This window comes from Diabrotica undecimpunctata, chromosome 8 (assembly GCF_040954645.1).
Source record: "Diabrotica undecimpunctata isolate CICGRU chromosome 8, icDiaUnde3, whole genome shotgun sequence".
In the NCBI taxonomy this organism is placed as follows: Eukaryota; Metazoa; Arthropoda; class Insecta; order Coleoptera; family Chrysomelidae; genus Diabrotica; species Diabrotica undecimpunctata.
In genome coordinates, this window is record NC_092810.1 from 21,441,469 (window position 1) to 21,585,647 (window position 144,179).

At 34.0% G+C, this 144,179-nt stretch overlaps 1 protein-coding gene and 1 pseudogene across 1 annotated transcript; both read right to left on the bottom strand.

Moving 5' to 3' along the window:
* Positions 1–7,290: 7,290 nt before the first annotated feature.
* Clic (chloride intracellular channel protein 5) lies at positions 7,291–86,858 on the bottom strand. Its single transcript, XM_072539817.1, has 4 exons — positions 86,652–86,858; positions 33,923–34,189; positions 12,241–12,443; positions 7,291–9,579 (listed from the first exon to the last, which is right to left on the bottom strand). Exons 1-4 carry the CDS (start codon positions 86,721–86,723, stop codon positions 9,339–9,341), a joined length of 783 nt encoding a protein of 260 aa, XP_072395918.1. The 5' UTR covers positions 86,724–86,858; the 3' UTR covers positions 7,291–9,338.
* An 8,134-nt stretch (positions 86,859–94,992) lies between these two features.
* On the bottom strand, positions 94,993–106,925 carry LOC140448724 (uncharacterized; annotated as a pseudogene).
* Between the last annotated feature and the right edge of the window lie 37,254 nt (positions 106,926–144,179).

The following is a 144,179-nucleotide window of genomic DNA, read 5'->3' on the forward strand; positions in this document are numbered from 1 at the left end:
CAAATATAACCACCTTTGTTGATAGCTGATGTCTTTCCTTAATGTATGTATACCTTTCTGTCCGAGGCCTACCTTTTATCGTTTATAAAAATGCCCTGATCGCCCCCGGGGCGAAAAGAGTGTAATCCTTGTATCTGTTTTTTAAAAATTTGTGTCTGCCTGTGTGGATATTTACCCTAAAGCCAATAAAAAAACTTTTGCATATTTTGACATTAGTGTCTATAGTGATAGGCTGTTCTCAGAAGCTGGTAACATTTATCAAGAAAAACGCAATCGTTTGCTATCAACAAAATGCTGAAAAGTTGTTCTTATTCATCACTCCATTGATGGATTTTGAGTATTGAAGTAATTATTTGTGATTAAAATTACATAATAAATATTTTTGAATATTATGTGTTTTCCCATGAGTCCGAATAGCATGCTGTATCTGGCCAAATACCAAATAATTGAAAAAGTAGCCGAATAGGCCTAATATTCATAGTATCAGTAATGCAAAGACAAAAGAGTAATTATTGCAATTTTTGTAATGAGGGAATGCAGTAAGAACCTGCAAAGGAAAACTTTTACAGGAATATTTTTAATACTCAGCTCAATCTTAGTTTCAAAAAGGAAAAGTACAGACACCTGTAATAAATCAGAAGAAAGTTTAGCACAAGTAAAAGAATGTAGCTGACATAAAAAGAATTTTATTTGCGTTAGGCCTCCCGTCCACTGGATCCCGAAAGCTGCGAAATCAATTCGGTCGAAAGATCCAAACACATGGCGAGGAGAGGAGGTGGGCCCGCACCGTTCGTACGTTTTCGTCCGAATTCGGACGCTGCCGGATCCGATCCCAGCCTATTGGGATCTAATTGCGAAATTTGAATCAGGTGAGATTGGCACAATGGACTGTGAACGGTTAATTTTGCTCATACTGGAGAGAAAATATATATTGGATTAACGTGAATAGAAGTACCAGATGCAAAATGTACAAAAACAGTTGTGGAAGGAGGTTTCTACTGAAATGAAAATGAATGTGTCATTTTTCATTCGACAATAGTGACAACTGGTGGTCATCGTCGACTTGGAGAATGTACCATAAATGAGCCAATTCCCCAAACTCGTTTCTTTTTGCGTAAATAGAATTTACCCACACTACTCTTCTTCGTCTATATTGCCTGACACGTCGATGAATCAAAGGAGATTGTTCCAAAAAGAAAAATTCTTCATCAGAATCAGAAAGACCGTTCCGTAGACTCATCATTACACCATCGAGTTCGGAGGAATACTGAGCTGAGGCAATAGACGATCGGCGTTCGCACGATTTCGTTATAAAGGTATTCGTCCGAATTCGCAGTTTTCCGGATCCAGTGGACGAAAGGCCTGAGGCGAAAGCAGTAAAAACAGCAAAATATGAGTGTCATGACCTAAAGGAAATAGAAATAGACGAAGGCATCCTTCTAAATGGTGAAAGAGTAAACAATGTTAGATATGCCGACGACACCATGGTGATAGCAGATAGTTTAGAGGGACTTCAGAGGCTAATGGACAGAATAAACGAGTACAGTCAACAGTACGGACTAAACATTAATACCCACAAAACGAAACAAATGATTATCAGCAAGGAGAATATAAATGGGGCTCATCTATACATTAATGGGACGCAGATAGAGCGAGTAAAACAGTATTGCTACCTGGGAACTATTATAAACGAACAGTGGAGCAATGTACAGGAAATAAAGTGCCGCATAGGAAAAGCAAGAACGGTCTTTAACAAAATGAGCGCCATCTTCAAAAGTCACAACATATCCCTAGATACAAAAATGAGACATTTGAGATGCTATGTTTTCTCTGTGTTGTTGTACGGGGCGGAGGCATGGACGCTTACAGACACCACTATTAAAAAACTTGAAGCATTTGAGATGTGGCTTTATAGAAGAATGCTGAGAATATCATGGACAGCAAGGATCACGAACAAGGAAGTTCTAGAAAAAATGAAGAACGAACCAGAGATTGTGTTTACGATCAAACGCATAAAATTGCAATATCTGGGACACGTTATGAGAAATCAGCACCGCTACTCCCTGCTGCAGTCTATATTGCAAGGTAAAGTCAAAGGTAAGCGAGGACCCGGTAGAAGGAGAACATCATGGCTGCGGAATTTAAGAACATGGTTTAAGAAAACCTCAACGGAGCTGTTTCGAGCCGCAGCGAGCAAGGTATTGATTGCCAATATGATTTCCAACATCCGAAATGGATAGGAACCAGAAGAAGAAGAAGACCTAAAGGATGATAGCAAAGTTGCGAACCTCTTCGACGTATAAAAGACCATGATAATTTCTATTGTATTAACTTCTAAAGCATATTATGTACGGCAACTATGGACGTATAACGTAGGAGTCCATAACATACAGACTGTAACAGCCTATTTCTTTATGTGGCACGAACGTCAGGCGCCACGTGGATGTCAGGAAATATCATCTTAAAGTCTCTTAAAATATATCAGAAGCCTTCCCCTATTTCTGAAACACATAGCTATCTGGCAGTCAAATTTTGGCTCTTCATTGTCAAAAAGGGTAATATTCAAACAGTAGATAAATGCTTTTTGATGAGTAGCTATTCTTATAACAAATGTGACTGAGACTATGGTTTAATAGTTAAACATAAAAAAAACCCAAGAGAATCAGTAAGTCTCAAAATTGGATGGGGCTAGTTCGTTCTACAAATAGAAAGTTCTTTACAGTACAAATAGAAAATGACTGTTTTTTTAGACTCATACACTTACGCCATATTTCAAGAAGAGCTAAGTGGAATACACAGTATGCAATGGTTATATTTTCAACAGGACAAACCTTTTACCCTGCTTGGCAAAAGGCCTCTCATTAAGCAAGCTAAATATTTAACTCTTCAACAGTTGCTCAACTATATACCTCAAATTTACCATAGATTTTTCATAAATCTGCCACATGATGGTCAATAAGATGGAGAATGAGCAAACTTAGAAGGAGCTGAACAAAGAGAAGGCCAAATTGACGATTTAGATCAGAATTACGACACAGATTTTGATGAATCGTAAGACAACGTCCTGTTTATTATATGAAATTTGTTAGTAACATATTTATATTCAATTAAAAAACTGTATTTAAGAGCTTTAAAATCAATTTTTTAGGTGGTCGGCCAAATGTAGACAACTTACAGTTCTTTTTTGCAATGTTATATGCATATATCTGTTGCTCTGTAACAAATAATTCATTAGTGTTATTGTCAATATTATTTGTACTTTTGTACTTAAATTTTATGATCTCTTTACATTTTTTGCCTTTGCGTTCCATTTCTTATGAGTTAAAATTAGTAATACCAAAAAATTATAATTAATAATAGTGACTACTGTTTGTAAACTGGCGAAGAAAAGTAAGTATTATAAATAATGGCAATTACATTGAAGGCTTCACTTTAAACAGCGCTTACTCAAAATTTGCTCGTCACATATCTCTTTACTTCTATACTCCTCCATAAAATGTCCGGTTCCCAGTTTCTATTTACGTCTATCGGCCCAGTCTGCTGTTCGTAGATCTCTCTCTCTATCTCTAACATTGCCTTTCGAACCATAAAGCCATGTTCTTTTTGGTCTTCCTCGTTTTTTTCGCTCAGACGGGTGTCAATTCAATATTAACTTCGGTAGACCATAGTCTGTCATTCTCTGTACAGCGTATTTGTTACGGACATGTACAGTGAATGACAACAGATGATAAACTATTGTTATTTTTGATACTAATACAATAGTCAGAGAGATACAGTCCCTGCTCAATTTATTAGACTCGCTTAGCAAATTCTAGTTTTCTGTGTCTTATAATCTATTTTAATTATAACTATGGTAGCTATAATTAAGAGAGATAACACAAATGATAGTAGAAACCTTTTTGCATATTTATTGAATAAAAACAAAGTAAATTATTACAATATTTTACTATAACACTAATATTTTGCTAAGCCACCCTTGGCTTTACGTAGTGCAGCCACTCTCCTAAGCATGCTGTTTATGCATTTTCCTGCGATTTCTTTTAAATTTTAGATGTGATTCCAATGGAAAATGATTTGTTCTATGAACTCAACCTTGTTGATAATTATTTCCTGGGCTAACTATCTTTTTAGTCATTCCCAGACATTTTCAATGGGGTTCATGTCTGGTTAGTTGCCGGCCCAACTTTTAAAAAGCGGAATTTCTTGTTCTAACAAAAAAATTTTAATACTTTTAGACGTATGGCAAGGTGCTCCATCCTGCATAAATATCTTATGGCTGTGTCCAAACCATTCGTTCACCTGTGGAACCTCCTTGTCTGCAAAACCCTTTTATATTGGTCTTGTCGCATGGTTGCTTCTACGACATACAAACGTCCCATACCTTTGCCACTAATCACCGACAATATCATTACTAAGGTGAGACGTTTAATTATATTAATTACACATCCCTTTTCATATTTTTCCCCTGGACGCCTTCGGACAAACTGGGCCTTGTCATCCATAATTTGAAATGTGGCTTTATCTCTGAAGCAAACCCGTGAATGTGAATAACAATTATAAAGGGCGAAAATAAAATGATTTGTAATAATTTACCTCACGCCAATTATCAATACACCAGTCTTTATAGATCTTGGCCCAAGCTAAGCGTTTTTTGAGCATTTGTGGTGTTAGTTTTGGTTTCCTAACAGACCTACGACATTTGAAGCATGCCATACCAATTTCGGCGTACGGTGGTCACGGATACTGAGCATCTTGCTTCTTCCAACTTATTTCTTAAATCTCTATGGGTGGCCCTTCTGTGTGTCACAGGTAAATTTTTATAAAATACGTTCCGCCCTGGAGGTGAGTGACGGTTTTTTGCCACACCGGCCCTTCCGAACTGACGTCATAGGTCGCTTCTCTTGTATTGTATTGTATTCTCTAATAGAGCAGTAATGAACTAGATTTTCTCAACAAAGATCTTTAGATTTACCCATCTAAAAATCCCAATCAAAGATTAATCGTCTTGTTTTATGATTAAGAATTAACTAAAATCAAAAGTAACTCTATTATGTAATAATGCCAATACTTACTAGTGCAAATTTTAAATAAACTGACCACAAATCTGTTTTAAGTAAAAAAACTCAAAAGACGTGGATAAGGCGAAAAATATAAACTGGGAGGCTAAGTGTGATGAACTGGATAGATTTATGGGTGGAACAAAAGTGGCACAAGCTTGGAAAACATTAAAGCAGTTTAGGAGAAATGAGAAAAATGAAGACATTTCTCTCATAAAGTTAAATGAATGGGAAGAATATTATACGAAACTGCTGAAAGAGGATAGAGTAGAATACAGATGGGAAAATATAAGGGAATTAATAGACAACAGAGACGAAAGACAGGAATTCCTATAATAACATTATCTGAATTGACGGAAAACTTAAAGAGGTTAAAAACGGAAAAGCCGCAGGGCCTGGAGACATTCCCATAGAGCTGGTTAAATATGGGCCGACTGCACTTTTAGAATTAATAGTAGACCTTTTCAATAAATGTATGTGTGGAGACCAGGAAATTCCTAAAGATTGGAATAAATCTTATATAAGCTCCATATATAAGAGAGGGAATAAAAGAGACTGTTCCAATTATAGAGGTATTAGTGTGACAAGCTCTGTGGGCCGGTTGTACGGCAGAATATTAAAGAAGAGGGTTGAAAGACAGATACAAGATATTGAAGAACAAAGCGGCTTTCGTACCGGGAGATCCTGCCTTGATAATATATTTATCCTACGACAAATAATTGAAAAGCGTGTCGAAAGAAGTAGAGAGACCCATTTGGTATTTATAGACCTTGAGAAAGCATATGATAGTGTCCCGTTAAAGAACATGTTTGAGGTCTTCGAAAGGTTCGGATTGGATTCGACGTATATCTGAGCGATATATAAATTGTACGAAAATGCAGTTAGTTGTGTAAAAATTGGAACCAGAACCTCAAATGAATTTAAAGTCATTAAAGGCCTAAAGCAAGGATGCTGTTTGTCACCGACACTCTTTAAAATATACGTCCAAGAAGCATTGAGGAATTGGAGAAATAAATGTAGATTTATGGGCATCGAAGTGGGACAAGAAACTCTGTATACATTGTTGTTTGCAGATGATCAGGTGGTGGTTGCAACCGATGAGGAAGATATAAATTATATGAATCGAAAATTATTTGAGGAATATGCCAAATGGGGGATTACTGTAAACATAAGCAAAACAGAATATTTAAAAATTGGAGGACATACCACAGATCTGAGGCTTGAAAACGCAGTCATAAAAGGCTGCAACCAGTATAAATATCTAGGAAGCATCATATCAGCAGATGGCAGAGTTAAGATAGATGTACAAAACCGAATAACCCAAGGGAAAAAATGCATACGAATACTGAATTCATTACTGTGGTCTAATAAAATAAAGATGCATACCAAACTTCGAGTATACAGAGCAATTGTAGAACCAATTACCACATATGGTGCCGAATGTTGGACGATGACAAAAAATGAACGAGATAAAGTAGACGTTGTGGAAATGGATTATCTTAGAAGGTCATGTCGAGTATCGAGAATGGAAAGAATCAGAAATGAGGAAATACGAAACCGTACAGGAATTAGAGATACTCTTTCAGATAGAATACAAGGAAGGCAATTACAATGGTACGGTCACGTGATGAGAATGGAGGAGGAGCGGTGACCAAAGAAAGCCTTAATGTATGTTCCGCCAGAAAGAAGGAAAAGGGGAAGACCACCAAATTCCTGGAGAAGAGAAATTCAAAAACAATGCAATCTAGAGGCTTAGAAGAGGGAGATTGGAGAGATAGGAAAAGATGGAGGCTGAAATGCGGGAAGCGGCAATCGCCGTAGGACCCCCGTTATATGATGATGACTCAAAATGTAAAATAATTAGTTACTCCACAATTTGAGCACATTCTACTGTTATCTGTAAATTTTTGACAATTCTAAGAAAAAATTATACCATTTTCTACGTAGCTATGTACCCAATAGCTATGCAACCCATTCAACACCTTATTATCCAAGTGAACATACTTTTAGTGCGATTGAAATAAAAAAAAAACTAGAAGTTTTATGGTGAGTATAATAAATTGAGCAGAAACTGTACATTAGCGAGGATAGAGGGCTCTTCGAGTCCCTTTGGCATAGTGGCACGCTGTATTTTCATTACATTGAAGTGTTACACAATTCACAAAAATATGGTCTACTGCCAACATATCCCGTAGTAATGTATGTATAAAGGAATAATAAAACTACTACAACAAATATTTTACACCTTTATTATTAATTAATCCAGTAGAAAGCATCCAGGCTTCCAACGGGACATAGTAAAAATACAAAGTTCGCCTAAATATCTAAAAAATAATAACTCCAGTACATCATTGTAACTATATAGAAAAGAGAAAGTATTAAACAAAATATTTCACATTTGTAAATTGTAAGAAAGCGGTATTAGAAATTTTTTACATCAATTTCTTCAAACCTAACATTTAAAAAACTCAATTAAATTCAAAAATTAAGAACTTTTATTTACAAAGAAACAATTGGTACATAAATATTTTCTCATCACATTGTAAAAATGCTTTTTACATATTTTTATGTAAGTTGTCAAAAATGCTTTATAATAATCAGCAAGAGTCAGCAACCACCCTACAACTGTCTCACAACCAACAAAATCAAGAATTGATTGATTATCTGAGTAAGTACTTTAACTATCAATCTATATCATTCAGTCAGACGTAAATATCATATTAGGATATAGGAATCATCCTATTCCATCTTAGGAATCATCAGTGGTGGACAAAGAATCTCCAAATTATGATCACTTTTGCCTTTTCTATCGTATGGCTATTATTTTAAAAGTGTCAATAGTATTAAAAACATTGCAATAAAAAGTTGCAAATTGATTAAAGCGATTTGATTAAAAATGATTAAAGCGACTGCTTGTATGAAATTTGTGAGTAACGTATATATATATATATATATATATATATATATATATATATATATATAAATATAGTATTTCAAGAGCTTTTAAAATCGAATTTTTAGGTTAGCTTAGTGAAGCCAAATGTATGCAACTTACAGTTCTTTTTGCAGTTTTTATATGCATATATCTGTTCTAACACAGAATTCATTAGCTGCATCTTGACAATTGGATATACAACAAGGATGATTTTTCATTTTTGGATTTAAGGAGTTTATCGCCTCATAATATATTGTCTATATTCCATAGTAGTATAGAAGGCCTAAAATTCAAACGATTGTCGATATAAACACAAAACAGTTGGCAATCAAGCCAATTCGAAAGAAGTCTCCGGACAGCTAGGCTATTAGCGTGTTTTTCTACAGAACGGTTTCTCATTTATTAGAAAATTAACTGCAATTAATAGTTACCTAAAGATAAAAATAGTAATACTGGAAGTCATGGAAACAACATTTCTATTCACCACGAAAATTATTTTTCCATTACTGTAACCAAAGATATTTTTGACCAAACCTATTCTTTCGTCCTTTGTTCCCACTTATTGTCCTGTTGTAGTAAGCGCAATAATCTGTTAATATTAATAATGATAAAAAAGAGGTCTTATGAACTTTTTGCTGTCATTTGAGAAAACTGCTGTAGTGGAAGCTGACTCTTAATGGAAGAAACTTACTGATTACTTCCCCTGACTAGGTCGAAGTCGAAAATGCATATAAAAATAAACGGTTTGTCGGTTTTGTAATATTTGAAACAGCGGCTCCAATATTTGCAAACAAAAAGATTCAGATATTAAGATATAAAATTGTTCGAATATTGTTCAGTTACATTTAGAATAAGCCATATAAGCACATAATAGTATATAGCAGCAGAAGTAGGAGTAGTCATGTACAAAGGTAATAATTTCAAACATTTTGAAGTCCTTCTTGAAAACTTTTTGAAAATGACTGTCAATAATTGATGTTTGACAATCGTGACGTTTGACATCTGTCAAAAAATGTAATAATACTAATTATGGATGGCACATACCTAGCATAATCATCATCAAGTACAACACAGAATATCGAAAAAATATTATTATGAATAAATAGTTTTGTTATGTAGTCAGTTTACATGTACTAACTTATTTGTTTCTGCGTACGGCCTTATAGTGACCCAAAATGATTAAGTTTGAAAAAGCAATACAAGGCACTATACATTAGGACATTTATATTATTTAAAAATACGATTTATATTTGATACGTCAAGTTTGTCCAATTTAAGCAAGTCTATACATATTACATTATCGAAATATCACGAAACCGACTCTATTTTTTATTTTATGTTATTCTTTACGATTCAGATAGCACCGGAATGGCTGTTGTGTATACAGGCGTTTCCAATTCTATCCGCGCGGTTGTTTTAAGGCCCAATTGGTTTTTGATATGACTGATGATGTCTTGATCGGCCGGGCAACTCTGGACGAATGCTTCGAGTTCGTACATGTTTGACATGTAGTTCCACAAAGCTTTAAATGTAGAGGGGATCTCGAATTTGCGGAAGGCTTTGGCTCCTATGCGGATATGTTGCAGTCTGAAAATAAAAATAGATTACTGTGTGGAATGTCAGTTAATATAAATCTAGAGCTTGGCAGAAAAAGGGCTATATTAGTAAACTATAGTCGGACAATTTTCAATTAAAGGTGACTAATCTACAAATTGAACTAAACGGTAGCGGCAACCATGTAAAATGTCAGCAGTAAATTCTTACCGGGGTCATTTTTATTGGTATGCTTCGCCCATGTAAATAAGTGAAAAAGTAAGATAATTCCCATAAAATTTGCCCCCGTAACAATATAAAATATGATATTTTAGTTTATTCGTTTCACATTTTATATGTGCATAGGCGTAGTGTGTTGTATTTCTTTAGAATATATTTAGTAAATAGACTTTATTATTAACTTTTAAAATAGTCTTGAGGTAAATAAGTAAAGTAAATTTGAGGCAAGTTTATTCTTTATATAGTATTAACCCATTAACGGCCGCTCAATATACAAAGAGAAATTTGACAATTAATTTAATTTTATTAGATTTAATTAATTAGATTGGATTAAAACACACAAATTAAGACTAATTTACAACCAAAAAGATTTTTTTTCTCATTTTCAAGGAAAACAGTACAGTTTTTAATAAAGGAACATATTGTATCTTAAATGTAAATTAAATTTTAAGGTGAACATTTTCGAAACATTCGGGGTGTAGATGCATTGTCGGCTTATGCTTTCTCTTATAATGTGCACTTCTTTATCCTCATTCTTTGACCAATGCATATCAACTTGAAGCAGAGTGTGAACCAGATAATATACATATGCTAATATATATATATTTTAAATCTATGTTATTCATTCTTCTATGTTATTAATTCCGAAAATTGCCACTAACGATGTGTACCATAAACGCCAATTGTCTATATGCCTTTAATGTACATTTCCTCTCTTCTGATCAGTCTATTTTTTATACCTATCATAAAGGAATGGCGAAAAAAGGATCAGACGAAGTTGCATCTTTTCTTATTCATCTATAATAATTACTTAAAAGACCATGTTGAAGAACTGCAAATCTTCTGTGACTCTGTCCAAGGACAAAATAAAAAACTTAACTATTTTTCGATTCATTCATTTTGTAGTAAACAAAATTCATAATCTGAAAGAAATAAATATCACATTCCCTGTAAGACGACATTCCTATTTGGAATGTGACAAAAATGTAGGATTGTGGGATTTGAAGACCCCTTTGACGCCCCGGAAGAGTTTGAAGAAGTTTATACGATACGATTTTATATAAGATACAATCAAAAAACGAAAACTGCAATACTTGGGACACATTACAAGAGGCGAAAGATATGAACTGCTTCGAATAATTAGGCAAGGGAAAATAGCAGGAAAAAGGTCCATAGGAAGAAGACGAAACTCCTGGCTAAAGAATCTACGGGAATGGTATAGCTGTAGCAGCAACGAATTGTTTCGGTCAGCAGTTTCGAAAATACGTATAGCCCTGATGATCGCCAACCTTCGGAACGAAGACGGCACTTAAAGAAGAAGATTGGAAATCATTTTTAGACAATATATTTACAAACACGCCCATTTAAAATTCAGAGTTTGAGGAAAATAGTGGCATAATCTGGTCATAGCAGCCTTATCTACTACCGTTAACATACAACGGGCCAGTACTATCTGGATTAATACGCGCTTTTGTAATAATTGTATACCGGAACAGGCAGCAAAAATAGGTTTGATCAACATATACAATTGAAACCTTCGCTTCTGTAATATTTAATTGTGTCCAAATATTTAATACGTAGAGCACGAATACCATTCCGTTCAATTAATAAAATCTTTCACAATTCTGTAGAAAGAACTCACACTTCCAGTCCACTCGTACACCTCTTCAAGCCTTTTCTGCAAAAGTTTCAATGATACACGACAACGTTCAGTCTCATGAAAATAATGAATGGTATTTCTAATGAACTGTTTGTCATACTCCCTCAAGTCTGTCACGGTTGCTTTCCTTTTAGCAAGTGTTGTAGCTGAAAATTTTAGTGTATTATTTGACTCTGCGTTTGTTAACATACTCGCTTGTTGAATGATCCTTTCTACTGTACGTAAAGATACTCCAGTAGCTTCACTCACACGTTATTTAATACTGGCCCGATTATCTTCAGGAAATACTATTTTCATATATTTAAATACATTGTAAACATTGTAATAAGCGTGGTAGCACCATTCTTGTTGAGACCCGACAACATAATGAGACTAAATTACAAACTCGTTTGAAATCCAGTGATCCAGTGACTAGAAATTCTCGGAAAATTCTTATCAGTTATTTGTATGTCCTTAACGAGTCGTTAAGGACATTATTAAGTATCAATTATTAAAGATGGTATTATAACAAACGAAAAGTTTAGTATCTATAAAACAATCTGTGTACAATCAAACTCCGTTTATTATTTAAGTGAGTAATAATTTTGTAATTAATGCGATTTCAAATAATTTAATTTGTTTAACATTGCAACGCCACTGCATGGGTTTGATCATAGATATTCTATTAACTGCGCGATTAACTATTTCGTGGAAGGGCTCGTCACTCGATTTGAAATAAGCTGTACCACTTGTTCTTTTACCAATAACTAAATATATTGGATCAACCTTAATATTAAAGAATAAGGATAGTTTAATACGTTAAACCAATTACTTACCTAGGCATCAATTCACAGTCAAAACATGACATAGTGTCACCGGTCAAAAATCTCGTTCCTCTCTTTGCCATGAAGTCGTTGATCCTCTCCAAATGCGACAATAGAGGTTGTCTATTTTCGGTGGTGTCAGGCGATTCAAATTTTCTTACGTACATTTTGAACTTTGTGTAGAGATTTTCGATCAGTGTTGCTACTTCTTTGTCCTGCAAGAAAATAAGGTTTTAGATAATTTTTTAATAGTAACTGCGTAATTTATGTCTTATCCCTCGTATAAATCTTTGACCACCGGCAAAAATGCACATATTTATGCATAATTAACTATGGAAATCTCAAAATCTTTATTGGTGTCTATTTTTAAAACTGGACATTACCATTTATGAGTCATAGTAAATAATAAACTTGTTTAATGTAGAGATGTTCCTTGAGCCTAGTAATTTACAGTTTAAAGCAGTTTGGTCCACTATTCAAATAACGTTCTAAAGTAAGCAACAATTAATCATAATCCCAAATATGTATAAACCAAGCCGCAACAATAATCAGTTCAAACGAAATTAAAGAAAAGATAAAACTGTGAATAATACGAAATATCATAATCTCGGTCAAGTTATTATCATTATTGTTCAAAAATTACCCGAGTCGTGATTATTTGAGTAAAGTAGAGTAGAGTAGAGTATTTATTCAACTACATAACAGATACAAATGTTGTTTGTAGCAAGTCAAAAAAATAGTATTAAAAAAGGAATATAAAACGTAACTTAAATATATACAAACAAGAACACATTATTAAACAGAAAAACATTAATGGCAAAGTTACGGTAAGCAGTTAAGTGGATGTTCTGTAATGAGTCATATATTCTTCTGAGCAGTAAAAACAATGTTTTAAATTTTTTTATAACTTTTTAAACCTATTACAGCTTAGCTGTTTAATACTTTTTGGTAAAATATTGTAATAGTTATAATTAAGACAATTTTTTTCTGAAAGACTTAATCTACAGCGATTTGTTGGTAGGTACTGACAGTTTCGCGTATTGTGAACATAGACATCGGATTGCTTTATTAAATGGGCACGTTTTCTGTGAATTTCAGTTAGAACTTAAAATATTAACAGAGTAGGTAGCGGCATAATTTTGAATTTAATAAAGAAAGGTCGGCAGTGTTCTATCTAGATAACTAGCTGACAGCTTTCTTTTGCATTCTACAAATTTGAAGTGCATTTGTTGAATTGTCCCATATGATTACACCATAGTTTAGGTGAGAGTGAAATACAGAAAAATATGTCATTTTTTATGTTTCAAAGATGACCACCCTTGCTAGTTGGCGAATACCAAATAATGAACTTGGTAGCTTTTTCTTAAGTTGTGAGATATGGGCCGACCAGTTGAGTCGATTATCTATGGTTATTCCCAATAGTTTAACAGTCTCTTTGTTATCTGGATCATTGTGTAAATTACTTGCAGATATAACCAAATTTTGCGTTTTATCAAAGTTAAGTTTTAGTTTGTTTGCAGCAAACCATGAGCTAGATTTAGTAGAAACTTCCTCATTTTTAAATCATCATTATTTTTTCCTGATATAACGTATGTCGTATCATCTGCGAATTGTATGGTTTTGTACGGAGATATGAATTTAGGCAAATCGTTGACATAAATAATAAACAAAAGAGGTCCTAAGACCGAACCTTGTGGGACTCCATCTTTTACGGATAAAAAATCGGAGAGATGACCTTTAGACACTACCGCCTGGTGTCTGCCACATAAATAAGAAGTTATAAGCTTAAGAGGGATACCTCTGATTCCATAGTAATTTAATTTGTGGAGCAAAATGTCGTGTGAAACGCAATCAAAAGCCTTAACCAAGTCGCAAAGAGAAACTGCTATGCGATTGCCGCGTTCAAGCCCCTCAATCATCTCGCTAACAACATTAAATAACGCGTTCATCGTAGAACAAGCACTTCTGAATTCATATTGTGAGTTGCTAAATTTATTATTTGACTCAAAATAGGAATAAAATTGTTGTTTGATAACCTTTTCAATCACTTTCCCAAAAGTGGAAACAATGCTTATGGGTCTGTAATTATCAGTTTTTGAGGAATTACATTTTTTTAGATTGGTAGTACTTTTGAGTATTTTAGTACTTCTAGAAATACTCCAGTTGATAGAATTAAATTAATAAGATAAGTGAAAGGAGTTAAAACGATTTGGTAAGTTTCTTTTAAAATTTTGCTATTAATTTCGTGAACGTCCCTACAATTAGAATTACTAAGAGACTTTATGCGAAACTCCTATGCGAAACGGATGACCACTTCCTCGATTTTCTGACAGGCCTTTTTAACACCTTTTACGACAAAGGGGAGATTCCGGAGGAATGGCTTCGATCGACCTTTGTAGCCATACCTAAAACTCCAAGTGCAAAACACTGTGATCAACACCGCTTAATAAGCTTGATAAATCACATTACCAAAGTTTTCACCAAAATCATACACAATAGAATATAATAACAAATGCGAAGCAAATATATCGGAGTCACAGTTCGGATTCCGAAGCGCATTGGGCACAAGAGAGGCGATCTTCAGTCTCCAAGTTTTAATTCAAAGATGCAGAGACATGCACAAGGACGTCCACTTGTGCTTCATCGACTTCTCCAAGGCGTTTGACAAGGTCAAACATGATAAACTCATGGAAATGCTCAGGAAGATGCATATTGATGGCAAGGATCTGCGCATAATAACCAGTCTCTATTGGAACCAAAGTGCTGAGATAAAGATGGGCAACTTACACAGTGGGAAGATAGATATTAAAAAGGGTGTACGACAGGGATGCGTCCTCTCGCCGCTCCTGTTCAATATATACTCTGAACAAATCTTCAGAGAAGCACGGGGAGAAGTTTCGGAGGGTATCAAAGTAAACGGAGAGGTAATCAATAATATTAGATATGCTGACGACACAGTTATTATCGCAAATGACTGCAACGAGCTTCAAAGACTCATGCAAAGCATACACACAGCAAGTCAAGAATATGGTTTAGAACTCAATACAACCAAAACTAAATGCATGCTCATCAGCAGAACACAACAACCTCCGATGCAATTGACATTAAACAACCGAAAAATAGAACAAGTGGAGACATACACATACCTTGGAACCACAGTCAATACAAAATGGGACCAGTCAACAGAAATAAGATCACGAATTGAAAAAGCGCGAAACGCGTTCAACAATATGAAAAAGTGGTTCACAAGCAAAATCTCATTGGAACTAAAATTAAGACTGGTCAAGTGTTATGTCTTCCCGGTCTTGTTCTATGGAGCAGAGGCATGGACCACAACGGAAGCCACCCTGAAGAAACTAGAATCCTTTGAGCTGTGGATATATCGCCGTATTCTTCGGATATGCTGGACAGACCACATCACTAACGTGGAAGTAATGCAGAGAATAGGCAAAAGCAAAGAAATAATCTTCACCGTAAAGAAACGGAAGCTTGAGTACTTCGGACATGTCATGAGGCATACTAAGTACCGGCTGCTACAGTTAATAGTCCAAGGAAGAATCGACAGTAGGAGGGGACCGGGAAGAAGACGACACTCATGGATGCATAACCTGCGACAATGGTTCGGACTAACATCGACCGAACTGTTCAGAGATGCCGTAAACAAAGTCAAAATAGCCTTGTTAATAGCCAACGTCCGAAACGGATAGGGCAAAGGAAGAAGAAGAAGATACTTTATTATTTGAGAGACCTCTTCTTCCACAACGGGACGAAAAAAAAGGGACTTGCTCGGAGAAGAATAATTTTTATAATTGAAGAGGATATCGACATTAATAGTGGGAAGAGATGTAATTATTTTCTCTGCAACATAGCAAAATGTTTATTTATTTCGTCTGGAGGTAGATCAGACTGTACTGAACTGGATCTTGTGTTGTTTCTTTCGAAATTTACTAGTTTCCAGCAGTTTCTTGGTTTATTATTAGAATTAGTAATAACATTACAGTAACCTGACTTTTTAGCATTTTGTAATTGCCGATTATATTCAAATTTTTGTTGTTTATATACTTTGAACAAATCGGGATCCTTAGTGGCATCTGCAATGTGTTTAATAAGAGAAAGATTAGATTTGTAAGACCTTAATTCATTATTAAACCATTGCACGGGTGTTTTTTCAGCAGTTTTCGTACTTTTTTTAGTGGAAAATGCTTTAATATTAAATTGTTATAAGTTTCGGTAAGAAAGACTGCTAAAAAACAGGATCATTACTAATATCATAGAAAAAGTCCAGCTTCTGTAAACCAGAAAAAGTAATAAACCGTTGAAATGTTTGATTAGTGTCAACAACTTTATGCTCAGAGTCAATAAATAAAAATGGAGCTCGATGGTCAGAAAACAAGTTTCAAATACGCCCACTCTGTAGATATTTTCAGAAAAAAATACCATAATGTTGTCGATACAACTACTGGACTGGGATGTAATTCTAGTATAATCGTTTACAGTTACTTTTAGACCAAAGATGTTAATAGATTTTGAATATCAAAAAAAGGGTCAGATTCAATTTTAAAATTTATATTAAAATCACCAAGTATGATCAGTTTGTCTGCTTTACTAAGCAAGGACGTTATGACATCTCAAAATTCAGCAAGTTGTGTTTTACCACTATGGTAGTAAATGATAAATCGCTATCGTAGTATTGGAGACCAGATTTTTAAAAAGAAACTGACTTCTAGTCAGCCCAGTAGTTTTAATGTAAAATGCATATTCACACTCTGATAAAGATCTTCGTATAGGCTAGAATATTGTACGCTTTTCTCTACAAATGTAACACTCATCTTCTTCTTCATGTGCCGAGCTCGATTATCGAGCATTGGCTATCAAATTGGCTATATTAATTTTGTTGACGGCAGCTCGGAAAAGAGATGCAGAGGATCTGTTAAACCAATCTCTCAGGTTTCTAAGCCATGACGTTCTTCTTCGACCTGGCCCGTCTACCTGGCCTTGTATTATTAAATGGAGATTATATCTCTCTGGATGGCGCATAACATGACCAAAATATTCCAAGTTTGCGATTTTTATCTGTTTTGACGACTTCCGTAACTTTTCCCATCCGATGCAAAACAACTTCGTTACGAACTCTATCCACCCAACTTATTCGTAGGATTCTCCGATACACCCAGATTTCAAAGGCTTCCAGTCTCTTGAGAAGTGTATCCGTCAAAGTCCAACCTTCGACACCATACAAAAGAGTAGAGAACACATAACATCTCACTAATCTAATTTTCAGACTTAAAGTAATATTGTTTCCACATAACAGTTTCTTCAGCTTAAAGAATGCAGCTCTGGTCTTCTCTATCCGTATTCTAATTTCTTTGCTCATATCCCAGTTCTCATTTAGATACAACCAAGGTAAGTGATACTGTTAGTTCTCTCCAGTTGTTCACCATAAGCTGTTACCACTTCCGGTTGTATTGGCGTTTTACTGACGACCACCACCTTTGTCTTTGCGGTGTTTAGCTTAAGGCCATATTCATCACACGTTGTGGTAATCCTATTAATAATATGTTGAAGTTCTTCGTAATAGCTTGCAATTAACACTGTGTCATCCACATATCTCAAATTATTAATATTGACGACATTCATTTTTATACCACATTGAACATTATCCACTGCTTTATTCAAAACGAACTCAGAATAGATGTTAAATAGTAGCGGGGACAAAATGCAGCCCTGCCTTACTCCTCTTCGTATTTGAAGCTCTTCAGAAGTGTCTGATGTTTGCACGTTGATGTTTATAACACTCATAATACAACGAATTTATAGAGGCGTCTTTGTTAAAAATAAAAAATAAGCGGATCGGCTCCTTAATTCATAGAACAATATTGCAGCAATAAAAAGGTGAACATACAAGTTTGATTGTAGTATTAGTTGGAATTATTAGAATTTGGAATTCTGATTTTATCCATGATAAACGTGACTTTTAGCTGTTGTTTTCATTTCATACATTTTCTTCTAAAGTCTTCACTTCTCTTTCTATCTCTCAGCGTATTTCCTGTAATTCTTCTCAGTACTCTCACCTCTGCATTTTTCAGTAGCCTTTGCGTTGTGGCTGTGTCGGGTCTTGTTTCTGAGGCCTATGTCATTATTGGTCTTACACTGGCTTTATAAAGTCTTGACTTCATCTCAGTGTTAATGTGTCTGTTTCGCCATATAGTGTTATTAAGGCATCCTGCCGGTCTATTTGCTTTTTGTACTTGATCTCTCACTTCTTTGTCCAGGTCTCCTCCATAGCTAGACAGTGTAATTCCCAGGTATTTTATTTCCATTACTTGTTTAATACTGATGCCTTCAATTTCTATTTTACATCTGGTTGGTTCTTTGCTGACTACTATTGTTTTAGTTTTCTGAGATTAGATTGTCATATTAAATATCATATTTATAGAATGAATACAAAAAACATTTTAGCTGTTGCTTACGAAGTAAGCAACATGTGAATTTTCATTCACATGTAAATACTAATTAACGGTCCCGGTTTGTGGACCGTGGGATTTCTGACGAAGTTCGTCCACGATTTTATCCCTTATGCTCTTGAGAGTACTGAAATAACATTTCATTAACAATATAATATAAAGTATGATTAACAAAATAATTTTTCTTTACATTTTCGCCACTAAAGGGAATCACTAAGCAAATACCTCAACTTTCTATTTACTTCATTATGGTATTCTCTGATTTTATGTATCAAAATTTTCCAATTCTTTGTACTAGAAGAAGAAAATAAAGACGATGCCGCCATCCTTACTTTCTTATTGTAAATATATAATTAACTTCACTGACTCGCTTACAGATTCGTTCCAAAGAACCGACTTCTAAGCGACCCATCTCTAACTTGACGACTGCCAAACAGGTTTAAAAGTACATAAAATTCAATGAAGGATCAAATTTAATTGCTCGTAAAATTTCATGGGCTTTTAATCGGTTTGTTCTCAACTTTATTTGAGTCTATTAACAGAAACACGACGTTCTTATCAGAGATTAATCTACGATTTATCTTTGGCAGTGCTAATGGCCGAGTTCTTGATGCATTAGCCATTGCCATATTTGCGATGACTTTGAAAGTAATTAACTATGAGACGTAATGTGCGAACATTATGTACATAGAACCTACTGCATGGATATGACATACGTGCTTATAAAAGAGAAGACGTGTTGCAAAATGAGAATTATTGTGTATCTAATTCCTTTGTAATTTTTTATTGAAGAATCAATCAATCAATTTAATTAATTTTCTATCGTATACTAAAATGTGAGCCTTTTATGCTGCAAAGTAATGATTTAATGAAATGCATATTATCGACGCGGGTATTTCTTTTAAGAATGTATCTGATATAATTTGGTATCAATCTCTAAACACTGTAACCCAGTAAATAGTCTCTTGTTTTTTTTTTGTATAAAAATCTTTGAAATACAAATCATTTTCCGTTAACCCTGTGGTGGTAGCGCCGGGTCTGTGAAACCCGAACCTACCTTTAACTGCACATAACTCCGTTGGCAACAGCGCTGTAAACAAAACCATCCAGCATCCAGCTCTGTTTCTATCTTCTCCGGTTCCCGGCAGTACTACTCAAGCGTCCGAACAGGGTATTACGATCTTTTGTTTTTTTGTAAAGTGGATACGTCAGGTTCAGGAGACCCAGTGCTACTAAATCAGTTTGTAATTTTTTGGTGAGTATTTTAACTTTTATTTGTTTATGTACTGTTACAACTTGATTAAATAGTATGCTGTATACTTGATTAATGTCTTTACATTGTATTTTACAACTTATGATAATAATTATTTGCAGATAATGGATTTCGAGGCCCAGCAAGCCAGACTTCTTCGTCTACTGGAAGAAGTACCATCTAACAGTGAAATAGAGATTTATTCAGAAGATGATTGTTCGGAGACCTTCAACTTCAGCCATCCATTGCGAAGTTCAATCTGAGTCATCGAATACCGAACAGGATGCTTCTTCTTCCAGTTCTGATTATGAAAGTTGTGAACCGAAAAACACACGAATACCTCGTTTTACCGCTAAAGATATAACAGTGTGGTGGAAACACAGTTTTGCTTCGACAAGAGAAAAAGCCCTTAGGAAGGATATAATTACTTATTTACCTGGAGTTAGAGGAGTGGCGAAACATGCAAAAACTCCTGTAGAATGCTGGAGTTTATTTATTTCCGACGGTATTCTAGATACAATAGTTGAATTTGCAAACAATGTATTGAAAATGTTACATACACCTGAGAAAGATCGGCACGACCCACAGATAAAACTAAAAAAGGCTTTATTGGGCCTATTGTATTTGGCAGAATGTTTTAAAGGTGCTAGACTAACAATCTTGAAGAATTGTGGGATAGAAAAGGGTGTGGAGTAGAGAAATGTTCTGGTTGACAATGTCCCTGGGAAGGTCTCGTTTTTTGCTTCGTATGTTAAATTTTGATGGTAAGGAAATAGCGAGGAATACGAAAAGCCCACGATAAACTTAAGAACTTGCTCCGATAAGAATCTTTTTTGATGAATTTGTTACGAATTGCAAACACCATTATACAGTTGGGAGTTGCGTTACGATCGATGAAAAATTGGAGGCGTTTAGGGGACGATGTAGTTTCCGCCAGTACTTCCCAAAAAGCCTAATAAATACGGCCTTAAGATATTTGCACTAGTCGACTCGAAGATGTATTACACGTGTAATTTTCACATAGTCAGTGTGTTCACCTTCAACTCTGACATTTGCTGTCTGATTCCAGTAAAGATTTCTAATTATTTTCAGATCTTCGTTGTTAATTTCTGTTTCTTTTAGTATTTGCATCATCTTGGCGTACTATACTCGATCAAACACTTTCTTTAATCAACCAGACATGCGTATACGTCGAAGCTGACATCTCTGCATCTCTGAAATAAGACTTGTGCTGAGAACAAAGCCTATCTAATACCAACAGCATTTGTGAACCCGAACTGGTTGGGGGAAATTTGACTTTCACACAGCTTGTAGATTCTCGTATGAATTATCTTTAGGTACAATTTTAGAGAATCTACGACAAAAGGACGCGGAAAACAGGACGCGAGACCAAAGGACGCGGAAAAAAGGACGCGCGAAAAAAGGACGCGTGGAAAAAAGGACGCATATTATTAATGAATTACTAGAAATAGTTTATTTTAATTGACATTAGCCATTACCCCCTTTTTATCCCCATATGTTATTACAGAAAATAATTCTACCTAACCTAAAATCGGTTACGGTAAGAGTAAAAAGTGAAAAATAATTATATGAAAAAAACTTGCCCTCACATTTTATCGAGGCTTAGGACTAAAATATCTTAAGTAAAATAATAAATACTAATATAATGTTGATTCAAGATTTCTGGTATTGAAACAGGTTAGATTCCATATTATCAGAATTATGTATGGGATTAGAAACACCCAAGTACCAGCCCAGTAAGGGGTCTAATGAGGGTTTAACGCGAACCGGAAGGTTGGTAAATTCCGCAGGTAATGTTAAGAATGTAAATAGAAACGATTAGTAAGAAAATAAAACTTTCTAATTGTTTGATAATTGTTTTTAAGAAATGAATATTACAAAAGGTCCGATATAACAAAACATCATTAACCAAATTGTTTATATAGGGGAAACTTGTCGCGGTAGGTAATTTATTCTGTTCTTAACAAGAAAACATTTTACTAATTGATATCAGTCTGTTAAGAAGGTGTTAGCGTTTGTGAAAAGCCAAAAAGGCAACAACTTGTTACTTTATAATGGATTTCTCCATAAAAAAGAGCGAGTGATTGGAAGTGTGCTACTTATAATAAGTGCAAATGTACAGGAAGAGTGCATACCGTTGTGGATGAAATTACAAAATCCACAGAACATAATCACGTTGCAGACATGGCAAAGATTGAAGCAAAAGAAGCTTGTAACCGGATGAAAGAAGTTGCACAACAACTGGAACACTCCACCCAAGGTGTAGTAAGTGAAATTTCTCAAGGACTTTCCTTAGCTGCTACGGCACAACTTCCATCAGTGTCGTCGTTAAAAAAAACTGTGCAAAGAGTTCGGAACGAGCTAGGAGGTACGCCCGCAAATGCGAGAAATATAGAAGAAGTTGTGCTTCCTGAAGAATATAAAACAACTACAGGCGGTGAGCTATTTCTATTATTTGATAGCGGGCCAGAAGAAGAACGTATTTTGTTATTTTCAACACAAAGAAATTTAAGATTTGTGGAACAATGCGATCATTGGTATGCCGATGGAACATTGAACTCAGCACCACCATTGTTTTCTCAAATATACACAATTCATGGAGTGCGATACAGTAATGTAATCCCGACTGTATTTGCACTTCTAACGAACAAAACACAAGAGACTTATACACGTGTTTTTCAGCAACTAAAGGTGTTGAATCCGGCCTTGCGCCCTCTAACAATAATGATGGACTTTGAAAGAGCGGCAATGAATGCTGCACAAACTGAGTTCCCAAATGTGAGAATCCGCGGATGTTTTTTTCATTTCTCGCAGTGTATGTGGCGCCATATTCAAAGTGCTGGATTGCAACGTAGATATATTGAGAATCCTGACTTCGCCCTTCACCTAAGACAACTGACAGCTCTTGCGTTTGTTCCAGACAACCATGTAGTCAGAGTGTACGAGGAGTTGCTCAATAGCGATTTTTATATACAAAATAAAGAACTACTAGTGCCGCTGATTAATTACTTTGAAGACACTTGGATAGGGAGATTAGCTAGAAGAGGAAATCGAAGACAACCCCTTTTTCCAGCAAATGTATGGAATTGTTACGATTTGGCAGACCAAGTTATACCTCGAACTAATAATGCTGTCGAAGGATGGCACAACAGCTTTTCTTCTCTTCTCAATAGTGCACATCCGAATATTTGGAAATTTATTAATTCTCTAAAAAAAGAATATGATTTAAATGTTTTGAAAATAGAGCAGTACATTTCGGGCAATGTACCTCCACGCAAAAGAAAATATCAAGATACAGCAAACAGGATAAGGGCTATTGTTGCCGATTATGCTGACAGGCCAACTTTAGAATATTTGAGAGGCATTGCTCACAATTTTCAGTTGCAAACATAAAAAAATACAAAAAAAATTAATATCAAAAATAAAACAAAAAAAAAATAAAATGACAAACAAATTCCAAAAAAAGAAAAAAATTAAAAAAAAAAAAATTAAAAAAAAACTTGGAAACACGCCAGCTTCTGCTGCCAGTCCTAAGCCTGGATAAAGTGTGAAGGCAAGTTTTTTTCATATAAGTATTTTTCACTTTTTACTTTTACCGTAACCGATTTTAGGTTAGGTAGAATCATTTTCTGTAATTATATATAGGAGATAAACGGGGGTAATTGCTATTGTCAATTAAAATAAACTATTTATAGTATTTCATTAATAATATGCGTCCTTTTTTCCACGCGTCCTTTTTTCCACGCGTCCTTTTTTCGCGCGTCCTTTTTTATGCGTCCTTTTGTCGGTATACCAATTTTAGAAGATGACTCATGAGGTATAGTACGGTAATCTTCGCATTTTTTGGCTCCTGGTTTGTTTGGAAGTGCAATAAACTCAGATTTCAGCCATTCTGTTAGTATTTCTCCAGAGTTGTATATGTTGTTGAATATCTTTGCGATTATTGCTATTGATTTGTTGTCCATTAGTTTGAGTAGTTCTGCTTGTATATTATCAGGACCTGCCGCTTTGCCATCCTTTAACTGTGTTATTGCGGAATAAACTTCCTGCTGTACTATTCTTGGTCCATTATTTACCTCTTCTTCTAGCTCAAAGGTGTTATCTCTTTGGTCTTCAAATAGTTTTTCTAGATATTCTTTCGACGTTCTTATTTTACTCTGTTTGTCCAAGATGATGTTTCCGTCAGAATTAGTTATGTTTCCTTTCTGCCTTCGTCTTAGTCCCCCTGTGACAAATTAAAACAAGTATATTATCACCTTGTTGCATCTGTGATAAGAACTGTATGCAAAATGTACGAGCTAATGTTTTTTGAATTACTACAAGTCTTCGAAGTAAATTGATTCGAAAAGGCATTCTTTCTTGTTTAGCAAAACACTTCGACTATTATGTCATCTATATCACAGATATCTATCAAAAGTTTGTGACGAGAAGCAAAGTGCCCACAAAATGACACAATTTCAATATTTTCACGAGAAAATAGCGAATTTAGTGTAAACATAAGAATATAACCGTATCATTCTTTGCAATTCTTCTCTTTAAGGTGAAAGCAATGTTACTATCGTTAAGTCTGTTTCATTATTAACTGTATATGAATAAATTTTCACATCGTGTATTACATAATGCCAATCATTGTTTGAAATTTAATAATGTTTTAGAAAGAATTGTTACAAACCAGTTGCAGAGACATTCTTCTCAGTTCATTACAAGGAAGCTGACATTTAAGAACTTACGAGGTGCAGACAAGGAGAAAGAAAAAATTTCAGCGTTGTCAGAGCTAACAAAGTCTTTATAGAAGCCTTTTTTATTATTTTTCTGTTGTAAAAGTATACTAACATATGCAAATAATTCATCAACTAACAGAAATATTATGTCTAGTTTATTGGATCTTAACAGACAAGAACTGAAGAAGGTAAAAAAAATGATAAATGGATAGTGTCTACAGAGGAAACACCTCTAATATAGGTAGAGTAAACGAAGCATAATGCACGAATTGCGAAATGGAGGAAGAAACTGCCATACACGGCCCTTACGAATGGGAAATGCTTGGTGACCTGAAGCGGTATATATCGACAAAAAAGCGTTGAACCACAATAAGAAAAATACTGGCTTTAAACAGGAACACAAGATTGCTTGGTGAAGTTTAAAGAAAAGAGCAAGGGTTTGATTTCATAAGAGGAATCCACGTCAAGTGCATCTAAACATATATATCATCACAAGTCATTTATCGTGTAATACACCTCTAGCAGGTGGGCGTGGTGGAAGATTCTACCTGCCGTACGCTGTACGGAAAAGACTGTTTTTAATTTTTTGGACAAAGCAACACTTTTTGACAGATTCAGGTTTCATATGTAGGAATCTGGACCGTTCAAGGTACTCTCCTGTGAGCAGACAATCCTACATCCTCGAGCAGTGTTGGATGTGATCCCAGGTCTACGTAGGTCATATTCCTTAGAAAAAGAATCATTTTAAAGTAGGTATCTATTTTGTGAGTATAAGGTAAGACACTTGGGTGCACTTCGACCTTTGACCACATTTTTTGGTGGATGCGACTGTGATGAAGAGCGGCTCTGATGGTGGTCTGATCGTGTATTGTCACGTTTTATGTCGACGTCTGAACAACATCAGACACGTTCAGAACATATCAGAGGTACATTCGCCAAAAATGGGGTCAAAGGTCAAAGTGCACTCAAGTGTCTTACCTTCTACTTTTGTGAGGGAACCATTTTATTCTTTTATTATTGTATCACCCTTTAGTTTTTTATCCAACTAAATGTCGCTCCGAGACATTGGGAATCTAAGAGAAATACAATTGGCATTATACGGGCGTACTGCCCAGCTCGATTTGTTTAAAAATCGTGGGAACAACTAATAACGACATTAAAAATGAAAAAAGTGATTGAGACAGAACAGGAAGGATATATTATATCAAACGATTCAACCGCTGATATAAATGAAATAGTGTCTGAAAGACCATGCTTGAAGAGTACCGAACTGAACGTGCCTTCGAGAACGTTGGGGATAAGCTTGAGTGAAGACAAACCCAGCAACAAACGGAGATAAAGTTAGGCACAAAATGCGTAAATGACCGTGATGGAAGCAGAAAAGTAAGGAGAGAAACAGAACAAAGGTGAAAATAGATCAAACGCAAGCACTGATATCGAAGTCAGCAGAAGCGTCTTCTCGGCTACACAGCCGGGAAGATCTGACCAGGCTGTGTAGCCTACTGTCTTTGAGAAAGTGAAGTTTAATGGTATGAACTGACTAGAGATAGTAATACCCTATTACCATGTGTATAAAGGAAGGAGGAAAAGGCTACACTGGGATTGAGTGTACTGGGACAGTAGTCTCATTTAAGGAGAATTCTCAAATCGGGGAAGTGTCTACCGGCATGGCAACGTGCAGTAACATGAAAAATAAGTTGTGTGTGAGTGGAGAAGAAAACTAGAGGGGAGAACTGGATGCTTATGGTGAAAGCAGAAGAAAAGACTCTGAAACACTACAATGTGACAAGATTGGTTGAAAGGAAGGGAAGATAGAAAACGGCTGTGACAATTTCACTAGATTTAAGTTGATCGAGAGTGTGAAAGAAGATGCAGAGTACATTTGTTCTCCTGGGAGAGATCAAATATGAACAAACAACCAAGAGTGGGAGAAGAGGCTGTGTTAATTAAGCGAGAGGAAAGCAGAAGAGGCTACTCTTAAGCAGATTTCCTTGGATCCTTACGGGCTGGTATCAATGCGGAAGTTATCGGCATAGGGAATAGGTCTCTGAACAAAACCCGTTCTGGAGATCTGCTGTTTACACGTAGGGTTTCTAACGTACTGAGTATAACAGACAAAGAGATATGAATCTAGGAACTATTGAATCAGAACTAAGAGTGTCTATCAAGAATACTTTTAGTTAGTTACTGTACTGAAGAGGAGCTAATAACAAACGGAAGTACCCTTATTGAATGGATGAAAAATCCCCAAAAGTCTTATTTAAGTTAAACCAAAACTTTAACCGGAGCTATGTACGTAGCTGACAATGGACGTGGGATGTTAAGATTTCTGTTATCTTCAATGATATTCTGTGAATTATATTATTCTAAGAAAACAGTCTGTAAAGATTTTATTACAGGCGTTTTATAATTGAAAACACATGGTTTAATCCTGTACAACGTAAAAAATATTTTACTGAACATGACAAATTTGTAATAATTACAGAAAAAGGTATAAAATGCATTTCAAGGTCATTACTATACACCTTGAACTTTGTTGTGTCGCGGAAACATTATAATTCACTTAGACAAAATACGTATTGATTGAAATTTCTTAGTGTTTCGTACTGAAAATCATTAGTCAAGAACGAGAGTGTTGTATAAGGACAATGTGTTTCCTGGGCATCCGGCTTTAAATATTTATTTTTATATTCACGTTTGTCATTTATTTCTACTATAATTTATTGGTTTTTAGTACCTTGAAAAATGATAACTATTATGAACAAGTTAACTGCTTGGAGGCCATAAGCGTAACTTTAGCAATTAGCAATAGAATATTTTTAAATCAGTTGTCACCGTCATTAAATATGTGTTTTGAAAATGTTTTAATATTATCATTAGGAGCTTCATGATAATCATCGCCAAAAAGTAAAATTAACTACCAACAGATGCAAGAACTATGAGATGGTTATATACATGGTTATATACATGGTGCTCACCAGCAGATTAACCGAAAAAAGGTAAGAAACCAAACCGATTATATGATGATTAAAGAGAGATATTGTAACACCATCAAATCAGTTAAAACATATTCAGGAGCAGATATCACATCAGACCATAACCCACTAATTGCGAATGTCACGCTTAAGCTTAAACGTATTAGAAAACCCCAAAGAACTCCAAAATTAGATGTTAGAAAACTGAAAGAAGCTGATATAAAAAACAAACTCCAACAGAAAATATACGAAAACTTTGATAAACTAGAAACACCTACGAGTAGATATTAACACTTATATGGAACGAAGAGAAAATACCAACAAAATGGCACGAAAGTGTAATAATCCTCATCCATAAAAAGGGAGTCAAAACCAAGTGCTCCAATTATAGAGGCATCTCCCTACTTAATACGACATATAAAATCTTATCAAACATCCTATTAAGTAGGCTGACACCATTTGTAGAAAATTTCATGGGGGAATACCAAGCCGGTTTCAGAAAACATAGATCGACCATAGATCAGATCTTTACTCTAAGACAGCTGCTTGAAAAGGATGGGAATTCAATAGAACTATCCATAATCTCTTCATAGATTTCCGGCAAGCGTACGACAGCATTAAAAGGGATCAGATGTGGAATGCAATGGCAGAACTTTCAGTTCCAAAAAAACTTATCCAGCTTGTTAAGTTATGTGTGAATAGCTGTAGATCCAGAGTACGGATAGGTAACAAACTCTCAGAATCTTTCGAAATAAGCAATGGCCTGAAACAAGGAGATGCGCTGTCACCTCTCCTCTTTAATATCATCCTGGAGAAAGTAGTAAGAGCAGCACACCTTAAAACAGAATTACTGACAGTAAATAGACCAAAATTACTACTAGTATACGCAGATGACATTGACATTGTGGGAAACACTGTCACCAATGTGAAGGAGACTTTTAATAAATTGGAGGTAGAGGCAAAGAAAACTGGTTTAAAGGTAAACGAAGAGAAAACCAAATACATGTGCATCAACAGACAAAAGGGACGAGATAGAATAGGGCAAAATGTGAAAATAGACCTATATAACTTTGAAAGAGTGGAGAGTTTTAAATATCTCGGAGCAACAATCACTGCAGATAACGATATCGCGGAAGAGATTAAAGGAAGAATTCAGGCAGCAAACAGATGTATGTACAGTCTCCACAATACTATTAAATCTAAAAGCCTAACACTAACATCAAAGATTAGAATATATAAAACGGTAATTAGACCGGTGCTCATGTATGGGTGTGAGACGTGGACCCTGACCAAAGAAAATGAAAGAAAACTTAGATGTTTTGAGAGGAAAATCCTCAGAAGAATCGTTGGGCCTTATCACGACATTAATAGCAACCAATACCGAATGAGAACAAATGCTGAGGTCAAGCAGATGTATAGAGCGAGCCATATAGTCCAAGAGACTAAATCCCAACGTCTTAGATGGGCTGGCCATGTCCATAGACTCCCTAATAACCGCCTTTCCAAATTAATATGGGAGAAGCCCCCACAGGAAGAAGACCCTTAGGACGTCCACGAATGCGATGGAGAGACAATATATGGTCAGATCTAAGAACAATGGGGCTGCCCACTGACCCAACTATTATGGACGACCGTTCAAGATGGAAGCAAGTTGTGCAGTCAGCCAAAACCCACCCCGGGTTGTAGTGCTACGAGAAGAAGAAGAAGAACACCTACGAGATAAACCAACAATGGGAAACATTAAAAAACTGCCTCCTCGTTCCATGCAAAGAGGTATTAAAAGAACCGATAAGAAAGAGAGACAACTGGATGACCGACGAAATGCTCGGCAGGATGGACCAAAGAAGACAAGCCAAGAACAAAGACAGTCACAATTACAAAATCATTAAAAATGAAATCAGAAAAATCAGAAAGAGGCAAAACAAACTTACTGTGAGGAAAAATGTAAAGAGATAGAAGATTTTCAGAATAAATACGACCTATTCAACCTACATAAAAAGGTTAAAGAAATGGCAGGGCTGCAAAAAGAAACCACAACACAACTCTTTTAGATAAAAATGGAAATACTGTGATAACGACTGACGCAAAGCTAAAACGATGGAAAGAATATATGGAAGAGCTCTTCGACGACGAAAGAGGAAACCTACAAGACATATCTTTCGAGGACAGAGAAACAAGTATAGAAATTACGAAGGAAGAAATATTGTATGCCCTAAAGAACACCAGAAATGGAAAAAGCCCGGAGCTAGATCAACTACCTATTGATATCCTTAAAATAACAGAAAATGAGTACATGGATGTCCTCTTAAAGCTCTTTAATGAAATTTATCAGTCGAGTGACATACTCAATGAATGGTTGACCTGAAAATTTGTTTGTCTCCGAAAAAAGAAAAATGCTAGAGAATGCACCGACCACCGCACCATAAGCCTGATGTCTCACACACTTAAAATGTTTTTAAAGATCATCTATAAACGCATTTACCAAATACTTGATATGGATATTGAAGAAACCCAATTTGGATTCCGTAGAGACGTAGGTACCCGTGAAGCTCTCTTTGCATTCAACGTACTAATCCAGAGACGCTTGGATGTGAACCAAGATATGTACGTCTGTTTCATAGATTACAACAAGGCTATCGATAAAGTCCGCCACACAGAGCTAATGGACGTTCTAAATGCAAAACAATTACAATGCAATGACCTTCGAACTATAACAAATCTATATTATAAACAGCAGGCACACATACGCATTAATGAACACACATCAGAAGAGTTCGAAATAAAAAGAGGAGTGCAACAGGGGTGTGTATTGTCACCAGTACTATTCAATGCATACTCTGAAGCAATTATGAAAAGAGCTCTTGAGGGAGAAACAGCAGGAATAAAGTCAATGGAACACCAATTAACAATATTAGATATGCGGACGATACTATCATAATAGCAGACAACCTCCAAGACTTCCAAAAGCTAATGAACAAGATAGTTGAGTATGGAGAAGAATATGGATTATCAATAAACATCAAGAAAACTAAATTTATGATGATAATTTATCAAAAACCCAAAATAATGATGAAAGCTTGACAATTAACGGCGAAACTTTTGAACAAGTTGAACACTACAATTATGTTGACACAATAATTAATCACACAAGCGATTAATCCAAAGAAATCAAAGTTCGAATAGAGAAAGCACCAACAAACTTCAATAAAATAAGAAAGGTACTTTGTGCAAGAGAACTGAAATTAGACTTGAGAGTAAGGCTGGCAACGTGTTATATTTTCTCGACTCTGCTTTACGGCATAGAAGCATGGACACTTAACGCATCGACTACTAAAAAGTTGGAAGCATTTGAACTGTGGGTGTATAGAAGAATCCTGAAGATAACATGGACCGAGCATGTAACAGACAACGAAGTCATGAGAAGAGTCAATAAAAGAATGGAAATATTGGAAACCATCAAAACACGAAAGCTGCAATACTTGGGGCATGTTATGTGTAATGAAAGATACAACATACTTCAATTAATTATACAAGGGAAAATCCAGGGCAAGAGAAGTGTAGGAAGGAGAAGAATCTCATGGTTGCCTAACTTGAGGGAATGGTACGGATACACATCAATCGAACTATTCAGAGCGGCAGCATCTAAGATCAGAATAGCCATGATGATTGCTAACCTCCGTCGCGGAGATGGCACGTAAAGAAGAAGATGCAAGAAAATGTCTCAAATTATGAAGTTACAAAGTGAATCTACAAAAATACTGAATTTTTATGCCCTGGCAACACTAACTTTTGTCAGTTGCCATCTGACGTTATAGCTACCGAGCATAGAGATTAAGAGACCAATTATTAAGTTAGTTCAAAATAAATTAAATATGCATTTTTTAGAAAATATGCTGTCTGTCAATGGAAACATATATTTAATAATAATAACATTAAAATAATTTAGTAATTTTAATATTATTAGAAAACAATAAGAATAAATTTAAAAACTAACTAGGTAATTGTAATGTACTAATTAGTTATAATGAAAGTAATAAAGAAATAAAATACTATTCCTTACATTCTTTTACAATTTTTTTACATTGGAGTACAAAATTAACCGGACACAAGATTTTTATGTATTTTTTTCATTTGTAGATAAAAACTTATTTCAACTTCATTTTTTTGATCGTTATTTTATGCCTTATGTATTAACGATAACGTTTTTTTCTTGTTTAAACCTATTTAGATTATTTTTTGCAAACAACAGCAGTTGTACACAATTTTTTTGTTATTAATGTATTAGTGTCTTAAATTAAACAGCATTATTTTAAGTTTATTTTGGTATTTTAAGTGTTTACAAGTTTGGCATTAGTGTTTTTTTATTTTCTTCTTTTCAAAAATTGCAATAACAAAATGATGACACCAGAAAAAATAGCACAGGCTGCTGCTTTACAGAAGCTCGCAGAGAAAATCGCTTTATTACATTGCAAGCCTTCACACGATCGCACATTATCAGCACCAGTATTTGTTCAACGATTAAATTATGTCCATAGAAACACAGTTTCCCTTTATACCGTTCGGATATGCTTAAATGAATATAAATTAAGGTCCAAAATACCTGTCAAGGGCCCTCTATGAACAACGGATCATCGGAATGAACACCAGATCATCGGAGCCAACGTTTACACTTTGCTCGCATATACCTTAATTGGGGTGTTAAAGAAGGGGGTGCGGTGCTCTTCAGTATCCACCAATCAAGGATACTCATCAGACGGGCCGCCTAGGATTTGGAGCATAGCTGGTGAACGTTATCAGCAAAGTTATTTTACTCCCAGAGCTCAATTTGGTGGAGGTGGTATAATGTTGTGAGCAGGTATTTCCCTAGAGCTTCATACGGGATTTTTTGTCTCCTATGAGGCTCTAGGGAATATTTGGAAGATTATGTAGTGCCATTTGCCCCATTTGTTAAAGAAAACTTTCGTCTGATGCAAGATAATGATAGTCCGCACATTGCAAGAACATGGGATTACTTGGATGAAATTGAGATTCTTTTATTACCATTTCCTCCAAGGATTCCAGACTTAAATCTAATCAAGCATGAATGGGATATTCTGGGACGACGTAATTGACGTAACCATGTTGAGTTTTGAATCAATAATAACTTGGAACAAGCATTTCGGGACCAAAGGGGAGAAAATCCCTAAGCAAGAACTTGCTGCAATAATCCGAATTATGCATGACCGAATTAGAGGCATAATTAGGGCTTGTGGAGGTAATACACCCTACTAAATATCGTTTTTTATTAACAAATTATTAAAATTTAAAATTAATTTTTGTTTCTTTGCTATTTTCAAATTTTTTGAATTTTTTATTCTTTTTATTTGTTTAATTCTTGATTTGTCATAAACTTTACTTACAAGTTTTGTGTAGTATTACATACTCAACTGGGAATATCTTAAAAGAATATCTTTTTGAAACGTCAGAAAAATCTCAGTGTCCGGTTGATTTTGCACTCCACCAGTGTATCTGTGTACATATAGAACGTCAGCTACCTCAGTAAGTTTCTGAATACCATCGTTTTTTTGACTTTCATTCTTCAGTGGCAATTATATTTTTTAAATCTACGAAATAGACTGAATAGAAAAAAGCCGCTTCCATGTTCCCCATCGTGTTCGAATTCTGATAGAAGTGGAATATTTAAATTTGTTAAAAGTTTTGTTAAAAACATTGACTTTTCTTATAAAATATTGGTTAGTTTTAGCCCATAATGTTGTTAATTAACGCAACAGTGATTAAAAATAGGCTATCTTGACTCCTAAGGGTCTACGTTGTGTTTTTTTAACCAGCTTTCTAAATATTTTTTAGGCATTTAATTTGAACTAAATTCTACGAATTTATTGTAAATGTTTATAAGCTAAAAAGTGCTATTTACTATTAAATCATTTTGTATACACTAATGTATTTTTTTAACTTTTTTTCCCCATAGGTCATTAGTATACGTCTTAACTAGGAAAATAAGACCCTGTTTATTGAGATCCATTCAGTCAAATTATCTGGACCGGCCTCAAAAATTAGCTCATTTTTCAAAAAATCTTATAAACAATTTAAATTTCGTAAAAACTATTAAACCGATCTGCTAATTAACCATCCTTGGGACACAATTCAAAAACGATAAGGCCCTAAAGTTCAGATAAATTTAAAAAAAATTTAATAAAAAATAATAAAGTTATTAACAGTATTCAAAAACAGCGATTTTGTTGTTTATTTCGCAAAACTTACCTGTACAAATAAATTATGACCTCCTGGTACGTTCTTCATGATATGTCTTTCGATTTTCTCGTTTTCCAGGATGGCCATACCTCTGTCTATCAGGATCGGAGGTGGCGTCGCTTCGAAATTCGTACGGAAATCGGGAGGAGGTTTCTGCATATCTACTGTGGTCACCTTCAGACTAATGGTTTTCAGTTCGGCCAATAAGTACAACTCCATGAAGTATTCCTGACAGAACAGGCACGCTCCTTTACGTCTGCCGTCTATTGTTGAGGCCTGAAACAAACAAAAAAAAATATATAGTAATGTAAAGTTGATGTTGATGTTGGAGAGACATTTGTCTAGAGTCCGCTCTACACAGAAAACTGACAGTACCATCGTCTAGCCCTACTAGGACTGCGCTATAATCCTTAAAGAGAATTAGCTTTATCCACACCTCCCACGTGTCGGTGATATTGTTGTATTATGGTAGAGCAAGGAACATCAGCTTTTTGTTGAAGAGTGTTTATCATCTCGCTTTATATGAATTACAGACTCGATTTCACAACGAGTACTACCTACCCTAATAACACACATTTGTTTTTCTATATATATATATATATACATATTCAGAGATTCTACAATATTCACCGCCTTCCCTCGCTCAACCGTTTCCATCTCTCTGTTCCTGTTCTCTGTCCCATTCTCCATCGTTTAGGCCTTTCTTGCTCATGGCGTCGTCTACTTCGTTCCTCCAGTATCTTCGGGGTCGTCCTCTTTTCCTCCTTCATATGGGGCTCCATTGGGTTATTCTCTTTATCCATCTGCTGTCGTTAGTTCTTCTTACACGTCCATACCACTTTAGTCTTTTTTGTTCTATATAATATGTTAGTATGTCTGTTTCTATTGATGTTCTTTGCTTTATTTCGTCATTACTTCTCCTATCCATTCTTATTACTCTGCAGCATCTTCGCAGGCATTCCATCTCTGTTGCTACTATCTTACTGCTGCTTTTCTTGTTTATAATCCAATTTTCAGCCCCTTATGTCATAATACTTCGCACTAATGTTTTATAAATCTGTGTTTTTGTCTTCATATTTAGGTGTATATCCCACCATACCAAGTTAAGTTGTCGGATTGCTGTTCTTGTTTGTCCTAATCTTTGCTTAATTTCTTCCTCTGTTGTTGCCTTTTTCGTGATTGTAAACCCCAAGTATTTGAATTTATCCGTTCCTTTGATTGTTACGTTGTCGTCAATCTGTAGATCTTCTATGTCTTTTTCACTTGTAGATAGCTTATCGGTCGATGACCGATAACATTTGTTATTCTATCTGCTCTAAATGTTGCTGTGAAAAAGCTATGAATTAAAAAGTTAGTTTTTAAAAATGGAAGCAATGGTAGGTCTAAATCGCCATGTCAGTTTTGTGCAAGAGATCGTGTTCAATACAAGGTTTCTTCAACAGAGGACAACTAAGTAGATGTGTTATAACTTGTACCATCCCAAACTCTCATAGGGTAACGGAGTCACCAGACAACAGTCCCCATTTCTATCCGTTGGTTTTACATTTGGACACTATGGAACGCAGATAATTGAGAGTACAACACATAGGGTAAGAAAGATGGATATTAGACGAAAGTTTCTCTCGGGCATTTACATAATAAGGAACAGCTTCTTTTCATTTAGCAAGACCAGTTCTTTCTTGTGTACACGACTTAAAATTGCTACTTCTGTCGCTTCAGTCCTAATACGGTTTTCACATTCCTTTTTTTTATCAGCTACTTATTCCGTTTCATGAAATTTTTTACTAGTTTTAATACGTACGCGTGATGAAGTTGATTAAATAATTTTGCTGTTCTCCTAGCACACTTTCCATTTTCAAAAAATATGGAAATAATGTCAACGTAATGTCAACAACAGTTCAAATAACTAAACTATTTTTTTAATTGTATAATAAGTAATCGTTTTTTCTTTGTTGTTGATCTTTTTTGTTTCTATTTGGACAACTTACAGTAACCCTCATAATTCATAATGTATATTATCAAAGTTAACGTTATTATTAGTTTTATAACGGAGAATATACGTCTACGTGCATCCTACTTGTAATTTTCTTTTGTCAATGTCTATTTACAGGTTAAACTTCATTAATCGAATAATAATGATTAGCTGGTGACCGTTACCGCAACTTATTATTAATAACAATTTACGTGTTTCCAGTGGCATCGTTAATAATATTAAAGCGGTTACTGGTTGTTTATTTAATATTACATTTAAATTTTAACAATAAAATTTACCAGGATGCTCGATTCATTACTTGAAACAATAATCCCCGAAGGTTTAATGACTTCATCGGTATAAATAGAAATAAGGTATTCAGTAAGACTAAAATATAAGACAAGGCATTGTCGACTTCTAAAAAACTTACAACTACTTAAAAGTAAACAAATCCAGGACCGGACCATATTACGAATAGAGCTCTGAAGAATCTGACAGCAAAAGCAATAGTATACATATAGCAAAAATCAACAACATTCTAAGATTAAGACATTTTTCTGACAGGTGGAAGGAAGCTCACGTAATAATGATAGAGAGCCCAGTGAAAAACGGTACATTTCCACAAAATTATCGGCCGATAAGCATATTATATTACCAGCAATAAGCAAAATTGCAGAGCGAGTCATATTAGCTAGGCTAAAAGAAGGATCAGAGGAAATCGGAACAATACCCGAAGCACAGTTTGGACACGTGAACTTCAGGTACTGCGTCTAGCAGAATACATCAAGAAAGGGTTCAAGGAAAAGAAATATACAGCAGCCACCTTTCTAGATATCAGTAAAGCATTCGACAGAGTCGAATAAACCCCTGCTGTATAAAATGAACCAATATGGTTGTAGTGAGGCAATGATATGTCTTCTGTCGTCATACTTAGCCGACAGGAGGTTCAGAGTTCAGTACAAAGCCTCCCCATTCGTTATGTCCTGCGATGGAGCTGCTTATAGCTTCGGGGTGAGATAGGTACCACTCCATTATGGAGTGAGACCGATTTGATCTTCGGACACGTGGGTCCCACTGTTCCATTGGAACACACATCTCACTCGCAGCTGGGGTTCTACAAAAATTGTTGTGTGTGTTGAAAGTGAATAGGAACATGTACAAAAAGAAGACAAAACACCATCATCTCATGTTGACATGTTATAAAGTATCATACGAAACAGTTCCTAAAAAGAATAAGATTAGTAAAAATATTAAAATCCATAAAACAGTTCGTCAAAGAAAACGTGATCAGTGCGTGCAAAATAAGTGGGATTTACCAGTGAAACCATGGCGTCTAGTAAACCTAAAAAGAGCTCACCAAGTCAAAATTTCTCGACTTCTATTAGGTCATACCAAGATTACTCATAAGTACCTAATGACTAGTACTGTAAAGTTGTTTACAAAGTCGGAATACAGGGCGAACAACCACAGGCATTTGAAACGCATGTTGGGCTGCGACAGGGAGATGCGCTGGCGTGTCTCCTTTTCAACATAGCTCTGGAAAAGACGGTCAGGGATGCCCAAATAGACAACAGAGGAAACATGTTTAATAAATAATCCCAAATTTTGGCATATGCAGATGATGTTGACCTAGTTGCCGGCACAACACGCAAGCTAGAAGAAATGTATACCACCTTGTCAAATGAAACTAAGATAATGGCATTGAAAACTAAGATAATGGCATCAACACCCAACAATAGAGCCAGAAACATCGGCACCAATTCACGGTTGATAACTCTACCTTTGAAGTGGTGGACAAATTCACATACTTAGGCTCCCTGATCACCAAGGAGAACGTTATGACGGAAGAAATCAAGCGAAGAATAATCCTAGCAAACAAATGAATATGAGAAGCAGAAACTTGAGCCAAAAAACAAAAATAACCATATACAAAACCCTTATACAACCAGTGTTGACATATGGTTCGGAGACAAGGACCACTTCCAAGGCAGATGAAAACCTCCTGCTTATATTTGAACGAAGAATCCTGAGAAGAATATTCGGTGGCATCTGTGGAAATGGTGTTTGGAGAAGGAGGTACAACCACGAGATATATCACAGATATAAACATATATTTCGTGGTAAAGACGTAGTATCCCTTATAAAAATAGGAAGACTAAGATGGGCAGGACATCTGGCAAGATCACAGCAGAACAACCCTCCTACAATAATCCTTATGTCACAACCTGTGGGAAGTAGAATTAGGGGTAGGCCAAAACTCAGATGGAGGGATGGTGTAGATGAGGATGGTAGAAAAATAGGCGCAGCAAACTGGCAACAGTTGGCAATGGATAGAACTGACTGGCGGAATAGACTTGGGAAGGTCGAGGCTCTTTTATAGAGCTGTAGCACCAATGATGATGATGACCTAATGACTAAGGAAGACGTTCCAGTGTATGAATATTGTCAAGTCAACATTACTATTAAACACCTAACAGAATTTGGAAAATATACAGTTAACAGACAAAATAATATTTCCAGTGATTTAAAAACAGTATTAGGTGAACATTTAACAGCCAAAAACTGAATTAACCTTCTTAAAGATACATCTTTATATATTTTAATATAATGTAATAACTAATGTCGCTAACGACCCAGATAAAAAAAAGCTTTTGGAGATATGTTTATAAAGTTTAAATTTGTATTTCTGTATTATATCCAGACCAATAATTACCCACAAATTACATTTCAATTATTAAAACAACAGTTTTAAAAGTAAAAGTATAATTCCACTCGTTGTCCATATTGCATCGTCTTAATATTGAAGTGACCTTGCTTGGGGCCAAGAGGAGAAAACCGACCGACATCCATTGGTTATAATGTAGCTTGAAAATAAAAGAATGAAGCAATACAACGTCGATGTTGGGCACGGGGTCAACATACCCATCGGCTTAGACAAATATCGCATTTCTGAGTGCTGACTCGGACCGTTGCAGGAGTGCCAAAGCCAAATTGTGTCGATTTTAATATAATTGCAATTTGTCGATTGCATATATCACATTTCTGCATTAGATGGTACATCCTGTTTCTATAATTCGCAGAAATATGAGTAGAATAACGAGAAACGGTTAGAAAAAAAAGACGATTTGAAACATCTGTTGAATCATAATAATTTCGCAACATAGTTCCTATTATAGACATTGTTTAATTATGAGTTCCAGCTGAATATCATCAATTATTATTTTATATAGCAAGGGAACTCCGAATGTTTAGAATTTACTATACATGGAGATTCGAATATAGTTTTACAGATGTGTTATTATGTAGTACCTTTATAAATATTTTCTGTTTTTCTGTGTACTTGGACTTTTACAGATCGAAATGCCTAATCGCCCCAATAAATTTTTTGATTCAGTCTATGTACAACTAAATTTGAACACAATAATTAAAAGTTTACTACATTGCTAAAATTAATGTCTACCTAATCAAGTGTTTCCAATGTCCTCCGTTATTAATTTGACAGTATACGAGTACTAAACGATGGTAGAATGCGTTTATTACGTTTCTCCGTGTTTCTCTAGAAACTAATATGGATTCATCGATAATTCTTTGCATTAGCTCCGAAACAGTTGCTTGTTTGATTTTATAAATTCTTCTTTTCAAGTATCCTCAATAAAAATAATCTTTAGGATTCAAATCGGGTGAACAGGAAGGCCATTCAATACTACCTAAATGTCTGATCTAAATGACTCTGAACATTTACACCAAAATGAGCTGGATCTCCGTCTCGCTGAAACCATGTCTTAACAAAATTGGCCCCAAACTTGTTTTACAGTACAATTTCATTTCTAAATAGCATTTCATAATTATAGCTTGTTAAATTTCTTTCTAATAAAAACCTCCCAATTAACTGAGTACATGTGTGGATTTACTTCACCTCATCTCACCTTCAATATCTTAAATTTTAGAGATTTACATTTCCACAGTGTAAATATTGCTTCAAATGGGGTAGTAATGCGCATCATAAGGTGTTGCTTCCAAATAACACCTCTAGCCTCTCCTACCCAGTTCCTACCCTCACCTCCAAGAAGTATGATCATGGTCACACAGGTGAACCCTGGTAACCTGAACAACCCTACTGGACATTGGGTAATCAACCCTAATGGAAGGCGGAGTCAGGTTGACGAGGAAGGGACTTTACTGGTCAACGGCTTCAGACGGATAAGCTGGTAAGCGGAAGGTCACTCTTTTGTCATGAGATTGACAAAGCGGTCACAAAGACGGATGAAGTATAAGGATGCAGAAGGCAAGTAGAAACCACTGCATTAAAGATCCCTAAGGATATCTCAAGAAAAATCACTAACGGCAAGTCAAAAAAAAAAAAACGGACCCGAGTGCCTTTAGGTTCTTAAATGGGACAGGGGTGCGAAGAATCTCCGGAACTGGACAACTTACAACAGTAGCACTAGTACAAATGAGCAGATCTGAAATATAGATACTTAACCTCAGCGAAGTAAGATGGCATAGTGATGGGTACTGGTGTAGCAGCACTGATGATCACAAAAATGGTGTGAGAATCATGATTTAAAAAAGACTACAAACGTATGTTTTTAATATTATTCTCTATAATAGAAAAATAATAATGTTACGTTGAAAACCCACCCCATAAAACAAACCTAATTCAAATTTATGCCCCAATATCACGCAGCACCAATAATGAGATAGATTTATTCTAAAAAATTATAGTATAGGAAGAAGAAACGAAACAGGAGACCGATTAGTACGTCAAGAGAAAGAACTAGTCATCACAAACACCTGTTATCAATCACCACCAAGAAGACTTTATACACGGAGTGCACCAGGAGACAACGAAAATAGTTTGATGAGAAACCAAATCGATTACATTCTTGTTAATAAAAGATTTAGAAAAGAGATTAAAATAAATGAGCAATGAAAGATAAATGAAGCAATTGCACCAGCATTCACAGAAGCTTCAAAAAAAGGTAATAACAGTGCCTCGAAGGAAATAAATACGGCAGCACTTAACGGTGGCGAAACGTTTGTGGGTAGAAAAGAACTAAGTGCCGAAAAAGACTGGATGATACCAGATATTATAAAGCACATAGAAGAAAAACGAAAATACAGAAATAGATACAAGCAAATGAAGAAAATAGTAGAACCGCAGATCAAGGAAGATAAAGAACGCTGGATGGATGAAAATTTCAAACAAATAGGAGAATTTAATATGAAACACGACACACATAACCTACATAAGAAACTGAAAGATATGGGTAATACACGGTAGAGAATACCACAAGTTTTAAGAAACTCCAATGGAGATCTCCAATTATCAGAAGAAGAAAAACAAACTTGGGAGAAATACATCAAGGACTTATTAACAGATATTAGGGAAGAAATAAATGAAAACATTACCAACTAATGAAAATATACAAATTCTGTTATCAGAGGTTCAACAGACAATTAAAAACTCAAAAAGTGGTAAAACGCCAGGTTCTAAACATCCTATTTAAATTTTTAAAACCATTAATTGCACAATTAATTTACAAATATGAACCAATTGTAAAAAATGTGTTTAAACTCCGAAAACCCAAATTCCACACCAGTAACCCCAATATGGTTTTTAAATTGTTACCATAACACAACATTCTTATAAATAAAAATATGGACATACCATTATATAATTCATACATATTCAAGGTATGATTCCATCTAAATTTGAAAGTATAATATCGTAATATTCGAATAAGAATGATATTTTTCTCTTCGCCGCTCTCGACGATTTTACCTGGTAAACAACCATTTACTTCCACCATGCAAACGACCGTTATGTGCATTCTCCGCATACTAGCCAGTTCACAAAATAACCAAATGAAATCTAGATCTACTAGACCATTTACCCACTTTCTTCCGTTTCTTTTTGGAGCTCTTCGGACATGATCGAAATTTATATGGCTGTTTGTTTAAATTTCAGAAACTTGTAATGGCTTTTATGATGTATGTTTTGCTAATACTAATTAACCTTGTGCTCTAGTAATGATGTAGAGATATGATAATACCATATTAAGAAACTCGGTGAACTTTTTATGTATCTCGAGCGATATTATTTGATGTTCTTTTTAAAATAAATGTAAATACAAAAAAAAGGATTTTTGACACGTGTTATTAAGTCCAAATCTGTATTTAAACAGATTTTTGGCAGTTTACATTTTTTGGATTCCTTGTTTAATGCAGTACATTAGTATGACATTTTACTCCTATCTTATAGCCTTATTTTGCTTTATTATTTTTCTTCTATTCAGTAAATTCTGTGTGATGCAAATTTCAACTCGAGTGTTTCAAAGATTAACCAAGATTAAAGAAATGTTACCTCGTATCAATCCTACCATAATTAAAGTCAACAATAAACGTCAGTCGGGAGAAATTAAAAGACGTCAAGAATTTTCTTGAGATTCATTTTGGAGACACTTGGTCCAAAATCCAAGGTTGGAATACTACAAAGCACCTTTACAGAACATGGAACTACCAAGCGTACCCAACCACGAAGACTCATTCTGTGGTCCACAAAGTTAACAAAATATATCACTATTTGTATAATTTGACCACAATAATCTTATATTTTTATTAAATTATTTAACAATTTAACTTAACTATCCTTATTATAAATCAAAATTTAAATGACAGACAAGGGACCATTATTTTGGATTTGCCTAATAATTCCCCTGACACGTTGCATAATCCTTTGGACGACCCCGGCTTCAATTTCTCTAATTTTTATATATATGCGGCGTCTTAACTGTTCCTGATTTTGTGCTTCACATCCGTTATTATAGACTTTCCGACTTAATATTGCCCAGAACTCTTCAATTGGACGAGCCTGAGGTAGGTTGGGGGGATTGTCTGCTTTCGGTACAAAGGTAATGTTGTTAGTTTCGTACCAGTCCCTTGTGATCCTCGCGTAATGATATGAAGCAAGATCTGGCCAAAAGACTATTTGATCATTTGCATGATGTGTGTTCACAAACTGAAGCAATTTAAAGAGACATCTTTGAATATAAATATTTGCGTTTAAGGCTTCGCCTCGAACAACACCAATGTAGGGCTGTGAGATAAAGCCAGCCTCAGAAATTGCACACCATACCAAAATTTTGTCATCAAATTTTTTCTTACTTTTGAATTTTATTTCATCAGGTACATTTTCGTAATCGTTCGTGTAAAACCCATCGTTACCCTTCATCTCAGAGTTTAACAAAGTAAAATATTTTTCATCGTCCATCACGATCAACTTGTTGACGAAATGCACTCGCCTTAACGCCCGGCAACATCTCGGAATTCTCTCTAATTGATCCTCTGTGTATTTTGGAGCTTTCCTTCTTTTCCGGTAGATAATATTGTTACCCGATAGGGTCCTGTATACTGTAGTCTTTCCAACACGAAATCTTCTGGCCAGTTTTCGCTGTGAGACCCCAATTTTGTTCTTAGCTGCTTCAATCAGTCTTGCCTCTCTTATATGGTTCAAAATTCGCGGTCGACCACTTTTACGCAAGTTATCACATGGTATCCCTTCTTCACATTCTCTGATTGTGCGATAAAATGTCGATTTGCTTATGTTTTGATCTCGATAAATATTAACAATATCTCGTTTCGACATTCGCCCAACCATATTATAAACATCTCGACGAATATCAATTTTATAAGACATTTTGGAGAGCACAAACCAAAATATTCTGCTTTGTTTATTAAATGTCAATAACTGATGACATTTCAATTCCATGGCCTTCTTTGTTAAATGCATTTTGCTTCTCAATCAGACCAGGTGAAATTTTTCCCAAAACTTTAGGACCATACGTTATAAAAAAATGTGAAACAAAATGCTCATTACATATTTACAACAAATTATAATAAATGTCAGGTACACTAAATAAAAAATTATTGTTGTGAGAGAGTGAATAGTGAATTTAAGTAAGAAAACCATCAAAACAAGAAAGCTGTTATATGTGGTACATATTACGTACGGGGAAAGATACATGTTTCAATTAATTATAGGAAAAATTTATGGAAGGAGAAGCATACCCACGATGGTTGGCAATCTCCACCACATAAACGACCGGCAAAGTAGAAGGTTTACTTATACAATACAGTGAAAAAATGTAAATTCTCTAAACATTAAGACAGCAGTAATATTATCTACAAACTAAATATTCATTAAATAACTATTGAATGCATGAAATAAATGTATATTCACAATTTATTAGAAGTTCCAATGAATAATACTCCTCATAATTAACATTCATGCACCAGCACCACAAACTATAACAAAAAGCCGTACAATTAGAGTAATTTAAACATACTTATTCATTTATTTACCAACAGGCGGTCATTAGTGTTGGTCCTGTCGAATTATAGATCAGCTAAAGGATGATAAATGACAATGTGTTTGTTTAGCCAAAAAACTATTAGCGATTAACTAGGTTAAAACTAATAGATCCGGAATTGGAGAAGATCGTAATGGTAATTTAAGACATTGAAGTTGTTACGAATTTGGTTTGTTGAACTTGGTGTAAGATCATTTTAATTATAGTTATAGGGTCATTTGTTCCTTCCTATAATAAATTGGATAAAATTATTGCAAAAACGAGACCAAGAATTTTTATGTTGTATAAGTAAATCTCAATATATATATATATATATATATATATATATATATATATATATATATATATATATATATATATATATATATATATATATATTCATTCGAACAATAACATTATATCTCAATTGGAAAATGACTCGGCCTCTGTTTAAAATCGTGCCATAAAGAAACGACCGTGGCATTACAGCAGTCTATAAAAGAAATATGGACACAGAAATCCGTCCCTAACGATTGGAATATTGGAATACTTTGCACCATACACAAAAAAAAAGATATCTTTGAATGCTCTAACCACAGAGGAATTACGCTTCTAAATGCAGCGTATAATATATTTTCCACAGTACAATGTCACCGTAAGGCAGCATAATATGCAGAACTGATAGTAGGAAAATACCAGGCTGGTTTCAGAGGTGGTAAATCGACAACTCATCAGATTGCAACCCAGAGACAAAATTTTAGAAAAAAACACTGGAATATGGCATAGATACCACATATTTATAGACTACAAAACAGCCTACAACCCTGTGAATATGGGAAAGGGAAATGTTCAAAGCAACGAAAGAGCTAGGAATACCAAATCAGTTGGTAAATTTAATAAAACTAACTCTTGACAAAGTTGAATGTAGAGTACGAATTCAGGGGGAGCTGTCTGAACCTTTTAAAACAAATAACGGGCTGCACCAGGGAGACTTTCTCTCCTGTATACTGTTCAATCTGGCTCTAGAAAAAGTAATACGTATGTCACAAATCACAACCATTGGTTCAATATATATAATAAATCAGTGCAAATCCTTTTCTACACTGATGATATCAATATTGTTGGGAGAACTGAAAACGCTGTATGAGAGGTGTATGTAGCATTAAAATAATCAGCTACAAAAATGGGTTTAATAACAAACACCAACAAAACGAAGTATATGAAAATAAGCACGCAACCACAAATCCTACGACCACTTGGTATAGAAAACGACGGCATCGAAGCAATGAACGAATTTGTATACCTGGGAGCGCTTCCTAACACTAAAAATAATACTACCGCAGAATTTGCACAGCCAACAGATGCTATTTTGGGCTCAATCTCCTCCTTAAATCCACAATTATATCGAGAAAAACAAACTCGAACAAAAAGTAATGAAAACATGTTAGGATGTTTTGAAAGAAAACTACTAAGGCGAATCTATGGAGCAGTAAATGACAATGTAGTGTTGAGAAGACAATACAACTTCGAACTTTATAGAATATACCAGGAACCAGATATCGTAAAACATATTAAGATAGGCCGTCTAAGGTGGATAGGGCAGGTAATGCGATTGTGACAAAACGACCGAGCTAGAAAAACGCTCCTTGATAGACCCACTGGTCAGAGAAGAAGAGGAAGACCCAGAAAAAGGTTCCTTGATATCATCGATGAAGCAATAGGAAATATGAGAATACGTGCTTGGCGGAGGAAAGCGATGGATATGGACGACTGAAGAGAAATTCTTGAGGATGCTAGCACCCACGCAGTGTTGTAAAGCCAGAATGATGATGAAGAAAGGACCGAACTTGTTGCAATATTACTAAAAACACGAAATCTTTATTTTTATTCGAACTCATTATAACACAGATTAAAGCCTGATATATTCAAAAAGATAATCAGACAAAAACCAGCACAGCTTATCGATCCTTTTGTCTTGAAGAGTTTTCAGTAAGAGGTGTAAGTTACTACAGGGATAACTTGTATGGGCTTGTGGCGAACAATCCTGCGATGTCGGTTCTTCCTATCATTGCGAAGTAGAATTCACCAATCGTTGGATTGTTCACCAATCGACAGGGAATGTGAGCTGGATTTAGACCGTCGTGATCATTGTTGTTTAGACCAACATTCTTTGAGGATAAGGTACTGAAAGAAATATATAATGAAACAATATATTATTGCAGATTATCAGCTGCCTTATAGTCTACATTATTTTATTTCTTTTCTTTCTCTTTTTATTTCCCAAATTATGAATCTATTTAGTTGGTTGTGTTCCTGAAAATTCGGTAATTAGCATCTTAAGTTAATTGAATCTTGCTAAAGTAATATTAATATATACTCCGTATGATGAGTTTCTTTTCCAATGCCGCCCTTAGTTTCTATGTAAATTAAGAAGTAATGCAAACTAGTTGTAGAAAGTGTATGAATAATGAGTTTGAACTCAATAAAATATTTTACTTATATATTAATTACAAGAAGAGACAACATATTTTAACAGTAATTATAAGTCTCATACAAGAAATATGTCTTTATACAATTTATATACGATGCCACGTCTTAAATAAAATTATAGACTTCTTCCATCACGTACTTTTTTTCTACAAATATAATATAAAAACCAACTTCTCTAATGCTTAACAACTTAATTTTAAAATATTAGATATCATTTAACAATATCCGCTTCAAAGTAATTCCCTTAACACTATAAATACTTCTCTCCGCAACTAAATAACCCCTAGAATTGTTCTTGCGGAATGCTGTTTAGTTTCTGCGAAGAAAAAGGTCCGTATAAGCTAGGTCTGGTGAGCAGTCGGCTGAGAGTTAACAATCATACCGTTTTTTTTGTGCAGAAATCTCAAATGTGCAACACAGAATGAACTGGTGCGTTGTCATAGTGCAGTACTTTGCAAGAACCCTTGTCTCTACCATCGCATTTCTGATATGGCACGTAAAGAAGAAGAGTCCATATTTTCGTATAAGCTTCTAACGTTCCACGTCGCAATTTTAAAGTTTTCGTGTATGTCTTTGAGGATTTCAATGAGTAACTTAACTGTTTCGCTTCACCCTGTAAAATATATCGTACCAATAATATAGTTCTCTATCATCAGATAATCCGTTGCAAAACATCCTTTCGAGTTCCTCGATACACATCATTCCACAAACAAAGGATCGTCATCAGATTCCTAGAGAAACTCCTCAATATAGTTTTTTTTTATATATTTTAGTTTTACAGCTATGGTGAAGCATCTGGTTATGAATGGGCATCTAATTATAAACATTATGCAATGAATTCAATGTGGTTAACTGGCGTCACGAGTTGAGAATAAGAAGTTTATTTTTATTACTCATTAATATGGGATTATAATTAAAAAAAAAATGACTTGTGAGTAAATAAAACGCTATAAATTACGTAGGCGTTGATTTAGAAATTCGTAAAAATTTAAAGTTTGCCATTGTGTTATTAATAAATTAATCAATGTAAAAGAAACATAAGATCATAAAATTAATGATATTTAGTGATTATGTTCAAAAAATAGGACAAAAAGGAACTACAACATTAAAGGGGTTTTATTATTTTATATAAAAAATGCACAATGTTATTCAAGAAATGAACAGGTTGAATATCGATGTACTGGGTATCAGTGAAGCTAGGTGGCCCAACTCAGGTTGTTTTTCAACAGACGAAGCCACAATATATTATTCCGGTAGCGAGAATAACCAACACAGACACGGCGTGGCAGTAATAGTTAATAAAAAATCTAATAGAGCGGTGGAATGCTATTTCCCTATCTCAGAAAGAGTAATGGTACTGAAGTTAGTGACATCTCATGCCAAACTGAATTTGATACAAGTTTATGCTCCTACGGCGAATGCCGACGAAGAAGAAGTAGAATTATTTTATCGAGATATCGAAGAGGCACTTAGAATAACGAAAACAAGAGAAATCACGATAGTCCTAGGTGATTTTAATGCAAAGATTGGAAAGGGACAAAGCGGAAACTGTATAGGAAACTATGGTCTGGGAAATCGAAACGAGAGAGGAGACCGTCTGTTACAATTCTGTCAAGAGCAGAACTTTATTATTACAAACACATTTTTTATGTTACCAAACAGACGACTGTATACATGGCGATCGCCCGCAGATACATCGGAGAAAGTAGTCAGGAACCAGATAGACTACATTATGATCAATGAGAGATACCGTAATGCTGTTAAAGCCGTGAAAGCATATCCTGGATCAGACGTGGCCTCAGATCACAATCCACTTATAGCCAAAATTACACTCACCCTTAAAAATATTAAAAGACATCAAAGAATCCCTACAATAGACACAAGAAAACTTAAAGAACCTAAAGTAAAAGAATGCCTCCAACATGAACTGCATGTGAACTGCAACAAATTGAACACAAACACCAATGATATTGACGAGTACTGGAATCGACTAAAAGATTGTCTACTGGAACCCTGTAAAGAAATACTAAAGACTTCCTCAAGGAGAAAAGGGGAATGGATGAATGACGAGATACTCAATATGATGGAACAACGGAGACAATTTAAAAACAAGGATAACAATAAATACAGAGAGATAAACCACGAGATTAGAAAGACGATAAAGCAGGCAAAAGAAAAATACTTTGAAGAGCAATGCAAAGAGATCGAAGACCTTCAAAATAAATATGATCTGTTTAACCTACACAAGAAAGTCAAAGAACTGGCAGTACTAAGAAAACAAAATCCCACTTGTGCAATTCTGGATAGACACGGTACTGCTATAACACATACGGACGAGAAAATACAAAGATGGGCAGAATATATCGATGAATTGTTCGATGATGAAAGAGGAGATCTGGAGCACATAGAACTTACGTCAGAAGAAATAGGTCCATATATTACAAAAGAAGAAATATTGCACGCATTAAAAACAATGAAGAGCGGGAAAAGCCCTGGACCTGATATGCTTCCTATAGAAATCCTAAAAATTCTAGATGAGAAGCACATTGATGTTTTAGTGACACTCTTGAATCAAGTTTATATTTCAGGCGTATTACCCAAAGAGTGGTTAACATCTATTTTTATTTGTCTCCCTAAAAAGAAAAACGCAAGAGAATGCAGCGATTACCGCACCATTAGCTTAATGTCTCATACGCTAAAGTTACTACTTAAAGTCATCCATAACCGAATATATCACTAATACAAAGATGCCTGGAGGTCAATCAAGATATATACGCATGTTTTATTGACTATAATAAAGCATTCGATAAAGTACGACATAAACATTTAATGAATGTCCTGAAAATTAGATATGCGGACGACACTGTGATCTTAGCCGAAAACATTGAAGATCTTCAGAGACTGGTGACCAGAATAGCAGAGTATGGAAAAGAGTATGATCTAACAATGAATGTCAAGAAGACGAAATTTATGAGAATATCGAAAACTCAAAGAAATAACGAGAATCTTCTAATAAACGAAACCAACGTCGAACAAGTGGACAAATATGCATACCTGGGAACAATGATTAACTCCACAAATGATTACAATCAGGAGATAAAAATAAGAATAGAAAAGGCTAAAACAAATTTCAACAAAATGAGAAGAGTTCTATGTACCAGGGATTTAAAACTGGAAATAAGAGTTAGGTTGGCGAGATGCTATGTTTTTTCGACTTTATTTTATGGAATGGAATCTTGGACCTTGAATGCGACATCAATGAAAAAACTGGAATCATTTGAGCTGTGGGTGTACAGAAGAATTCTGAAAATATCATGGACAGAACACGTCACAAACAAAGAGGTTCTGGGAAGGATGAACAAAGAAATGGAAATTTTAAATTCAATAAAAACAAGAAAATTAGAATATCTCGGACATATTACACGTGGGAGAGAAATACACCTTGCTCCAACTGATTATGCAGGGAAAGATATAAGGAAAGAGAAGCATAGGGAGGCGTAGAATGTCATGGCTGCGCAACCTGAGGGAGTGGTACGGATGTACATCAAATGAACTTTTCAGAGCAGCCGTCTCAAAAGTCCGAATAGCTATGATGATTGCCGACCTCCGCCGCGGAGATGCACCTGAAGAAGAAGAAGATTATTTTATATGGTCAATGGACCCCCAAATGTGAAAAAACCTCGGAGTGCTGCCATTTAAAGGTGTGTATTTTTGAGAAAGGGATGAATTTGATCATATTCCATAGGGTGCATTTTCTTGTTACTAGACACTTGTGAAGTGATACTTGATCGAACGGAGCAATGAAGAAGGTACAAAATACATCCGAACCAACAGAAATACAAGGAAATCCAAAGTACGATACCGGACAAGAATTACAATCGCAAAGGAAAGCTGAATGAAAGAGCGTGGTGAAGAATTGGAATCATCAGAAACATCATGAGACTCGTCTGAAGAATGATCAAGGAGACTACATGTATACCCAGGAAGAACAAGCTAAAATCTAGACAGACTGCTTCGTCCCTCTTTAGAGATAATAGACCGAGTCTCCAACTACTAACTTATTCAAGGAAAATTTATCCAACCCTCCTATTATTCGTGCCGAGATATAAAAGTAGCAAAACTGGACAAGGCCCTGGATATAAATACAATAGCATAAAACTGTTGGAAGATGACAACATCGACTGATAATTTCCAATGCCATATATAACACCGGCCACATTCCAACGGATTGGCTTTATTCAACCTTTATAATGATCCCTAAATTACAAAAAGCAGCAAAGTGCAACGATCGCAGACTGATCACTTTAATGAGTTATTTGCTTAAAGTACTTCTTCGTATCCTCCACACAAGAATTTTCATAAAGCTGGAAGAGCTAAGCGGCAAGACATAATCTGGGTTCAAGGAGGAACTGGGTACACGTGAAGCAGCTTTGTGCTTGAATACGCTCGTAAAAAACTGCAGGGACCAACGAAAGGATATATTGATCACATTCCTCGATTATGAAAAAGCGTTTGACACCGCAAAACACGATGCAATGATAAAAATGCTACACTAGTCTAACAATGACGAGAAAGATATAACAGTTATCCAGAATCTCTATTGGAATTTCAAATTTTGAGAGGGATGCGACAGGGGTGTATTTTGTTTCCTATCCTGTTCAACCTCTATGTGTAGAATGTTTTTACAGAGACAGTTGAAAGCTCTGGGTGTGGTATAAAGGTCAACGGATACTCGATAAACAACAACTCGACACCGCGACAATCACAGACAACGAACGTGATATGTAGGTGATGCCAAATAAAATAAATACCGTAAGAAAAACATATGGCTTGAAGATAAATGCTGGAAAATCTAAATGCATGTTAATAAGAAAAAAAAACGCAATTAGAGTACAACTGCAAGTAGATAATGCTCCAATTGAGCAATTGAAAACATTCAAATACTTGGGAATGATGATGAACGACTAATGGGATTGTCAACAAGAAATAAAATGCCGTATCGAACAAACAAGACAAGTTTTTATTAAATTTAAACCGCTAGTATGTAACTGCAATCTATCCTTCAATCCCCCCTACAGGATCGTTAAATGCTATGTATGGTCCATATTGTTGCTCTATTAACAAGTTGGAAGTCATCGAAATGTGGACCTAACAAAGACTGTTCTACATACCGTGTACAAATAGGGTGAGAAACGAGGAATGTACGCAAAATTGGATACCTGGGCCATATCCTGAGGGAAAAAAATACGCAATCCCTCAACTAGTTATCCAAGGAAATATTGAGGGCAGGCAGACGAATGTCGTGGATACAGAATATAAAGAACTGAACAAGCATAAATAACACTGGCGAACTTTTGCATGCCGCAAAATACAGATGTCTGACTTAAACCCATTAATGTCTGGCGTTGCGTTTTCGCAACAGTTGACACAGCCCACTATGGCGTCATCTTTTGGAAAATGACATGACGTATTCGGGCAGTCAAAGTTCAGATTTATTTCACAACAGTCCCCTATGTATGTTTTAATGGGAATTGGTCGCAAAACTTAGGTTTCTATTAACATATGGCATATTGAAAGTTGTAGGTTAATTTTGACTTCGGTGTATAAATTAACTGGATAAAAATTTGGTTTTTGGTAGCAACGTATTGATAAACCATTGAAAAATATATATCTATCAAGTAAGTGCTATTATTTTATCTGTGCTAGTTGGTACAACTGCCCAAGTATCAGTTTTACGTTTTCGCAACACTGGGCACAAGGCATATTATTAGTACATAAAATCATTTTTGTTCTAGAAGGTCAAAATAAGATGTCAAATCAACTTGGCTTGACCAGTAATAATGTCGTCCTAAAAAAATTTTTTACGAATCAAGGGCACATAAAATTATGTCCATGCTGGAAGAATCGAACCTTATGGAGTCGGCTTCCAGTGCAGATGTTTTCCTAGCACCACCTGACCCCACTGAATTTATTGATGAAGATAGTGGAGATGAAGACTGTGGAGGAACATTCAATAACCTAAATAAAAATATGATGGATACGAAATCAGAAGCTGTAATTCATCAAGAAGAAGAAAGAAAGATCGACGGAGAAAATATAAATCTGTATGAAGAAGAGGCAGATTTTCAAAGTGTGACACAAGTTCAGGAAGAACAAGATACGAAAAAGATTGAGATGAAAACAGAAATAGAGACACAACATAAAGAAATTTAATATATTCAAGTGGTATCTACTGAGATTCGAACAAAAAGTGTAACTCTCCTACCAAGGAAATGGATTCAGGGAGATTAACCAGATAAATTCCCTTTATTTGGATATTGAATAGAAAAAAACTCAATGGAACACATACACGCCTTCACTTTATTCACGACCGCTCACTCCTTTACAGATTTTCTTTGATATTTGATTTTCTTTTCAATGAAGAGCTTCTAACAAATATTGTAAAGGAGACAGTTCGTTATGCTCTTCAAAAAGGTACTACTTTAGAATTTGGAGTAGTCGAGTTAAAAGCCTTTATAGGGATTTTACTAGTTAGGGGGTAAAGACGCATGTACTGGGAAGAATCTTATGACGTTAAAAATATACTGATTTCAAGTAACATAATATGAAACCATTAGAAGATTCCTCTATTTTAACGACAACCTAAACATAGATCGTTCAGACAAAACATACAAAATTTCTCCGTACCTTGAAAGTCTCCGCAAATCATTTACTGAATACACTGTATGGGAAACAGAATCTAGCGTAGATCAGGCCATGATACCATACTATGGACGTCATGGTATGAAACAACATAAAAAACAAGCCCATACGCTTTGGGTATAAATCGTGGTGTTGGAATCAGAAATCTGGTTACCTCAGATTTCAATCATTATCAAGGAGCCAAGGGAAAATCCAATGAATACAAAAAAGAATTTGGTCTTGGCGGTGGAATAATATTTTGCTGAACTTATTTCTAAAATTCAATGCGATAGGGTTATGCCTCATTGCTTATATGCTGATATTTATTTCACCTCTATGAAACTAATTGATTTTTTTTAACATCGAAGTGAATAGGTTTTACGTAGGAACCATACGATCAAATAGAACAGAAAAGTGTCAATTCAGTGAAACGTTTAAAAAATCCATACGTGAAATTCACGAAAATTGGTACGACGAGAAAAATAAGGTGCTTTTATGTAGGTGAAATGACAACAGCATAGTTACTATGGCATCGGCCATCTTATTTCTACCCAAGAAGAACGAATCTCATGGCTTCACGGCACTCGAAGAAGACATTTGTAGCTATTTTTCGGTTTTTTTTATAAAGCAATTCAATTTCAATAACATCTAATAATATCAAAAGTAAAACTAATAAAATTTAGTACCTCATTCTTTATTAATTACGGAATTAATTAATATTTACTTATTCCAACTACTACATTCTTTACTTAACGTTCACTTGTTACCAAATAAAGCATTTTAGAGAGTCAAGCAAATATCTGAAGATTATTGAAAAATCTAAAAAATCCTCTCGTCGCAACTCACTTCCCGTCACTAACTTTCAAGCTGTTAATTGTTGACACGATTATTTAGCCATTTACTTTCTGTTCTGATTATCTTTAACTCAGAACAATTGTTTTGTTTAATCGAAGTAATGGTTTTCATATGTTTGTTTGATTGTTTCGTTTGAATGAGTATATTTGCCGTACTGTGTAAACAAACCTGTTATTGTAAAAGACAAATAGGTGAAAAAACTTTGTCATCTATGGTCTGTAGCGCTTTAATACCATACACGTATTTGAAAGTTTAAAATGCACTGGGGTGCAAAATTAACCGGACACTCAGATTTTTCCTAAAAACTGGCGTTTAGATGTTACCCATTGAGAGTATTTAATAATAAACAAAATTTAAAGTCAAATTTCTTACAACTCAAGAATGTTACACAGAAAAAACAATAAAAAATTCAAAAAATTTGAAAATCAGCAAAGAAACAAATTTTTTTTTTAAATATAAACATTTTTTATGGAAAAAGATATTTAGTAGAGTGTACGAGAATAGATTGATATTAAACTAGCCTCTGATAGATGTCACTACTTGATACCGAATTGGTTTCGGTGTTGACATTTGCCGTTCATGACATGACGTCTGTCAAAATTTTAAGTTTTAAAAATAATAATTAGTTTGGTTTTTACAGCCGTCAAAAGAACAGTACTTACAGAAATCAGAAGTCCATATTTATAAGTTATTACTAAACATTCAGGCTATCAGTTATATTGTTTGTCAAAGGTATTAACAATCTATTGTTAATACTTAAAATCATATAAATGTTGAATTTACTTATCATTGATAGATTTAGATATCTCGTATCTGGGAATTAGAACACGGCGTGTAATGGATAAAAATAGTTGACTATGAAAGCGGATATCGAGGTTTTATGACATAAAAGTGATAAAAATACAACAAAACAATCTCAACTAAAGAAAAAACAATGGTGTTAACTCAGATTTATTAGTAAACGGTTGGTTTTAATAAATTATCTATTATAGGTAGATTTATAACACATGTTATTAAAAAAGTTTTATTTAACAATCCTTTATAAAAGTTATATAATTAAAAAGACCATTTCGGGCTACATCACACAACGTTTTTGGACTAAAAAGTCCATCATTAGTGCATTTACCAGGTGTACACAAGTCAAGCCACTAAAATTGTGGGTAAAAACCCTTGAAATAGTACAAAATTTGTTATTTATTACATCTTTGTTAATAAATTTGTGTGATGTTGACAATCTGTTAATTTTATGCTTCTCTGTCTGAAATCACAAAAAGTATACATATACTCAGGCGAAAAAAGGAACTAAAGACTAACAGAAAGTTGCTGAACTTAATACCAGAGGAACCAGAACCAACGCAAGAGGAGGAACAAAAAAATCTTGGAAATGCCACCAATTATAAAGAGGAATGTTGAACATGTGTAACAGCAATTTCTCTCTTACGCGAAAATGGTCATTCCTGTTTACCGACAAGTTCAAATAATGATATCATCGCGGTCGTTGTCGCGGAATTTTTTTGGTTATGGTAGTTGAAATATAACACAACGCAACGATTTTTACTTTCGCGCATTTGCTCTCCTTACACGGTCAGAACAAAGTTTCTCTTCGGTAACCAGAGTCGGTTTATAAGATACGCGGAAGTTTTCCACCAATAAAAAAAACGCTAACAGCAAAATTAAAGAAGAAAATATTGTCTATTTTTAAACGTTTACTACGATATGATAAGTGCTACACTTTTTTTATAGAACATTTCAAATGGGCATTCTGAAATTTTCAATACTACTGCATGTGAAAAGGTAGTTTTGATGAAGCAACTGCTCTGAATCAATAGTACGCAAAATTATTGATGTATAATCAATAATTTTGAGTATGATTCATTGTGGTATGTTGATGACACTGCGCTCCTCACGTCAGGTTACATAGAAGCGTGGAAGCATAGAAGCATTTGTCAGCGTGGACAAATTCGAAAGAGCTCAAAACTACCTAAAGAGAGTTATTAGGTGGTGCAATAGATGGATAGTGACTATTAACGGCTCCAAAACCCAATTAATATTATTTAAATCTCTCCACTGCCGTGATGTTCAGGGCCGGATAACCCTGCTAGGAAAAGACCTTAATTTCATAAACTCGGTGTCCTATTTGTGAGTTTATTTTAGCAGGACTCTCAACTGGAAGACCGATATACAAAACATCCTAGGCAGGGTAAGAAAAAGGACTAAACTCCTGGCAATGCTGTCCGGTAAAATGGACAATACGTCAATTAAAACACTATTGCACACCTATAAAACCTATTAAGACCGATAATCGAATAGAAGGTACGCTTCTATGCATCGCTTAACATCCGCCAAATGAACACCATCATGACCACAGAAAGGAAAATATTTAGATTCTGCACGATGAAGCGCAGAGAGTACCCGTCAGCACTCATACACCAAGTAGCCAATATAACATCAATTACGGACAGAATCCTGACCCTCAGCAGGAGGTATGTCATTCACACTATAGCAGGCTCAAACAACCGAGCCAAACAAATACTTAAAACTCCTTGCCATCGCCGAGGGGAAATACTCACCAGGGTTCCCAAAAGAAAAGTTTCATTCCCTCCAGCAAAACTTCTTCATAACACTGGAAACGAACTTACTGATAAGTATTTTGATATATTAGAATTAATCCCCATTAAATTAAGAGCCGTTCCTAGTATAGCTGATAACATCCTGAAGTACCTCCCCTTGGCTTGTTTGGCTTACCAACAATTCCTCTTGTGCGCTTCTTATCACAATACGCCACCTTTCCCCCAGCTTTCTAGCACTCCACCACTATAACACCACAAGAATTTCACCCTTACGTTTACCACACTCCCTGGCTCCACAAAAAATGAGCACCCTATGAGTAAAGGCGACTATCGAATCGTGGTCAAAATAGGACAGATTGCGTTTTCTTAATCGCTGTGATTATTTAGTCGCAAATGGATTGACTTGTATTTAAAACAATGTGTTAATCTTTGCGACTAAACAACCGCGCGATTACAAATCGCAAGTGGAGAGCTAGCCTAAGGCGTCCAAATTCTTGATAAATCAATTTTTTCCGTTTTTACTCTCTACGAGGGGCGTTTTAGGGGAAAGCCTGGGGGTGGGGCGGAGTGGCAAACTTTTTTGCGCCTTTTTTGGCATTCTCAGCAAAATTCATCTTGTTGCTATGACTTTTAGAAATCCAGTGTCATTTTTATCTCTGAACACTGGAGTAACGAACGCGGAAGCCGCTCCCTTTCACCGTTAAGAGACAAGACTCGTCAAGATCTTTTAGATATATCGCAATTTAAATGGGAGACGGGGGTTATTTCTTAAGGATTCAAAATACAGAAGAAGCAGTTGAAGACCTATATTCATAATTCGGGATCAAAGCAAAAGCGCAAATTGACAACTACCACAAAAAATAAAGAAACGTTCGAGATACCCGTAGATATAACAAAGATTTTATTTAGCGTATAGCATTAATGAAGGAAAATGATATAAATTACAAATTTTACATAAAAATCAAAATATAATAAGCAGTGTATTGCTTAGGGCGTTTCTTCAAGGAAATCACTCCATGGTACTGGATATGCCCGGAGAAGGCATTCAGAAAATCAGAAGTAATTAATGTGTTGTGTGGTTTTTGAAGCAAAGCTAATATACTGGCGTTGTATTACTTTTTTTCTATACTAAGATGCTGAGGCGAGCGTCACGGAAGTAGCACCTATAAACAGTTGGAAGAGTCCATTTACGTGACCGGGAGGATTCGTTATACAACATGTAAACTTTTTCAACTTCGTTAAAATCTATAACAATGATATTTATTTAACTGTACCACTTTTTTTCTTTCATTCCCACAGTCACAATCTGAAGACTAAATATAACCCCACTTTGCTAGGATATCAGCACATCTACCCCTTCCGGTATGAATACTATTTAATGCCACCCACGTCTTATGATTCAAATCAAATCCTAAAATACGTTGACTAGGACATAATACTACATAAATGTGTGGTTCTGTGTTTGCTTCACAATTTGTTTGTCTCAAATCATGTGATATTTATTAGTTACCTGGGGTTAGCAGCGGTAAGTTTCTGGATTTTAGTCTATTTCTTTTTAAGGCTGGAATATCTTGATCTATAGGTTTTAAGATCTATAAGTCTTATAAATCTAAGACTCTAAGTCTTATAAGATCTTTAAGTGCCATGTCCGTTACGGAGGTTGGCAACCATCACAGTCACTCTATCTTTCCAACCAACTGCTCTATTATTATTTATCTTTTTGAACTCCATTGAAGTGGGGTACACAATACACCACGGTCATCGCCCAATAACGCAGACTGGGAGCTAGAAATCCCCAAGTTGTACCAAAAAGTTTTTGAATATTATTTCTCATTTTCAATTTGACAGACTTTTTCGAGATGTTTCTTAAAGCAGATGGTTACGATCTAGCTAGAGTAATTCAGAGTTTTAAATTTGCCGTTAAAGTTGTGCCAGAGTGTTAAATCAAAATAGGATAGCAAGATTGGCGAGATATGTGGAAGATCCAAAAGGAACATGTTAAAAAGATGTATTATTCAGTTTTCTTCCTTCACTAATTTTGTCACCCATAACAATTTGGAATCTTGTGTCACACATCATCTGGATCATTAATCGAGCAGTTGTTTTGCAAAACAAAATATTTGTAAAATATTGCTGGTGTGATGTCTATTTGAATGAATATTTTGAGACGATTCTGAAATCTCGGGTTCGATATAGGCTAATAGTGCTAGTACTGTCTACTCCTCGTTACAACTGCTCCGATTGCGTCTAAAACTCAAAAGGTAGTTTCTGTAAGATTCTGTCAGCGATTTGTTTATAAATAAGTGTCTCCAAAAGTTTATAGGCATAGCTCAGGAAAAATACAAGAGAATACAATATGGCACAACACAGTAAGAAATAATAACAGGGGAGATGATACTACAGGAGTAGAGACTGTAATAATACTATAAACCCAAATTTTGGTTTAATCCAGAAGTTGGCTGTATGAATAATATTGGTAGACCCGTATGTAGGCACCTGAAGCACCTATAGACATAATCGAATCCAGCTATGCCAGGGACATCTTCCCTGACATTCCCGACGTGGATTTTCACAGTAAAAAGAAATCAATTTTAGGTAAACTTAATATGACCTATAACTTATATATATACAGTAGACTCCCTCTATAACGAGAACTGAAATGGCAGACTAATTACCTCGTTATAAGCGGATTTCGTTATATCCAACAACAATAATATTGTGCATACATATGAATATGTAGTTTTCTAAAACATTAACTTTCTATAGTGAAGCCATTCGGAGCAATATAAGATGCTAATAAATATTGTTTGAATGGCGTTTTTAAAACAAAGTTGTTTACTTTTATTGTCAATGAAATGCATTAAAACAAAAAAGAGTTGTTTACTTTTACTGTCAAGGATATACGTTAAAACAAAAAATCTGTATTCTGTAAATATGTATAAAGCGTATAGCGTAAGTTATTTTGTCATTTTTGACTGCTTTAAATTGTCCAGTATTCTATCTATCATATTTTCTAAAGATGTGAAACAGTTTTATGCTTCTTGATTTGCGTTTTGTCCTTGGATAAAGTTTCTGACAACCTTTAAAACACTTTCCACATTTCCTTTTCTTGTCTATTAGGACCCATATTATTAGGTGTGAATGGTCAACCCAATACAATGACACTTGTGAATCATAAATTTTACATTTCCGACTAAGAATCATAAATTGTAAGAAGTTTATTGCGGGCGGCCCGCAGTCAAAAAGGGTATTTATTTATAGCTACGGCCGGGCCAAAACTTAAAAAATACGTTTTTCAATCTTATTGTCTCTCGTTATAAGCAAATTTACCTCGCTATAAAGGGTTATAGTTCAATAGAAATTTCACGGGACATCTAATGTACCTCGTTATAAGCGAAACCTCGTAATAACCGTGTTCGTTATAAAGGGAGTATACTGTATATATATATATATATATATATATATATATATATATATATATATATATATATATATATATATAACTTAATATAACCTATATATTGTACTTCTGTAATGTTTGTAGAATTGTAATCTTGCCCTCTTTTTCCTTAGCAACCTTCCGGTTAATGAAGACGTCGACATCAACTAACTAATACTTTCTAAACAACTTTTAAACGGATTTAAAGAGCGCTTCATCTGCATGCTTTAAATTTACGATTTCCATAAACTTTAAATTAACGTTGGTAACTGCTTAAGACAGCCCTGTCATAACCGATGAAGTTTAAACGGTTCAAGTTGAAGAACGACTTTGGTCATTTGTGCAATACCGATTTAGCTGTAAAAATACTGCGCTTGTAAGGTATTAGCTGTTTCTTACGTAATCTCAACAGGAGGTGTGACACCACAGCGCAATTACAGTGTAACTCCTTTTAATCGAGCGCGTCCTAAAGAATTGAGAATTTATTGCAGAGTAAGATAATAAATATGAATAGAAGACTTGTGTAATTTTGAAATTATTAAAATGGAACTAAAAGGGCAAATTAAAAATGGTGTTATTAAAATATAATTCTTAAAAACTAGTACTGTTTTTCATTCGTTCAAACATAATAAAGATCGTTTACATAAAGTGTTTCTGCATACGGTTTGATGTTTTTGAGCATGCTTTTCCAGAGACTAGGAAGTGGTAATCATGTCTTACACAAAGATCTAGTCGATTAAGATAATAAAAAATGCCCCCAGAGATATTTCAAAAAAAAAATACCATGTTGTTTTATATCAAAAAGTATCCCACCAAAAATTTTTTAGACCCCTAGATCCAAAAATTACCTAAAAAAAACGTGTTTTTTCATTTTTTGACAATATCTTCTGTTCTAACCATGGTAAAAACTCATTCTTTTTTTTGTAGGATATTTTATTGTCTAGATTATGGTATTTTTTACAAAATTTTTGGCAGGAAATTCAAATTTTTGAACGCTTTTGAAATTTTTAAAATTCGCTTAAAAAAAACTGCCACGAAGGCCACTACAAAAATATTGGGTCTAGGGGTCTAAATATAACTGGCAACATGGCAGGTGAAGACGATGATGAAAAAAGCTCCACTAAAATCTGTAAATATTGCCAAAAATCAGTAGTCAATACTATTGTGAGGTTGTATTCCATCTGTCTTGTGCACTTCGAGTGGCAGGTTTAATTGTGGTAGGAGGAAATAATTTGTTGAAATGTGGTTGCCGCAATGAGTGTGAGGTTATAACTGTTGCTTCAATGCAGATGTTGCTTGAAGCAAATGATGAAATGTTAAAAGGTAAAGATATGATAATTGCCGAATTAAAGGCTAAAGAGGCCCTTCTCTAGAAAAACAGCGCTTTACTAGAAGAAAAATTACAAAACTTTGAAGGAAAAAGCTATGCTGAGAAAACCGGCGGCAACATTGAAGCAGCTGATGTTTTGACATATGCAGGGAAGACAAAGCCGCAGCAGTCAAAGTGAAACCATAACCCCCAAATTTTAACAATGAAAACAAACACAAATTCAAACAGAGATGAGCAAAAAATGCAGAAAAGACGCCAACAGTGCAGTTTCCTGTGTTTCAGTAATATTCCAAAATTTGGAAGGGAAAAATAATGAGAGTGAATGGGTGTCCATGGGCCCCAAGGCTAATCGTCGTAGGAGATTTTTGATTGGACGTGGATCTGAATCTATTAACATTCAGACGGTTCCTAAATCAGCATCTCTGCATGTTACAAGATTGGCTCCTAACACTAAACCCGAAGACTTAAGAAACAGCCTTAGAGACATGTTTTCAGAAGTGACCTACGAGTCTGTTGAGTCGAAACACCCAGACATTTATTCTTCAATGAAGGTCACTGTTAACTAAGATAATTTCAGAAAGGTTTGGAATAGAGAAGTGTGGCCTAATGATGCAGTAGTTTCCCGGTTTTTTTATGAAGAGGAGGGTGCCGACAGAAAAATAAACGGACCCTCTCAATCAACACAAATAGTAAGTAATATAAACATTAATACACCAAAGAAACTGATGTCAATATACTATCAAAATGTACGTGGTTTAAGAACCAAAACCAATACAATATATGCTGAGGCTCTAACTGAAAACTATGACATACTTGCCCTTATTGAGACATGGCTAAATGAAGGTATTTTTGATTATGAACTTTTCGACAATAGGTACACAGTGTTTAGGAAAGATAGGTCAGACCATAGGCTGCGAGGTGGAAGAGTACTCTTAGCAATCAAAAATGAACTACCTTATGAACTTGTTAATGTTACCAGTGATAGTGATTGCTTAATACTTAAGATAAATTTAAAAAACTTTACCCTTTATGTTTCCGTTGTGTATTTTATACCTAAAACTGATGCCGTGATGTATGAAAATTATTTTAATTTGTTTGAGAATATTTTATTATCAAAAAACTCAAATGTGATGTCACTAGGAGATTTCAATTTACCCCATTTTAATGATAACAGCTTTTTGGATTGTGATAAAAATGTGCTGATGTAGCAGTTTCTTAATATTAACAACTTGAAACAAATAAATAATATTCCTAATTGAATGAATAGATCTTTAGATTTTGCTCTGACTAATATAGATGTTTGTACTGTGGCAAGGTCTGACTGTCCATTAGTGGCTGAAGATTTACATCTATCACCTCGTCTTATCTTCAGTGAAATAGCTGCTTTACCAGGCAATAAAAAGGTATGTACATACAACTATGCTCAAGGTAACTATCGGCATCTTTATCATTTAATTTTTCGGTTTAAGTGGTCCTCATTACTCTTATATAAAGGATATTAAAAATGCTTTTAATGTTTTTTATAGTCAAATCTACACCTTTTTAAATTGTTCTGTTCCTAAAGCCAAAAAAGGGACAGCAACTCTACTTCCAGGTTTCCAAACTGGTTCTCTCAAGATTTGATCCATAAAATTAAAAAGAAAAATAGTCTGCATCGTTAGTGTTTAAATAAAGCCTCAGGGAGCCCACAGAGTGTTGAATTTCAGCTTTTAAGAACTGATATTAAAAACCAAACCAAATATGAGCATAACTTATGCAAACGTTCACTTGAAATCCATCTACTTGCTGACCCAAACAAATTCTGGACTTCCTTTAAGTCAAAATATAAGAATAGTGGAATTCCCATAGAAATGACATTAAACAACTCCAAGTTTAATACACATTTTGATATTGCGAGTGCCTTTGCTAAATATTTTGCACCAGTGTATGGTACATCTGACTGCACACATTGTCATTCTCAAAGTACTGAGTGAGGTTCTTTTACCTTTAAATATATCACAGAATTAGATGTTGTAAATAGTATTAAAAAACTTAAACCCAAAAAATCTACAGGCCCTGATGAAATACCACCTTATATCTATAAAGAAATAGCCGAACCCTTGGCTAAACCTGTGGCGTTTTTGTTTAATATGTCGATTGAACAGGAATATTTTCCAGATATTTTAAAAGTGGCAACAATTTCTCCAATATATAAAAAAGATAAAAAAATGACATTCAAAATTACAGGCCTATCAGCCTGTTAAATAGTATTGCTAAGATTTTTGAAAGTATTCTTTATGATGATATATATGAGCATGTTAAGAGTAAAATCAGCAAATGCCAGCATGGTTTTGTAAGAGACAAATCAACAGTAACTAATCTGTATCTAATGCTTATTTTGGGACAGCCTTCAAGCACTTGATTTCAGAAACATTAGGTAGTTCATATTAGGTCAAAACTAGTTATATTACTACTGTACTATTGTAAGTAGTATATAGTACAGTATGACAATTGTTAGCTTACGTAATTATCAAACAACCTTCATAGATATGTATATTTACCCTTAGATTCGTTTTCTTTTCAAATATTCATATTTAACTGAAAGAAAAACTAGAAAAATGTTGAAGCTGTGTGTCTTTCAAATGTCGATATACCTACAAATCCAATTTCTCGAAAAAATATAAATATATAAGCTACAGCACGCGTCAGAAACCTTAAGACTGTCACATGTCTCGATAAATTGTGAAAAGGTGACTGTATAAGCCTTATAAGCGATGGAAGTTTACATCATTATATTGCAGATTAAGGATGTAAGCCTTCTAGATAGAACATTGTTTATTAATATTTATTTTGTCTCTCATTTCGTCCATGTTGGTTTGTATGTCAGGGTCGACCGGTCGGTAACTGCTAGAGTAGGTATCGGTTTTGCAAAATAGTGACATAATATACTAGGACTAACCGAAATGTTCGCTGTCTACGAGAACGACACCCACACAACTAAACAAAAATGAAAGTTATATAGTGCTGTTAAAACGAAATAATTAACTAGTATTATTACAGAACGCCTCTAAACTGAATAAAATGTTTTTGTATAACAAATAAGAATGATAAATAAAAGGATTTTAAAGTAGTAGCAACAAAAGAAGCATATGCAGAATCGCAGTGTTTATAATAATCATCATTTACGTGGCTCGATAATCCGTTGTGGATCTTGACCTGCTCACAAAGAAATCGCCACTCCTATCGATTCCTGGCAATTTCCCTCCACCTTCTGACCCTTAGAATCTGTAGGTTTTCTTCCACATCATCAATCCATCTCCTTTGTGGTACTTCTTGTGCTCTCTGGGTTTAAAAATGTTAATCTCTTCCTGTATCCGTGTTCTGACATCCTAGCAACGTGTCCAGGCCATCTAAGTCTGTGCACTTTAACGAATTTCACAATATCTGGCCGGTGTACAAGTTATATCTTCGACGCCATAGCCCATTTTCATTTACGGCCAAAAAAAGTGTCTAAGAATTTTTCTCTCAAAAATGCCGAGAAGTCTTTCATCTTTTTGAGATAAGCTCCATGTTTCAGCCCCATATATCAAAACCAGTCTTATTATGGTCTTGTATATATTGAGCTAAATGTTTCTGGAGACCGTGAACAGTTCTGTTTGATATTGCTATACGTCTTTTTATTCCGTCGCTTGCCGTATTTGTGCGTTTACTAGAGATCCAAAATATGTGAATTCTTTGACTTGCTCAAACGTATGGTTGTTAATTTGAATTCTCTGTTGGATATGTCGGGGGTTTTTAGAAACCAACATATATTTGGTGTTTTCCTCGTTCACCACAAGTCCTAATTCACTTGCCGTAATCCACGTGTAAAACACTGCACCATATCTCTCATACTTCTGCCCACTATAACTATATGGTCAGCGAATAAGAGGATTTGCGTCGATCTATTAAAAATAAATCCATTCATTCTAATATTTAATTGTCTGATTGCCTTTTCCAAGGCAATATTAAAGAGGAGACACACGCCAGCGCGTCCCCCTGTCTTAGACCATTATTAATGTCAAAGAACTCCAAAGAAGTTTTCTCCTTCAATTCTAACGTACGAGCTTACGTTTTGCATTGTTAGTTGGGTCAACTTAACCAACTTAGGTAGGATCCCAAAGTCTATCATTGCATTATATAATGCAGTTCTTTTCACACTGTCATGGGCTGCTTTGAAGTCGACGAAGAGATGGTGTGTATCTATGTTATATTCTAGTGACTTTTCTAGAATTTGCCTATGTGCTTCAATTTGATGTGTAGTTGACTTTCCAGCAGTAAATCCGAATTGATATTGACCAACAATATCCTTTGTAAAATGTTTAGAAGTCTTTCAAACAATACATTGCCGAAGATTTTATACGCAGATGCTAACAGACTAATGCCTCTATAGTTCTTACACTCCAGTTGATCACCCTTTTTATGCAACGGACATATGATTCCCTTTAGCCACTCTTCTGGTACCAATTCATTCTGCCATAAAGTACTATTAGTTTATGGATTGCTGCAAAAAGTTGATCACCACCTTTTTTATACATTTCCGAACAGATTTCATCGATTCCTGGGGCTTTATTGTCTTTTGAGTTTTAAGATGGCATTTTACACTTCATCTCTTGTTGGGTCTTCACTGTGTAGTTGATGATGTAGGTTTTGTTAATTGTCTATGTTGTAACCTCCTTCAATATCGTTTATATTTAGATGTTCGCTTAAATGTTGTGCCCATCTGTTAAGAACTGAGTTTTTATCATGTAGAATTTCACCGTTAGTGCCTTTACAAATTTTTAATCGTAGTTTAAATTCTTGACGGCTATTATTTAAGGATTTGTAGTACTTCCTCGTTTCATGTTTATCGAATTTATCGAATCGAAGTGTTTATAATACTACCGTCATTTTTGGTTTACATTTATTGGGCGTATGGTATGTTTATTTTTCGGAGCCTGCTTTCCTACTATTCTTATTCAGTCCTACCCTTTGAGCAAAAGATGGAAACATATGGCAAAGGGAATATTTCAGATTATGGAGAAAAGGAAAGAAAGGGGTTAATTCTATATCTCCTTTTATGAAGAGTAAAAAAACAACAAGATCCCTGCTAGCCGAAAGAGAAAAGAAGAATCTGAGAGTGACGACGTAAGTGACGCACAATGTACGAGAAATGTACAAAGAACTGAGAGAAATAAAGAATATAAAGAAGAGATAATAGAATTAAAAAAGTCAGAGCTGAAAATAAAAGAGGAATTAGAAAATACAAAGCAACGTCTACACGAGGTGGAAAATAGATTAGAAAGGATCGAAAAGAAACAATATTGTAGTAACTGGATTAAAGATTGATAAAAATGAAGAGAAAATAAAAGAAAATATGATAAATTTCATAAGAATCCACCTAAAGGAGGAAGTAAATATAGAAAAAGTAATAAAACTAGGGCAGAAAACAAAGAATTATGCAAAAGAAGACTCAGCTGAAAAGGTTAAAGGATGAAAAGGTACCAACGAAAGATATAAACAACCAATGGAATAACTACAAGGACATGCTACTAGATGCAGCTAAGGACGTATGCGGAACAAGTAAAAATGAATGGAATAAATATCTGACAGACAAAACAAACGAGAATTACAATAACTATAAAAATAAAAGAAAAAAGGGGAAAATTTTGAAAACAGCGTCAAAGAGAAAAATGGGAAACATTCGGAGAGAAACAACTCGGAGATTCTTTCATAAGAAGATAGCAAAAGTAACCAAAAGCTATTCTACAGAAACCTGAAGATGAGGACACAAAAAAAACATGAAATTAAACGGAGAATAATTCTGACACACAAGTATTATTTTGGGTTGTGTAAGCATGTGAAAAGTGGAACCTTATACCAGAAAACAAAAACCCCAGAGGGAAAAAATAAATAAATCAACAGAGGATAGTTCGTAGCTCTAAATAGTCGACAAACACTGCAAATCGCCGCACTGTGTGGGCCCCAAGGGGCAAGGACCAACTAAACCATAACAGGATTTTTCTATAGACATCCTACAAAAAAAAACTAACAAACAAAAAAAAAAGGCTTCGGCCAACAAAAAAATTAACAAAACACTAACAAAAACCAGGGAAAGAAAAAAAAAATAAAGAAAAACAAAAAACCCGGGCACGTAGGGCCCAAACTCTTGAGCACCAAGACTACGTCCGGTTCGGAGGCTTGAGGCCCAATCAAGCCATTTTAGTTTCGCGGATAAGTCACTAGAGGTTAACAGGAATAAAGCACTTAACGCTAGCCTGAATTTGAGTCGGTTAGGGAAACATGTTTGAGTTCTATTACCCAGGATTCCCACATGAAGAGCAGTTGGCTGAAAGTTGTGCCCCAATCGCGCATCAGAATGCTATAGGTTGAACAAGTCTCACAGGCTGGGTTAAATTAAATTGCTTGCTTGCTTACCAGAAAACAAAAATGACAATATATAAAACCCTTATACGAATATACGCATAAGAGAAACGAAAACCTCTTGCCAATATTTGAACGAAGAATCCTGAGGGGAATATTCGGAGGATCTGTGAAAACGGTATGTGCATTTAAGTTCTTTCATGGCCTTCGAATAGTCCAGACATTAATGTTATTGAGACATTGTGCTATAAGATAAAACAGAAATTGTGTAATGATAACCAGAGAACAGTGGCCGGCTTGAAGAGAAAATTAGGTGAATTATGGGATAGTTTTCTAAAAGTATGTTAGAGGCAAAAACAATTTTTTATAATTTGTTTACAAATTGTTAATAAATAAATATTAATAAAAAAATAATAATTAATAATAAATAAATAGTAAAAATCATAAATATTTATGTTTTACAATAAAAATTACCACAAATATTACTAAAAAAATAAAAAATTGAAAAAAAACTGTTTAAACACATTAGATGGTCTATTTAACAATTTATTTATATGAATTATACATATTCGTAATGTACGCAAAAAGTACATAAAAAATTAAAAAAAAAAAAAAGAAACGTCCAAATCCATAAACAAGAACCGGAGATACAGTTAACAGCTCCTTCCCCCTCCATCCTTAAGACGAGTTTAAGAGCCGGCCGATTTTGAGGACTACATTTTGAAGCTTTGTGGACGATTCCGTTGAAAGGTAATCTCTTTCAAATTTGTCACATTAAAACTTTAAAGTATGCTCTTTCAAATGACGCTAATTAAACAGCTTAATTGTTATAAACAAAACTGCTGTAAATTAAAAAAAAAACAAAGGACTAACTTCGTCCCAAATTGTCCGAAGACAACTTTTTCTTTTTTAGAATATGTAAAAAATGCAAGTTTTCAAAATGTGAGAAAACAATTTTCGTGTAAGCAACAGTTGAAAATTTAATCTAAAATCTACATGTTTTTGCAAAATAATTTTGCAATAGTTAAAATCGTTTTTCGTCAATAATATTGACAGAATAAATCTGTTTCTTTCATAAACTATTTATAGAATTACTGTAGCTTTATCATTTTCTGACTTACATTGTTACAAAAAAAAATTTAATTTGGGATAAACGAATTAGGTTAATAACTTTTAAACTATTTGACCAACCGCTTTGAAATTTTAAGTATATTTTAAACACCACCAGAACCAATATTCCGTGAAATATGAAGTTTCTAGTTTTATTAACATTCATAAAAAACCGAAACTTCTGACTGATTCTGCAACTTTCTAAGCACTAAATATGGACAGAAACGCTTAAAAAACTCCATTTTGAAGGTTTTGATATGACTTTAGTCAGTTTATTAATCTTAAATTTGTTTCAACTTCTGCAATTTTTGCTGATAGACGAAAACAGTGAAAATTTAACGTTTTTGACTTTTTGTTAATAATGAATAAGTCCAAAAAATCAAGTGCAAGAAAAATATAGGTTCTTGTTACAGAGGTCCATAATACAGAGTGGAACTGTCTTAATACAGAGGAACAACGGTCGTTTGCTTGGCCGGTTCAGTGTCACGAACAGGGTACTTTTATTGCTTATTTTCCTGGCTTACTTCTTGAATTTTCGGAACATTTAGTTGCCACGATATTTTTCAATATTATATATTCAAAGTTTATAGAAACCAAGCCATTTCAATATTTTATTATTAATGATAGACTAATAAGTTGTCAAGCCAAAGAATCCTGGCTTGAGAATTTATGTAAAGAAATAGAAGACCTCCAAAAAAGCATGACAGTTTCGATCTCCACAAGAAACTTAAATATACTGCCGGAATTAGAAAACAGAAATATGCTCACATACTTAAAAGCGCGGACGGAAAAATTTGTGATCACGAACAACAGTGCAAAGAATGGGAGAGATACATCACTGACCTTTTTGACGATGCTTCTAGAGAAAATGCTCCAAATACTGCCTGTGACAACCAGTTAGACAGAGGTCCCAGTATACTGAATTCGGAAGTCAAAAAGGCAATACAGCAAGCCAAAAACAATAAAGCACCTGGACCAGATCAAATCCCTGCTGAGCTATTTAAACTTTTGGATGAGGAAAGCATTGCCTGCTTAACCACTTTCTTCAACAAAATTTACAACGAAGGAAAAATACCAGATGATTGGTTAGAGTCACTGTTTATAACATTACCAAAGAAAAGCAGGCCCATTAAATGCTGCGATGTTAGACTAATCAGTTTGATGAGTCACACACTGAAGATACTCTTACGAATTATACAAAACCGAGTATTCCTTCTATGCGAAAGTAGGATGGGTAATAAACAATTTGGATTTAGAAACGGTCTAGGAACTAGAGAGGCACTATTCTGTATGCACGTTCTATTACAAAAAAGTTGTGAATTCCGAAAGAATGTTTATGTACAGAGTACAACACGATACACTTTTCGATTGCCTACGGGCAGCAGGACTTGACCACTATGATATAAGACTGTTGAAATACTTATATTACAATCAAGTAGCCTCTATCCAAATTGAAGACAGTCCGACTGAAAAAATATCCATCAAACGTGGAGTACGACAGGGTTTGTTTTGTCACCCACTCTTTTTAATCTGTACTCTGAAGAAATCTTTAGGGAGGCTTTGGATGACAGACAAGAAGGAGTAAGACTAGGTGGAGAAGTAATCAACAATATTAGATACGCTGACGATACAGCCATTCTTGCAGAAAATTTACAAGATCTCCAAACATTACTAAATCTAGTCAGTGAAGCAAGTTATCGGAGAGGCCTTAAAATCAACATTTCAAAGACAAAGTGGATGGCAGTTGGAAATATCAATATAGATCAAGGTCTGATTTCTCTTAATAGAGAGGAGATCGAAAGGGTAAATCATTTCAAATACCTTGGCAGCTGGTTAAATGTAAATTGTGACTGATGAAGAGATAATAGCCAGGATCGAAATATCACGTAAGGCTTTTATGACCTGGAGGCCAGTTTTATGCAACAGAAACCTGTCGATGAATATTCGTAAGAAGGTCCTGAAATGTTATGTGTGGTCCATCCTGTTGTATGGTTGTGAGACATGGACGTTAAAAACCACAATGCTAAACAAGTTAGAAGCATTCGAATTGTGGTGCTATAGACGAATCCTAAAGATATCGTGGGTTTCGCACACTTCCAATGATGTTCTTCAAATGATCAATGCAGAACGTCTGCTCATAAACACCATAAAGAGGAGAAAAACAGAATACTTCGGCCATATAATTAGAGGACCTAAATACCATCTACTTCGCCTTAGAATACAAGGAAAAGTGGAAGGAAAGAGATGGATTGGTCGAAAGAAACTTTCATGGCTGCGTAATATTAGACAATGGTGTGGTTCCACAGTGGTCCACGTTGGGACACGGCACCCAAAGAAGAAGAATAAATTGTTCATCTCATTCTTGAATTTAATAAGCACGGTTGTGAAGATTTTGTTTGAAGTTGAAAGTATTTTTGCTTTAGATGTTAATTATTTCAAATAAATCTAAAAAAACATTGGTGTAGAAACAATTTGACGGACATAACAATATTAAAAAATATTAATTCAAACCGTCGGTTTCTGCTGATTCACGAAACTTCTCATACACACTACGTAGAGACCAAGCGCCACAAATTTATGAATTCACGAGAATGACTCAACACAGCTGTCCTGCTTCGCCGACGTTTGTGGGAATATTCTGAAGTAATAGCTGCATTTAATTTGCATGTTAAACTTCGAAAGAGAAGAGGAAATCGACCGTTTGACTTAGAAACGTTGAATTTTCTTACATAACTCTGTTTATCAAATATTAGTGGATTATATTGGGTAACTTTGTTAGAACATTGTTAAAAAATGGATTGTTGGATCATAATACTGGGAATTTAAATAATCCTAGTAATGAGACTAACAAACAAAAAGTGAATAAAATTGACTGCTACGTATTAGTTATGAATTTAAATTCGAACTGGAATCAATATATGTATAAAAATTAATCTGTATTTCCCTTGGTCACAAATTGACACTTCCTCAGTGTTTCTCAGTCGCGCACTCAGGTCGGGGGTTAAACCGCCGCCCCCCTTCAGGGCATATAAAGTAAAAAATATATAAAGAATAGTAGGAAAATGTAACTTGTCTTTCACACACAATATAAAAAATCCAAAAACGATCTGTACACGTGAAAGGTTATTTTCATCGCTGAAAGTACTAAAGACTTATTTAAGAAACTGTATTAGCGAAGTGAGAATAAATCGATTAACGTTGATGTTTATCGCGAATAGCAGGCGCCCACAGGACTGTATCTGCGGCGGCCTTGTGGACTATCACGGGTTGTGTTCCTCTGCATGTGTTAGCAGCAACACGGAGACATCTCTATGAGAGAAGGGAGCATTTGACAACAGCCATAAAAAAAGAAAGTGAAAGATCAATGGAAGAATGGCAAGAAGAGTGGAACACCATGGTAGATGTTACCCACTGAAGCAATATGCTGATCCCGAGCCTAACGAACTGGGTAGATTGTCTGTTTTAGGACGTATCTTCATAGCTTTAGAAAGAAAGATACAGATAAATGCCTATACTGCGAATATTTCGACAATATTACTCACACAATGCTGGAGTGTAATAAACGTACATAGCGGTGCTTTGTGCCCTCCAAATAAATTGGCAGGACCCTGGTCTACCTGGTCTTTCGGCATACGACCGTTAGCGACTTCACTGCCCCTACGACTCCGACACCAAAATGAAGGTGGCGCGTTGCATAAGCATCGCGGGGCTCCACCTCCCCCGTAGTACCTGTGTTGCGATTACCTCACCCATCCGCGAGGAATTTCCACTTCGCACGTAGACAGGTCGCCGCCGAGGATCTCTCCTCTACCACTCTTAAATCTCCAGGCGGGTACGTGCCGAGACACCGACACCACGATTGGTGGTGTAGGGCCAAAAGAGGTGTGTACGGGCCCAGCTCGTTCAACCTCGCCTGGTTTTCTTGGAATGAGAGTAGAGTGATCCTCGAGAGTCTCGTCTCGGATACTAGGAATGTAGACCGGTGACCGTGATGACTAAGCGTCTCGAGTGCGTTTCTAAAGACCCGACACCTCAAGCGACGGTTTTCCACCTCTCAATTCCTACCCACTAGTCGCCTCTTACGACAGGCAGGGCCTTCTGACCTCGGCCGTATTCTTATCTCCGAGAGCCGAACGGAGTGTAATAGATGTACAGTGGAGCGAAACAGAATGTATAGAGAAATAGGTATGAACCCTGTGACTGTGAGAGGTGATCGTGAAGAAGACGGGAAGTAAGGAGGGATGGAATAGTGTTCACAATTACATCTGAAGACTAATTAAAAAGAAAGAAGAAAAAGAGAAACACCGGACCAACGACAGAGATAAGATCTAGATAAGGGAGTGTTCTAAAAATGTCGTCAGCCTTACAGCGGCCATCATACCAAGTAGGAGAGGGTGGTTTTAGTTGGTAGGAAGGATAACAGATACCTTAATCTTTGGCACTGCTATCTTTAGTACTTTAAATTAAACTAAAATCCAAATTTTCTAAATCAAAATGGAGGTGGCAGCATAAAAAAAAATCGGTGCCCAACATATCCCCCCCATCCCACCAGGAAAATTCTAGGTGCGCAACTGGTGAGTCTATCAAAACTTACCAAAAATTGATACTAAATTAAACTTAAATGCAAGACGTAATTGCGATGAACTAACTACTACTACTACTAAGGATTTCCACAGTTTTCACTGTCTTCCTTCACTCAACCGTTTTCTCCAATTTTCCCTGTCATTCCAGTCTCCATCTCGCAGGGTTCTTTTCTCCATAGCCTCGTCGATTTCATCTCTGAATGACCTTCGGGGTCTTCCTCTCTTTCTTCTTCCAATCGGGCTCCATTCTGTGATTTTATTTATCCAGCGTCCTCTGTCCGCTCTTCTGACGTGGCCGTACCAGGATAGTCTCTTCTCCTCTATATAGTCGATTATGTCTGATTGCACTCCCATTCTCCGCTTAATCTCTGCGTTTTCAATTCTGTCTCTTTTTGTAAGTCTACAGCTTCTCCTCAGGAACTCCATTTCTACTGCTCTTATTCTACCTCTATTTCTCTTGTTTATTGTCCAGTTTTCGGACCCATATGTCAGGATACTCCTTGTCAGGGTATTATATATTCTCTTTTTTGTCTTTATCGTAATGTTCTTATCCCACAACACTGAGTTTAGTTGTCTTATACAGTTTCTTGTTTGTCTCAGTCTGTTGTTTATATCTTCTTCTGTTGTTTCCTGGTTCGATATTATGGTTCCTAAATACTTGAATTTATCTGTTCCATTTATTTGTCTTCCCTCGTCTATCTCTAGGTTTCTCATATCCTTATTTTCTGTTGTTAGGTATTCGGTTTTCTCTAAGTTTATTTCCATTCCGTTGTTTTTATATTCTTCTTCTAGTTTTCTGAGCATAAAGCTGAGATCTTCTTCATCTTGTGCGGTGACTACTTGATCGTCGGCAAAACTTAAGGTGTATAGGTATTCGTCTCTTACTGGTATGCCCATTCCTTCGCACTTTCTCCTCCATGGTTTGAGTGTCTTTTCCAAGAATATTTTAAACAGAGTAGGGGACGTAGCACAGCCTTGTAGAAGTCCTTTTGTCGTCTTAAATGGATTGTAGGCTTTATTTCCACATTTAATAGCTACTTTGTTTTCTTTGTATTGTGCTTTAACTGCTTTTATTAGTGTTTGTCGGATTCCGAGATCATTCATTGCTTCCCATAATTTGACTCTAGGTATTGAGTCATATGCTTTCTTTAGATCAACAAAGGCCAGATGGACCGATCTACCTTTTGCCATTTTCTTCTCTATCAGTTGTTCTAATGTGTACGTATGATCTAGGCATGATTTTCCTACTGTGAACCCTGCTTGGTCTTCTCCAATTTTTCCTATTATTTCAGTTTCTAGTTTTTCTTTAATAATTTTCCCGTAAAGTCTACCTACCGACGATATTATACTAATTCCTCTATAGTTTTCACATTTTTTCCTGTTTCCTTTCTTATGTATGGATGTGATGTATGCTTGTGTCCATTCCGCAGGTATTTCTTCTCCATTTAGTCCTCTTTCGAACATTCTATGTAGCATGCGGAATAACTTTTCCGTTCCGTTTTTAATTAGTTCGTTTGGTATTCCTCCGGGTCCTTTGGCTTTTTGGATGAACTAACTGCGACTCTTAAATCTTTTTTATAATTTATTTTTGAAAAAATCCTTCTCAAAATATTCATTGAACAAATTAAACATTGGATAAACTGTCCGATTGAATGGACAGTGCACTAAAAATTTAATACATTCGACCGACCAATGTAGCGATTTGATGACATCTGCATCGTGCCATCTACCAAACGCAAAATTTATTTAATCGCAGACTTATGTGGGCCAAATGATGACGTTTCTTTGTGATTTTCTCGATAAGTTGCTGCAACAAATTCTAACATTCGTCATATCTCGTTTAACCATAAGAACTCGCATAAAAGTACTAAAAACCTTTTGCTATTACCAATTTTATTTTTTTGAAGTTCAAGTTTGTGAGTTCACCATCCCTGTCCCCCGGCCGCCATTTTGGAAAAAGTGGAAAGGGTTTTATCGGTGTATCTCGTAAACTCGCAACCCTACAAAAAGTTTTATCAGACATTACTGGTAGCAATCTAAAATTGCGGTTGAACATTATTCGTTGAAAATCTTGTATAATATTACTCTAATGTCTTTTTATTGTAAAATGCCCAGAAAAAAACCTACGTTTTAAACCTGGTAAATCAGAAGAACTTTTATTTTCCTTTTCACACATTTTGAACACTTAAAACAGACCAATAAAATCGTACACTACCTCGCTGATTTGCAGACCGCCTATTCACCCTTAAGCATAAAATACGCATGTCTAGATTATTTTATATCATTCCCTCGGCCAAATTAACTTATCTCTGAGATAGGTTAATTTTGCTTCGGAAAATAGAGTTAAGTCGTCAACTTCAACAATTTTTAAGATACGGGATATTTCATTATAGTGTATTTTTATGTATGAGAGAGTAATAAAACAATAAATTATGTATGCAAATCCCTAAACTGTTGATACGGGTGACTCAATGAAAAACAGATATTTGTCAACAAGTTTACAGAAGTATATAGGAAAACAATTTTAAATTGAGTATGACCACCAGGTATAAAGGTTGGAGCAGAATAGAATACAATAGTTGTGAGAGTTACTAATCCCTAAATAAGGTTGCCAGTGTCGGAGTGATGGAGGTTAACAGGTACTAATGAATTTGCAAGAAATGTAAGATGTTTATTTTATTGGTTATATATAACCAATAAAAGTTTAATAAGTACCTACCTATTTGCAAAATAATGTTTAATTCTTTAGATAAAATAAAACGTTTTATTTTATCTATTTGCAAAATAAAGTTTAATTCTTTGCCTATTTGCAAAATAAAGTTTAATTCTTTAGATAAAATAAAACGATTTATTTTATCTGAAATGAGTGCATTCCACGAAGTAAGGGTTTCAACAAAAAACATTTAATTCTTTAATTCCAGGAATCTACGACAGTAATTGACTTGAACCTTCTAAACTTATTCCACAGAAAATGTGATAGTGGGTTTTTCCATTTTGTATATAGGAAGGTCCAAGTGGCGTATTCAAAATTCTTAACAGTTCACTAAAAGTAGGTACTTCAGTTGCAAGGTGCAGTTTATTGTGTATACTAGTGTTATGGAAAATTTGGAAGTGCTGTGTAAATGCCGAAAAATTGGTCCTCTAACAGTTAATGAAAAAACATTAATATTTAATTGTTTTAAATCATTTACAGACAAACGTTTATGTGAAAGTGTTGATGAGACCGTTGAGTTAGTTAGCAGTACACTTGGTGTTGGGAAATCTACGATTTACAGAGTTATTAAAGAAGAGAAATGTGGTAGTTTTCAAATGCCACGTAATGCTCCAGGGAAACCAAAATTTCAAATAGAATATCATTTTAAAGAAGGACTTCGACGGAAAGTGCATGAATTCTTCTTTAGACAAGAATTTCCAACATTGGATAAAGTTCTTGTCTCAGTTCGAGATGATAAGGATTACCCAGAAATGAGTCGAAGTACGTTATGGAAACTTTTAAAAGAAATAGGCTTCCGCTGGAAAAAGAAATCCAGAAAGTCTATTTTATTAGAAAGAAGCGATATTGTCATATGGAGAAGACATTTTCTAAGAACCATAAAGGAAATGAGAAACCAAAAAAGAAAAATATTTTATCTTGATGAAACATGGATCAACGAGGGTCATACACCAAATAAATTTTGGCAGGATGAAACTGTTACAAGTCAAAGGCACGCTTTTGTAAATAATTTATCTACTGGTTTAAACCCACCATCAGGAAAGGGACGCAGGCTGATAATAGTACACATTGGCAGTTCAGACGGTTTTGTTGAAGGTGGTTTATTAACTTTTGAATCAACTCGTACCGGTGACTACCATGAAGACATGAACGCTGATGTCTTTCAAGAATGGTTCGAACAAATGATAGATCTTCTTCCTAAGAACTGTGTAATAGTAATGGATAATGCAAGTTATCACTCCAGACTTATAGAAGGACTGCCCACAACCAAGTGGTTAAAAAAAGACTTGCAGAATTGGCTGAGTTCAAAAAATATTACGTACCATCCCGGATCTATAAGAAAGGAACTTTATTCGTTGTGTGCCCTTCATAAAGAAAAATTAAAAAAATACGAAATTGATGAAATTGCCAAAAATCGTGGAATGACAGTACTTAGATCCCCACCATATCATTGTGAATTAAACCCGATTGAACTGGTATGGGCACAGATAAAGAGTGAAGTTTCAAGAAAAAATACCACTTTTAAAATTCATGATGTTAAACAGTTGTTTTTGGAGGCCGTAAATAATGTAAAACCTGAAAACTGGGAAAAGGCAGTAAATCATACTATTAAAGAAGAGGAAAAAATGTGGAAGCTGGACAATATTACTGATAAAATGATCGAGCCAGTTATTATAAATCTTGGTTCTGAAAGTTCATCTTCTGAATCTGATTTGGATTTGTAACAAGTAGCTGTAAGTTTTATATTAATATTTTTATTCATCTATTTAACATACCTTAGACGGTTTTAAAAACTCTTTTTCTCTTTTGTAATTTTTAAAAATTAAAAAAAATGTGAATTTTTTAAAACCCTTTTTAATGTAGGCCAGTCAGTTCTAATATAGTGTGTGATAAAAGAGGTCACTTTTGTTTACATACACATAACACTTTATAACACTGAAATAATTCATTTATTTTTTACAATTATTCAAAGTAATTTTTCAATTAATCTTGAGCACGCCCATGGAGTGGTCGGAGCTACCAGTTAAAATTATGCTAATTACTCTCTCGTTCATAAAAATAAACTATAGCAGTTTTGAAGCGGCTTCATGCGAGATACGTCTGTTTCGCTTAGTAAATTTGATGCATATAAGTACAAAGACCCTACACATTTTGAGGTATTTTTGTTTATAACTTTTTTATTTTTAATTTTACGATAAAAAGTAATGGAAATCAAGTACAAAATTTCATTTGTTACAAATAATGTTTTATAACATTTTCTGTAGAGTTGCTAGTTTACGAGATACAGCGCGAAAACCCTTTGCCCCACATTTTCCAAAATGGCGACCGGGGAACAAGGGTGGCGACCCCACAAACTTAAACTTAAGCTTATACTAGCCACCCCCACACATCAAAAAAATAAAATTGCGTCCTCTCAAAAATGTAATCTCAATGTAACTTTTCAATGGACTATTTGTATTCTTTTGGTAGTGGAGAAGCTTTGTATGACAATATTATTATTTCACTGGTAATTTCACTGTTCACGTAGTGTAATGGTAAAAATGATTCCTTAGTTCGTGCAATCAATGTGAGCCATTGAATTATGAAACGACTATCAAGAACTTTTGCAATTTTGAAGAAAATCTATAGGTACATATTTGTAATTTTAGTTTGAAAAAGTTGCTTCGGTTATGTGTTGCGTTAATGTTTTTCGTCGTTCTAGTCTCCTTTACAACTGTAAAATTTTATGAATTCGTCTATCAATAATTGTTTATTATATATTCATGTCTTGTTGATTGTTCGCCAAAACTACCTGATCATCTGCAAAAATAATTGTATATATTATAATACAGTGTTCCCTTGGTGTACATCGTAAAATTGTATAACAGTTCATGTTGTACGATTAATAACCATACAAACTCGCTTTAGCTTTTAATCGAAATCATATATCACAAACATAATCTAGAACCAACCTTAAAATCAAAGCAACAGTTAAACCAGTCACGGCTGATTCGCGTTATTTTGGTCGGGCTCGAAAAAAATCGATTTTTAGCGGAGAAAGTTTCAAGAACGTTAGTTCTAGTTATTATGTCTTGAGTAATGTTCAATTCAAATTGGTGTTTAACCAATTCGGCCACTGACTCGTATATTTTCATAAGGAAATGACTATCGCGGTTTCGTTGAACTGTAACTAAATGTTTTTATTCAATCATTTTTTGTCTGGATGAAAGGATTTATATGCAAAATTACCAGTACTAAGAATCTGTTAAAATTTAAACAAAAATCGTAGGGAAATCTCTAAATGGAAGCACTAATAAACTAGGAAATGTAGAAAAGAAAACAACAATTTATATATCGAAAGGGAACAGCGAGAGAATTGTCACCAATTATATGCAATTTATAATGAAATGAAGAGAGAAAGTAATCATTTTTTTGTTCGTAAAATATTTTCGGCTCTTTAACTATTGCCATCTGGTCAACTTACCAACGAGTAATTCAGTTTTGATCAAATTTTTCTTAAAACTAAGAGCCTATCCTATGCTATCCTGATATTATTGTAACATTTTTTTTGTGTTCCCCAACATAAGGCGCTAGTGATCCCATGCCGCTTTGATATCTTTTTTTACAGCCTTTTTCTAACTCTTAAAAGCACAACATGATTTCCAAAGCAGGTTAAGAAATTGAAGTTATAATACAAATTGAATTCTTTAAAACCACGGAAGGAAAATTTTTAACGACGTTTAAACACATATCCACGACTTTCGCCCTTAAATCTTAGTGCCTTTTATTAAATTCATGGATTAGAAATTTGACCGTGTGTTTTAAAGTTATAGTAATTTTCTGAAGGAAAAACGGACACTGAGTGTGTTGTCTTGGGGACAGGACATCTCTACTTTACGCGATTTGTTCGATTTTGATGTATGTACAGTAATCTTAGTATAAGTATTTCTATTAAGAAAAACAGTCGTAATACTTTCAAATCAATCTCTAAGCTAAATAAAAAGGTACATTTCTTCTCATTAATACAATCAATTTCCCGAGATTTGTTTGTTGAATTTGTTATCAGAGTCAGTGAATTTTCAAGAAGCAGACCGAACATTAACAACTACTGCAAGTTACATTTTCTTTTTCCTTTTTTTTTTCTCTTTTTCCGGTGTCAACCCTTTTCCTGCTACACATTGCACATTGACGTGTCGGATTATTTTGCTTCTGTGTTGGACGAACATATTCTGAGAAATGTCTATTAGATAAACGAAAAGGCGCTAGAAGGGCGACCAATTTTTGGCACGATTATACTGGAGTGACAGGTTTCAAATATCATTTCAATCACATTCATACGAAATTGTAATTGCATTGTCCTCCATTTTTCGTGTATAACAAATAAGGGTTCCAAAGACATAACTTTATCGGATGGTAGAATATTTTCTTGTAGTATACCTTTCCACGTTTTCTGGTTATAGGGTAATCGCTGATATGCTGCTCAACTCTATCAACTCCCGTTGTAGAATTGTAGTCATTTACTACTATTGGTTTTACCCTTTCTTCATTTAGTTTTTTTAAAACTATAGTATCTTTTTTATGGACAGTGGAAAGCATATTTATCTATTTTATCTCGCCATCGTAATGCTAATAATTTTCCACGTTGATAAACAATGATATTTCCTTTTGGGACTTTTTTGTGTGCATGAGTGGTGGCATTTCTTTTCTATTAGCTTTTGCGGTTCCATAAGTGTCGGTTTTTTTTGTAATCAAAAAATCAGACAGTTAAGGAGAAGAATAAAAGTTGTCAGTTATGAGGCAGTGGCCTAAGTCGAATAGCGGCTCCATAAGAGATAGTACAATTTGCGATGTAAATCCGTACGTTGCATAATTTTGGTTGATAACAGTTCCTTTACCGGTATATATTATAAATGACCAAACATAGCCGCTTTACTCTCACACAACATAACTTTTTATGCCAAATCGAGCTCTCTTGAGCAGAATGTATTGTTTTCATCCAAGTCGTCCTTTGTATAATAACAAACTTAATTACTGGCAGAATGCAGTAATTAAATACTTTTCTTTTCAGACACATTGGAATCTTTGATCTAAAAATTTCCTTCCTCTTTCCCAATGCTGCTCAAGCTAGGGTTATTCTTCTTTTCAGCTCGATTGCTTGGTGGTCTTGACATATTCCAATTTCATGGCCCAAATACTTATAGGATTATGCTCTAATGACATATTCAATACCTAAACCAAGTCAAAGGGTTTTGTGATCTTGTGCTTCTTTTTTATTCTTGAAGTGCTGGATTACATTAACATTCACAAGACTATCGAGCTCCCGTTTGTGACTTGCTGCTGTCTTCTTGATGATATATAGAAAAATAGAAAATAATTAAGAGTAAATTAATTTCTATGTATAAAGATCTATGATTAAAGTAAACCAAGCACACACCATATTTCTTACCACTATTCCGAAATCACTGAATTACATCTATATTCTTAGCTTTGGCATAACCAAAGAGTTGACTATCATATCCCCATAGTAATCTTTAGAATTTCTTTTATACACTTACACTTTAGAATTTAAACCATAACGACAGAGTTCCTCATCTAAAAAATGCATGTACTAACAGCAACTACTAGTATGAGCTAACAGGATGAACAAGAATTACTTATCTTTCAATATTCTTTATGATCCTTTTTTTATCAGCTCAAATGACCTATTATAAATCATATAAGATAATTACCTATTCACTTAAAAATTTGAAAAATTTTGTTATCATAAAATATGTAAAATCTAGAACTATTTTTATTTTTGAGATAATATTTACAAGTTGATGTCATCCATAAATGTTTTACTACAGTACAGGAAGTAAAATAAACGCGATAAAAATGCAATTGAGAACTAATGATGGAGTAGAGGGGGCGTGTTGAGTTGTATCACACAGATCTTCCACCACGTCCTGCTTAACAGATGGCGTTTTTTATCCTGGAGTTAGTGTCTTTTGCAGATTTTATCCTCATCATATAAAAAAGAAGCCACAAAAATAACTCATCTTAAGAAAATAGCAAAGAACGTTAACACAGTATAAAATAAACTACATACAAGAAGAAATCTGTACATAAACAAATGATGGTAAGAAAAATACAACAAGTGACCATTGACACACGCATATCAAACAAGATCTGATTAATATCGCTTATATTCCATGTTAGTAAAATTTTGATGTACATAAATCCCTAAAAATGTATTAAATGCTTATCAACATCACCAAACATCAGAGGAAGAAGCAGATTTTGTAAAAGGAAAAAGTATTTGAGAACAAATACTGAATCTGCTACAACTTTGGGCTATCATTATAAGTATGGGCACATCTTTACACCTAGTTAGACTTATTAAAAATCTGTATTAGTCTATTGAAATCACTGTAAGGTTAGATTAGAGTCATTTTAAAACAGAAAGAGGAGTGAGACAAGGGTGCATCCGATCACCTCTCCTTTTTAATGTATATAATAAAATAGTCATGATAAAGTCCATAGAGGTAGAATAACATTTGCTGGAAAAAATATCAACTTTAGATTAGCTAATTACAACAAACTAATGGAATGGCACAATGATTTATTATATCTCTCTTTGCTACTTGCTTTCCTGACAGATTCTCAGTGAACAGTCGCTCTTCTATTCCAATTCCTTTCAGGAAGCTCAAGATGTTGTATGTCTTCAAGGGCCCTCAAATGTGATCAATTAACTAAAGACCATCTACAAAGCATGAAAACCGTAACAGAGAAAACAGTCGAATATAAGAGGCATCTTGTTCTAGTCATCTCTTTATTGATTTTCACAAAGATTGTGACACAGGCAAATTAAGCATAATAATAAAGGTGTTTAAGGAACGAATTTAAGACTATACTTCATATCCCATATTTTTTTAATTTGGTTTTAATTTGTTCAGATAATTTGTCTCAATTTAATTTTACAAGTAACACAAAAACCATGATGAATCTCAGCAAGAATGAAAAAAGGGAATATGTTTTGAAACTACTTTGTCTTTTTTGCAAATAAATCGAAAAAGATCTAACAAAATAAAATGTACCTAATCTTCATAAATCATACATAAAATTAAAACTGTATAAAAAAGAGAAAACACCACAAACATTTCTCTAACAGACATCTCACTTGATGAATGATATATAATTGTTAAAAACTTTTTATGTCATATTTCTTTTAACTTCCACTTTCTTCTATGATGTACACTTGTGACTCTTACAAACAATTTAAACATATAAAATAAACCAAACAAGTTTGCTTAGCTGTGTCTTTAAAACGCAATAAAATGAAACAACTTATACTGACAGGTGGTGACTTGATGTGATACCTACCCAATTTAGAACTGCATAGATCCTTCAAACACAAAAAACTTGATAAAACGCCAAATTTGATGAAAGTATTGTTTTCAAAATGAAACAGCTGCACAAGTTAAATATATTTAGTGGTGTAGGATTGCTTTTTCCCTGGATTCAAAAAGTAACTATATTTTTGAGACAGGAAACGTAATTTTTCTTTAAATTGAATGTCAAAAAATTTATTTATAAATCAACATTACAAAAAAAAGACTAAAATACATCATGGGGTATAGTTCAGTAACAGCAGACAGTTGTCAGTACATAAATACAAAATAAAAGCTTTTAAATCATGAAGGGACAAATGTATTTAATACAGTAGGACATATACATAAATAGACAAATACAAAAATGCAAAAGGGACTACAATATAACATACATAAGCAAATCAAACAAAGAGAAGTGAAATCAGACATATAGAATCTGATAGAAATAAACATTTTTAAAAAGGCTAGTCTTTGTAGAACTAAAAATACAATTTTCTGAGATATTCGTTTACTTATTTTTCCTATTTTTTAAGTTAACTACAAAAATATTGTAAACGATCATAAAAATGATGTATCATGCTCAAAAATAATACACAAACCCAATATTGTTTGTTGAATTATAAGAAATGATGTTTATTAACAACTTTCAATTGATAAAATAACAGGAATAAAAAATTAATTTTATATTTAAACAAGTTATCACCACAACGATAATAAACAAAAAATTTAATTAACAAATGCAAAACTAAACTGACTGATATAAGGTTAGCCTTGTGAAAGGTATATAGATAAATATGTTATGGTTATATTATACTCAAGAGACTGAAAATGTTATTTATTTATAGTGATATAAAAAAATTTATATGGTTTAAGATATATAAGATTTTAGAAATGTTTTTGCTTACAGCATCGAATAGAAGTCTCCTGAGTTCTTTGCTTTATATATATATATATATATATATATATATATATATATATATATATATATATATATATATATATATACATTTATTTGTTGAGAGAGACATTAGTTGGACTTTCCGAGTTTGAATTTGTATCAGCCCAAGTGTCTGATGGGGCTGGGATAGGCCAAAATGAGTCATAACACTTTACTGATATCGATTCGAGCACGAGAAGTTTAAAAGTTTAACGAATTTGCGTTAATTGGTAGGCCTGTCATTATAAGATTATTCTGTCTTTTCTTCTTATCTTGTGATTCTATATTATTTTAAACATCCTTTAGTTCCTGTTGAATCGCCTAGTTTTCTTTCAATAGTATATTTTGATTTTTCTTCCAGATAGGTTTTCTTGTTTCAGCATTCTGATTTCTTTTCTTTTTTAGGCATTATCATATATCCTTCATATCAATTCTCATATACTGCATCAGTTTCCAGCAAATAATTTATTTTGTCTTTTTTGGGTGGTTTCTGTGATGTTCTGCGGTCCTACTACATTTTTCCTTCTCTTTTTACTACCCTAGCCTTTTGAATATCTGTTTATTTTATCTATCATTGCGTGTTTTTTGCTTTTTATTAACTTTTTTGACTAAAACCATTTGACAAACTATCTATACATATATTTATAGACATACCAGAATACAAGATACTGGATGAGTACACCACTGAATCTGATTTCATTAAATATGTCTAAGATCCATATTGATTGTTACTGGTAATATTTATTTAGAGAACCTGTCTCACCATTACTTATCATTCTGCACTAGAGATAAAATGAATGACATCATACACTAGACCAATGTCTATTTTAACCAAAATATTACTCGAAATATTTATATCTTTCATATTATACCTACTGCTCAAAATGAAGCTACTTAATGATAAATACAAAGTGTATGTTAAATAAGAAAATATTGTATGAGAGACAAGCTTAAGGGTTGTATTATGTATTCTATGTATAATATATTCTAATTTTATATGCATGTAAAAATGTGGTGATCCTGCAGTGGGATCTTGCCCTATAAAGATTGTATGACAGACAGGATTTAATATTAAATCACAGCAACAGGTGTGAAGACACCTTTAGGTGACATTTGTCCAGCATAGCTAAAATATCTATTAAATGCCATCAAAAACCATTTAACATTACAGCTACTCCTCAAGAGTTCAATTTCATTGTTGTACATTCAAAAAGTACATGGTGTTAATTAATTTTGTTGTCCTTGTGTTATACTAGAGCAAAATAAACAGGTATGCATTATTTTGAATGGAAAATATGTAAGTAGAAAATGATATACAAGTATATCGTTATGTTGTGAAAGATGTAGGTATTCCTGAAATACTTCCAAGTGGTAAAAGAAAATAACTGATTGCCTACAGTCAATTAATTACTTTAATCTTTAAAAGGGGAAAAAGCACAATGGATGGATCATATTTATACAATATATCAAAATAAGAATTTTAACATCTCGTACTTAAGTATATCATTGAAATATTGGTTTTTCATTTTGCACTTTGAAGAAGCCTCTATTTGCTAGATTTATTTAGAATAAGGTAACTGTCACTTCTACATATGCCTCTCCTAAATTGTTGCTAATTCATTGTAAATGGAGCTGTCAGTCACAGCTCAATAACTATAGCGATTACACCCATAATCTTTAACAACCGTCAACAAGGATTTTTCATTAAATTATAATATATTCGAAAAACAATATTTGCTAAATGCAAACACTCTCCAAGGTCAAACAAAATGCACCCACAAAACAGGTTTTTTTGTTAAAAAACATCGGTACCGTCGTATTTCATAACATAAAAAATCCCATACATTATCTAATCTTCAAAATAAAGTTTGAGAACACTTTCTTTTATGTTGTACAGAATGTTATGTAGGTGGCTGTGAACAAATCTCCCAGTCACACCCAGCAAAATTCGAGTTTTTCAAAATTAAAACTACTCACCCTAATGATAAGTTCGATTTCTGGCACATCTCCATTTTCTGCGTGACCATTTTCAGCGACTTCGTCGGCCATTGTTGAAAATTTATACCGGGAAAAGGCACTGAAAAACTTTGTTGAAACTCACTCAACGCACAAATTCAACTGATCTTATGACTCAGTTGGCAAACTTTTGCAGCGATGCCAGTTGAAAAGTGAGGAGTGGAACCGTGTCGAAAACGTCATGAACGCGATAAAGTATTTGATAACATAAATTTGCAGAACCAGGAAATGTGAAGTTTATGGCAATGTTGGCTACAGCAAACGTCAAAGTATACTTAACTCTTTTTACACTAGATGCCGCTGTGGAGGGCTTATTAATTTAAAATGTTGTGGTTTTATAAATTTTGTTTTAAAAGATATTTTTTGTGGCATAATTTTTTCTTCTAAAATACATGTTAAAATGTACATATATATTTGATTATTTAAATGTTATATAATTAAAAATAAATTAGTTTTAAAAAGTAAATGATTACGTAAAAATAGTAAAATGTAGGTTCCAAAAAAATATTTTGATCTTTTTTTTAGGCATTTGTTTCATTAAAATAATTAGATTTTTTATTAAATTTGTGTTATAAAAATTAGTTCTAGAAGATAGAATTCTTTAAATAAGAAGGAATCTCTTAATATTTATTTGGTGGTTGTGTATACTGTTGTTAGATGGCGCATAAACTAATTTTATAACATTTTGAATCAGATAATATTAATTATTTTTTTAGTAATTTATTATAGTAATTATTTTTATGTAGTTGATAAAAGGCCTAAATTATTTTAAATTAAAATACAACTTGATCAATTTATTTCGGTGATAAGATAAGAATAATAATTAATAAATATCCTAAAGTTTATTTTTTATTAAATGGTTTAGAAAATACTGTAATCACTCTGTTTATAAAATGTTCTTGATTAGTTATCTGCTTGTTGCATGGGCTAATACCCTTTTTAGACATGATGGTTTAAGATTTTCCCCTAGTTTTATAGTTTTCTGTATTTTAATTAACAACGAAGGAGCTACTGATAAATAATGCTTATTTAACGAAATAGAACAGCAGTCAGGAATTATCAGATAAAGACAAGAGAATAAGAAAGTGGTACAGTAGGCGGTACTGTAGACTAACGCAAAGCTTCATACTATTTTTTTTGTATTTTTAAAATAGAAATCATCATCATCAATCAGCCAATCGCGTCCACTGCTGGACATAGGTCTCCCTCAGTTCTTTCCAGTGTTCTCTAGACTGCGCCGCTTGTAGCCAGTTTCCCGCTACACGATTTATATCATCGGTCCATCTAGTCGGTGGTCGCCCTCGGCTTCTTTTATAGTTTCTTCATTCCATAATACGTCTTGTCCACCGTCCATATTGTGTTATGGCTAAGTGCCCTGCCCAGTTCCACTTAAGTGTCGTGGTTCTTTCTATGACGTCTTGAACTCCTGATCTTTGCCTGATTTGTTGGTTTGTTATGTGGTCTTGAAGACTCACGTTCAGCATTGCATGTTCCATGGCTCGTTGTGTAAATCTGAGTTTATTCGCAGATTTTTGCGTAAGTGTTAAAGTCTCTGCTTTATAAGTTTGTACAGGCAAAACACATTGGTTATAAATCTTTCGCTCGAGACACATGGGAATTGAACTTTTTAGAATATGGCTTAATTTGCCAAATGCTGCCCGTGTCAGGCCTATTCGCCTCTGTATCTCATGTGTTTGATTGTCTGTGCTTATTTTGATCTCGTGTCCCAGTTATTTGTAAGTGTCTGTTGTATTATTGTCTCTAGTTATATTTCCACTCATAAGTTTAGTTTTCTCAAAGTTTATCTTTAATCTTGCACTTTCAGACAGACTTTTAAGCGAATGTATCGTAAAAACTGTATCCTGTAAGTTATCTGCGATTAATACAACATCATCTGCGAACCTTAGATGATTTAATCTTTCTCCATCTATATTGATGCCCATATCTTGCTATTAAGTGTTCTTAAATATTGACTCTAAAGCTGCCGTGAACAATTTTGGTGAAATATTGTCTCCTTTTCTAACTCCTCGACCTAAGCTGAATTTTTCTGTGTCTTCGTCTAGTCGTATACTTGATGTAGCGTTCTCGTAGATGTTTTTGATTAGTGTCGTGTACCTGTAATCTATTTGGCTTTGATTTAGGTCTTCCAGGACTGTTTCAAACTTTACAGAATCAAAAGCCTTCTCGTAATCGACAAATGCAAGAACCAGTGGTATGTTGTACACGATGCACTTTTTTATTAAGATCTTTATAAATGGTCATTTGTGCCATATCCTGCTTTGAAGCCTGCCTGTTCCTTGGGCTGATAGAAATCAAGTTTAGGTGTTAATCTCTTTGTTAAGATTTTCATAAAGAGTTTGTACATATGTGTCAAGAGGCTGATAGGACTATAATTTTCTAATTTAGTATTATCGCCTTTTTTGTGTAACAAGAATATCACTGCATTGTTCCAGTCTTTTGGAACCATACCCGCATGTAAGCACTTATTAAACAGTTCGCTTACTGATTTTAATAGAATTTCTCCTCCTGCTTTTATTGCCTCAATAACGAGTCCATCATTACCAGGTGATCGATGGTTCTTTATTTCCTTTAAAGCTGCTCTTATTTCTGAAACAGTAATGGGTAAAAGTATTTCCGATCCCTGATTTATGAGAGTCTTTACTCGTGTCGGGAAATTGTCTTCAAAAGGTTTTGTTTATCTGTTGTTGCCTTTCCGTCTTTATCTCTCAGCTTGTATACTTCTTTTTTACTTTGTGTGAGTTTTCTTTTCATTAACTTTAAACCTTTGTTCTCTTCTACTGTTTGAGTAATTATATTAGTACTATATCTTCTTACATCTTTTCTAATGTCCGCTGAAATTCTTTTATTTAGTTTTCTATATTCTTCTTTGTTTCCCTTTTCGTTCTCGCTTAGGTTTCGTCGTATTTTCATGAGAGCTTTTGTATCTTTGCTAATCTTTTCACTTTTAGTGTCATTTTTCTTGCAAAATTTGAGTTGTGCGTTTCTAACCGAGTCTGTAATTAATTAATTTATTGTGATCGTCGAGACTTAGAGGTTTGGGATTATTAATGCAGGTTAACAACATTTTCGAAAGAAGAAACACTTAGAGTCATCGGAAAATGTATTTTGAATGCAAATATAAAGATAACATGTACAACATAATGTTGTATGTGGTAGGGATTCATTCACCAACGGTATTAGGTCTTCCTACATGTAAAGCTTTAAATATATTAAAAAGGGTCAATACAATAAAAAAAAATTGAAAATAATTTGAATTCTAGAGAAGTTATTATTTAAAAATGATTACTCTGATGTGAATGAAATATTTAAGGAAGTCTTTTCAGGTATAGGCTGTTTAGATGAGGCATACAATATTGTGCTAAATGAATCTGCACAACCAGTTATACATCCTCCAAGAAAGATTTTACTACAGCTAAAGGAGACACTAAAACTTGAATTAGCTGAAGTGGAAAAAAATGGTATAATAGAGAAAGTTAATGAATCTACAGACTGGGTCAACTCCATAGTCTTAGTAAGAAAACAAAAAGTAATTCCACAATAGTTTGTATTGATCCTGAAGACTTGAATAAAGCTATCAAAAGAGAACACTTTCAACTCCCTACGGTTGATGAAATAGCCGCAAATTTAAAAGGTTTTACTGCTACCAAACTGCTACGTTTGGTCTATATATAAATGATAGCAAAACAAAATATATGGAGTGAACAAAATAGAATGAACATGAGAATCTGAAGGTAGACAACCATACCTACAAATATGCCTTCACTTTTCCCTACCTAGACTTAATAATAAATGACAACAACAACATCAGTCAAGAAATACAAGCACGGATTCTTAGCGGTAATAAGTGCTTTTATGCATACAAGGACTTAATGAAAAGTAAGTTACTGAATCGTGAGTCTAAGCTGAGAATCTACAAAACAGTAATTAGACCAGTGGTCACATATGGATGTGAAACGTGGACCCTCTCAACCACTGATGAAAATCAACTGAGAATATTTGAGCGCAAAATACTAAGGAAGATATTTGGACCAACCCAATGCAGCGATAGTTCGTGGAGAATTAAAATGAACCACGAGCTGGATGAACTAATGCAGAGCGCAGATATTGTAGGTTTGTAAAATCACAAAGACTAAACTGGCTTGGTCACCTAGAAAGAATGCCAGATAATCGAGCTGTAAAAGTAGTCCAGAGATGGAAGCCCCAAGGAAACAGAACAAGAGGAAGGCCCCGTAAAAGATGGATAGACGACGTAGAGAGGGATCTTAAAACCATGAACATCAGGCAGTGGCGAAGGAAAGTATCCGACAGGGCAGAATGGAAGAACATTGTTAAGCAGGCCAAGACTCACAAAGGGTTGTAGCGCCATTAGAAGAAGAAGAAGAAGATATATATATATATATATATATATATATATATATATATATATATATATAATATATATTAAACTTAGAGCTAAGATTAATATTATTATAAAAATTAATAATAAACTCACCAGTCTTCCGGGTTGAACCGCGTCGATATCCATTTTGCCGAGCTTTCGACATCCTCTCTGATGTCTTCTTCAGGGCTTCCGAGAAGCGGAAGGAAGAACGATCTTCTACACTCACTAGAAGTGACTAGTGAGTGTAGTAGTGTCTGGGGGCTCGGGAGACTGAGACCTCGGAAGCCCTGAAGAAGACATCAGAGAGGATGTCGAAAGCTCGGCAAAATGGATATCGACGCGGTTCAACCCGGAAGACTGGTGAGTTTATTATTAATTTTTATAATAATATTAATCTTAGCTCTAAGTTTAATTGTACTAACCGCGGAAATCTTTCCGAACATTATATATTATATAGGTATATATATATATATATATATATATATATATATATATATATATATATATATATATTATATATATATTATATATATATAAATATATATATATATATAAATATATATATATATATATATATATATATATATATATATAAATATATATATATATATATATATATATATATATATATATATATATATATATATATATATATATATAATATGAGTGTACTTTCTTTTTTAAAAAAGCTAACCTGAATATCTGGATCAATTCCTCGTTTCATGCATAAAAAACACAAATCCAAGCTGCTGAAAAAACCTAAAGAAAGTCACGTAGAAATCACATCTGAATCGAAAGTGGAGGAAATTTTAGGGGTGATACGTGAAATCAGAACCGTTTTCCAGTTTCCATGTTTTACACAAATAGAATCCAAATTTCATCGATACAAGAAAAGCTTTTGCCTGTCAATATATGTATGAAAAGGAGGACGTGCTCAGATTTTTCAGCAAGAAATTGATATGGAACTTTCCCCGTTTATGCGTATTTTATAAACAACACAGCTGATGCCTCTGATGGTTTATACAGGGTTAGCTATAGGTAACACGCGAAGAAACAGGAGATTTCCATACAATTTGATTAGAGAATCAAAAATAAAATAAAATGTTTTTCTTTTTTCCGTTTTTATATTATTATCGACAATTTTTATGTAAGGAAAATAAATGTTTGGCATTTTTGCAGTTAAATTATGAATATACATCTATAAATTGATGTCTACAAATTAGAAAGTCATGGAACGATATGTGTAGCAAGATTTCTACAAAAATTCAACGGGGATATGTCAACACATCTCAAATAATGACTCAATAGTTGCAGTGAGAGATCTTAATGTGTAAATTAAAAAAGAATAGTTCTTAAAAATGTCTTGGAAAATGAAATATAATAAAGAATCCAATGATCTGTGAAAATATCCTGAAAAACTATGTTCTTCATGAGTATGAAATGCAAACGTTAAGCTAAAGATAAGATGGTTAATCAGTAGCGCACCTAGAATTTGCCTCTGGGGGGGGGGTTTGGTTGGTCACCGAAATTTTTTTTATGATGCTACCTCCATTTTGAGTCCTTAAAATGTGTGAATAATAGTGTCGGAATAGGGTCCTGGGAGGGGGGGGGGGACTTTTAACCCCCAAACTCCCTTCCCCTGGGTGCGCCACTGTGGTTAATGTCGGATAAAGCCTCATGAAACCAGATTAATTGGGTATATGTTTCTTGTTCATGTGAATCCTTATAAATTCCTTATATCTTTTAGCCTTGAATAGATTTTTTATATGTTTACTGCTCATATACAGGATGTAACACAAAGGTAGGTCATAAATTATTCAGTAGTCACATACTCTGGGACCAAAAATAGTTCGATTGAATCTAACTTACCTTTGTACAAATGTGCACATAAAAAAAGTTACAGCCCTTTGAAGTTACCAAATGAAAATCGATTTTCCAATATATCGAAAACTGTTAAAGATTTTACATTGAGAATAAAAAATGTGGCTCTCCTACATCAGCAACGTCTAAAAAAAGGATAACAATGAAATTTGTGCACTCCACAAAAATTTTATGGGGGTTTTGTTTTGTTCCTTTAAACTGCCCCAAATTTTTGTGTAGGTTCCAATTAAATTATTATTGTGGTACCATTATTTAAACAAATGTTCTAAAACTTTTTGCCTCTTAATACTTTTTCGATAATCCAGTTTTTATCGAGATGGGGATTCTTTTTTATTATATTTTAAAAATTCTGTATTTAGCTGTATAACACTTGTTATTAGGGATACTAGATATGTATTAAACAGTAGCATTAACAATACATATTGTTAGTAATAAACATTCCAATTATTTTGCGTTTAAGATTATTAAGAAAAACTGCATTTTCTATTACAATGGTGTACCTACACGATTTCAGAAATGCGAGTAATGCATTAATTTCTGGGTTTGAGCAGGCTACATTAGGGTTTTCGATAAATATTGTTAATTTGGTAGTTATAGGTGAATGCCAAGGGTGCATTCGCTGCAAAGCATTATGCGGAAAAATATCCTAATCGAAATACACCAGGTAGACGATTATTTTTTCCATTGATCGTCGTTTACGAGAGATATTGCGACCATTGCGACCTCAACTTGTTGATAATAATGGTCGATCAAAAGTAGATACAAAAAGCATACTATGTAGCGAAAGCTATATTAGAATATTATTGCAAGAAAGAAACTGGAATACCTCAAAATATCAACTCTAGGTCGAAAGTCAGTGATTTCCGAAGCATTAGAAGATAAGTTGGTTGCATACTGCTTGGAATTTGAAAGCAGGTTTTATGGTTTAAGTTCAATAGATATTCGCCGTTTAGCCTTTCAGTTGGCTTTGGCCACCAATTTGCCACAATTTTCTAAAGCGTGTACTACTGTATGGAGAAAATAGCTAAGGAATTTTTTAAAGCATATCAAAAATATTTCTTTTCGAACGCCAGAAGGTATATCTGCAGCTAGAACCAAAGGATTTACTAAAGAAAATTTGATATTCTGGAACCAGAACTAATAAAGATAAAATTTAATCCAAACAGGGTTTATAATGTTGACAAGTCCGGGATAACAGCAGTTCAACACAAGCATACTTAAGTTATAGGCCTAAAAAGAAAAAAGCATTGATAACTTTGGAAAGAGGTTCGCTTGTCACATTTGTAATATGTATGAATGGAAATGAGTATTACATTTCCCCAATGATGATCTTCTTGAGAAAAAGTTCCCAAGGAGAGCTGATGGATATAGCACCTCCTAAAGCAATTGGAAGATGTCATCCTTCTGGTTGGATTCGATCCTAGTTATTTAGGTAGTGAATGGATCATTACTATACTAAGCCATCCGCCGAAAATCCTGTCATTTTAATTTTAAACGAACACTATTCGCACACAAAAAAACTTGGATGTCTATAATAAGATAACCTTTAGATGTAGCCTTTAGGTTAAGAAACTGGTTAAGAAATAATCTTGGAAGAACAATTTCCCCCTACCAGATTGTAGGTTTGTTTGGAAAAGCATATTTAAGGACAGCATCAACGGAAGTTTCTTTGCATAATTTTCGAAAATGTGACATTATACAATTTGATAGAGATTTGTTGTGTGATTTTGTAATCCACGACAAGTTAGAAACTTCCCTTGTTGATAACAATCTCCAAATAGTATTGAGAAACCAAAACAAATTATCAATCTACAAGACGTTTTTGTACAACCTGGTGAAAAAACTACCTTCTTCCCCAGATCTCTCTTGGGCCCTTCTCCTCCATTGTCTTATATTCAAGGTTTTCAGGTCGTTTTTCACATCATCCAACGTCATCATCTGGTCATGAACCTTCCTTTTTTTCCGCCTTCCTACCGGTTTCCACTGTAACATCTTCTTTGTCGTTTTGGTGTCTTCTTGTCACTGAACATGTCCCAGCCATGACAGTCTTTGACTTTTCGCAAATCGTACAATATCATACCCTTCATTCAGTTCATTTACCTCGTCGTTTCTCCTGATTCCCCATGTGCGTCTTCCTCTTGTACCGGGCCATATACCTTTTTTGCCCTTTTTTTGTGCTTCCGGATCAATTTCCTTGAACGTTTCCAGTAGTCGTGTCTTGCTTTTACTAATAACGGCGACATCGTCTGCATATGCAGTAATTTGTACTGTTTTAGTATTTTTATGGCCGGTTACATTGGTTTTTCTGATGACTGCTTCAAGAACTAGGTTGAACAGCATGGTTGAAAGTGCGACTCCCTATCTCACCCCCATGTTGATGTCAAATGGGGGACACAGTTCTCCATCTACTCTGACTGCGGTTTTTGAACCCTGCGTCATTTTTATGAGGCTGATATATTTTTTTGGTATACCTAGATTTCGGAGGTCTTCCAGCATTTTGTCTCTTTTCACACTATCAAAAGCTTGTTTAAAGTCTATATACATATTATATAGTTCTATGTCGTATTCATAAGATTTCTCTTGTATTTTTCTAACTATGAATATGTTGTCTGTAGTGGCTCTATTTGGTTTGAATCGATTTGATAATCACCAATTATATTTTCGGAGTATTCTGACAATCTAGTGTGGATATTGCCAGAAAGGATTTTTGTATATTAAATTTGACAATGTAATTGGTCTGTAATTCTGGCATTCCCTCTTATCTCCTTTTTTATATATTGGCTGTATAATTTAAGACCAACTGCCCATTCCTCCGGCATTTGGTCCTTGGTCCATACCAAATTTATCAGGTAATGGATTCTTCCCTAGAGTTCGGGTTCTCTATATTTCAACAATTCTGCCGAAATTCCGTCCGTTCCTGGTGCTTTACTGTTTTTTGGTTTCTTTATTATTTGCACTACTTCTTAATAACTCGAATTTTCAATGTGCTGCTCCGTCATAAAATATATCGCCTTGTTTTGATTATTTCCATTGTCTGCATTAAGGTTTTCCTCAAAGTATTCTTTCCATCTCATTATAATTTTTTGTTTCTCTATTAGTAGTTCTCGGCCTCGTCTTTGCATATTATCAATTTTGGTCTAAATGGCTGTGTGCTTTCTTTTATTTTTTATATAATTTTCTGCTCTCATGTCTGCTGTTATGTTCTAGGATTTCTTGTACTTGTTTTTTCAAAGCCTCTTTTTTTTCTTGTGCATATTCTGATGGAAAAACTACCATTGTTGATAAAATTAGCAATTTGGTAAAACCAACTGACCTAAAGATTTTGCCTGTTTCACCTCGTCCATCAGGAATTAAACGAAAGAACTTTGGTACAGCTGCTTTAATTACTGGATGGCCTTAAAACAAGATCTTGAACAAGCATGATCGCCAAAAACTGCAAGTGAGGTTAAGAAAGTGATGAACTTTGACTCTAATGCATGCCGAGAATTAAAGGAAACGAAGAAAACATAAACGTTGGTATTTATTTATGCAAAGAACTTAAGCAAAAATCTAAATCCACAAATCAAAAGTCAGTGTCTTCGGATTCGTCAACGTCTGAGCAAGAAATATCATTAGCTGATTCTGAAGATGACGTGGACCAAGAGGAAAAAAATTGGAATGTAACCACTGCTTTGAATTTTCTTTTCCGACAAAGCTGGGCAAGAATGGAAACGCTGCTATAAATGCTACAGATGGTGTCATAAAGCTTGGAGTGGAGCTGAAGGTAACAATGATTTCATTTGTGAATTTTGTAGGGATGGATAGTCACTATTTACTTTGTATTAATTATTTTTATACTTTTCAGGATAACAAATAACATTTACTAAAATAAAAGGTATATTTTGTTGTACCAAAATAATAAATAATTTGTTTACATTGTATATATACCTACTTGAAATAAGCATTTTCCCAATATGGTTTAACCAATATTAGGCGGCTATTTGTAAACGGTCTAATTTGGGCTTTTTTTATTAACAGTTTATTATCACCTAAAGGTATCTTCTAGAATCATTTCAATCCTACCGGAACATAATAGATGGTTAAACCAGCAAATTACTAAGAACAAAACAAAATTAGAATTATTTTTTTTTGTAAAATGTAGTGATTGAAAAAAGTGTATCCAATATTAGGCGACTCCCTTTTATATTTTTGTGCAATTAATATTAAGAGTTTTATTTAAAAATATTAATCATTGTATATTCCTTACCGCTGGATTTTTTTAATCAAGAATTGAACGTATTTTTATCCGACCTTTTTTTTATATATTTCACATAAATTCACTATCGATTCAACGAACGAAACCACTCCAAAGAAAAAGGTTTTCTAATTAGTGTTTCCAACAACAAGAAATACCGAAAACTCATCCAAATTTTCCCTTTACGTGGGCAATATCAGCAGATTACCGAAAGTAAACGTTAAAGGCAATATTTCAGGCTGAAATCCGCGCAGGACCCAAAACTTTTTACAAAACGTTTGCTCACAATTGACAGCAAAGCACGGGTTTGATGGATTTGAGTTATTACAGTGAAATGTCATCGGGATTTTCATTCATCAAACTCCGTTCGTGCCATACACTAATGTAAATATTGAAAAGTTCCAGCCAAATTGTTATAAATCTGGATTTTGTTTTCGGAAAACGACGATTTTTCTGCTAATACCTAAATGTTTGCATACATTTATGTAACAAAATTTATTTTTCGTAACGTAAAGTGTTTGATCCTTTTTCTAAATAAAATTTTTGAGTATAATCATACTTTTCTAATTATTTTATTTATTCACATTAAGTACCTTGACAACTATGGGCATTGGTACAGTAACACTAACATTAGATAATGAAAACAAATAATAATTATTATTCAGTGCCAGTCAAAAGTCCGTTAACCCCACTATATCTTTTGAACGGTTATTGTTATAATAATGAAATTTGGAGGGAGGTAATAAACAGACGTAGGCTTCTCAATAATAACAACAATGATTTACAGAACGTAATGTAACTCCTTAATGAATGCTGTCATGAGTACGGACTGAAGATAAATTTAAAGAAAACTAAATGCATGATCATGACTAAATCTGCACATTAAAATATCCAACTGACTATTTAAGATACTGCAACTGAGAGTGTTAATAACTGTAAATACTTAGGAAGATGGATAACATCAGATGTAGACTAAATCAAAGAAATTAGGACACGCTTTGAAATAGCACGTGCATCATTCATTAAACTTAAAAAGTTTCTTTGTTGTCGGGATATAACGTTAGAACTACGCCTGAGAATGCTTCGATGTTACGTGTTCTATACTCTTCTTTATGGCTTAAAAGCGTGAACACTAAAACAAGTCATCATGGATTCAAAGAATGTCAAACGTGGAAGTAACTAGAAGGATAGGAAATGAGGCGGAAATAATATTAACTATCAAAAGACGAAAACTTGAGTACTTAGGACATGTGATGAGGGTGCAAAAATACGCATTATTACAACTTATTATGCAAGGCAAAATCCGAGGAAAGCGAAATGTGGGAAGACGAAGAATATCCTGGCTTAAGAACTTCTTTTTCTTTGGGAGTCCTATTGCTGTCAGGCCTTTTGAGCGTCCTCGTTTCTTTACTGCCACTCTCATTTTAATTGTCGACAAAGCAACATCGTTCACTTGAACAGTTTGGTGAGTAATAGGAAGTTCATTTTCTGGACTTGACTCTTGTATATTCCCCTCTACCATATGCATAAGTATGTTATCTACCATACTTATCTTTTGACGAACCACCTCACCACACAGCTTATTTTCACTTGGAAATACAACTTCATCATTACTTTCACTAACAACTTGCGTGTCATTTTCAAATACAACTTCATCATAACTTTCAATAATAACTTGCGTGTCATTTCCAAATACAACTTCATCATTACTGTCAATAATCATCATTAGACTTCGGCAAATATGCAAATAAAAATGTAGAAAATATGCTCATTAATATGCACGTGTTTACCCGAAAATATGCAAATATTTTACAAAATGTGCATACAAATAAATAAAAAAATCGTAAAATAGTAACAATTTTATTTAAAAAAAAAAGTGTACATAACTAAATATTTCCTACTATTCATTAAGATTTACATTTATTTTAAGTAACTACATCATTTTTAAGTATGAATAAACTTATTTAGAATTATGGTAACAATAAATGACCAAGTGGTGTTCAAAATTTTCTAACAAAAACTTGTGGCTTCTGTCTGAGTACATATATTTATATATGAAAAAACTTCGTTCAACATCAACTGATGTAACGGGAGCATTTTTCAAACTAACCAAAACATTTGGTTCTAAATTAATTGTTTCCGAAATATTTCCAGCTAGAACACTGACTACTTCAGAAAGAATATGGTAACCTTTATTTTTTTCCATAGTAGCTTCAAATTTTTTTAAAATATCTTTTCCAATATGACCTCTAACGTTCCGACAACATGACGCAAATTCTTTTATTAATGCTGTACTTTCGAACAATGACAGTTTTGGTGATTCTAACTGAGTAATTGTTTTTTGAACAAAACTAAAATTTGATTTTATAAATGAAAGTTCTTGTTGAAGCAAGTTACTCTGAAAAGTTTGTTTAGAATCCAAAAGAGATTGGGAACTTTCATCTGTTAACGTATCAATTATGTTCTTTATTTTAACAAAATGATCTGCATAAAAATTAGCTGCTTCTAACCATGTTCCCCATCGCGTTAAACTAGGTTGTGGTGGAAGAGGAATGTTAGGTAGCATTTCTTTATAAAGTTGAATTCTTATAGGAGATTTAAGAAATACTTTTTTGACACTGGATATCATGGTATTTACAAGAGGAAACTTTTTTCGTATTTCCTCTGCAACTCTGTTTAATCCATGCGCTACACAAGTAACATGTATTAAATCTGGGAAAAATATTTTTAAATTTTGTCCTGCTTTCACCATATAAGGAGCAGCATCCGATAAAATAAGCAGTAATTTATTAGAAGGAATAGTTGTCGGAAGAAAAAAAGTTGCTAATGTTTCTTGTATAAAACGCGAAATTGTTAAAGCATTTGTTTTCTCAAGTTGCTGGCATGAAATAAGATGAGATTTTGGTAAGGTATCTTCTTTAAGAACACCAATCAATAAATGAGCAATATACTTTCCTGAGGAATCAGTGGTTTCGTCTACAGATATGTAAAAATAATTATCTGCAATTTCTTCCTTAATATTAATTAACACCGACGAGTATAGCCCGTTCACATTATTTCTTCTTAGAGACCGATCACTTGGAACATTAAGTTTGCAATATTTTTTTAGAAACGAACTAAAATTTACATTTGCTAATTTTGAAAGCGGTATGTTTGCAGACACTAATGCGCGACACAAGTCTTCATTAAAAGTTTCTTGCTCATCTAATTTTTTTGAAGTAGATTGGAAACATTTAGCCATTGAAGTTTGATGTTTTCCTCCTATTTTTCCTTTTTTTGCAATGTGTGAAGCAGTTCTCACATGTTGGTCTATCTGAAATTTCTTCTCACATGCTATCTATAAATAAAAATAAAAACCTTTATTTTAACCCAAACTTTAAAATATAAAAATATACAAGGTGTTTTTGGTTAATCAAATAACTGGTTTGGAAAAAAAAACACTCGCTAAGTGTTTTAAATGCAGTATTAATCCCCAAATTAGTTTTTGTTACTAACCATTAGTACATCATATAACTTATTTTAAAATTCAACAAAAGTTTTTTTTTTGTTAATTCAATTACAATAAAAATAATTGTGTTTTAGAATAGCTGACTTCATAACAAAAAGTAAAGGTGAAAAATTTTTCTAAATACACACCATTGTATTGTACCGTTCGCGTCATAAAAAACTGGTACAACTCTTATTACCGAAAATCATGTTTTTCAAGTTGTGTAAGTTGATCTTGTCACATGTGTCATTCTATGTTCTAGGGCACTGTTGCCAGTTCAACGAAAATATTATATGAAATCAGCTAAAAGCAGGGTTGTGTGACAGACCGCCAGTTTTGAGTATTCTAAAAACTAAAACATCGAGCATTCTCGACCAGTCAGTCACATTAAATTTGTTTAAACATGCATCCTAAAAAATTCTCATATTAATTTTGTAATTTTTGATTATCTCAATTAAGTACTCATACCTTGATTTGTGTTTTATTATAATTTATGAAAATATTTCAATTCAAATATAGTGATAGATAAAATCAATCTCGACATAACTTTAAATTATTATAATAAAACATTACAGTGAGGTATTGGATCTGTCACTTTATAATCTACGTAGGATAAAGTATAATGTTAGTTTTTGTTAATGTTATCGTTCATATAATAAATAATAAATTAATTTTGGTAGTTGGCCTGTGACTAAACTTATTGATACAAAATACAGTTCGTGTTCGCTAGGTAATTGAAGTAAAAAATTAGATACAGTAGATGCGTTCCAATGTTCCCTGTGCCAATAATCTAGGTTTAAAGATCCTTCAAATATTTTGTATATTAGCTGAACCCTATCTCTGGTTATTAAATTTATTAAATACGGTTTTTTATTGTTAATGATAAAAATAATACCTATCTAATAATAACTTTTTTTTTAATTAGATTTAGTGCAATTCCGTTATCTGTGATGGCAACAGCGAATTAATTCACGAACCACTGTATCCAGTCTGAACCCAGGTTTACATTGGGAAAAAAAAGTGTACCAGTTTTATATGACGGGAAGTGTACCATGGACAATTTTTTCTCACTAAAGGAAGCTATTTTTCATTTAAAAACAACCTACGAGTACTAAATTTCAAGCAAATACGTTTATTGGTTTTAAAGTTATTGTTGTTATTAACTAAAATAATTTAATTTTTTTTAATTTTAACACCCTGTATCTCGAAAAGTAAATAAGTTTGACCCCTCATTAACTATATCGTTTTGTTCAATTTTTCGAGAAGTATCTACAGTCAAAAGTTGTAAGTGTCATTTGGAAACACCCTGTATGTATGAAATATTAGATATTTAATAGAAAATATTAGATACTTACAATTTTGCCACAGATTGCAGTAGATTTTTCCCATATCCATAGACAGCTCTTTATAAGGTTTAATCCAAGTTGAAGCACTGGTTGTTTTAGGCATTATAAAATCACAATCTTCCTTTTTGTTACGCACAACGAGTGTTTACGCTTTGAATATCAAAACAAAAATGATTTACAAATCTGAGCATCAAATTAGAAATGTTTAGGTACCTAATTCAATAAACTGGGAGATTTTGGAAAATCCCTAAATTAGGAACAAAACTATTAGCCGTTTACCTGCTGTTAAGATACAATAAATTGTAGATAGATTTGGGGATTAGATCATAAAATGCAAATGAGCGAACCCTTAGCGATTATCCAATAACTGAATGCCTCAGTGACCGAGACTTTCTAAGAATGTTGAGGGCTACTTAAATTGATCTTCTTTGAAATTGTAAATGTTTTGTACCTGTAGAGATTACGTACTTAGATCATTTCTTGATTAAAATGACTACAAAATTTTATGCAAGAATTGAAATAAATTGGTATGTTTAAAAATTTTCAAATACAGTATAAAAATCTGAACTTTTATGCACTTTATGCAAACTTTTATACAAATATGCCAAAATATGAAATATTTGCATAAAATATGCACAATATGCAAAATATGCAATATGCATATTTGCCGAAGTCTAATCATCATCAAATAACAGGCCCGTACGTTGTGCAGTTAAATCTGCTAGTTCATTGCATAACAAAAGACATTTTTTTCTTCTTTGTGCATAGGAACTTGGTGGTTGATACCCTTGTGTGGTCAATGATATAGACATATTATCATTAGATCTACTTGGTAACTAATATTTTGTCGATTCGTTTTCTTCAATCAAAGACGTTAATGTTCGTTGGTTATTTTTTTAATAGTCCATTGTCCATCTATGATTTACGATCATTTTATCAAAAAGCTCTAATATATGCCTGCTAGGTAAAATTATTGAATCATAGATTATACAGTTGCACGAAGAAACAGAAGTATTTGTGGAACCCTGACTATCGATAATGATGTAATGACCGTCTGCAAAAATGGTAATATCTCTGATTTGTTTAGAATTGCGAATTTCTGTTAAAACATGCTTCGAGGCTTCACGTATGAGCAATGTAAAATATTTTTTTTTCATCAGAATCTTCCGGAAACAAATCGACGGGTTTCTTTAAAATACCATAAACTGCCTTATGATCCCTCTCTGTCTCTAAACTTGAAATAATTGTAAACAAGCTGTTTATAAATTGTTCCAAAGGACTATTTTTGGTTATAACTGATTTTAATTTAGCGTTAACAGATTCCAGGTGGTTATTTGTGTTATTTAAAAAAACGTTTTTAAAAATTTTTTTTTCTAAATTCCACTCATCCTTGGTATCGTGCCAGTTTTTCATGAAACACTGTTCTAGGTACACTATCTTCTAGTCATTTCAAATATTTTTTTAATCATCGTCTGTCTTAGCATACACTAATTTTTGAGTTAGTTCTAAACTAAGTGTACGTTCACTTCAGGTGATCCCCATTTTATCGCATGAAATTTCTCGATAAAAGATTTTTAATGTGTGAAAGACACATATAATAAGGTTTGTATTAGGAAAGCAATTACTAATTACTTCCCTTTCATGTAAATCCTTGTCTGTCATTACACATTTCACATTGATCCATGATGGATTTTCGCGTTTAAATGTTTCTAAAAACCAGGTGACACTTACCTTATCTTCTAAACCTTGCATGCAAACCCCCACTATTTCAGTTTGACAATTACCGTCTTCTGCAATAATAAGGAAAACAGGTAATCCTATTTTTAGTAATTTATATGTAGCGTCCACTGCAAGAAATTCTGAAAATGCATGCATTGTATTTTTCATGGTTGGAGTTTGAATAAAAAGGCCTTTAAAATTATTTTCTTCATCCTGCAAAACAGCTGCATGGGCACCTGAAAATAATAGTAGCTAATTAGTTTTTATCAATTTGACGATAATAGAATAGTTCAAGTTACTATATTTTGCTTTGAGCACATTTAAGCAGTTATCCAGACATTCCGTTTTTGTTGGATTTTTTCTTCTCAAATTTATTAAATCTTGCAAAGTAATAATTTTTCCAGTTTCTTCTTTCAATTTTTGTTGTAACATCTTTCTGTTTCATATTTAAAAACTTATCTTTCATATTTAAAAACTCCTTTACACTTTCCTTCATGTTGCTGGAAAGTTTTCTTTGGCTGGGGGTATGTGCATCTTCTTCTTCAGTGCCTTATCCGGTCCGGATGTTGGCGATCATCAAGGCTATCATGGTTTTGTTGACTGCTCTGCGAAACAGCTCCGGTGAGGTCATCCCAAACCATTGTCGGAGATTTTTCAACCACGAGATACGACGGCGTCCCGGTCCTTTTCTGCCAAATACTTTACCCTGCATAACGAGTTGAAGAATCCGATATTTTTCTTCGTTCCGCATCACGTGGCCGAGGTACTCAAGCTTACGTTGTTTAATTAAATTAAGCACTTCTTTTTCTTTGTCATGCGCTGTAGGACCTCAACGTTGGTGACATGGTCCACATAAGATATTTTTAGTATTCTTCTGTATATCCGCATCTCGAAGGCTTCGATTCGTTTTTCAGTGGCTTGCGTCAGTGTCCAGGCTTCAACTCCATATAGTAACACTGGAAGAACGTAGCACCTCACTATCCGCATCTTGGTTCCCAAACTGAGATCACTGCAGAACAGCAAGGATCTCAACTTAATAAATGTAGACCGTGCCATTTCAATTCTGGATCTAATCTTTTGAGCGTAGTCCCATTGTACGTTGAGGGTAGTTTCGAGGTAAGTGAATCTGTCGACTCTCTGGATCTCTTCGCTACCTGCCATTAGTGCCCCGGGATCTAAATTTGTACGGCTGACAACCATGAATTTAGTTTTCTTAATATTAAGGTTCAGTCCGTATGTTACGCTCACAGTTCGCACTCGGTCTAGTAAGGCCTGCAGATCGTTTAGGCTGGTTGCTAGTAACACAGTGTCATCGGCGTAGCGGATATTATTGATGTATTCACCGTTCACTCGGATTCCCATGTCTAGGTTTGTGAGGGCTTCATTAAAAATCTCCTCAGAGTATATATTGAAAAGAGTCGGCGATAGCACACATCCTTGCCTTACTCCTCGCATGTTCTTCACTTGGTCGGTCAGCTGGTCTTCGACCTTGACTTGAGCACGCTGGTTCCAGTATAAATTCATGATGATCCGAATGTCCTTCTCATCCAATCCTACTCTTTGTAGTGCGGTGACCATCTTCTGGTGCTGACAACGGTCAAATGTCTTGGCGTAGTCAATAAAACAAATATAGACATCACAACTGACATCGCGGCATCTCTGAAGTAGGACTTGTAAGGTGAAAAGTGCTTCACTAGTACCCATGGAATTGCGGAATCCGAATTGCATTTCACCGACATTTTCTTCGCATTTCTTGTAAATGTATGTGCATATAAAACCTTAACACATTAGCAGTAGATCATTTCTTACTGTCAGGCCCGGCGCAGGATATCTTTAAGTGCAAATTGGATTGATTGCCTGCCTTGTCACTTCAGTCCATGTTTGTTTTCAGTTAGGTTATGTGATTAGTCTTGAAATATGAACCAAAGGTGATTCATACAAGGTGATTCTTAAGACTTTATGTGGATCGCAATGGGATCAGAGATCAGATCTGATATTTAATAGGGAGTGCGGGGTACCAATACCAAGTTACCATTCGTGAAGTTGAGGCTGGCTTTTAATCATGAAGTGCATTTGCTAAAAATGTTTTTAAAACGAAACAAACAAACGCTTCAATTAAAATTTAACTGTACATCTTGAGTTATTTAGTAAAAAATCCTTAGTTTATACCGTGTTTTGAATTAAAGAGTAATATCTATTTATTTTTTTACACTGTTAATACATCACCATGTGAATTACTGTTTATGCAAATAATAATCACCTACAAATTTTGCTTAAATTATTTACATACTCGTTTGTACAAATTTATTAAAAGATCTAATCTAAGCTTAACATGAGTAGTTTAAAGTGTGCTCATATAAACTCTAGATCGCTAGTTGCGCATTTTATTGATGTAAAAGAACTTATTTTAAAAAATGATTTAGATATTTTGGGTATAAGTGAAACATGGTTAAAGGAATCAATATCCAGTAAGAACATTAATATACCTGGCTATACCTTTGAGCGAGTCGACAGGAATAAAAATGACACAGGTGGAGGTGTAGGTATTTACATAAAATGTAATATAAATTATGTGCTGATTGAGTCATCAAATGAAATTGAACAGATATGGTTAAAACTCTCTCTTCGTTATGAAACACTAGCTATTGGTGTTTTATATAATCCTTATGGGGCATTTTATAAAACTTTCTTTGGAGTTTTGGAAACAACTTTATCATCAGTACTGCCAAGTGTAGATCATTTACTCTGTTTGGGCGATTTTAATGTTGATCTGTTAAATACCAATAATTATTCCACACAGTTCATTACAGATGTATTAGACGGTCTTGGACTAAAGCAGATGGTAAATCAAGCAACTAGAATCACCCAGTTCACATCGACTCTGCTTGATTATGTAATCACATCTACTGAGGATAAAATCTTGTCTATTGAAGTAAAACATATCCCAGAAATAAGCGATCATGAATTGGTTGTTTTAAAATTTGGTTGTGATGTCAAATTTAATACAAATAAATTTATTACTACTCGGAATTTCAAAAATTTAAATTACAGTCAATTTAAATCTGATCTGGAATCTATACCATGGAGAATAATATATGAATTGCCAGATATAGACAGTAAAGTCGATTTTCTTTCTAATAATATCATTACTTTACTTGACATACATGTTCCATATCAGACTTTTAGAATCTCAAAGAAATATGCTCCATGGTTAACTAATACCATCAGGCAATTAATGTTAGATAGGGATAAAGCACTTACTGCTTACAAGTTAACTAAAAATATAAATCAATGGAATGACTACAAAGTATTGCGTAACTTAGTAACAGCCATGACTATAAGGGAGAAAAAATCATATTTTAAAAACATACATGATCAATCTTCCAAAGATATGTGGAATAATTTAAAATATTTGGTAAATAATTGCAAAACCAAAAATAAATTTGAAATTAAAAACGTGTGGGATGCAAATGAGATAAATAAACACTTTATTGAAATTATACCAAACATGAAAGCAGACATTGATACACAAATATTCTATGAAAATAACTTTAAGTATTCCCTCAGTTCTTCTCTTACCTTTAAAACAGTATCTGAAATTAATATTTTACATATTATTAATAATATTAAAAGTAAAGCTATTGGTGATGATGGTATTAACATATTAACGCTTCAACTATGTATTCCCTTTCTTCTACCGTATATCACACATATCATTAACTTTTGCTTAACAAATTCAATTTTTCCCACTAAATGGAAACGGGCACATGTTATTCCGTTACCGAAGACTAAAAATACAGAAAGCATGAATGAATTAAGACCAGTAAGTGTACTGCCTACATTATCTAAAATTTTGGAAAAGGTGATTGATATTCAGTTACAAACGCATTTAAAAAATAACAACATAATCCCTATGATGCAGTCCGGTTTTAGGTCCAGATATAGCTGTCTTTCTGCTTTATTAAATATTACAGATGATATTTTTAGAGCCTATGACCAAAACAAAATATCAATTCTAATTCTTCTAGACTACTCAAAAGCTTTTGATACAATTAACCATAATTTGTTATTCTCTATTTTAAAATATATTAGTCTAGAAGCGAGAGCAGTTGATCTAATGAAATCCTATCTTTCTAACAGATGTCAAGCAGTAAAACTTAATCAAAATATTTCTTCATTTCTAGATCTTAATACTGGTGTGCCTCAAGGATCTATATTAGGTCCAATTTTATTCTCTATATACACATCTAATTTTCCTTCTGTGTTTTTGTCCTGTTCACAACATTATTATGCAGACGATACCCAACTCTATATGTCATTTTATCCAAATGAGTGTGATCAAGCGGTAAATGCAATAAATCATGACCTTCTTCAGCTGCAGATTTTTTCTCAAAATCATTGTTTAAAATTGAATACATCAAAAACTCAGGGTTTCATTTTTGGGAGGAATCTCCATAGGAAAATATTTTTAGAGAATTATGCCAATCGAATTATCTTAGGAAATGACAATTTAATTTTTAGCAAAAAGATTAAAAGCCTTGGGGTTTGGTTCGACGAAGATTTAAGGTTTACATATCATGTAAGTATTTGTTTACAACGAGCTTACGCCGTTTTAAAATTACTGTATCAAAGCCGCAATTTATTAAGTAGGGCCACAAAGTCATTATTATGTAATGCTCTGGTATTATCAAAATTAAATTATTGTGACGTGCTTTACAATGCGTGTCTCACTGAATTTGATTCATGGAGAATACAGAAATTGCAAAATTCTTGTTTGCGTTTGATTTTTGGCATCAGGAAATTTCAAAGAATAAGTCATGTTTTCACTGTAGTCAAGTGGTTAAATATGAAAAATCGTCGGAAACTCCATGCTTTATGTTTTTACCATAAAATCATTCAAGAGAGAATTCCACCATACCTGTACAATCGAATAACTTATAGGACGGACGTTCATAATCTTAATCTTAGACACAAGAATACCCTCACTTTACCTAAACATACAACATCCTTTTTTAAACGTTCATTTTCATATCCAATTGCTTGCAATATTAACAGTTTGTCCTACAATATTAAAAATCTATCTAGAGTTAAGTTCAAGAGATTAATTTATGAGCAGTTGTTAGCTGAACAGTAATTTAAAAATTTAAGAATTAAAAAAAAAAAAATAGTTTATAATTTATAAATTTAATATGTACTTAATATTTTTATGTTTTATTGTAAAATACAATTTCATTATTTAGATATAGTCTATCTATCCTATTTTCGGGGGGTTAGGTGGAAGAGCAGTTGTGTGCCGCTGTTGCACAGTGGTACACAAACTGAATCTCGCCCTACTGATATTATATTTCATTGTAAAGAAAATTTAATCTGTTGTTAATAAAGACATTTATTATTATTATTATTATTAAACACATTAATTACAATAATTAACGTAACTAAAAGTTGCAATAAAATCCTTTTCCATTTAAAAAATTACTGCAATAAAATTAGATAAACTCATCCAGAAAAAAGTAAAATAAGCTGAATCTTCCACTTATTTCAATTGTTTTAATCAACGCCTACTTTGACAAGGGATCGAGCATTAACAGATTCCTGCTGGGTCCAGGAAAAATATGCTCGGGTATCTGGAGTCCTTAAAATAAAGGCAAAAGAGTGCTATCTATTTATCCGGTGCGATAACTTTAATGAGGGAAAACCCGGGAAAGCGATGTTTCCGTTTCTTTCGCATTCATCAAACAGATAGCGTCAGGTAATGGAAAAATTCGGCTGATACCATCTATTGGATTCGATTCTTTTTAAATCGGGACACACGATAGAAACGCCCCCTACGCCTTTCCTTTATTTATTGCTTAGCCATTGCGGGAAATCGGGATGGAAAGCGTTTTTCTTGCGTGGAAAAAAGAATGGAAAATTGTATTATGATACATGGAAAAAAGCAGTTTATAGAAAGTGGTCGTTATGGCCAAGACCAACGTTAGCTGGAGAATATATTTTGACGGACGTAGCTATATATTTAAAATAGTGATGGGGGTATGCAGATGGTTTCTGAATTGAAGTCTTACACAAATCGTAAAATTATGGAAATATAAGTCTACTTCGAGGTAGATTCATACCGTGATGATACGATTATCCAAGCTGTTAAATTTTTTTCGATTTTATTAAATTTAATTGCTACTTAACTAAAAAAATACACAACTTTATATTATATATACCTTAAAAAACCTTGGAAGATAAAACAATTTCTGTCTTAATATCTTAACCCATTCACTGCCAAAGACGCTAATTCAAAAGTACGCGCTAAGTAGACGCTAAGTACATCAAAAGATGCTTATAAAATGAAACATTCGGAAGGAGAAAAAGCAAAAGGGTAAATTTTAAAACCGCTATAAATTTATTAGCTTGATTGATACAGAAGTATTTGAGGTTATGTTCGGTTTTAAATTTTAGGTGGCAATTCCTAGGAGGAGGCCATGGAGTTGCTGTTTTCTGGGTAATTAGATTCCGATGAGGAATCTGAAGACGATGAATCAACATCTGATGTGACGGAAAATGAAACGTCTTCAGATGAAGAGGTTCATCATCATCAGTGGTGCTACAGCTCTAGTTGAGCCTTGACCTTCCCCAGTCTATTTCGCCAGTCGTTTCTGTTCATCGCCAACCGTTGCCAATTTGCCGCGCCGATTTTCCTTGCGTCCTCGTCCACACCGTCCCTCCATCTCAGTCGTGGTCTGCCTCTACTTCTATTTCCCACTGGGACCGATGAAGAGGTTACGGTTGCTGAAAACCAAAATTCTGATACTTGGCATTGGACAGATAATGAATATTTACAGCAAATAGACTTTACGGGTATGCAAATTCCATTAAATCTTGAGAATGACGAACCGTATTCCTATTTTAATTTATTCTCTACACCTGAATTTTACAACCTCCTTCTTACACATACAAACAAATTTGCAGAAGAGATTTTTTTAAGATGTTTTGCTGAACATTCTAGAATTACTGCATGGAAAGATGTGTCTCTGAATGAATTTAAAGTATTTTTGGGACTATTTTATCACACAGTTACAATAAAGCTGAATAGAATAGAAGATTATTGGAATACCACTTTTCTGTTCAATATTCCTGTATTTAGAAATTTTATGTCCCGTAATCGATTTCAAACCATTCTGAGAGCAATACATTTTGTGGATAATTCTGTAGATGGCGAACGTATACCCAGTGACCGTCTGTTTAAAATACGACCTCTTCTTAATTTGTTTAACCAACGCATGGAAGAAATCTACTATCCGGAGAAAAATTTGTCAATCGATGAGTCAATGATGCCTTGGAGGGGAAGGCTCATTTTTCGACAATATATAAAAAATAAACGCCACAGGTATGGTATTAAGCTGTATACGTTGTGTGAGCCTAATGGGATGGTTCAAAAAATATTAATTTACACTGGTGCCAATGATACTGATATTGGTGGAGTAGGACATTCGTCAAAAGTTGTGATGAAATTGTGTGAAAACATATTTCATAGGGGACATGCCATTTATGTAGACAATTTTTATACAAGCATTAGTTTATCACATGACCTGTTACAAAATGGTAAATATGTTACCGATACATTGAGAACATACGGAAAACATATTCCACCTGAAATACTGAACACAAAACTTAAAAAAGGGGAGTTTGTCTCAATATATTCAAATGGAATCAACATTTTAAAATGGAAAGATAAGACAGACATTTTGATGTTATCAACGGAACATAAGGCCCAACAAATTCTTTGTGAAAACAAACGAAAGCAGCAATTTGAAAAACCAAGATGTATTGCAGAATACAATACCCATATGGGTGTTGACATGAAAGATCAGATGTTTTCTTATTACAGTTGCGATCGAAAAAGTATGCGATGGTACCTTAAACTTGGAATACATATTTTCCAAATTATGTTGTTTAATGCATTTAGCCTTTATGATAAAAATCATCCTAGAGGAGATAAAATGTCGTTCTACAATTTTAGGCTAAAGGTAATACAATACTTATTGTCACATAAAGAAAATACAACTGGCGAAACAGCTTCTAAATAATAAAAAACAAAGCACTTTCCGCAAAACCTTAAAAATCCAAATAAAGATGGAGATTTTCGTTCTATAAGAAGAAAGTGTAAATTGTGTGCCTCCAAAAAACAACGAAAGGACACCATGTACTGCTGCCTGGAATGTGCAGACAAACCAGCTTTGTACCTCGATTGCTTTCCTGTATTTCACAAGAATTTACAATAACCTTTTTTTTTGCTTCTACTTTTCCGTATACTTTTTTGAAAGTGAACATTTTGTGTTAGTTTATGCAATTTAACAGTCCAATACAGCAATATATTAAAGTTAAAATACACTCTTTTTTTATTTATTTAGTTTTAATGTTAATAAAGTTAACTTGTCACCAAGTTATAATGATACGCCAAGGACGCGAATTCACGTTTTCATTCCACACGCCAATGACGCGAATTCACGACTCGAGCGTTTCACTTGAGTAGGCGACCCGGCGCGCTTAATAGGTTAAACTGACTACTGGCAGTGAATGGGTTAAGTAATAAAAAAATTGAAGTTAGATCACTTAAATTAAGTTAACACACTCAATATAGCTACTCAAATTTAAATGAGAAATACTAGAAAAAAAAATGGTTATTGGGATCAAATTAATTTTATTTAAATTCTTTTATTATTAAAAGATATTTAGGCTGATGTGTATGCAGAAAAAAGTAAATACAGTTTTATGTTAAAGAAAAGAGAACTTAATCTTCGTTAAACTTTTCACATTGCAGTCTAAAAGATCTATTATATATCCTACATCTACTTTTGTATCTTATAAATAGGCTTTAATGCCTATTTTAGAACCAAGCTAACACGATCCATTTCTTTTGAATTAAGCTCCCCCTTTATCAAAGTATCGCCTGGTAACAGGAGTTAAGTGGTTTTTAGGCAACACTTTATAGTGCCTGCCTTTAAAAATTACCTATTATCACTGAGCATGAGGAGAACCTCCATCCAAACGGTAACAGAAGTCAAGAATAGTTAAATCTTCAAATTGTTTTCGACAGTATAAGACCTGATCCCAAGCCAGGGTTAAATGACCTTATCTCTTGATATTTAACACACATTAATAAATATCAACTTTGCTTAAAGTACTAAAGCCTCAAATAAATATTGAGGAGGAAGAGGTAAAAGAAGCATTAAGGAAATTAAAAAATAGAAAATCACCAGAAGAGAACAGAATACCACACGAATTCCTAAAGTAAGGAGAACCAGATCTGACAAAAAACTATTAAAACTAATCCAAAAAATAATAGAACCAAACAGAATTCCTCAAGAATGGAGATCAAGCATCCTAATACTTCTCTTTAAAAAGGCGGATAAATCGGACCCGGAAAATTACAGAGGAATTAATTTATTAAACACAACACTCAAATTAACAACCAAAGTGATAACAAATAAACTAAATGAAATTGTAACATTAACAGAAGAACAACAAGGTTTTAGGTCAAGAAGATCATGCACCGACGCATATTTATAATGAGGCAAGTGCAAGAGAAATCATTGGAATACAATAAACCAGCATATCTATGTTTCATGGACCTTAAGAAGGCATTTGACCAAGTTAAATTAAAAGACGTTATCCACTTATTGTACGCAAGAGAGATACCTCTAGGAATAATTAAAACGATCGAAAATATCTACCAAAACAAGACAATAAAAGTAAAAGTAGAAGAAGAACTAACCGACCTTATTGAAGCTGGCAATGGGATAAGACAGGGAGATTCCCTGTCTTATCCCATTTAATATATACTTTTAAATTGGTCAAAAACGTTTCTTATTGGTGCAAGTTTGTCTATGGTTCTTCTTTCTTCTCTAGTATTTACGATATCAAAACGCAGGCAATGTAGCAAGAATACAAATCGCCTATGAGCCATAGTAGCTCGATACACCTCTTCGCCTGTTCCATCAGTAGCCCAAAATTCTTGGCAATTTCGTCGGCTTGCTTTGGAAACCCCAGCTAGGTATAATAGACCAATTAAGACCTTTATTTCTACAGTATCTGTAAGTCTGGCTTCATTTGGATCTGCATAATTGTTTCTTTGTTTAAAAATAAATATGTTTGTGTTCTGTCCAATGGTTTCGAGAATATTATCATCAATAAAATATTTTCAACATTCTAAAGGATCAACGTCAAAGGTTCCAAGATCTGGCTTACCAATTGGAAACACTTTCCACTGAAGCCAATAAAATAGGTTTGAAAATCAATATTATTAAAACCAAGTCCATGAGAATAAATGCAAGGAACAACACGCTATTTACTATCGACAATATGCAGATTGAAAATGTGAAAAACTTTACGTATCTTGTAAGTGTCATAACAGAAAACGGAGGTATAGAAGACGATATTCGTATGAAAATACGAAAAGCCCAACAAGCTTTCAGCACGCTCAACCCTGTTTGGAGATCTGACGAGTATACTACAAGGACAAAGATCCGAATATTCCGATCAAATGTCATGTCTGTTCTACTCTACGGATGTGAAACCTGGAAAGTGACAAACACCCTCACAGACAAACTGCAGGTCTTTGTTAACAAATGTCTACGAAGAATTGTTCGTATATTCTGGCCTAACACCATCAGAAACGACGATCTGCTACACCTGACCGAACAAAAGAGGATACAAAATGAAATTAAGTCCAGAAAGTGGGGTTGGATCGGTCACACACTCCGAAAAAATAGTTGCATTATCGCAAAGACTGCCCTAGAGTGGAATCCCCAAGGGAAAAGAAAAAGAGGTCGCCCAGTACAAACTTGGAGAAGATCCATCATGGACGAGATAAGAGGCCAAGGAAAGTCTTGGAATGAGGTGAAGGCCTTAGCGCAAAATAGAACCCGATGGCGCGTTTTCACCGAAGCTCTATGCTCCACTTAGGAGTTCAAGAACCTTATATATATATATATATATATATATATATATATATATATATATAAAGGATCAACTGCTTGACGAGCATTTTCTTTTGAACCTGGTAAGTATGAAATTAAATTAGAACTTCTTGTCCAAACATTTTTTGGAGGCGCATGTTTTCTCCAGGATACCCCGTCTATTGCATAATAAAAGAGCCGTCGGTATTCCGTATTTGTTTCGAAATATTTTGAAGTTGCAGGTTCCTCCCCCAATTTTTCCTCCAATTCTGTTTCCAATTCTTCCTCACATTCTTCTTCTGTGTCTGTGATGTGGTCACTTTCTCAACACCTGCTTGATTCCGCTTTCCAAATCAATATTTTCTTCTTCTACTTCATCATAGAGCTGTTGTAATCTTTGAATTTCTTTCAGATAAGGATCCATCACTGAAATTTGAAATACGAGAGAGCTGGAATATTACTATATTTATATATAACCATAGGAATTAAAATACTTACTCTATGTGGGTTATACTTCACAAAAAATGGGAAAATAAATTTACTTGTCGAACTCACAAAAGTTATTCGAATAGTCGGAAAGAGTCTGACAGACCAAAAGTGCGAATAACTAGCGAACTATTATACACTAATGCAAACCCCCTTATTCACTGCTATTCGACGTGTGGACGGAAAGGTCTGATGAAGGCAGCATAGTCCTACATAAAATAAGCAGTGAGGCATTAGAAATAAATTGTCGCTGGTCTCACAGGCCCAACCCGACTACTCAAGGATTAATATATCGTTAAGAGATAGTACCAATTTGTTATAAATAATAACAAATAAATTTAAGAGATAAGTTATTATCTTACTAGTTTCATTTTTTATCGACTTATATATACATAAAATTGACGATTGGTTACTACATAAATTTTATAGACGGAAAAGATTTAACATGAGTCAAATGAAAGTATCAAATAAGACTTGTAAAAAATTACAAATGGAAAAGAGGACGAGTTTAAATAAGATAGTTTGACATTAGACGTAAGAAGAAGCGTGGCTTGTGATGATTGAGTAGTGGGGTTTGCCTTAAGAAATGCCATAATAAAATCTTGTAATAAATTCGAAATAATCTGAATATTCTAAATAGTTCTATGGTCATTATTCATAGTAATATACATTCCTGTTATTTGTTATATTTGCGCTCCAAATTCGGTCTATGATTATAGCGTCTTCCTAATTCCAAAGTTTCTCCATATTCCAAACTAATCTCCCGAAAAAGTTCTCTTTCCTAGTCTAACTTGCTTCTAACATCGTAATTTACAAAGTTGAGAACAATAATAATTTCCACTTTCGGAACAAATCTTCTACGCCCTCTTAGCTCATCTCCAAAGATACTCCTAACACGGAGTAAACGCTACTTTTATAAATATTAAGTGTTAGTTATATTTCACGTGCTTGCCGACACATCATCTTGCTTTAGAAAAATCGTGGATCACGAAAATGGAAAAATATGGCTGGTTCGCTTTTCCGTTTCACACATATGATTCATAATACGCCGCTTCTCCTCTAAAAATTCCCATCAACATAAACAAATGATCATGATGGCATTTTTGGGAAGTTCTACTTTACAGTAGCGGCTGATGTCACGTTTTTTTAACGCTTTAGGTCAGTGGCGGAGCAAGATCATAATTTTATGTGGGCAAGATACATTTTGCGAGGCCCTATGCTCGCGCATAACGACAGATTTTTTAAAATAAAAAACATGTGTCATTTCATTATAAACTTTTATTCTAGTCAAACTTACAACTAACCTAACAATATTTAAGAATATTAAGACCTACCGATGTTAAAAAATCATTTAATTTAAGTATTACAGGATCAGAAATATTCCAACGAATTTAAGACCACAAAAGGCTTATTGCAGGGATGCTCTACATCTTCAACACTGTTCAAGATATTCCTCGAACAAATATTAAAACCATGGAAAAGGAAATGTGAAGGGATGGGAATACCAATCCGGGACAACTTCTTGTACACATTAAGCTTTGCAGATGACCAAGTGGTAACGGCTCAAGATGAAGAAGATCTGTGCTATATGCTCCGAAAATTAGAAAAGGAATACACAAAAAATGGACTGGAAATAAATCTAGAAAAGACCGAATATTTAACAACAGAGCAAGAAGCAGTGAGAAAATTGGAAATGGACGATAATAGGGGAATTAACGGCACTGACAAATTCAAATATTTAGGATTCATACTTTTAAAAAATGGAATCACCGAGCAAGAGATAACCAGCAGATTAGCACAGACAACATGTATTAAACAAATGAACGGGGTACTGTGGTATAGACAGATTACCAGAAATACAAAGAAGAGAATTTATAACACCTTGTTACACCGGACCGTTGACCGTCCATTTATGATCAATTTTAACACCCTCAAAATCATTGATTAATGACCCCTGTTAATGAATGATTTTCTATTAATGAACGATTTTATTATAGGCAACACAACATACATTGCTTGCATAAATTAATTAAACGCTCTGAGATTGGCAGTGACCTGTGGTGTAGGCAACCAAACATATACCTATTTATAAACCCACTAAAAAATTAATTTAAAATGAAGTAGCCGATGTTAGTACTATCTGTCATTGTATGTCATTATTTACTTTATTGTTTAAAATTCTGTGTATTTGAAAAATCAAAGGATGGATATTGACGAAGAGTTTAATTTAACTCCACCAGAATTTAACTTCTTCTATCACAGAATTTACAGAGGTCCAAGAAGACTTAAATATAAATTTGTCAAAATGCTATACAGCAGATAATTATTTATCAATATCTTCCTTTAATTTCAGTAATTGTACCATTTCGAATATTAATGTTTACTATAATAAAACTACCACTAAGGAAACTTTGAATAAAGTCAATGAAAGCTGAAAAAATTGTTGTTTATCGTTAAGTAAATACATATTTAAACTAAGATATCTTTATTTCTGAAAAGTACGGTCCGCGGAAAAGTTTTGTAACTAACTCATGAATTAAAATGGCGATTAACAATCTCGAACATTAACGCACTCGCTTTGCTCGCGCGTTAATATATCTCAATTGTTAATCGCCCTTATTAATACGCTTGTTGGTTAAATAACTATTAATGCTTTTTAAATGGTGTATGCTTTACGTTTAGGCGCCAGTGATAGGGCCGGTATTATTACATAATAAATCACGAAATCAATACGTACCAAAATATTTATTCAACAATCCCTACAATAGTTATTCAAACTTTGTAACAACAAATACTGTTATTTAAATAAAATCAGTGTTCTTCGCATCACGGTCTGAATCAAAATGCATCTGGACCTGGATCTGTAATCTGGAAGATGCAGTGGCGATATTCATCGCCTGGCTTCAGATTCCGTCGATGGCAACCGTCAATTCTTGTACAGTAATACTTATTGGAGCAAGGGCCGCTTGCTACAAAAAGTAAGCGGTAGACCTAGACTTTGTATAATTGTAAACAAGATCTTTAAAAGACCATAATATATTTCCCAGTTTATTGACAGACTAATCTCCGAATAACTGTATAAAGTTTGATAAAAAACTACAAAACCATTATAGCTCAGTACTAATTAAGCTTCATATTTATATGGAAGTAACACCTGAAAGTTTTGATTTTTTTCATGTTCAATAACATTTATTATTTAAATTTATTTATATTCAAAATCAAGCTTAGAATCTGATTTAACACTATTTATTTTAATTAAAATATCATTCTTTGGAAGTGACTACAACTATTTCTTAAAATAATACAGTACACTTCTAGCTAAAAAACGAATAACCTCCCCCTTTATTTCGCGCTCCTGGTAGTATCATGTGTGAAATATTCATGTCGGATGCTTCTTTCGTGGTAAAAGTTGATTAGAATGGATAAAATGAGGCGAAAAGTTTTGATCCTAGCCGAAGTTGTTGGAAGTGGTGTGTAAGTTTTTCACGTCGTGCGTTTGTTATCATTCACTCATGGGTAGATCTTAGGTACGGAGGGAGGAGATATCGATTTAAAAAAGTTGACTGTTAATATTTTACTTACACAACGTTCATAATGATTTATGGAAGCGTTTAGTTTTCCCAACATTTTACCGCATTTTACAAGATAGTCAACCGCAGAGAAACGTGAAAAAAATTAGTGTCATTATGACGTTAACTTTTTACTCTAAAGTAAAATGTTAACATTATAATTTTACTATAGAGTAAAATTTTACCATCTTTATTCTATGTTAAAAAAATTGAAAAACATATATTGAGTATTTTTGTGTCATTAAATGTGATTGTCTTAAATTTACTAAATGTTTTGGCAACTAATTCTTGTTACTAATAAACAAAATAAATCAACTGATACTATCGAGCTGTTCATGGAATGCAGCAATATTTTTAAATACGGCATTGCAGGAATATAATGGTTCAAATACCCTTATATAAATTGAAATAGCTAACAACATCTTCATTAAATGTTCAATACAATAAACAAAATGCATGTGGGTTACATACTTACTAAAAGCAATGGAAACAAAGATAATGACGCTTGAGGACATTTTATTGACAACGCAATTTGCTCTCAAAAACAAATAAACAACGTGCATGTAGGTTAAGTACTAATCATTGTTTTTACCACAGTAGCTTATGTATTTATTATACAGAGACATTATAAATGAGAAAAGATGCGTAAATATTCATCAACTCTCTCCAGTACTTCTTTATTTGTAATTATTCCTCTTCTTCAAGTATCATCTCCGTGGCGGAGGTCGGCAATCATCATAGCTACTCGGACTTTTGAGACGGCTGCTCTGAAAAGTTCATCTGATGTACCTACAGCCGTACCACTCTCTCAGGTTGCGCAGCCATGACATTCTACGCCTCCCTATGCTTCTCTTTTCTTGGATCTTTCCCTGTATAATCAGTTGAAGCAAGGTGTATTTCTCTCTACGTGTAATATGTCCGAGATATTCCAATTTTCTTGTTTTAATTCGATTTAAAATTTCTATTTCTTTATTTATCCTTCTCAGAACCTCTTTGTTTGTGACGTGTTCTGTCCACGATATTTTCAGAATTCTTCTATACACCCACAGATCGAATGATTCCATTTTTTTCATTGATGTCGCATTCAGGGTCCAAGATTCCATTCCATCAAACAAAATCGAAAAAACATAGCATCTCGCCAACCTAACAACTCTTAGTTCCAATTTTAAATCCCTTGTACATAGCACTCTTTTCATTTTGTTGAAATTTTCTCTAGTCTTTTCTATTCTGATTTTGATCTCCTGAATGTAATCATTTGTGGAGTTAATCATTGTTCCCAGATCTGCATATTTGTCCACTTGTTCGACGTTGGTTCCGTTTATTAGAAGATTCTCGTTATTTGTTACCAGTCTCTGAAGATCTTCAATAGTTTCGGCTAAGATCACAGTGTCGTTTGCATATCTATGGTTTTTAATGGGAACTCCATTTATTTTTATTTTAGCTGTTTCACCTTCAAGAGCTTTTTTCAGGATCTCTTCGGAATAGGCATTAAAAAGAATTGGCGACAATACTCATCCATGTCTCACTCCACGTCTAATTTCAATTTCTTCTGACAGCTGTTCATTAACATGTACTTTTAACAAGTGTAATTATATCAGTCCCCAAGTACTGATATTTTTCTACTTGTTTTACCACCTTACCATTTATTGTTAATATGTGGTGTATATTTTGTGGTCTTTTTGTAATTAGCATATACTAGCGGACCAACTCGACATCGAGTTTTTTAAATGAAATTTTTATTTTGCGAGAAAAATTAAGAGATCAATACAAACAATATAAGCAAGAATATACATAACATTCATCAATAATAATGCAAGTAAAAAGTGTATTAAATATTACGAAATATTTCGTCGAAAACAATGTTTTTTGTTACAATGTCTCCATTTTCTGAAAACTTTTGCTTGGCACCGGGAGTTATGTAAATTTTTTTTTCAATTTTTAGTTCATCAAATGTCGACATGGATATCATTTAGCAGTTAATTTTGCATGCTGATCACGAATCCGGTGTCAGATTTGCTCTATCTTGACGTTTTATGCGCGTTTCGGGTCATTTCCGGTGTCGGATCGCAACCGGAAGTACATATTTAGATTCGTCTCGACGAGACCTTTCGATCCATATATACATTGTGGGGTCTAAAACTTAAAGTAAATTTTAACTTCCGGTCATCTCAAAACCGAAAGTGAATTTTTGTACCAAAAGTATATCTTGACAATCTCATACGTAATACTAATAATATTCCGAAAAAATATTTTAATTATCTAATATGGTTTTTGAGTAAAGTGGTGGACAAGAAAAGGGCTTAGCGTTTTAGTATATAAGATTTCGTTTTTAACATTTATAGTAATTCCCATCTCAGCACTATTCATGCTTAATTTTTCAATTAGATGTTGTAGGTCTTCTATGCTTGTTGCAATGAATACAGTGCCATCTGTATATCGTAAGTTGTTAATTAATTTTCCGTTGGTGGTAATTTCCGGTTTGATATTATTGAGCATGTTTTTGAAAATTTCTTTAGGGTATAAGTTAAACAAAAGTGGCGATAAACCGTATCCTTGTCTAACTCCTCTACAAAACTTTATTTCTTCTGACTGTTGCCCATCAATTTAAACGATGACACTTTCAATATAATATTTGGATTATTTTTACGATTTTACTGTCAACGAGTTTATTCATTCGTAGTCAACAAAGCATAAATGTACTGAAAACTGAAAGGTAAATTTTACAAGACGGCAGTGAGACCAGCTATGATGTATGGCACTGAATGCTGGGCAATTAAAAAGAAAGAAGAATATTGTAGCATGTGGTTGAAATGAGAATGCTAAGGTGGATGAGTGTAGTAACAAGAAAGGAAGGGAAAGGATCTCTCAATTAAAGCTGTTTTTAATCACTATAAAAATATTGGTTTAGAAATATCAGAGTCTAAAAGAGAAATTTGTATTTTCTCTAGAAAACATCAAATTCCACAAGGTCATCTGGAAGTAAGTCAAATTTCAATTCCTTATTAAAAATTGTATAAAATATCTCGGTACTTATTTAGACAGAAAACTTCTATAGAGGGGTCAAATCCATCAAGTCATAAAAAAGTCTGAAAATGCAATGAATATTCTAAGAGAATTTTGTACAACTAACTGGGGCGCTGATCCAAATGTAGCACTTTTATTTTACCGTACTATGATTCGTCCCATTTTCGATTACAGTTGTCATTTGTATGGAACTGCCGCAAACCTACATTTAAATAAATTAGAAATACAAAAAAATAAATGCCTTCGGCTTTGTCTAGGATATTTGAATTCTACACCCGTTAATATAATGGAAGTTGAGGCGATAGAATCACCTCTGATATTTCGACGGGAGTTTTTAAGTGATACATTCATTACTAGAGCCATAGGAAAAAATACTAACTATCTACAGGATATTCATATTTTATCAATTTTAGATCTAACTCATAAATATTGGACAAAGAAAAAATGTTCTCTTCTGGTAAATAGTTACTTGAGGATATCTTAATACCGACATACTTTCTATACGTATGAAAATCAAGTTTCACCTATGTATTCCCATGGATTAGAAGAGCTTTTATCAAAACATATTAATACCTTTTTTATGGACAGTAATTTAGATCCAGTCGCTTTTTAATCATTTACACGGCATAAATGGCCACATTATCAATTTTACTATACAGACGGATCTAAAGCACAAAACAAAGTAGGATGTGCATTAATTGATATTCAAAGTGGTTTTAAAAAAATATTGAAATTGCCAGCTGAATCATCGATATACACTGCTGAAATGACAGCGATTCTTCTTGCATTAAGGCAAATACATAGTAACGCACCCTACAGCTGCATAATATTTACAGACAGTAAGAGTGTCGTCGACAGACTAACAAACGTACATAGGTCCAAACAACTAAATCATATAGAACTATAAATTATGACTATTTACAATAAAATTACAAATTTAGGACAAAACATTATTATATCATGGATAAAGGGACACGCGGGCATTAAGGGCAATGAAATAGCAGATAGCATAGCCAAATCTGCCCTAGACATAGGCGGAGAAGCTTGAACTTCTCCCCTTTTCAGACATTGATATAATTAGTAAACGGCATCAAAAAGAAAAATGACAAACATATTATCAAAACACGAGAACTGAAAATAATTACAAACAAATGCAGCCTGAAATACCCATAAAAAGATGGTTTCATACTCTATCAAATCGCCATTTCATAAGTGTTATAAACAGATTAAGATCTAATCATGCTCTTACCCCCTTCATATATACAAGTTGGGTCTGACGGAGTCACCTAATTGCAAGTGTGGAAAAGAAGGTAACCTATTACATATTTTACTTGAATGTTCCCACGAATCAGTAAACATAAACAAATTTTATGATAATCTTATTATATTAAAAATTCCACTTCCCGTCTACCTAAACAATTTGATTTTCTCTAGAGATATCAATATATGTATTAAAAACGATTTACGAACATATCAAAAACTGTATATAAATTGTAGCTTTAAAACTAACCCTTACATTTAAGTAAATATTGTATTATATTATAGCAGAAAAAACAAAAATTATATTAAAGAATTCAAAAATAAAAAGGAAGATGCTAACCTCCGAGATGTTGAATCGGATTATGTCTTAGCGCAGGGAAAAAAATTGTAATTTATTAAAAATTGTACGTTAAATTGTACGGATGATTGTATGTTTAGTAAAAAAAAATTCAAAAATACAGAAAAATTCCTCTGATTGTAAAAATTGTTTGCCTTTAAGTTTTTCTGGCTAATTGGTTTGGCCAAGGCCATCAAACTAAATTTAAAAAAAAAACAATGATCGTTCATGGGCAATCTTTCACTGTTACGACTGTGTATACTAAATTACTTATTTTTTATAACCTTGTCTAAAGCAGAATTATATCTTCAGAATAAATCCATAACTTAATCTTTTGGAGAATTTTTTTACCCAATCTAAAATTTGTATACAATACTCATTTTCTCTTTTAATAATACACAACCTGTTAAAGCCTATTCAAAAATAAACTTGCTCCACCCATGAGCTCTTACAACAGTTTCTGGCAGAATTATCCCCTCAAGAAACAAAAGGGACTGCAACTATATTCATTATACTTTGTACGGAAGTAGAAAAGTCCTTGTAGGCAATCCACACACTTTTCTAAATTTCTATCTTGACACTGCACAATAATACGGGTAGATTTTTAACCAAATACAAAATGTAGAAGTAGATGATAATAAATTCTGGTAATAAAAAGAGGATTTATAACAGTAGATAGTTAAAGTAAACCTAATTTATTTAAAAATCCTTTATAAAAGATATATAATTACAACACCCAATCGGGCTACATCACAGAATGTTTTCGGAGTCAATATTCCATCATCAGTCTGTCCTAAAAGTATATAAATACTTTAATTAAAGAAAACATGAAATTTAAAATTTTTTTTAAATAATTTTTTTTGTGATACATGGTATACAGCCAGCTACAGGAACTTAGTTTCCTTGTGGATTTTAAACCTAATTATACACAAAAAGTTATACAAAATAAAATACTAGATTTTTGATACAAGTTTGCAGTCTCTGAGGAAGACAAAAATATATTTTCTATCACTGTCTTTTCCAAGGCATTTTAATGTCGGTTGTATGTTTTACATTTTATGTTGCACTTCATACTTGGAATACTACAATAAACAATATTTACCATTAAAAAACTGTAATACAGGTCACACACAAGTTTATTCGCACGTTTTTGTAAGTAGTCATGTATTAACCCTTTAATTGATAATATATCTTTAAAGATACATATCAATAAAACATTTGTATGACCGTATTTTCTTTAAAATCATGCTAGTCTTTGGTAATGTACTTTTAAATACACTCTTTTTATAACTCTTTGCGAGTCGCCATCTATAGGATCTATTACAAACTTTCTACAGGTGATATAAATCTAGCATGTTGCAATTTTTAGGTTAGAGAACTAACTGATTACATGTAAACAATGTTTATTGAAAAGTTTTTAGAGATTTTATGCTGATACCTGTATATATTGGTAAAGGTAAGTCTACTGAGATATAATATTAAGTTGTTTGTTCCATATATTCTATAATTTTTGTTTGAAGTCTTATTTAAAACTATGTATCTTAAGAGATACATTGCCGGGTTCTCACTTATGACCAACGGATTTTAGTGGTATCTTAAAAGATACATTGCCTAACAATGAGGTATGAATAAATGGATAAATTAACTTGTTATTTTTTGTTTTCAAATGACAAGTCGCGAATTAGGAATTTATTTCAAACGAAGAATGAGTATAATCGCAATGTTACCACCAATATACTCTGACGATTCCGATGTTTTAGATACAGAGGATGTTTTGGAAAAAATGATGACCAAAATTATATGGACATTGAAATTATATTTGATAATAATAATATGTATTTCGAGACAATTCAGAGTGCAAATGATGTTGCCACAGAATCTGTTCGAAGATCAAAAAGAGCTTTAAACAATTCTTTGACTCCATTAAAACCAAATATGCCGGATCGGTTACCATCTGTACCTAAGAAGGTTAATATTAAACAGCAGAAAAAGGATGTTAATTTTAACTCTCCAGAGTTTTGTCATCCAGTTAAAATTCCAGAAACTATTTGCAGTAATGTAACTGATATTTCATCACCATTAATTTATTTCCTATATGGTCAGATCTAAGAACAATGGGGCTGCCCACTGACCCAACTATTATGACGACCGTTCAAGATGGAAGCAAGTTGTGCAGTCAGCCAAAACCCACCCCGGGTTGTAGTGCTACGAGAAGAAGAAGACTTATTTCCAAATGTTTTTCAAGGACGATCTGTTTTGGATAATTGCAGAAAATACAAATCTGTATTCAACTCAGAGGACAGGTAAATTCGTAGCCACATATATTAAGGAAATAAATTCTTTCGTTGGCATTGAACTGTTGATGGGGATAGCCCCATAGTCTTGCTATTGCGATTTTTGGTCTCAATCATTCCGTTATGATCAAATAGCTGATGTGATGACCCTAAAACGTTATCAGAGTCTCAGAAAAACATTCATTTCGCAAACAATGTAAATGATAATGGCACCGACAGGTACTTTAAAGTCCGTTTATTGTTGGAATATGTACTCCAAAACTACTTAGCGATTCCAGAAGAAGAGCGTTTATGCTGGTAAAATACCTTTTTCAATCACACTTTTACAAATTACGAGGAACAATACTTTGAAATAGCTCAGAATATGGTAGTAGCCTTATGTAGAAGTATTCATGAGAAACCATGTAAGATTGTATATTTTAATAATTGGCTTACTTCACTTGAATTACTTACATATCTAAGAAGTGAGTTTGGCATATCCAACCTACGGACAGTTGAAAACAATATAATAAAAATTGTACTATGGTTTCTGACCAGGTATTACTTAAAAGAGGACAAGGTAGCTTCGAAAGTGTTAGCGACATCGAAATGAAAATTAGTGCAACCAAATGGGCAGATAATAAATGTGTTAGTTTAGTTTAATTATTTTTTGATACCACAACAGTATCCCATGTTTAAAGATACCGTAAGGAACAAACTAAAAAAAATTAACATACCATGTCCATAGGAGTATAATAAGCATATGGTAGGCATAGACCTTGCTGACATGCTTGTGTCGTTATATCGAAATGGCCTAAAGTCACATCGATGGTACCTGATGTTGCTTACCCAAATGCTAGACATTAGTGTAAATAATGGATGGTAGGTCTTTCTGGTAGGTCAATTCGCTCTTTTATTATCGTCGATTCCTTGATGGCCTGGCATCCATACAAGTTTTACACTGTTGCGGTCTGTTAATTTGTCAAGTTCTTAGCGACATTAGAGTTAAAATAATGGTATTAAACCCACTCAGAGTAGAGTCCAGAGTAGATACTATTATTGAGCTAAAGGAATCTTAACTCTTATTAATTTCTTATTAATCTTAATTAAAATTTTTGAAATTAACTAAGATATTAGATAATATCTTTTTAATATTGTTATTTCTCTCATTATTATTTTGTTCACAGTTCACATCTTCAGATTGTAATAAACGAGATCCTAAATGGCGAATATCTAGCCAATATGAGTGATTTTAACGCCCGTATTGACAATGATATAGTTCCAGGAATAAAATAACAATATAATGAAAATGCCAGAAATTAAAACCAAGACCCTCTGATTGACCTCAGCAACAATCAAGTATAAACAAAATACGTATTACTAATATATTTTCCCTCACAAAGAACAATATAAATACACTTTTGAAAACACTAGAGGACAGAGATCTATAATAGACTATATTCTGTTGTTTACAGAGTTATGTATCTCTCAAATCTTAGATGTAAGAATACTTAAATCAGCAGAAATCGAAAGCAAACTTAGATTGGTATTATGCAAAATTTGAATGATATTGTTACGATAAATTCTGACCCAAAACCGTAAACATATTTATTACTAATATTCTCATTCATTCACGTATTTTCTAGGTAATACCTACCTGACACACGATGGGTACTCCTCCGCTATAAAAACAACAATCGAACTTTCTGGAGACGAGCCGATGTAAAAATACCAGTTTTGGAGATCATTCGCATCTCTGTCTAGTCAAGAAGGCCATCGACTTTTCTAGTCTAACGGTATTAGGTATATAACAGGACCTTTTGAAGAAAACAGGCAGTCAGAAAAGAAGCTCGCGTTCGCGTTTAAATTGTAACGTTTGATATAAATTATCGTGTTTTAGTAAATTAAAATAAGAACAATAAATTAGAATTAATAAAAACATAACAATATGATAAAACCAGAATACACCACAAAAATAAAAGTTGAATGCTTCCAGCATGACAACAAGAGAAATCATACGATTTCCTACCTGGTGAAACTGATGACTAACTAAGTCTAATATGTTAGCCTTAGCTACGAAAGTTCTTGGTAAAAGATATGTAAATAAAAAAAAATCGAAAGCGAAGAACTCCATGATTTTGTATAGAAGTGAAGGAGAAATGAAAAAAAAAAAGAAAAAAGCTTACCTGAAATACGTATCAACCAAGAAAATAAAGGCATATTACGTTCATATTACCAATATAATGGGAAACGAAATACATGCACTTAAGAAGAACAAAAAATGATCACTGGGAACGTGTTTAGAATGAAATTGAACACGATTTTTACGGGATGTAAAGGAAATATGGCTCTTAGACACTTAAGAGATATGTGTTAGTTTAAAAGCCTATGAATTTTGTAACTACAAAAAAAAACAATGGAAATAATCTGGATGTATCAAGTCGTAAATGGCTTGGTATTGAGAAGAACAGGAGAAGTAAACAGTTTTAAACACTATTGAAATTTAAAAAATTATAATATCTAGAACGTGTTATATGAGGTACATTATTACTGGCCTTAAATCGAAATTCGTTAAATAATACAGGATAAGGAGTTCTGGACGGACAAGTTGTCGTGTTTGAATAACAGAGACATCTAAAACACAAATGATATTAATTTGTGTTGAAAATGTTGGAAATGTCAATTTTTAACATTCTTAGAGACGAGCCGATAACACTTAAAGAAGAGGTATTAATTTATTTGGTTATTAGTTGATTTAACAAAATATAAGGAACGTTCATTGTATATAAAACAAACCATTATATAAGTGTAAATCCATTATGACATGAGAACGACTTATTTAAGATTTAAGATTGCGAAATTATGTTATAAATCATGCCAACTTTCTTATCACACCAATTTTCCGCAAGGAACTTACGCCCTTCCTTAAAAACCGTAAAGTAAAAAGTTGAACTTCTGCCACGAGAGTGTCTCCTCCGAGAAGAGAGGTTAAGTAGGAAGGACAGGAGGTATCCTGGATAAGGATAGTGGAGTAAAAGTTTCGGAAACACGCAATCCCTCGGGACGTTGAAATCCAACCGCCGTAACTAACTAGCTGTCAGGCCATGTCTTGTTTTCTGATTCTAACAGACAGCACAAATGTAGGTGTAGGCATACAATACACGATAAGCCAAAAATGAAAGGACGAATTTCACCTGGGGGTGGGATGGCTACTTTTATTGTATCGTAGATGTGCTTCTAGTTTTTATAGGGGAAAGTTTAAGCGAAAAAACTTTATATCATCTTTCCTAACGTATCAAGAATTTGTAACATTACTGCATCCCAGAAAGATTTTCCTTCAAGTTAGGCAATACTTTATGTTTAAAAAAAAAACTATTGACACAATTTTTGTGCCGCGTAATTGTTAAAAAGCATCTGAATTTTAATCGAAAGAAAAAGATTAAACAGATTAGCTGAGCATAGTCTAGAACAAGATAAAGACTGAGAGAATAGTAAAATAGTGATGTTATAATCCACAAGGAAACTAAGTTCCTGTAGCCGGCTGTATACCATGTATCACAAAAAATTTTTGTTAAAATTCTTTATAAAAGGTATATAAATTAAAAAACCCAAACGGGCTATGTCATGAAGACAAAACGTTTTCGGAATCCATATTCCATCATCAGTGTCTAGGTGTATATATTTTGAGCCACTAAATATCTGGGTAAAAACCCGTTAAAATGTATCTATTACAATTTGGTTTACATTATTTAGTCTTATATATTAGGATGTTAAAGTTACCAGTGGATTTGGTAACATGGCGATGTATGACTCCACATGAAGTTGCTGGTCCTGAGACGAAGAAGAATATTCAATTATAGCAAAAAGGGTCAATTTTCTTTTGACCCTTTTTACGGCTATCTAGGAAAGTCTAATAATTATCTTAGTTCTGTTTAAATGCGATCTTCTAAAGACTTACTTCTTCGGTTACATTCTCTTATTCTTCAAGCTGACACTGACTTTGAACCTGTAATTCTTTCAAAGCATTTATAATTGGTTTCAAATGAGTGTAGAGTAATAAATCATGAAGTGTCATAAAATTTGCCTGAATTTCGGTGTCGTCATGGGCGTAGGCAAATGGACGGATGTCAACTTCGTCGTCAAAAATTGATGTACCTCAAAATATCATATTTTGGATATTTTGTGATAACCAATTTTATTTAATTTTTCGATTAACTTATTCTTCAAACTCGTATTCCATTATATGGTCATTAAAGCTAATTACATTTTTATTTATAAAAACAAATTCACTTCCTTACTGAACGAATAAAAGCATTAGAAGAAACTGATAAGGGTATGACGCACCTCCTAATATTACTAAGAACTAAAATAAATCAACATGAAGACTAATAACGCGTAATGAGGTTTTACTTACACTTTCATTATAATCCCTCTTTTATTTTATTATTATCATTCGACATTCGACATTCGAGTTAGTAATTGTTACTACACCAATTAAACGTACAGTAATATTGTGATATAGAAATAGTGAAAAAGTTATAAAATGGCGACATTTACTCCAAAGAAAAGAGGTGTAAAAAATTCTCCGCTATCTGTTAGTGAAAAAGTTATAATTTTAAATGTATATGATTGCATAAAACACGATCACCCTAGTTTGTCTGTGCAAGAAAGTGTTGAGCGATGTGCCCGAATGACTGGAATTGGACAGTCCACGATTTTTAAATTATTGCGAGAAAGAAAGATATCAGGCCAGTTAAGTCCATGCAAGAGAAAATCAGGAAGACCAATAAAAATCTTAGGTGAAGACACCAAACGTGACATTCGAAGAAAAGTTCATTCGTTTTATTTTAAAAAGGAAATACCCACCCTTGACAAAATACTAATGGAGATAAGCCAAGATAACGATATTCCTTTGATATCCAGAAAACTTTTATGGAAAACTTTAAAAAGTATGAATTTTTCCTGGGAAAAGCACAATCGAAAGGCACTATTACTGGAAAGTAATGAAATCATTTGCTGGAGACGAAAATATTTGAGAACTATAAAACAGTACCGCAGAGAGCACAAGAAAATTTTTTATCTTGATGAGACGTGGATAAACGAAGGTTATATAGTCCAAAAAATGTGGCAAGATAAAAATGTAACAAGTGCTCGCCAAGCTTTCATAGAAGGCCTTTCGACGGGTATTAAAGTGCCTTCGGGAAAAGGGAAGAGGCTTATAATTGCTCACATTGGAAGCGAAGAAGGATTTTTAAAAGAAGGTTTGTTAAGCTTTAAGTCGTGTCGGACGGGAGATTATCATGAGGACATGAATTCGGATGTCTTCGAAGACTACTTCGGGGAAATGTTAAAATTTCTTCCAGCTGATTCGGTCGTGGTTATGGATAATGCAAGCTACCATTCAAGGCGCATAGAGAAGGTACCAACTTCAGCTTGGAGAAAGCAAGAAATTATTAACTGGCTGTCAAATAAAGGTATTCAGTTTGAGACGAATTCAATAAAGAAGGAACTACTAGCCGTAGTAAAACAACATAAATCTCGCTTCATAAAATATGCCGTAGAAGATGTAGCAGAAAAGTATAAAGTAACTGTGCTACGCCTACCGCCATATCATTGCGAATTAAATCCCATAGAACTTATATGGGCACAAGTTAAAGGATATGTTGCAAGGCACAATACCACATTTAAAATGAAAGATGTCAAGGTATTGTTTGATCAAGCCATTATGGAAATCACATCAGAAAACTGGCAAAAAGCAATCCAGCATGTTTTAAAAGAGGAAGATAAAATGTGGGAACTGGACAACTTGGTCGATCAGGTGGTTGACCCTATAATTATAACACCAGGGGATGATGACAGTTCTTCGGATGAAGACTATAGTGATGTAGAATTGTAATAACGTATCCAGTAAAGTTTTTGTAGTTTTTGTGAATAAATTGATTTAAACTCCCCACAAGTGTTTCAATATGTAAAGTTCATTCGTGTGTGTTTGTGAGTATTTCCCGATTTCGGTTCGTATATATTTTATTGTTACATTTTATATTTTTTTAATAACACTGTTCTGCTGTATTACATTTTTATTTCCTTTAATATGATTTTTAAGAATGCATATTCTTTTGTCAATTAACCCACTAGCGCGCCTCTGGCTCAGTGTTTATCTGTCGATAACAATGGATTAATCCCTTAAAACAGGGTGATACCTACCTGCTCTTTATGAAACGACAGAATTTTGCAATGCGGACGGAATTTATTGACGGATTATTGACGGATTACCCTGTAGCGCTTTTGAATACTTCATGAGATTTTATTACTCTACACTCATTAGAAATAGATTATAGAAATTTTTGTCATTGTTCGTTTAATACAATATTCCCATTTACCAATTTCTCGCATCTGTATTCCAGACTGGACTGTGTACTTTTTGCATTATTTCGAGTACCTTACATTTCTCTTGCAAAATTGACACCTGTTCTCTTAACTTTTTTATTGCATATTCACTAATCGCTAGTGGCTTCTTCAAATCAGCAACTTTTAATTTCAGAGTATCTTTTTCCTTTTTGTAGACAGTTGTGATGGACCAAGAAAACTTTTTAATGGATACCTAAACACGTTGCTTATCGTAATGGAGGACGTCATCCAACAAGGTGATCAGACGATATCAAGATCGGATGCAATGGAATTATTTACGAGTGTCCTATGTTTAACAGTGGACTCAAAACGGCTAATAATGATGATGTTTTCTTAGAGACGCATATCTACTATTATTTCTAGTAGGACTTTATGACGAACTTCTGGTTGTCGATCTAGGCAACCTTCTGATCTCATTCTTTAGTTCCTCTTTCCTTGTCTGTGGTCTAATTCTACAATTATTTTGCAAATATCCTATTTTTGCGCATCTTACGCAAACATCTGTTTTCATTTTAAGATTGTTGTTAAAGATTTTGCAGTATGCTTATTATTTGGGATAAAATAGGTTGTTGGTTATAAACATTATATTGCAGTGAACCTTTTGTGTTGTAATTCGAGAGCTTGTTGCAGTTCACCATATTGTAGAATATCTATGAGTGCCTGTATACTAGTTTGTTCCAGTAAATCTTTAGGTGAATGAGGGCTTGTCAAATGAAATAATGTTTTATTAATATTGGCTTCAAATTCTTGCATTCTTTCGTTATGTTATTGATATCAAACTTTAAGCTGACTTTGGAACCTGTTCTTAATGCTTCTGGCTATATCTCGTCTTTAAAGATTGATTGAATGAGGTATAACTGGGTGCATCCAAGCGACGAAATTACAGGACAGTTGCTACCTGTCATTGAAGCCACACTACCAAGGAAGCTGCCATTTCTTTTTCAGTCTAGCTATTCGCTCTAGCTGCAGCTTCGAACTGTATGAAGTTTTCCATACTGTTTGACCATCGAATGTAGAAGGTTTTAAATTTTAATAGTTTTAATTTTGCCTGTTACCAACTAGGGAAGATAATGAAGCTATGTATTTGTTTAGATTTGACACTAGTTACTAAAACATTATTAGGTACGGAAACTTGGGTACAAATTTTTCTTTTTATTCTATTCTATTTTTTTTTTCTAAATGAGATTTTAAATCGTTTTGTTGTTGTTTTATTGTAATTAAATCATTTTATTGTACTATTTTATTTTCTCTTCATTCTTCTCTTCTTTTTAAATCAATTTTTATATTGTTCTCTTGTTTTTGTCCACGCTTCTTCTCTTTTTCTTTCTCTTCTTGTCTATGCTCCTCCTTTACATCTTTTTCTTCTTGCCTATGCTTCTCTTCCTCTTCCGTTTCTTCTTACCTACGCTCCGCCTTTTCTTCTTTCATTTTTTAAATTATGCGGTGGATCTGGACATATCCATTTCTTTATCAAACTCAGTAAATCTCATATCAAGCATTAGCTAGTCTTACATTTCCCAAACAGGATCCGATACTTAGAAAACAAAAAGAATAGAAAAATTGTAGTAGAATGTTATTTCGAGTAAAATGAGGATAACTAGAGATATAATATAAAAAACGTTGTGTAACACAAAGAACATAAATGACTGGTTCCTAGGTAGAGAAAAGGGAGTGGAACAGAAGTAGAATTGGAGAACCCATACTTGAAAAATACCATGAGATCTATTAACAAACTTCTGAAGAAGTATGACAAGGCCAAGATAATGATGAAGTAATAACCAGAACATCCAATAAGAAGACAGACGAAAAAGGAATAGGAGCAATACGAAGAAAGTATGAAGGAAAATACTTTAAATATTACTTGGAATAAAACAGTTGGGACATATTCTAATGCAGTCAAAATACAGGGTATTGGCTAATTTTCTTTTCTTAAAATATATAAAAAACTAAATTTTTCGATTTTTGTGGTTACAATTTTTCATGACCGATTATTATCTTTCCAACTATCATTACTTAAGTCCCAAAGGAGTAGAACACACTTCAATAACAACCTTCAAAACCAATCGCTCTCAATTTTCGCTGGGTAACACAATCTCAATTAATTACTACCCTCTCCGAAACAATAAATTATAAAATCCTGTATCACTTATCAAAAGATGAATCATGGCATTTCTTTGGCGGTGACGCCACAAAGCGTCAACCAGCAGCACGCACGTGGCGGACACGTGCTGAGGACATTCCGCGCAAGTGCCAAACTCGCTGATCAAAGAGCGCTGAACAACAACAATTGAAGATCTGCGGAGATTCGTTATTTATCGCGACTGGCGTGTGTCTTCCGGTACTTCTTGAATCGTTCTGGCCAACGAATTACTTGTTATTCGTATGATGCCGATAATAAATTTAAAACTTTATATTCTGGTCTTGTGAATTATCTGAGGACACGCGAGTGCTCATAGGGGGTAATGTATGTTTTAAGCTAAACGGGTCTGTATATGAAATAATAAGTTTACAATCGTCAAGTATTGACGGCTACAGAGAGGGTGGTCATCTATAGGAAAAATATAAATTATGCAGGGAAAATTAATCAACTTTGTTTATAGTTGAGTGCTGCATTCGCGAATAAAGCAAATTTTAAACAATTTTAATAATAATTTTTATATATGAATTTATTATTTTAATTTAGTGAGATCGTTGCGCTTGATACCTGCTGCTCAGAGATTTTATATTAGGTTCCAATTTAGTTAGCTTCAGTCTCAAGTCTTCACGTTGTATTATATCCAGCCGATTTATTTGTTTTACTAGTAAATTATTTACAGCACTAAATCTCACATTCAGCTAAATATGAAGACAGAAACGGTAGCAATAGTTTTCTTGCAGATTTGATTGAATTTCAGAATTTAATTTCTGATTCCTCACAAAGCCATATCATCGCTGCTTTTGTATTAAATAAAGTTTTAACTGACACATTGTTCACGCCTCTATCTAATTCAAGTTTATTTTATACATTTTTACAATCCGGCAACATAGTAGCTTATGAAGATATATTATGCCATATGTGAAGATAAGATGAGTCCCTTAAGGCACCCCAAAGACGACAGCACTCAAATACGAGACGAGATCGGTGATACAGCATTCAGCGCGAGCGGACATAATACTTATTAGCATTCATATTATATGTATTGTGTAATTCAAAATAAAGTCAGTTTGTTTTCGCACGGAGTTTGATTATTCACCAGCGGCACAAGCTAAGTACATATCAAGCAATACATGGTCATTCGAGTCGAATCATCAAATTCTTGTGTTGAAACAGTGTAAATTCACCGAATTCCAAACTCATATTTGTGTCATCAAATTAGCGGGCGAGATAGTGCATTCATAGTGGCCCGAGCGCGTTATAGACTGTCGAAGGTTATTCTTAAGACAGTTACATAATTGGACAACTGTGGGTTTAAAATCTGCGAAGACCTATTATACGAGTTGAGGCGAAGATCCTTGGCGCCAGGAGGCTAGCTGTTAGAATAATAAACATACAAATATTTTGGTGAGCATATCCATTTCACATTCCCTTTTATTTATCAGTCTTTGTACCTTTATTCTGCACATATGATAATTCTGAGAACGTTAGGGTCGAATATCAAGCGATTTATAATCTGTTTCTGTTTACTGTATAATTCATTATAAAATTATGGAGAATTTAAAGCGAAAAAGGGGCGGTTTTAAATGCAAGATTCAGATAAGTGGCCAAATTTACAAGTTGTCCCTACTGAAACAAGCGAAACGAGGAAAAACATAAAGGTTTTTACGAATAAACTTGATGAAACACAGAATACGGAAGTATTTTCATTTGAGCGCTTCTCTAATATTTTACGTTTAAAAAGAACCGCTGCATATGTGTTCAGATTCATCCACATATGTAAAAATAAGGAAAGAACTTCTGAACCCCTTTCTTTGGATGAAATACATTCTGCATTTAATCGTATTCTAAAACTGTGTCAATCACAGTCATTTTCTAATGAAATAAAGCATTTGAACCAAAAGGAATCTTTAGATAAAAACAGCAAACTTATAAATTTATCTCCATTTCTTGATGATCAGAGCATCATGAGAGTAGGCGGGCGTTTAAAGCATTCCGAGTTTACGTATGACAAAAAACATCCCATCATTTTAGCGGCAGATCATATAGTTACATCGTTAATATTTAATCATTTTCACAAGGATCTTATGCATGCTGGTCCTCAGCTTTTACTTGCAACTATAAGAGAAACTTTCTGGCCGTTATCAGGAAGAAATTTAGCGCGACGTACCGTACACAAATGTGTAAAATGTTTTAGATTAAAATCTAAATCCATTCAGCCAGTAATGGGTGACCTATCTGCCCAGCGTCTCGCAGGTGGCCCACCGTTTATTATAACAGGTGTAGATTATGCGGGCCCTTTCTTAATTCGTGATAGAAAGGGTCGGGGTTGTAAACTAATAAAGAGTTACATGTGTCTTTTTATTTGTTTTTGTACGAAGGCCATACATTTAGAATTAGTTACAGAACTGTCTAAGGAATCATTTCTGTTGGCCTTTAAAAGATTTATTGCGCGAAGAGGCAAGCCTCAAAAGATGATTTCCGACAATGGAACCAATTTTATAGCAGCTAGTTCGGAGTTAAAATCATTAAGAAAATTTTTAGAGCAGCACACTCCCGCGATAAGAGAATCCTTGCTAAAGAATAATATTTCGTGGTCCTTTATACCTCCCCATTCTCCACATTTTGGCGAACTGTGGGAAAGCGGAGTAAGAACAGTTAAACATCATTTGCATAGGGTTTTGGGAAACGCGCACTTAACGTTCGAGGAATTTTATTCGTTGCTTGTGCAGATTGAAGCTATAATAAATTCATGACCGATTCATCCTTTATACTGTGATCCAAATGATCTCTCCCCATTAACTCCTGCACATTTTCTCATCGGAAGACCACTTATTACCAATCCAGATCCAGATTTGCGTCATGTTCCATTTAATCGGCTCTCATAGTTCCAGCATATTCAGCAGCTTTCTCAGCATATATGGGAACGATGGAACAAAGAATACATCTCCGAACTACAAAAACACACGAAATGGACTACTACTAACGGTGAAGTTGCGGAAAATACGTTAGTGCTCATAAAAGAGGACAATTTACCTCCATTAAGGTGGAAGTTAGGTCGCGTGATCGAACTTTTACGCGGCAGTGATGGTGTAGCCAGAGTTTTTAGGATAAAGACAGACAATGGTATCATAACTCGTTCTTTTTCCAAGGTGTGTCCGCTACCCGTTTCGAACTAAGTGTAGTTTAAACATTTGAACATTTAGCATTAGCAGACGATTTTGTTAGCAGTGTTTGCCAAGGCGGGGGCCATGTTCACGCCTCTATCTAATTCAAGTTTATTTTATACATTTTTACAATCCGGCAACATAGTAGCGTATGAAGATATATTATGCCATATGTGAAGATAAGACGAGTCTCTTAAGGCACCCCAAAGACGACAGCACTCAAATACGAGACGAGATCGGTGATACAGCATTCAGCGCGAGCGGACATAATACTTCATATTATATTAGCATTCATATTATATGTATTGTGTAATTCAAAATAAAGTCAGTTTGTTTTTGCACGGAGTTTGATTATTCATCAGCGGCACAAGCGAAGTGCATATCAAGCAAAACCACACATTGTTTCACAATTCTGTGAGTTTTTCTTGATACTACATATTTAACATATCAGAAAAATCCAATAACATTGACACTATCATCCATGTTGGAAAATAAATTTGTTTTAAATTAGAACATCTCTCTTTTAAATCAGCCGATTAAATACTCAGACGATTGACGATAACAAGTAAAGCGGTATCAGTTACTTTACATTTTTGGAGCCAATGAAACTGTTTTTGTGGTTAATATGCTTCTGACATAACTCAGTATGGGTAATGAAACCAAATATCTTTACTTTTGCATCGACAAGAGTTTTTCAAAGCTACAATCCAGTGGCTGCCGGTCATAATCGGCAGTTTCGACCCAAACATTTATAGATATTATATATTTTTTTAATATTTAATTTAATTAGTATTTCAATAATTAATCATCCCAGGTAATAAATTGATGTCATTTGTTTCTGTGAAGAAAAAAATGTCTGTGAGATAATACAGACTAAATTTTATTCATGTTTTTTAAAAGAATTCGACCAATGCGAGCGTTAAGTGATCTCAGCGTATCAAGACACATTTTAAATTAATGCTCTGAGCCAACCATCTGACGGTGTGAATTCTTATAAGACCCGTATCGGCAAGCCGACAATTTAGTCAATAAGCAACCAAACTCTTACAAATACATTTCTCTCCGTACGCAGTTAAACGGCAAGTACGGCAAATTTGAATCTTCCGATGCTTGTCTATTTTTTACCAGTTTAAGCGGATTTGCTTCATTTTTCTCAAGCTCGCCCTAACGGACTAATGTTTTAGAAAAAATTGTTTTGAAAAAAATGGCAATAGTTTGTCAGACGCGATGAAATTTCAAATCTTTGTTAGTTTTCACTGTAGCACATTTTAAAAGTTTTTGATTTTATTATTGAAGGCGACGATTTTGAAAGTGATGATATCTTAATCCGTGAAGCAATCGGTTTAAAAACTTTATTAAATGATTACTCTTTTAATATTTTCTTAAATATTTATAAGAAAGTGTTTACCTAAACCCATTTGATATTCAATGTTGTTCAAAATTAGCCAAGAGACATTATTTATTTTAAAAATAGAATAACAAAGCTGGTTCAAAATCTCGTAGGAGATTTTCGTAATAATAGTAATTTCCAATATAAACGCAGTGACGTTTTGGATTCGTTTGATATTTTCGAACCTGCCAAAAAAGACAAAGCCATGACACATACACAGATCTCACAAAATCAGTATATTTTAAAATTTTGGATACTATTATTATCCAAATGATACTCGTTTTTCGAATTTTGAAGATTTGTAAATTTTTAACCTCTTAGACGATTCAAAATTTAAAAGTTACGCCAAAGAATTTCCAAGATATCTATTATTAAGTTAATTAAAAGGTATCCATCATTATTTAATAAAATAAAATTAGAAAATGAATTAAAAGTTTTATAGGCTGATCCAAATATTTTGGAAAGATGGGATAAGTTACAAGATATGTATAATTTTATATACTGCAATTCATTACAACAAAATGTTCCCGAAATTAATAAATTATTGTCATTAATTTTTTCATTACTACCAATTTCTGCCTCAAATTTCTCTTTAACTAAGAGCGAATGTCAAGCTTATCACAAATGCCAATATAAAAACACTTTTAAAATCTCTCCAAAACTCTAATAAATTTTACGATGACATTATAACTCATCTTGCTACTTCCAAACAATGTAGACTAGAGTAAATTTATAAACATGTTTGGATTCTAAATTTATAGAAAAAAAATAACTTCTATGATTATTAAAGCCTTTTTATTAGATGATATACATATCGAGGGGGGTTCAAAGGAGTAGTGATGCGCAATATAAGGTGTTGCTTCCTAATAACACCTCTAGCTACTCCTACTCAATTCTCATCCTCACCTCCAAGAAGTGTGACTGAATCCCACGGGTGGACCCTGGCAAACCTGAGCAACCCTACCGGAGATTGGGTAACCAACCTCAGTGGAAAATAGAATGCTAAGGAGGGAAGAGCAGAAAATACATCGCAGAAAGAAAAGAGAACACAGAAAAAGAACTCCAAGAAATGAAAGAACTAAATAAACCATCATAAAACAGGAAATTCTACCAAAAACTTAACAAAAGTAGAAAGGAATTTAAACCAAGAATAATAATGTGCAGAGACAAAGAAGGAGATATAGTAACTCAACAGAGTGAAATACTACAAAGATGGATAGAATTCTTCAAAGAAAAGTTTGAAAAAAACAAAAATTTACTATATGTTGGAATTATACTGGATCAAACGGATACCAAAGAAACAAGTCCCCCTTTAGTAGCTGAAATGTAAGAAGTAGATACCAGACTGAAAAACAACAAGTCACCTGGATTAGACAACATTAGCTCAGAATTAATAAAGGAAGGCGGAGACTCCCTATTGAATGCGATACACGAACTAATAGTGAACATATGGAATATTAAACAACTGCCACAACAATGGAATACCGGAGTAGATTTCCCACTACATAAAAAGGAAGATCAGCTTCAATGTAAAAACCACCGGGCAATAACGCTACTGTGAGACCATATGCGGAACAAATAGTTGGATGATATCAATGTGGTTTCTGCAGGCAGAAGTCCACAATAGATCAGATCTTCGTCTTCAGGCAAATCTTGGAATAGACTAGTGAATTTAATATAGACACACATCATCTTTTCATTGATTTTGAGAGTGCCTATAATAGCATCCATCGAGATTTTCGCATCCATGTACTGAAAGAGTTTAATATTCCAACTCAACTCATTGATATAGTAAAAGAAACACTTAAAGTACAAAGTAAAATTCAAATTCAAAACGCACTAACAGATACAATCCATATAAGAACATCACATTAGAGAAAATAATTAGAGAGTCAAAAGTCAACACCAGAGGAACAATAATAACAAAAGTGTACAAATATTGGCATTTGCATATGATATTGATATCGTAGCTAGAAGCGAAGGAGAGATGATAGAAGCATTTAATGCGATAGAAAGAGCGGCACAAAACAGTGGCCTAAACATTAACGAAATAAAAACCAAATACATAAAGGCCAGCAAATCGATAGGCCAAAGAAACCTACAGAATCTGACAATAGGGGACTATAACATCGAAAGCGTGAAAAATTTTACATATCTAGGTTCACTAGTTACCGCAGATAACTAGTAATGTCAGTGAAGAAGTTAATAAAACCTATAATGGACTAATTAAACATCTAAGATCTAACAACATCACAAGAAAAACCAAATGCAAAATATACAAGACCCTGATTTGAAATATATACAGCATACAATAAACCCGAGGTCATAACATCCATAAAGATCGGACGTCTGAACTGGATGGATGAACGGATGTTGGAGACTGAAACACCAAAAGATATAATGAGGCAAACACCAGTAGGGAGAAGGTCAAAAGGAAGACCCAATCTTAGATACATGGAACAAGTGGAACAAGATTTGAAAACACTTAAAATTACCAACTGGAAAAACAAAGCAAGGAACAGAACAGAATGACGGAAACTCCTAGAACAAGCCAGGACCCAGAAAGGGTTGTCGAGCTACTTATGATGATGATGATACATATCGAGGGAGACAACAAAAACCTTGTCGACCCCATCTCTAAAGCCAGGAGAAGCAACTGCTACAAACTCCACCCTAATACTGTCTTCGTGGCGGCATTTCCCGTGACGTGTGATTTTGTAATGTAAAAGTTGAAAGTAATGTATTAAAAATGCCTTATGTTTGTTGCCAAAACTCAAAATCGAATTTCATGTTACAGTTTTTAAAAATGGAAATTTTGTTATGAACAGGCAATGAAAACGATATATTTTATTAATCTCATGAGAATCGTATAAAATGGCAAATATCGCTTAATGTTTATTTATTTAAAACCTTTGTAAAATGTGACTTTATTTACGACAAAATTTAAAAAGATGTCGACCGTCAATTTAATACAAATTTTATTAAAAATATTGATTACGCGAAGTTAACTGACATTCGAAATCACCGGTGGCTTCAAGCGTTGTTTCTAAAAGAACGGTTCATTCTACACGAAAAGTGCTAATAACAATTTCTGTTGTTCAAAAAAATTCAGCGAAGAATTGTTTATCATAGTAACATTTCTTTCTCAGCGATATTAAACTTTTTGCGTCTTTGTGGAGGTCCCAAAATTGACATTTTCAGCAAAATTCAGCCTGTTCGTCTGATTTTTAGGGGTCAAAAACTATTCTTTTCTTTTCAATATTTTTTTATTAATTTTTTTATATTATTTTTTTGCATATTTTTTTTACAATTTTATTTCTTATTATTTTTCTTTATCTTTTTTATTTTTATATGGTTTTATACATATTTTTTTATTATCATAATGATTTTTTTTTGTTTTATTTGTACCTTTTTATTTATTTTTTGTTTCTTATTATTTTTTTTATTTATATATTATTTTTCAAACTTCTTCAATTTATTATGTACAAATTTGGTACACATTTTCTTTTGGTATACATTCTTACACTACTTATGTATTGATGTAACAACTTATAAGGTATAAATAAAATACTACAGGGATAAAAATTTTAAATGTGGAATAAATTTAAAAAGTTAAAAAAATGGTGAAGGTGCTGGATCAATAAAATCTTCTTAAAATTGCTAAATAAAACATTGGAATAGTACAATGAAAATTTATAGTCAATAAATTATTACAATAATTGAAAATACCGGTACAACGTTGTGACATACTTATGATGATTAAAGAAAGTCAAAATACAATTGTAGTTTGAAAGGATTTCTTAAATTTTAGCCGTGTGCTTTGCAAATCATCTCTATGAAAATATTATTACAAATTATTAGCAATTTGTATGAAATATTGACTTAACCCATTAGGCACTATCGCGCTATATATGATCACTAGACAGCGACCTTCAGAACTTTAGAAAGCAAAACAAAATATATGGAGTGCACAAAATGGAATCAACATGAGAATCTGAATGTAGACCATACCTACACATCATCATTCAATCTTCGCTTATCCACTGCTGGACATAGATCTCCCTCATAATTTTCCATCTATTTCGATCTTGTGCCTCTTGCATCCAATTCCTATGACAACGTTTTAGATCGTCAGTCCAACGTGTTGGTGGACGACCTCTACTTCGGTAGGCATCATCTCTTGGTCTCCATTCCAGTATCCGCTTTGTCCATATATTGTCTGTCATTCGAGCCACGTGACCTGCCCAGTTCCATTTTAGTGTTGCTACTCTCTCTACTGCATCAGCCACTCCTGTTCTTTGTCGTAGCTGGCGATTTGGGATCTTGCCTCGTAGTGAAACGCCCAACATAGCACGCTCCATCGCCCTTTGACACACACGGATCTTTTGAACTGTTCTCCTTGTCATGGTCAACGTTTCGGCACCGTAAGTTAACACTGGCAAAACACACTGATTAAACGTTTTTCTTTTAAGGCATATTGGTATATCAGACGATTTGAAAATATGGTTCAGCTTGCCGAAGGCTGCCCAAGTCAATCTTATACGACGGAGAAGCTCAACGGTTTGGTTATCTTTTCCTATGCGAATCTCATGACCTAGGTATTTATAGGCCATTACCTGGTCTATGGATCTTGTTCCTACGCATATATCTTCGCTGACTACAAGATTTGCCATCATCTGGGTTTTAGATATATTTATTTTCAATCCCCCTTCTAGTGAGGAAAGGTAGAGCTGATTTAAAAGTTCTTTGGCCTCATCTATCCTATCAGCTATTAGTACAATATCATCTGCAAACCTTAGATGGCTAAGCTTTTCTCCGTTTATGTTTATGCCCTTGTCGGTCAGTTTTGCCCTTTTACATATATATTCCAAAAGCGTAGTGAACAGTTTCGGCGATATGGTGTCCCCCTGGCGTACTCCACGTTGTATCGGGAATTTCTGGGTTTGACGATCACTCACTCTAACACTGGCTGTTGCGTTTTGGTATATATGTTTAATTATATTTATATACCGATAGTCAATTCGGCATTCTGTCAAGGCTTCCAACATTTTTTGTTTGATTTACGGTGTCGAATGCCTTTTCATAGTCGACAAATATTAAAGCTAGTGGTTTATTATATTCAGTGCATTTTTCTTTCAGATTTTTTATTACCAGTACGTGATCGTTTGTTCCATAGCCTTTTCTAAAACCCGCCTGTTCTATGGTCTGATAAAATTCCAATTTATTTTCTAGTCGTTTCGTAATTATTTTTGTAAATAGTTTATAAATATGTGAAAGTAGACTTATGGGCCTGTAATTCCTGAGGTCGGTAGCATCCCCTTTTTTATGAAGTATGATAATTTCTGCGTTATACCACTGGGTTGGTGTTATTGCTTCCTGCAAACATCTAGTGAATAGTTTGGCAAGGACCTGCCATAATCTTTTTC

Bases quoted from the DNA above. Each gene is read 5' to 3' on its own strand.
- Clic (XM_072539817.1), bottom strand. From the start codon at position 86,723: ATGGCCGACGAAGTCGCTGAAAATGGTCACGCAGAAAATGGAGATGTG. The intron at 34,190-86,651 runs GTGAGTAGTTTT...TGTTTGTTTCAG, and splicing joins AAATCGAACTTATCATTAGG to GCCTCAACAATAGACGGCAG. The intron at 9,580-12,240 runs GTAAGTAATTGG...TTTTATTTTCAG, and splicing joins GACTGTGAATTGATGCCTAG to ACTGCAACATATCCGCATAG.